This window comes from Glycine soja, chromosome 8, assembly GCF_004193775.1.
Source record: "Glycine soja cultivar W05 chromosome 8, ASM419377v2, whole genome shotgun sequence".
Classification (NCBI taxonomy): Eukaryota; Viridiplantae; Streptophyta; class Magnoliopsida; order Fabales; family Fabaceae; genus Glycine; species Glycine soja.
Genome location: NC_041009.1, coordinates 41,992,255 through 42,127,007, shown reverse-complemented (window position 1 = coordinate 42,127,007; position 134,753 = coordinate 41,992,255). Strand labels below are relative to the sequence as shown.

The 134,753-nt window shown below is 30.3% G+C and overlaps 9 protein-coding genes and 2 pseudogenes across 12 annotated transcripts; 6 read left to right on the top strand and 5 right to left on the bottom strand.

Moving 5' to 3' along the window:
* Positions 1-3,372: 3,372 nt before the first annotated feature.
* LOC114424672 lies at positions 3,373-4,546 on the bottom strand (annotated as a pseudogene).
* An 11,938-nt stretch (positions 4,547-16,484) lies between these two features.
* LOC114424684 (acidic endochitinase-like) lies at positions 16,485-17,598 on the bottom strand. The gene has a single exon (XM_028391541.1). The coding sequence runs from the start codon at positions 17,504-17,506 to the stop codon at positions 16,604-16,606; it is 903 nt and encodes a 300-aa protein (XP_028247342.1). The 5' UTR covers positions 17,507-17,598; the 3' UTR covers positions 16,485-16,603.
* Positions 17,599-22,908: 5,310 nt separating this feature from the next.
* Positions 22,909-24,422, top strand: LOC114424351 (probable membrane-associated kinase regulator 6). Its single transcript, XM_028391195.1, has 2 exons — positions 22,909-23,554; positions 23,906-24,422. Exons 1-2 carry the CDS (start codon positions 22,936-22,938, stop codon positions 23,911-23,913), a joined length of 627 nt encoding a protein of 208 aa, XP_028246996.1. The 5' UTR covers positions 22,909-22,935; the 3' UTR covers positions 23,914-24,422.
* Positions 24,423-24,483: 61 nt separating this feature from the next.
* Positions 24,484-32,957, top strand: LOC114424195 (annotated as a pseudogene).
* A 3,272-nt stretch (positions 32,958-36,229) lies between these two features.
* LOC114421711 lies at positions 36,230-38,514 on the bottom strand. Its single transcript, XM_028387770.1, has 2 exons — positions 38,235-38,514; positions 36,230-36,479 (listed from the first exon to the last, which is right to left on the bottom strand). The coding sequence occupies exons 1-2, from the start codon at positions 38,383-38,385 to the stop codon at positions 36,271-36,273; spliced, it is 360 nt and encodes a 119-aa protein (XP_028243571.1). The 5' UTR covers positions 38,386-38,514; the 3' UTR covers positions 36,230-36,270.
* A 15,067-nt stretch (positions 38,515-53,581) lies between these two features.
* On the top strand, positions 53,582-54,808 carry LOC114424516 (transcription factor TCP15-like). The gene has a single exon (XM_028391372.1). The coding sequence runs from the start codon at positions 53,826-53,828 to the stop codon at positions 54,684-54,686; it is 861 nt and encodes a 286-aa protein (XP_028247173.1). The 5' UTR covers positions 53,582-53,825; the 3' UTR covers positions 54,687-54,808.
* A 5,330-nt stretch (positions 54,809-60,138) lies between these two features.
* On the top strand, positions 60,139-62,869 carry LOC114423896 (HVA22-like protein c). The gene is made up of 5 exons (XM_028390806.1): positions 60,139-60,353; positions 60,489-60,515; positions 60,620-60,742; positions 61,479-61,737; positions 62,629-62,869. The coding sequence occupies exons 1-5, from the start codon at positions 60,286-60,288 to the stop codon at positions 62,695-62,697; spliced, it is 546 nt and encodes a 181-aa protein (XP_028246607.1). The 5' UTR covers positions 60,139-60,285; the 3' UTR covers positions 62,698-62,869.
* A 2,867-nt stretch (positions 62,870-65,736) lies between these two features.
* On the top strand, positions 65,737-77,901 carry LOC114423274 (PH, RCC1 and FYVE domains-containing protein 1-like). Of its 4 annotated transcripts, none has more exons than XR_003668815.1 (10): positions 65,737-66,494; positions 67,056-67,142; positions 67,759-67,848; positions 69,307-69,387; positions 69,594-69,755; positions 69,850-71,895; positions 72,468-72,614; positions 73,148-73,440; positions 76,125-76,278; positions 77,063-77,901. XR_003668815.1 is itself a non-coding variant. In XM_028389970.1 (10 exons), the coding sequence occupies exons 1-10, from the start codon at positions 66,349-66,351 to the stop codon at positions 76,213-76,215; spliced, it is 3,033 nt and encodes a 1,010-aa protein (XP_028245771.1). In that variant the 5' UTR covers positions 65,737-66,348; the 3' UTR covers positions 76,216-76,830. The 4 variants fall into 4 exon arrangements, 2 of the variants coding, with proteins under 2 accessions (XP_028245771.1, XP_028245770.1); XM_028389970.1 differs by lacking the exon at positions 77,063-77,901 and having other exon boundaries at positions 65,737-66,351; positions 66,462-66,494; positions 76,125-76,830; XR_003668814.1 differs by having other exon boundaries at positions 65,738-66,494; positions 77,143-77,901.
* Positions 73,803-75,544, top strand: LOC114423275. Its single transcript, XM_028389971.1, has one exon. It carries the CDS (start codon positions 74,763-74,765, stop codon positions 75,321-75,323), a length of 561 nt encoding a protein of 186 aa, XP_028245772.1. The 5' UTR covers positions 73,803-74,762; the 3' UTR covers positions 75,324-75,544.
* A 7,389-nt stretch (positions 77,902-85,290) lies between the features above and the next one.
* LOC114423273 lies at positions 85,291-86,266 on the bottom strand. Its single transcript, XM_028389968.1, has one exon. The coding sequence runs from the start codon at positions 86,165-86,167 to the stop codon at positions 85,616-85,618; it is 552 nt and encodes a 183-aa protein (XP_028245769.1). The 5' UTR covers positions 86,168-86,266; the 3' UTR covers positions 85,291-85,615.
* Positions 86,267-114,228: 27,962 nt separating this feature from the next.
* On the bottom strand, positions 114,229-117,857 carry LOC114423272 (F-box/kelch-repeat protein At1g26930-like). The gene is made up of 2 exons (XM_028389967.1): positions 117,277-117,857; positions 114,229-116,646 (listed from the first exon to the last, which is right to left on the bottom strand). Exon 2 carries the CDS (start codon positions 116,466-116,468, stop codon positions 114,849-114,851), a length of 1,620 nt encoding a protein of 539 aa, XP_028245768.1. The 5' UTR covers positions 116,469-116,646; positions 117,277-117,857; the 3' UTR covers positions 114,229-114,848.
* Between the last annotated feature and the right edge of the window lie 16,896 nt (positions 117,858-134,753).

The window sequence follows — 134,753 nt, the reverse complement described above, 5'->3', positions numbered from 1 at the left end:
TAAAAGTATTTTTTGGATAAGCAACACAAACATACCCTAATGCTAATACACTCTAATCATGGATCCAATTTGAATGAAAAAGAGAAAAAAAAGTCTTTTTTTTATAATTTATACAACTACAAGAATACCTTTATATGTTTCACATCTCATTTTTTTTATTTAGGATATTTATGTTATTTTATAAGCATATATGTTTTCTTTCAATATTATCAAATAATATAAAATCATCTATTTCCTTTTAATTATTTTCCTTTTCTCTCTTTTCACTGACTTTCTTTTTCTAAACTAAATATATCCTAAAACAAATATTATTGCTTAAGTAGTATTAGTTGCTAGGTTTCGGCTGTTCAATGACACAATGTTTTTTTAGTAACCATTGTCTTTTAAATTGCTCTAGTCTTGTGCAGTAGAGTTTGCAGGTGACAATGGATAGGATCAAATATTGGACCCAAACCCAACAACACCGACACTTGATTTATTGGTTAAGGTGTTGCTATTGGCATCCCTGAAACCCAACAACACCAACACTTGATTTATTGGTTAAGGTATTGCTATTGGCATCCCTCAATTGACAACTAAGACCCACAAATGACCACTAATATCCCTAACTTTTGACACCCCATTACACAACACATCCAAAACTTGTTTTTGCTGTGTAGCTTAACTAGATACACAGAGGAAACAAGGTCTTAAATAGCAATTGTAGTTGTGATCTTTGACATTGTGATAAATTACGAAAAAAATATGGCTGATGCAGTTGTAATTGGAGTTTCCATGCATTCTTTGTGAGTAAAAAACCTTGACGTTGTGTCTGCAACTCAGTTGCAGCTGTTTTACTTTTCATAATTGGTTATTGTCCTCCTTAATAAATATTCTAATTTTATGTTTGTTCTCTAATAAATTTTTTCTTTATTTTTGTTTCTTGATAAAACAATAATTTTGATTTTAATCCTTTGCATTTTTTGTTACTTCATAATAAATTAACAAATTTGTATTTGTTCTCTAATAAATATTTTTCATTTATTATTCGTCTTTTAAAATATTCACGTGAGAAAATATAAAATTTTTAATTTATTAGGAATTAAAAAAAATATGAACGACCAAAAATAAAATTATTATTTTATTAGGAATTCAATATAAATTTTTTTTATTAAAAAAAAAATACAAAATTCAAACACATTTATTTGAGATCACAAATATATTAAAGCCTTCATAATGGAAACAAAATTCTTAATTTTCATTTTTTTTATAACCATCTTTGTCATGTGTTAATCAAAGAACATTTAGTTTGTTACTTAAGTAGGACAGAAGGGATCTCGTATTCTTCTCTATAGCTAGATCAATGCAGTGATTATCTCGCTGCATGAACACATGATTTTTTTGTTTGTCAGATTTGCTAATGACTTATGCTGATTGAATGGAAATTCCCGTGGAGAACCTTTTGTTAACTACCATTTTTTATTTGTTACAGGAAATTCCCGATTGCAAGTTTGCCAGCATTAGAACCATTTCCTAGTGCTAACAAGACTAAGCACAAGAATCTGATTGAGAGTGATGATTTCAATGCCATTGTGAAGAGGGAAATACCTATGAAATTGTTTTAAGATACCTGTGAAGGATTTAGACTGTTTCTATGCCAAGCACTGCTGTGGGAGAACGGCTTTTATAAAGTCTCATATGTTTGCGTGCATTGTCAGTTATGTTTAACATAATAACCATTGATGCTGAATTCATGGAAGCAACATGCAAATTCACCAATCTCTTAGCAATTCTAACATCTTCTATTTGCTCTTGTTTAGTGCTTTCCTAAATTTCTTCCACTATCCTCCACTTCTCAGAATGATAAATTAAAGTAGCAGTCAAATGTATGAAGCATGCTGGCAAATTAATATTTTTATAGACATCAATGGAAATTAATATTAGTTTCTTGTTATCTGAGAGCTTATTGATATTTATGAACTTGTTTCTTTGATAGATCCCTCCTTTCTTAGCCAAATTCACATTATATTAAATAAATCTCTCTCTCTCTCTCTGTCTTTTCTTTTTTTCTCCTAGCTGTTTAATTTAGCACTGTGAACTTACGAATTCTAATTCCTAGATCATATGGCTATGAGGGAAATATGGTTTCCCTGAACATGTACTGCATGGAAGCATAGCATTCTTGCCTTCATATTTGTGTTTATCTTAGTAGAAAACTCCAAAATGAGGGTTTTTAGGACTCAGGAGTTATGTTTGAGTCCAAGGATTATCTGTTACAAAACCAAATCCGGATATTTTGCACCTTGACTCCAATAAATGACAAACCACTGTTCTAATATCTATTTTTGATTAAAATCATAGAGACCTTTCATACATATGGATTATTATTACTTCCTACAATGGATCAAGTAATCCATTTTGTCACTTTCCAAGTGTGAGAGTCTGGTATGATAATTGTTTTTCATATTTTATTTTGTGAATAATTATTTTAATTTTTCTTTAATATAGACTTTTAAATTTCCTAAATTATAAATAAAATTGTAAGAAGATAAAGAATTGTGTTGCATTGACAATTGAGATCAATTTTAGCGAGATAGCCTCCAAAGATAAATTTAAAGCCAAGAATCACTTAAACGAGTTCTCAATCTCGCGTAAGTGAGAAAAAGACTTCAGAGCTACATTTAGGTTACTTAAGCAAGAGTTGACAAGGGAGTTTTAGTCGAAGAAACTATTTAATAATTGGATAACACAAAGCTTATTTGACACTTTTTCATATATTTCAGTTGGAGAAGATGATTTTGGCGCCATTCTCTCTCTCTCTCTCTCTCTTTCATCAATGGCTACTTCTTGGATCTACTCCATTTCTTCTTGGATTTTCACTCTTTACATGGCTTGCAATAGCTAAATCCCTAGTTGTTGGGTTGAATTGTAATAGGATCTCAAATCATGTAATTTGAATTTTCACACTACTTCTACTTAATGCAATTTTATTCTACTTCTATGCTTCAATTCTTCTTTGGCTTGATCAACCATGATTCTATGGATTATTGTGGGTTGAAAATCATGTTTTAATTCCAGATCTGAAGTGAAATTGTTGATGAATCTGATTTCTAAGAATAGGGTTTTGGTTCATCAATTCTTGTAATCTTCTTCTCTTAATCTAATTTATACATTAAATCTACTAAGAAATTAGAGATCTATTATAGGAATTAAGTCTCAATTACTTAAGGAATTAAGATTTGAGAATTTTGCAAGGACTACATTGTATTGAAGTAGAAGTGTGATTTAGGATTTTAATTGCATGTGAAGAGGTCCTACGAAGTTCAATCTTGACAACGTTTGTTTTATCGTTTACAAATCACTATTGTGCTTGATATTGTATAAGTCCATGTGGATACATCTTAAAAATACTCATTGATACTTGCACTGTTTGGTCCTCTTGCCAATTTTTGTGAACACTATACCTACGGTCAAAACTTCCAAGTTTTTTTCTCACTATATTTTTGGTCCTCTTGCCAATATTTGTGAACACTATACATACGGTCATAACTTCCAAGTTATTTTCTCACTATATTCACCAAGTTAATGCATCACAATATGTCAAAAAAGCTCTATAAATTCTGTATATGCATCTTGTTGTCAGGGATACTTCTGCTCCATTGTTTCCATGCATCTTCAAGGTTGCTAATTTCACCAGAAATGTATTGGCAAGGAGGGCTATTGTAGAATTGGGAACCAAACAAAGTCAAAAAGGCCTGTTGTGAGAGAATTTCCTATCCAAACATCAGGAAATGGGCACTGAGGTGCTATAGTTATGTACACTTTAGGGTTATACCATTTAAGGAACTTGGCAAGATCACGCGAGTACTGCTTTGGTCCATCTTCAATGTCATGTACAATACCAAAATCAATGCCATCAAGGACAGCAGGGCCAAGAGGACCCAACGACGATGATTGTCCCCCCAAGAAGTTATTCCAAAGGTGAGCAGCTACTTGACATGCATCCTGAGTGGAATTATCAGCATTTGAGTAGCTTCCACCACCTCCTACCAAAGAGAGCTATACCTTGATGCCTTTGGCCTGACAATATTTGATGTCTTGAGCTTAAGCAAGTGCATCCATCATTACTATAAGGGTCACAGTGATCAGCAAGAAAAATCATGGGAGTTTGGCCATTTCCAAAGGTTGGCAGGAAGGCTATGAACACACATAATCATAGTTCCCTGTGGCGCAAGCCTCCGCCAGCGTGCCCTCGTTATTCTTCTGCCCCCAATAGATTGCAATTATGCCACCATTAGAATCACTTGCTAGTGGTAAAGAGACTAAGGATAAAAATGTGAGTGTGATTGCTGCTGATTTCAATGCCATTGTGAAGATGGCAATATCTGAGGAATTGTTTTGAGATAGTTAGAGATTTATGCTGCTTCTATGCCAAGCACTGCTGGGGGAGAATGGCTTTTACAAAGTTCATATGTTTCAATGCCTCCAAAATTAACTTTTGAGCTTTGCTCATTAATTAGAGCGTGCCTTGTCAGACATGTTTATAATATTAATAAATTGTGCTAACTTCATGGAAGCAACGTGCATATTTACAAATATCTTGGCAATTCTAACATCTTCTATTTGCTCTTCTTGTTCAGTGCTTTCCAAAATTTCTTCCACTATCGTCCACTTCTAAGAATGATATATTAAAATAGAAGTCAAATGCATGAAGCATGCTGGAAAATTGATATTTTTTTTATAGACATCAGTGGAGAAGTGATCATACCATTCAGGAATTAGTTAGTTGTTATGTGAGAACTTACTGATATTTATGAACTTGTTTCTTTGATAGTCATCAGTTTTGAACTGACAACAAGGCCAGAACATCATTTCTTGACAACTGACAAGAGTAACACATGTATGAACTCAAACTCATGTTGGAAATTTAATTTTTCACTTCTCAAAAACTGAAGACAAAATAGAAAAGAAGTATCAAAAGCAAATTGATTTCTAATAAAATCTCTGTCCATAATAAAAGATATGCAGATGTGGCTATTTTGGTCAACCTTTATGTTGGCTGTATCAATAATTTTGCATTCAGATGGTCGAATAATTCCAAAATTAGGGAAAATATTCAACCTTCCTCTCGTAGCCAAAGTCATAATACATTATATTCAATAACTGATAACTCTCTCTCTCTGTTTCCTAGCTGTTTAATTTAGCACAGTGTGCTCGTGAATTCCATTTCTAGTTCCTAGTTCATATGATTATGATTTATGATTAAGGGAAATATGATTTACCTGAACATGTAGTGTACATTTCATAAATAAATTAAAAATGTTTTTTAGTTAAAAATAAATAGTTTTAAGAAAATGGTGAGATTTTTATAATTAAATAAATAAGGAGAAATAATTTTATTAAAAAAATGGTTTGAAGGAAAATAAAAAAAATATTTGATTTATTCATTTGATAGGAAAGAAAATAGTATTTGTTTATAAAATAATAAATAAAGAAAAATAAAGTAAATAATAGGCCGAGAGTACCCTAATTATAAATAGAGAGACATGTTAGGTGAGTTTTCAGACCTACTCTTTCTATTCCTCTCAATTTCATTTTTTTCCTTCTCCTCCTCCCAAAATCCTCTATTTTTCTCGCATATATTCCGAACTGTCTCAGTAAAACAACGATCTCAGAATCATTAACTGTTGGATCGTCGTGAAATTTGAATATGAGGTTTGGAACTTATTTCCGCATAGACCCACCGTTGCGATTTTTAAGATAATATTTGTGGTGGAAGAAATATCCCTCGCATTGAGTTTTTCCTTTTCCCATAGACACCCAAAACCTATTCGAATAAAACTAAGATTTTAGACTCGTCAACACTTAGATCATTGTGAAATTTGAACACCAGCTTTGGAACCCATTTCAACACATTCTCACTGTTAGGATTTGCGAAATAATATTGTTGCAGAGAGAAATTAGTCTCGCACATTGACAGTAAAATGGAGGCTACAATTTCTTCTCCTTCCATCTAACGCTTGAAAATCCTAACGGAGCAAACAAAGGAAAAGCTTGAGAAATCTTAGGGAACTGCTAGAGACACTACTATCATCGTCGAACTACACACTTGAGCCCGCTTAGAGGTAAAGGATGAGTTAATCGTAATTGGGATTATAATGAACATGTGTAGGAATCCTTAGGAGATCAATTGAGGTTTATTTTGGGATGTTTATTGTATTATAATTCTTCATGTATGATTATATGAAATTGTTTAAGTGGTTTTACTCCCTGTTTTGTGAGAAGTATTTTTGCATAATTTGTTTGTGTTCTGGATAAGATTAGCGTGATAAATAGTTATATTGGGATCATGAAATTGTGATTAAAATTTTGTATAAGTGATAAATTGAATATGTGATGAATTGTGAGATAACATGTTGCTTTGAGATTATAATATTATTATTGAGATTAAGTATACGTGCAAAGTTGAACATGTGTTAATTTGTGAGATACAAGTAGACATGTGATGGTGGATTGTGACATTATGAGATTCTAAATTGTGCACATGAGATTTGGTTATGAATAAGTATGTGGTTAATACTTGATGTGACAATACTTGTGTTATGAGTTGTGAATTATATAATAATTCAACCAGTGTTTAAATTGAGAAAAATGTTTATGCGCAATGTTAAAGGAAAAATATAGGATTCCTAGTTAGGAACTAGTGTTAAATTATAGTGCAATGTGTTGAACGTGTTTGAAACACGAGTGTGAGGTCGTGTGTATTGTATAATTCATGAGCAATGTCTGTGTGCAAAAATTATTTTAGGGGTTGGACCTGAATCATGAAGGTGAGGCCTTAACGGATTCTTCAGAGTTTAGGCCTTGAGGGTAAATACACTCAGTTTGAGTGCTCCTTTAAGCCTATGTTGATCCCATATGGTTGGAGCATTCTCGCAAAACAGAGTGACCCTGACTACCTTATGATTTTTTACTTAGTGAGAGTGACCTGACATACCCATTGTATGGTGTGTCTTGTTATGTACTCCTAAGCGTCCTAGGGTGATTTTTCACTAACATAATACCACATTACATATAGGCTTGAGTCTTAGTATAATTGTTGCATAACGCTTACTAATTGTTTATTATGAAATTGATGAGTGTTATTACGTCTTAACCCAAGTGTGTGATTCACATGTAATGTGATGGGTGATTGAAAAATGAATTTTAAATTATAAAGTGATGAAGTAACGTGAGTTGTATTAAGTTGAGCTATGTTATAAATTCTTATATAATTTATTTGGATTACGTCTTTGTTTATTTGTATTTTTTTATAAATGTGATAACTCACTCTCTGTGTACTATTTGTGTTTGGATCCTGTGATGATCTTGAATCTTGTGTTCGTGGGAGTAGATGACTAGGTGGATGATTTTAAAGAATCTCGTATTAGAGAACGTTGTGACACAATGCTCTAATTGTATGTAACATTAGGGATGCGTTTTTATTTTAATTACACGATGTTATTTTATTTTATTTTACCTCACTCATTTAACAAAATTTCTTTTGTAAACTTTGACAATATTGCTCTGAGTCGAATATGTATTTTTATAAGTTTTATTTGACAATATTAAAGTGAATGTGAACATTTAACTCTTTTGAAATGCTTTTATTATATGTTTTTAAAAATTATTAATTAAATCTATATTTTTATTCCTTTTATTATATATATATATATATATATATATATATATATATATGTTTGGGATAGAGGGTGTGACATGTAATACATGAAAGTTTAGCATTTTATTTTGTGTACAATGACCACAACGAGAAAACTTAGCATTCTTATCTTCAAATTTGTTTACTATGTATAAAACTCCAAAATGAGTGCTTTCTGGACTCTGGAGTTAACGGAGTCCAAGGTTTATATGTGCCGAAACCAAATCCTCAATAAATGTCAAACCACAACATTAATTTTTTTTATAAATCACAGGTATTTTCTAATGGAGACAAGTCTATTCAAGTCGAATTGGATCATTAAGAGTCACAAATCATTATTCTAATATCGCTTTTTAATTAAAATATATATTATATATACGTTTGCATTTGTAATGCCATAGTCATATGTTCGAATCCGATAGTCAACTTTTTGATTTTTTACATAATTGATAATATCTTTTTTATAAATAAAAAAATGGCAGAGTTTGATTACTATGTAACAAATCAAGAAAAGAACCTAATTTTTATTTTTTATTTTTTTCTATGCAATAGAATAAAGTTTGGATATTGATAGAATTTATCTAATTCTTCTTTGTAGTAGAATACTTTAGTGGATTTTGCTTTATTTATAATAAAATATTTTTCTTTTAATTTTAATTTTGATTTATAAGATTTTCCATTAAAAAAGATTTTTAACATGTCCTGCTTTTCCCACACCGGGACCTCCAAATGGACAGTTTGTGGGTGGCACTGTCAACTGGTTAGCACTCCCCAGTTTGAGATTTACTTATCCATGGAAAACTGTTGCTATCGATCAGTTAGTAATTTTTTCATATGATATGCGGAGCGAGACATACAGATATTTGTTGATGCCCGATGGTCTTCTCGAAATTCCCAAATATGAGCCTTGAAAGGTTGCCTGTGTCTTTCTTATGATCAGAGGGAAACTTATTTTGCTGTTTGGATAATGAAGGAGTTTGGAGTTGAAAAATCTTGGACTCAGTTGCTGAAGGTAAGTTATGAGCATCTTCAAAGTTATTCCCTTTTGCCTTTGTGGATGTCTGAAAATGAAGATGTCATATTGCTGGAAAGTGTTGGAGGTTACAAATTTGTTCTCTACAATAGGAGAGATAATAGAGTAGACTGGAGTGAAGTTTTCTACGACAAACTTGTGTTGCGTTCCTATGATTATGTCCAAAGCTTGGTTTTGCCATATTGAAATTCATAACATTGTCCCTTAATGTATGGACAACACTGATAGAGTGAATTATTTTGGCGGTTTCTTGGGAAATTGAATTTTTTGCTGTCCTCTCCTCAGCTGTTCGTGTACAGTCCATTCATGTAATTATGTTAATATTTAATTTTGTGATTCAATTTTAAAACTGTGTGATTTTTAAGGGACAACACAAGGACAACTGAATAAGAGACAACAGTAAAGTCAGATCCGTTATGATTAATTTGTTGAATAATATTATCAGCTATTGCAAATGGTTGAATTTCTATCATTTGAATGAATTTATTTTATTTTAATTTAGCTAGTGCATTCAGAAAGGAAATTGGTTCTCTCACAAAGGTTTTATTTTGGGTTGGCCATCAAAAAGTTTTAAACAAAATGCTGTAAAAAAAAAGTTATTTTAGTTCTTCAGTTAATAGTAGTGTCATTTATTCTGTAATTTACTTGTATATATGGAATACCAGAACTGTGATGGCTTATGTTATTACTATGTTATATATATAACTATATATTTACTTCATTAATAAGCATGTAAACATGCCTTGCAAACAGATGCAACCTTGTGACAATAAGTAATTGCTTCTCGAGGTTACTAACCTCCAAACACAAGCATATGCAAAAATTTCTATATTCATGAGCTAAGGTGGCCTAGCAGTGGAAGAAAACATATTTGGGTATCTACTAATCTTAAATTGAAGACTTTATTAATAAGTGAATTCAGTAATTTATTGCAACAACATATGTTATTTCATTTTTCAACAGCATTGTTAATAAGTGACACCAGAAAAATCACACATCTATATATTAAGAATTTTAGCCTTCAATTTTTCCCTCATCCGGTTCAACCTTCATAGTGGTATAATTAGCCTATCACACTTCGTCGCTCAGTCCGTTGCTTCTTCCCAGCAAGAAAACTCCGTAGCGTTAGTTAGTTATGAATGAAACCTGGCTATGCAAGAGCTTTTATTTATTTTTACAAGCAGAAAATATAATTGGTTAAATTGCAATATGACATACTAAGTAAATTGTTTCTACCTTTTGTTTTAGTTGAATAATTTTTTTAACTCCTTCATTAACACGATGTCTTTCAGTTGCAATCGTACCCTCTGTTCAACAAATTTAAATACCAAATTATTTCACAAGTGTAACATAAGGATCCTACAAAAGACAACATAATAATTTTTTCGGTACACAAAGTCACCTTGAAATAGTAGCAAACAATACAGTCCAATATAATAAATGGCACCTTGACAACTATCACAACTTTATGTATAACCTTTGCTAAACATGCTATATAATCATGAGTCCCAGATTTCAGTGCTTTCTGTTTTAAAGGAAAACATTATCTCAGAAGAAAATTGGAGCATGCAAATTATGCCACACAATTTGTTCAAAGATTGATAGTCAAAGCTGTAGGAAAAGACTTGAAGTCAGAAGTACAAAACAGAAAAATATAACACAGATTGGAGGTTTGTTGTGCCGTGAAAAATCACTGTCTTGAAAGCAAAATTCGACTAGACCTTGATGCAATCTAGTTTGCCGACTGCTCCCCAAGGTTAACACAACGAGCCTACGAACATGTGCACTCGTGGCCTTAGGCTATGGAAATCACAGAATAATTGCCCAGAATTTTTAGAAGTAGATAATAAGAAAAGAATTGAAAATTATTTTCTGCCTGTGCAAACCCGTGCAAGACTATGACAGTCCTCTTTTTAATAGCAAAACCAATGAAAAGCGTCTTTCCCTTTTCCTGTCCACAAATCATAATTATTAGCTACACATTTAACAAATTGACCGTTAGAGAATTGCTAATAAAGTGGAGGTTATGCTATTTGGTTTATAGCTAATCAAGAGCATTAAATAAAAGGAAATATTTGTTAAAAGAATAACAATCAAAACTGTTTAAAATCAGTTAGGAAATTTGGGAATAAAGAAAAGGAATATTATATTTCAGATGTGGGACATCACAATGAAACAATTGTGGCTTCAGTTTGCCATTGTCCAACAATCCCCCACCAATGGTAAAGCTGGAGTTAAAAAAAGAGCAATTTCTGGACAAAAGAGAGAGTAACATTTAAGTATCAATATCATAATGATTGAATTGATACATAGTGAAGTAAGGCAACAATTGTGTCTAGGTAGTGAATTACTCTTGAACTACCAAGTTTTCAAATGAGACCCTTACAACACATGTATTTCTCTAATATTTGTGATTTCCGCGATATTACAAACCAGCGCTTTTAATGGCCATGCGCACACCTTGGATACTAATGAGAGCTCTAGAAAGAAAGCCTAATTCTTTCATAGAAGGCGGCCCACCTTCACTCTCACGAAGTTGAATCCATCAAGTGCGTCTCAAAAGCACCACCAAAGAGGCTATGGATTCATTAAGAGCAAAGAATTCTCATCTTTCAAAATAACAAGCGGTGAGTCCATCAAGTCCAATTCATATGGACCACCTAATAATTAAGGCTATGCACTCATTAAGAACTGAAAGTTCAACCTATCCACAATGTATTACCACATGTCATGGAGATGAGAAATGTAATACAATAGAGTAATCATATGGTTTCGTTTGACCATTGATGGTATCCACCATACTTTCCTCAACACAAAGGCTTAAGCCCCATCCCCCTCGACGATTCAAGTACAACTTTCTTTGTTAGACCTTTAGTGAACGGATCTGCCAAGTTGTTCTCTGATCTAACAAATTGTAATGAGATCACACCATTTTTTTAACAATTCTCTGACTGAACTGTGTCTAATGCGTATGTGTCTCCTTTTTCCATTATAAACATTGTTCTTAGCAATTCCAATAGCTGCTTCAGAGTCACAATGAAGAGAAACTGGTATAGACCGTTTCCCCCACAATGGCACATCTGACAACAAGTTTCTCAACCATTCAGCTTCTTGACCTGCTAAATCAAGAGCAATAAATTCTGATTCCATAGTTGAACGTGCTATACAAGTTTGCTTGGAAGACTTCCATGATATGGCACCTCCACCTAAAGTAAAAACATATCCACTAGTGGAACTTACTTCATCATTATCAGTAACCCAATTTGCATCACAAAATCCTTCTAACACAGCAGGAAATTTATAAAAATGCAAACACCAATCCATAGTACCTTTAAGATACCTGAGTAAGCGATGAAGTGCAGTTCAATGTTCATTACCTGGATTGTGAGTATATCTGCTTAGTCTACTCACAGCATATGCTATGTCAGATCTAGTACAATTCATGAGAAACATAACACTCCCTATGATTTTAGCATATTCAGTTTGTGAAACACTAGAACCATTGTTTTTCTTAAGATGTATGCTAGGATCATAGGGAGTTCTCACAGGTAATTCATCATAACAGTTAAATTTTTTAAGTATCTTTTCAATATAATGTGACTGACACAAGGAAAAACCATTATCACTTTTTCTCATTTTAACTCCAAGAATCACATCAGCTTCTCCTAGATCTTTCATATCAAAATGAGAAGATAAGAATAATTTGGTCTTTTCCACTACAGTCACATTAGTACCGAAAATTAACATGTCATCAACATATAAACATATTATCACACATTCTTGTCCAAACAATTTAGAGTAAACACAAGTGTCAGATGAATTCACAATATAACCATCACTTACCAAAGTTTGGTCAAATTTTTCATACCATTGTTTGAGAGCCTGTTTAAGGCCATATAATGATTTTCTCAACTTACACACTTTGTTCTCTTGACCTTGAATCACATAGCCCTCAGGTTGTTCCACATAAATTTCCTCTCTCAAGTCACCATTAAGAAAAGCTGTCTTTACATCCATTTGATGCACTATAAGTCCATGAATAGCAGCTAAAGCAACAAGAGAACGAATTGTGGAAATTTATCAATGGTTCCATCAGTTCTTAATTTCTTTCTAAAAATCCATTTGCATCTAATTGGTTTACTTCCCTTAGGTAAGTCAACTAAATCTCAAGTATGATTAGACATGATAGAATCTAATTCACTATTAACTGCCTTTTTCCAAAAGTTGGCATCAATGGAAGTTAGAGCCTCATTATAAGTTTTAGGATCTTCCTCAATGAGAAAAGTAGATACAAAAACATCATTTATTTTATCGACATCATTGTTTTCAACCACGAAGGCAGTAACAAAATCTGGTCCAAAACTACTTTCTATTCTCTTCCTTTTACTTCTTCTAGGTTCATTAACTTGTTCATTTGTTACAGAGGAAGAAGTACGCAAATGTAAAGGCACTGAAGTAGTATTACAAGAAGAAATCAATTCATTAACATGTTTTGTTAAAGGAAATTCTTGTTCAAAAAATTCTGCATTTCTAGATTCACAATTAGAATTATCATTCAAACGCAAGAACCTATAAGCAGCACTATTTTGAGCATATCCAATAAACACACAATCAAAAGTTTTGGTACCTACATTAGTCCTCTTGAAATCTGGTAGAGCTACCTTAGCAAGACATCCCCATACTTTTAAAAAAAATTAAATTTGGCGCAAATCCTTTCCATAATTCATAGGGAGTTTTATCTAGTTGTTTATGGGGAACTCTATTTAGTATATAACAGGCCGAAAAAATGGCTTCCCCCCACATTTGGGTAGACATACCAGAACTTAATAACATAGCGTTCATCATTTATAGTTATTACTACTTTGTCAGCTTCAAAAACCAATTTTAATCCAGCTCTATTTAGACAACTACCAGAAATTAGGTTCCTACGCAGAGAGGGAACATACAAAACATCACTCAAAGATAATGTTTTTCCAGAAGTAAGTTTAAGGAGAATCTTTCCTTTACCAAGCACTCCAGCTGTAGCTGAATTTCCCATGAAAACACATTCTCCGTCATCAACATCCTCAATCTGGTGAAAAAGTTCTTTGTTGGCGCATAAGTGTTTAGAAGCACCGGTATCTAGAATCCAGTCCACCTTGTTGTCGACCATGTTTGCCTCCACTACCACAGCAGCTATCAATTTTCTTTTCCTTTTGACCTGTATTGATCAGCAAACTCAACAACATTAGCATTAACTGAATTTACAGAATGTAAAACATGCTTATCTTTAAGTCGGTTGGCCTCCTCTGTCTTCATATGATTTATTAATTCTTGAAGTGACAAGTCCCTCTTCTTGTGTTTCAGTTGGTTGCGATAGTCACTCCACGAAGGTGGAAATTTTTCTAGAAGCACATTAGCCTGCAATATCTCACACATCTTCATTCCTTCATTTAGTATATCACCAACTATATTCTCATACTCATGAATCTGCTCCATGATTGGTTTGTCATCCATCATTTGGAAACGCAACCAATTTCCTACCACATATTTCTTTCTTCCAGCATTGTCATCGCCGTAACGTTTTAGCAGAGTGTCCCATATTGTTTTTGCAGACTTTTGATTAATGAAAAGATCAAACAGATTATCTGTCATATGAGTTAGCAGATGACCTCTAGCAGTTTTGTTGTCCTTTTCATATTTCTTCTTTGCTTCTTCGTCAGCTTTCTTGGTTTCTGCAGGAAGCGGTGTGACGACAGGGGTAGCAGGAGTTTCAGGAGTAGATGATTCAGAAGCGTTGACATCAGCGGGAGGATCTTCAAATAGCACATAATCAACCTCTAAGGCTTCAAACAAAATCAACAGTTTTTGAGACCATCTCCTATAATTTGAGCCGTCTAGAGGTTCTATTTTCGACATATCCGGAATGATTTTTGACAGACTTCCAGCCATTTCTGTTTAGTACTTGATGCAAGGAAAAAATAATTTTGCTTTCAAATTGTAGGAAAAGACTTGAAGTCAGAAGTACAAAACAGAAAAATATAACACAGATTGGAGGTTTGTTGTGCCGTGAAAAATCACTGCCTTAAAAGCAAAATTCGACTAAACCTTGATGCAATCTAGTTTGCCGACTGCTCCCCAAGGTTAACACAACGAGCCTACGAACACGTGCACTCGTGGCCTTAGGCTATGGAAATCACAGAACAATTGCCCATAATTTTTAGAAGTAGATAATAAGAAAAGAATTGAAAATTATTTTCTGCCTGTGCAAACCCGTGCAAGACTATGACAGTCCTCTTTTTAATAGCAAAACCAATGAAAAGCGTCTTTCCCTTTTCCTGTCCACAAATCATAATTATTAGCTACACATTTAACAAATTGACCGTTAGAGAATTGCTAATAAAGTGGAGGTTATGCTATTTGGTTTATAGCTAATCAAGAGCATTAAATAAAAGGAAATATTTGTTAAAAGAATAACAATCAAAACTGTTTAAAATCAGTTAGGAAATTTGGGAATAAAGAAAAGGAATATTATATTTCAGATGTGGGACATCACAATGAAACAATTGTGGCTTCAGTTTGCCATTGTCCAACAAAAGCTGGTGGAGGAGCAGGCCGATGAACGTACCTGTAGGAGGATATCTGATTGTATACTTTCCTAGCATCTTTTGATGCTTCTAGATCTTGAGTACATGGCAATTAAAAAAATGGATGATACTTCCAATTTTTGCCACTGATTTGTCCTATATGAACAACCATTGTGTGGCAGCTCAAGTGCAAGCCATTTGACTTAAGAAGGATTGACATTTGTGTATGTTTTGTTAGATATTGGTGCTTTCACAATGTTTATTGTTCTGTGCACTAAACAAAAGTGTGTATCAAAACTAATCAGGATGGGGTCAATGAGTACCGAGTAGCCAAGAAGGTCCATGGCTTAGGACAGTGAACTTCATTATTCTTGAGAGTTGGGAGGAATGTTGCTCTAAGGTCTGACCAAGTGGCATAGCCTGTGAGATCTGTCAATTGGGGATGGAAAAATATTCTCTCCTTGAAGAGATTCGGTAGGAAAGAGAAAGATTCGTGGATCTTGTGAATTACACACTAATGGCCTCCACAAGACCCATGAGTCTTTCTCTCTCTTATAGTGTTCCTTCGGTGACTGGAGAGGAGCCCAACCCATTGGGGATCTTTCCTTTTTGTTGCTCATGATGCTTGGCTGCCCTGGACCAAGAGAATTGAACTCGACTTCTCTTGCTAAATAGATCGTTTTCCACATGTGAACACAACTGAATTTTACACCACTGTGCCAACAATAACAGCTTACAAACAAAGTTTCATCTTGATGCCAATATCTCATTGACATCCATGTTAGAATTTTCTGTTACCCAATTCATTGAAAGCTTTTTTTGTTATTGTTTGACATTCAATTCCAGAGGAAATGATAGGACTTCTGTAACAATTTAAGCATTAATCCTCATTGTCTGGAATTGAATGTGGAATATAAATCAATGTCTGATTATGGTCCATTTTTGCGGTCATAGACAACCCATAATTTCAGCGAAATGTTCAGGGACATTTAATTTAGACTCCCATGCCTATCTCTGTGATATTTAGAGATCTACAAATTGAACTTGCTCTTTATTTTGTATCAAGCAAGTAAGCATTCTCCTCTCTTCAGAAACAAAACACCATTGAATTTAAGTGAGTGAAGGTTTAGAAAAACGAAACGGAACGAGTCTGATGAGTACAAACGTATTCACTTTGCAATGACTAGATGTAAATTTCGCTATCCGATTATGCTTCCACTTACTTTGATCTGAATGTATTATTTGGACAGAGAGCATGTTTAGATCAGTAACTTAGTTTAACAATCCATACATATATAATTAATGAGTTACAAGAATTATTGGATTTCAAACATACTTCTTAATAGAAGAGCTGTAACCACTCAGAACATCATAATACCTTGACCACAGCATAACACCTCCATATTTAGAAGAACCCTTAATGGCTGGAAGCACATTGGAAATAAGATCAGCAGAAGGAATGAAGCCACTTCCTGCAGCCAGTGGCGAAGCCGGTAACCCCAAGAATATCTTGTTGGCAGGGATACTTGTGATCCATTGCTTCCATGCATCTTCAAGGTTACTAATTGCCCCAGAAGAATTGTATTGGCAAGGAGGGTTGTTGTAGAATTGGACCCAAACAAAGTCAAAAAGGCCTGTTGTGAGAGCATTTCCTATCCAAGCATCAGGAAATGGGCACTGAGGTGCTGCAGTTATGTACACTTTCTTGCTTTGTTTGGCCATGCCGTACCCTTTAAGGATCCTTGCAAGATCACCCCAGTGTTTGTTTGATCCACCTTCAATGTCAAAGTCAATGCCATCAAGAACGGCAGAGCCAAGAGGACGACGAGTGGTTGATGAGTGTCCCCCCAAGAAGTTGTTCCAAAGGTAAGTGGCTGCTTGGCTTGGATCAATTGAGGGGCTTCCAACATCTCCTCTCAAAGAGAGCAATACCTTGATGCCTTTGGCTTGACAAGATTTGATGTCTGAGCTTAAGCCAGTGCATCCATCATTACTATGAGGATCACAGTGACCAGCAAGATTAATCATGGGAGTTTGGCCTTTGCCAAAGGTTGGCAAAAAGGCTATGATCACATAGTCATAGTTCCCCGTGGCGCAAGCCTCGGCCAGCGTGCCCTCGTCGCCATTCTGGCCCCAGTAGGTTGTAATTTTGCCAGCATAAGAACCATTTGCTAGTGCTAACAAGACTAAGCACAAGAATGTGACTGAGATAGGTGATTTCAATGCCATTGTGAAGAGGGCAATATCTAAGGAAATGTTTTAAGGTAGTTAAAGATTTATGCTGCTTCTGTGCCAAACACTGCTGGGGGAGAACTGCTTTTATAAAGTTCCTATGTTTTAATTCGTTCAAAAAATTAACTTTGGAGCTTTGCTTATTAGAGCGTGCCTTTGCAGTCATGGTTAATACAATTAATAATCATTGATGCTGAGTTCATGGAAGCAACGTGCAAATTTACCAATCTCTTTGGCAATTCTAACATCTTCTGTTTGCTCTTGTTCAGTGCTTTCCTAAATTACTTCCACCATCCTCCACTTCTATGATTGATAAATTAAAATAGCAGTCAAATTGTAAGAAGCATGCTGGCAAAAAAAAAAAAAAAAAAAAAAAAATATATATATATATATATATATATATATATATATATATATATAACTTCTTTTTATAGATATCAGTGGTAAAGTAATCATAACATTCAGGAATTAATTAGTTACTTGTTATGTGAGAGCTTATCGATATTCATGAACTTGTTTCTTTGATAGTTATCAGTTTTGAGCTTCTTCAGTGGCAACACTGCCAACTCATATCTTGACAACTGACAAGAGTAACACACAAGTAGCAACTCATGTTGGAAATTTAATTTTGATATTATTAACTACTTTTCTTTTTATTCCGCTTCACATCTCGATAACTGTTGACAGTATAGAATAAAAATAAATACCAAAAGCAAAATAGCTTTCTATTTAAATCTGTCCATAATGTAAAAACTAAGCAGATTTGACTATTTTGTTTAACAACCTTTGTGTTGGCTATACAGATAGCATTCAGATGGTCAAATAATTCCAAAACATAGAGATGATATTCAAATATCCCTCCTTTATTTCATAGCTAATATCACATTATATTAAATAAGTCATAAAAAATCAACATTGACTGATAAAAAATTCATTTCGTTTACTCCAAAATGAGTGTTTTCAGGACTCAGGCGTTAAGTTTGAGTCCAAGGATTATCTGCCACCAAACCAAATCCTGATATTTTGCATCTTGACTTCAATAAATGACAAACCAGCAGTGTTCTAATAATATCGCTTTTTAATTAAAAATCATAGACCTTTCATATGGATGATTATTGTTTCGTTTTTCAATTTTTTAAAATCCTGTATAATTAAAGATATTTGTAAATATGTATATGTAGCAGTCCTAATATATGACTTTGGCATTTACCTTGAAACTAAATTATTCTTGTTTTGATAATGTTATTTCAGTTAGGATGCAACTTTTTAACCTTGAACTTTGGCTTGTTTGAGATGAAAGAATATTACTATTTTAGCATATATAATGTATAAGATAAAAAGTAAATGCGAATGTTTTGCTTTTTTTTTTGAAAGGCAGTAAATAGTGCATGTATTAATATTGCAAATATTTTTATTCTGGCATTTAATTATAAATTTTTATAATAAATTTGTTGATTTTTATAATATTTTTTTAAAAACCCTTTATAATATTACTTAAAAATTTATACAGTATATATTATATTGTATAGAAATTAAACTTTAAACATAGTTAAAATATTTAATTAAAATAGAAGTTTACTTTTATATAATTGACTGGAATATATTTTTCATCAAAACAAAATATTTAAAATTCAGTTTTAGTCCCATTTTTTTTTGTCAAGTCCATGGAAATCTGAAACATGTTACAGCTAGTTCAACTCAGTGTTGTGCTCAGGTGGCTAACAAGGAGACAACTTAGAAGTGATGCATGGGCTACTAATACGAGTGTGCATGGCATGACACCTTTGTTTCTGGCATTAGGGGAAGCAGGTTCCTTGATCTGCTTAGAAAGGGGCAACATAAATTAGGGATGTTTATCACCTGATTTGATTCGATTTGACGGATTTTTTCTTAAAAAATTAGATCTAATATATTTTAAGGACAAATTTAAATATTTTTTAAGTCATCCCAAGTCTCAACTAGTCTAATGTCATATATATTTTTCTGAAAACTATAATTTTAAATAATTATCTATTAATAATACAACTTCTTCGCTTAATAAACAATATTTTCTCTAACATGAAATTATATTTAAATTGATATTATTTATCTTAAAATATATATTAAAATATACGCCTTAATTGTAGTTATATGCATTTTTAATTCTACAATTTTACTATAAGCAATATTAAGATTAATATCTGATATAAAACAAATCAAATTGATAAAATATTGTCTCATATTTATCGAGTCTTAATCAGATGAATCTCACATTCACATAATAAACTTATCAAATTAAAATTATATATAAAATAAAAATACAGACAAATTAACCCATCCCACAATACCCCACCTCCTCTAGTAAGATGGCATGACACTCACATTTATTTCCTAACATTGCCTACGTATCAATTGCTGACTTGTCTCTTCATTAGCCATCTGGGCACAACACTTAAAAGGAATTAGTGAGTTGGAGTAACGGTAATATGTTTAAGATTTAAAGACTGGTAAAACGTGGTAAAAGAAAATGGAGTAAAACCAAATTTTGATTATTTTGATGAAAAACATATTTTATTTTAATTAAATTCTATCATAAATAAGTATTTTTAATATATGTTTTATTAAATTTAATTTTTAATAAATAAGTATATTTCAATATGTAAATTTATAATGAATAATTTTTTTGATAGGCATTTATAACGAACAATTTGAATTTTAATATAAAACTATATTTAGTTATTGATTATTTTATTTAAAAATTTATTGAAGTTCAATGAGAAATAGAAAAAAAAATATAGATTGAAAGACATACACAATTATAAGAAGATTAAATATACAAATAATGATAAAAAAAGAAAATAGTTTGAGACAGTTGAAAGATAACTTTTTTTTGGCATAATTACAAATTAAGGTATTGGGAATGTCTAGTCTAATTAATAGAGTTACAAAAGTCTCCAAAAGGTGAAATCTTTTTGTTTAATTGCAATGATTTGTGAAATATAAATGAACATTAAAATGAGAGAAGAGAAAAAAATATTGAAAATATCTAATTAAGAAAGTTAGAATTTAGAAAAGTCTCCAAATGATGTATTATGGTTCACAACATTGAATTAGAGTTTATAAAAAACAACATTGAATTGGATAAGTGGAAAAATAAAATTTAGAAATCTAGATAGAAGACTAAATGAAAGAGAAAAAAAATGGATTTTTGTTTCAAAAAGTTAATTTTTATCTTTTTCTTTCCTTTATTTTCGCCTCAACCAAAATAAATCATTATTATGGTTAGTAATTAAATGGTATTCTCCACTTGTTCTCTTTAAATAGAAAACGACAATTGAGAGAATGTGGCTGAGTTTGAACTCTTTTTTTGTGTAAGGTATTCTTAGTGATTAATCCTTTTTTGAGGCAGAAACCCTGAAGTGAGTGATTAATCCTAACTGTTTAAATTGACAATTGCACTGGCAGAGTTTGATTTGATCAAGGTTTTAAAAGAAAAAATGAAAGTTTATCATGTAAATGAATTGTCTTTACAGATCTTTAGAGTAGGAGGTCTCTCTCTCTCTCTCCATTGTGAAATCCATACAAAAAAAGAAAAGAAAAGAAAAGAAAAGAAAAGAAAAGGGGTTGGTACAGTACAGGAACCACGATAATAATCTCTTTCATAATCTATGAGAAAGCAATTTAAGCTAGTTGGTGAAGCACAGTCATTCACCTTTTCTATGTCTTGTGTTTTCGTTGTTTCATGCTTTCAAACTTTATGTTTAGTTTCTATCCACTGTTATTATATAAAAAATATAATATCAATCAATTAGAAATCAAGTAGGTAAGACTTTTAATTTTATTTTATATGAAAGATTTTTCAAGTGAATTAGATTTCAGAGGTTCATAAGGACTCATTCAAGACTAATTAAGTATTTGCATATCATCTCCCAATAAAATACTTACATCGATCGCAGGATTTGAATCCACAATTTTGTAGGATATAAATATGATCTTTATTAACTAAATCAACTTTTATTGGTAAGATTTTTAATGTTGATATACTTAAAATCAATCAACTTGTAAATAATTATATGATACTCTCACTAAATTCTTTTTTTAAAAAAACTATATGTATCCTTCACAGCAAGTAATCTTGTAACTGCACAAACTATTCACTCTTTATTTATTTATTTTTATTATTATTATTCAATTTTGTGGGGGCCAGGCTTTCTTCTGGTTCTGTTATTCTTTTCTTGTAGGGGAAGTTATGTCTCCTACTCAATTCGATCTCATGTCTGTTATAAGCACACATCCTACAGTTTTTCATGTGTGGTTATTTCAAACTTTTGGCACAACTTTTAGCTCACTTTATCATAATTTTTTTATATTGGAATAGATATGAACACCTGTAAGGTTTCTATGCTTTAAATTTGCGTCACAAGGTGTGGTAATCTATTTCCTTCTCAAAAATTTGTGTGAATTTAACCTGATTTGATGGGACAAACAGGCTAGCAAGACTCATGAAATGCAGACCCAAAAACTATTAAACCTATTTGGATGAATATTTTTCTTCTTTATAAAATACATATAGTTTTTTTCTTTTTTAAAAAAGAGAGGCTAATTCGGCCTGACCCAATAGATAAGCTAGGTTAGGCCAACAAACCTGTGCCTGAACAAAAATCAACCCGATTCATTTTGTCAGCTCAATCTGTTGCGGGCCATAGTATGTTACTGAATGGAATGAAATGACAATATACACTGAAAATACATATAAATTAAATCTTACATAAAAAAAGATATTAAGTTTATAAGTGTTCATGTAAAAGTTAAATGAAAGAATTTTTAATAATACTGAGATGCATTTTAACTTACCTAAGAAATTTTACTCATTTTATTTTCTTCTATAATTACTTGTTTCTTTTTTATCATATCTATAATTACTTGTTGAAAGTTTATCTAAACTTATTTTTATTGTTTTGAACTTTCATTGATCTTATAGTTTGACTATCCCAATAAATATATTTTCAGACCCTACCCTGTATGCAGTGTATGGCAATTATTATCATGCTCTTCATGTGTTTAAGATTCTAAATCACACTTTGACACATAAACACGACATTCATTTCTTGTTTGGTGTGACAGAAAGTTACTTCAAATGAAAATGGTTATCTCATTTTCTTTAAGACCTCTATTTTTTCACAAGGGTTGATTTATGATATATCATGTGTCTGTCCAATAAAAATTGAAGACAATAACTAGATGAGAAAGCATGTTGAACTTACTACTTAAAGTCAATACAATTTATTGCTTATGTTGTTCCATTTGTCCCCCTCCTTGATCTTGATAGAATAGACGAACTTTCCCCTTGTGGTCATCATTGTTTTGTCATTATAAGCTACCAATAACGTGCTTGTTGTATATTAATTTTTTATTCATCATATCATAACTTGGGCAAATCGTTGCAAATGGAAACCTCATTGCCTTTAGCCACTGATAGCTTCTCATATAGTTGGTTACCAAATTACAAACCCCTTGCAAATGACCTTAAGGAGCCTCTAAGAGAACCCACTTACAATTTTTGTGATGGCACAATCAATTATCCATTTATGGAAGATTGGCAAAACTTCAATTTTGATATTTCCATCACTCAGTCCCCTGCTGTTTTTTCTCATGCTGATGAACTTTTCTCTAATGGCCTTATCAAACCACTATTTGTTGGTCCTTCCAAGGTAGAGTTTTGCAATACCACCACAGATTCCACACAATCCAAGCCTGTTTCTTCTAGAAATGTTTCTCCAAGAACTGTGCAAATTCATCATGGTTTCCTCACAAAGTGGAAAACCTCTACATGTAGAACCTTGAGAAGCCTTTCAAGGTATGTCAACCAACTATGCCAGAAAGTTGGAAGCTCAAGGAAAAGTACTAAAGTTGATGATTTTGATAAAGAAGAGTGGCTAGTTAATAATACCTGGAGCAGCTCACAGCAACCATCTCCAAAATCAAACACTGTCAATCATATTGGTGCTTTGCTTGATTATGAGAACTCAATCTATGAAGCAGTCCTCCATTGCAAAAGATCAATAGGTATGCTTATGCTTTTCCCTATTTTTTTTGGATAAAATATCTTTTCAGTCCCTTTACTTTCAGTAAAACTTGGTTTTTGTCCCTAAAATTCAACTTTGATCAATTGGTCCTTGAATTTTTTAAAAAAGTAGTGATTTTTGTCCCTCCTCGTGGTGAATAGCGTCTCTGATAAGGGACAAAACCACTGCTCTTCTAAAGTTCAGGGGCCAAATTAATCAAAGTTAAAATACGAGGACTAACACTAATTTTTACCAAAAGTACAATGATTAAAAACATATTTTATCCTTTTCTTTTTTTCAATTTGTGTATGATTTATTAACCTTGCAAATTAACTTCTTTCCTGTTTTTCAGAAAGATGATCCCTCCTCAAAATAAAGAGAAAAGAACTGTAGAGCGTCTTGAAATGAGTGGTATCTGAACCGGTTCTTTGCATCATTTCTCTCTTGTTCTCACTTGGAAGTTATTTTTATTTCTTTGCTTAAACAAGAAGAGGTGCTTTGGCAGATACCAGCTGTGTGGTTTATAATATCAAATGTCAGGAAATGTTGGATTGGATCCTACTGCTTCATGGTTTTGTACAGATATGAGTTATAGCACAAACTGTGTATTGTGTTCATATTGTAAGAAAGATAACAATGTTTTTCTTCTTTTCTTCTTCCCTCTTTTTTCATTGCTCTCTTATGGCAATAAAATTTTAGCTGGGAGATTTTACTGATTATTATAGCACATACTTGCTCCAAGAGAACAGGATGTCTAAATTGTGAACCATGACAACAGCATTTACTTCAGTAAGAGCTACCACTAAGAATACTGTTGTGGCTAACAAAGAATACCAAATGACCCTCTCAAGGTCCCTCACATTACTCTATCTTCACTGTTGTTTCTTTTTCCTTTCCAATGTTACTTAAGAGAAACCTTCATTTTGTGCCATGGTGAGACAAGGTATGAAGACAAGACATGAAGTGTTATGCTACAGATAAAGTAGGATTGGCACTTCATAATAGGGGTTTTCAACTGCTGCTAAATTAATTAACTATTCAGTAGCTTATTTGATTGCTCCCTTGTCAGAAGTGTCACTAGTAGATATTTTTCCCTTCTACACCTTGCTACAACAAAGTCGGCCTAAGAATAAAGCAATTAAAACTCATGCTTTAGGTCCAACAACAAAACAATTATCTGCCATTAATTTTTATAAAGAAAAAAACTTCATATGTTGACAAAAAGTTCATGCATATTGACAAAAAATGTCTATTATATAATTATCTGGTTTAAAGTAAAAAAATTTCTTAAAAATTTACTTTAGGCTCCACACACAGTTGGGCCAGCTAGCAACAAACACTAGGGTACTTTTTCAATTCAAAAAATAGAATTTATTCTGTAGGTGTGAAGTAGCTAGGGAATATTTGCAATAGAAAGCAAGTCACCAGGGGAGAGACTCCACTGGAGTCTGGATCATTTTGGCAAGCGACAAACTGAGTAAACGTCAACCTATATGTTTTACTCGAAACTTTGTTTTTCAGCTCTGTTGATGTGTGGAAACTTTGATTTGCATTTAATTTTACTGATACAACTATTAAATCAAAACTATACTGTATATTATTTTAATCTTATAATTGGAGTAACAATAAGAATAAAATTAAGAGAAAATAGATTATACATTTATAGTGTGTAAAGGACTATATATACAATAATTACTTTAAATGTTATACTAATATTAATTTGTGATTCATTGATAGTATAAAATTAATTTATTTTGCTCTGCCAACCAATTAAAAATCAACTTTAGTTTAATTTTTAAGATAATTATTATTAAAATCAATAAATTTATCATAGTAGTTTTTACAGTGCAAAAAAAATTATACCATCAAGAAATACCCTTTTCTCAATTTTAAATTAATGCAAGATTTTGTAAATATATTTTATATGATGGGAATTTTAATCTAGTTGTGACTTTTTGTTGTTGTCTTTATGAAAATCACCATCCAAAAATCACAGACTAACATGTTTAGTTTGATGTCAACAATAAGAAAATCATGAATTAGCGAACGAAAATTTCCCTTCTAATTCCTCACTGATCTACAAAGGATTTGAGAGGGAAACATAAGTCATGTATTGCAAGGGAATAGTAAAGAATTAGAGAGGGAAAACATGACTCATGTATTACGAGGGAATAGTGAAGAATTTTAGTGAAAGAATAGTGAAGAATTAACGAGAGAATGTTGTGAGGAATTAGCAAGGGATTAACATGGTAACACTTTTTGCAAGATAGTGAGAGCTTGGCAAGGGACATTTTGTGAAGGAATAGCAAGGGAATTTGTCAGTCGCTAATTAATGACTTGGATTTTACAATATACTGGTTCTTCACTAATCTTATTAGCGACAATTTGCAAGAGATCATTTCTTGCTAATTTGCATTTTTCTTGTGTCCCTCAACAATTAATGCACGTCAATACGAAGCAGCTCAATGTTGCTTATGTATTATTTATTCAGGTGACTTTGTCGATTTATGTGTCTTTGATTAAAACCAAATTCATATATACTTTGTATGAGATATGAATTCAAAATTTAGAAAAGAAGAGGAAGAGAAAAATGAGTCTACAAAATTATGGTTTTTGTAAAAAGGTTATTTTTAATTTTACATTAAGACAAACGAAATATAGGATAAAATTTATTAACATTATAGATTCCAAAAATATTTAGGATAAATTTATTAACAATAGAGAGCATTAGCTCAAATTCAACATTAAATTTAATCTCCAAAAATAATTAATACAAAAATAGAAAATCCAAAAATTTATTTTTGGATGTACATGGGAAAATATCGATGAATTTGTCATGTATCTTATTCACTTGATCTTTATTCCCCTAAACACTTGAAAGGATATAGAAATCAAATATCCAATCATAAGTTACAATATCATAAAATTGTTCTTTTAACAACTTATCTTAAAAGTTATAACGAAAGTGATTTGTAATTTAATAGTAATATAAAACTGCTTTATATTATAATACTTACCATTGAACTCTTTTGAAATACTCTTAATTATATGGACAAGACTTTTGAGATAATTTATTCAGTAAACACCTGTTAAACAACATAAAAAAAAAAAGTGACTTTATCATGTGGGTGAGATTGTAGGAGTGATGACAATATATAATCTTACTTTTTTTAAAAAAAATCTTACATAAATGGTTAAGAATTACTTGATATAAAATTAGTTTTGACTTATTTATATAAAATTAAACTATTAAGATTATCTTTTCTCGTGTTCTCACATGAGACTTGAGATACCCTTATATTAATGTTGGAGAAAAATCCATAGCTGATAGAATCATCTTAATTTCTGCAGTTCCTTCATTCTTTGTTTTCTTTCTACGAGTTGTTGCTTCCTTATCTATGATGAATCGCTAGAAAGTGACGTGATTATCACTTTGCATCTTGAAACGTTGCCCATTGTCAGTGAGGACAATATGTCGCTGCATTGTATATACTTGTGCTCATAGAAACACTACCCATCCCACTCACACGTATCCCTTTGTTCAAACTGATTTTAAATAATATTCTTTTCTCTTATTGAAAATTGACACGTCCTTGAAAAAATCTATTTTAAAAACTACTAGTAGGCATTTATTTACATTACACATGTATTTTTGGAAAATGTAAGAAATAAATTCAGTTAAATAATACTTTTTTCACCTTTTTTTAATAACCAATACTTCCAATTCTTCAATCAACATTCAATATAACGAGATATTTAATTTTTAAATAATCCATAAAATAAAATACAATTAAATAAAGATTTATCAAATAAAATTTAATATTTTAATCTATTTTTATAGTTATTAAAATAATTTTTCATGATTAATTTGAGAGTGTCTCCTAATTTTATCACCTTCAATTCATTCATTATATATATATATATATATATATATATATATATATATATATATATATATGCAATTCATACGTTACATCTTCCCATGAAATGTAAATGTACTTCGATAAAAATACAATCACAAATGAAATTTCATTTATCCACGTGAACTACACGTGCATTGTTAGCAAAGTTGTGATTAGGCAATCACAAATGTATTATGCTTCTCGAAACAACTTTCTCTTCTACAAGGATATATCATATATGGACACCTCGACCTCGTGAAAGTTCCCATTTAAATTAAAAAAACAACTTGGGACCATTTTTTGCATCTCATGTTATTATTGTCTTGCCCCGAACAAATGCTTATATGGCTCAAAGAATTAAACTAGTCCAATACGACCAACAGGTGTAATAAAGGAATGTTCTGGATTATAAGCTCCTTGACTGTCCTACAATTTTCAGAACAATTTATGTTTATATACTTTCATTCTGTTGCCGGTTCTATCGTTTCCTTTTGGGTAATGTGTTTCAGCTTTTTGTTCATCTTTGTTATGCCCATTTTCATCTTCATTCTCATTTCCAAGACAAGCTTTCTAAGAAGTGTGTGAGGATAAAATATATTTAAAAAAATATTATGTTAATTTGTAGAGATAATTATTGATTCTAAAAGTAATAGAAATAAATTGTTGATGTCTGAAAAAAGACCATCTACGTAGAGTTCTAATCAACAAGAAAATTAAGTAAAGTATTTTCAGAATAGAGTGTGAACCACTATAAAAAAAGTTGACAATCAAAAAAATTATACAAAACAACAAAAATCAATAAAGATAAACTAAAAAATGCATTTTAAAAATTTAGAAACTAAAAAATCAAATTTAAATTTTGGGAACCAAAAACAATAATGACCCAAATGTAAAGGTTTGTTTGATGGACTAAAAAATGAAAAGAAAATGAGTTGAGATGAAAGTTTTGAATTAAAATAGATTATAAAAGTGTGAATCTCATTAATTTACTCATCATTTTTCTCATTTCCTCTCTCTTTCACTTCAAAACGAAGAATGCCTAAGAGACTAAAAGCATATTTGAACCAATATATTATCAAACACATATGTTATACTTTGTAATTCACTAACACTTTAAAAGTTTAAGTGTCACATGAATCTTTCTTCAATTTATTTTCGTTGTTTTGTTTGCAATTAATTTTATATTGTAAATCTTAGCATTCAATCTTAAAATAGATGTTTTGGAGGGACCAACAAGGTTCATTGATAGATGATTAGATTTCTTACGCATGCTTATAAAGATTTAATTTTTGACTTGTCATATTGAGAAGACTTTATTAAAAGGTGTAAAACTCGTTTCAATAATCTTTACGTTTCAAGAGACTAGTCTTATGATTTTTTATTATGGAAATACTTTACTTTCAACATAAAGAAATAGTTGTGTTGGAGATACAATTTTCCTTTATTAAGATACATGATTTCCTTTTTTGTGTGTGTCAATCACAAATATACTTCTACTAGAGATAATCTTATTTAAACTAAATAAAATTATTTTGGGCCGTAAAGCTCCCTCAAATATTTAATACAACTATATATTTAGAATTTGAACTTAAGAATACTAGTTATGCTGAAATAACTTTAAGTTAGGATTTTTTGCATTAATTACTATTTTTATTTATATTTTATAATTCCTTTCAATTATTGGTTTTTAATTTTAACTGATTATAAATTTAATTTGAATTCTAATATTTTATATTAAACTGATAGATATAAAAATTATGTATTTTTGGTAAGGCAATAATGCATGAGTCAAGTATTGGGACAAATAATTAAGTTAATTAAAATAATTTTGTACCTATTGATTCACATATTTGGTGAAATAAAGTTTATATGTTTGATCTAAGTAAGTTATTGCATCTCACAGATATTATTTCTTTGATTATTACTTTTATGCAATATAATAGAATATATTATTTTTAACAATGAATTTTCATATTATTTTTTATTATTATGAAAACTGTGTGATTGAATAACAATAACAACATCAATAATAACAAAAACAATAAAAATAACAAGTTATTAGTTTAAGTGACACTAGACTTTATTTTAATTTCTTAATCAATGTTTGGGATTCAAGCCTTGAGGAGGAAATAACCCTATGACCATGGTAACCAAAAAATGATATATCTCATTTTGACTTGTATATTTGTTTTACCTATTTTTCCTTTTTAAATAGATATAATTATACATTTTCTTATTTCGTATTCAACTTTCTCTTGCTCTTTTTTCTTATTTAAAAAATAAAAATGTGAATAGACAAATAAGATAATACAAGAAGGAAAAATTTTCTTAAAAATGTGTAGATATAATTTGAATTTTAACATATTATTTTTAAAAGATTTATCATAAGTTTGGTTACAAAGAAACATAAGAGAGAAAATAAAAGTTTAAAATTTGAATTGAAAAGATAATACAAGAAGAAAAAATTTAACTTTTGTTTGTGTATATAAGTCAACTTTCATTTTTCTTTCTCTAAAACTTAACAAAAGAAAATGTTTTATTATTGGTATTTTTTTTTCTCTTTCTAATTTCTTTTCTTTTATTTTCTCTTCTACCGAACATAGGACTACTTAACTTTGGAAATAGCAAAAAAAATTATAAATTATCATAATAATTCTTTTCTCTCTCTCTTATTTTAATTCTAACAAAATATAAGAAAATAAATATTTTTTATGGTAGAAAAGAAATATAATAAAGTAGTAATAAATAAATATTCGTTCAAACAATAAATGCAATTTATGTGCGAGTAACTTTTTTGCCAATTGTCATTTGTCATGTTTTCTATTTCAAACGTGACGGTGGGATGGCAACGATATATGAAGTGGATTGGCATTGACCCATAGGTTTAGGGTCAAATTAACTTTAAAAAAAAGTGTCAAATTGTCAGTTTTATATAACGTGTTTGTGTTAATTAAGTGTTAACAGTTTATGTCTAAGTGCAGTGCTCTAATCCATCTTATCCTTTCAATCAAACAGAAATATTGTTCAATGCTCATTACATTTTTCGATTAATTGCTGAAAAGAGAAGGTTGATATGGAATCCTTAGCTGAAGCAACCTCGGGAGTCATAGGATCACTTTTGAGCACCACTATGTTGTGCCCTCTTGACACTTGCACGACCAAGTTCCAAGCTCAAGTTTCTTCACTTGACCACCCAAAGTACAGGTATCATTCAACATTCGTTTTCTTCATTTGACTAGTCCTCTCTTTGTTCTTAATTTTCCTGCTTGACCACTTTTCATCCATGATCTCTCTTTCAAAAATCATTTTTTGATTCTTCATTTATTGTGGTCAATGTGACTCAATTGTTGACTTTGTAATTCTTTAATTATTGAAGGGCATAATCAATTATAAGACCAGAGATTTTTTTTTAAAGAAAGACCAAGATTTTTTTAAGAAAGACCAAAGATATTGTTAAGTTTGTAATTCACTATAGTTGATTTGGATTCATATGTTATGATGATTTTTGAAAATTAGATTGGTATAAGCTATGACATGCTTTTCTCTAAGACCCTCTCTTGTAATGCCAATTTATTATTATTATTATTTGTTTTTTTTTTTAACTTTTGAAGGAACCTAGCTCTATGAAGTGTTAATAGAAGCAGTATCTAGTGGTCAGGTGCTTTCGCTATACCAGGGCATTGGAACCAAGAATCTTCACTCTTTTTTTGCAAAGTTTGTCTACTTCTATGGCTACAGCTATTTTAAAAAACTCTATTTGGATAGAAGTGGTTCTAAATCCATTGGAGCCAAAGCAAACTTGGCAATTGCTGCTGTTGCTGGGGCCTGCACAGCCATTGTGACTCAGGTGAGAACAAAAACTCTTGGTATAGCAAAATCATTTGTACCCAAAATTCATTATGCTATGGTGTTATTTATAGTGCAACATCATCATGGGGAAAAAATCATGATTTAAGTTTTTGGTGCTTTATACATTATGCGTAGGCTATGTTTGGTAAAGCTAATTGAAAGTTGAAAAATTGAAAATTATCTTATTGAATCATAAATGTTTGGTAGAATTATCAGTTGAAGTAATCGAAAAATATAAAATTACAACAAGAATAAAAATAATAAAATTTTACTTTAAATAGATAAGATTAAAAAGGAAATCTAATTAATATTTAAGGACAAAAAAAGAATAAATATAAAAAACTAAAATCTAGAAATTAATATTTTAAAAAATATTATTTTAAGTAATGTCTCAAAAAATACTAAAAATTATTAAAAAAACTCATTCATCAAATAATCAAATAAAATTTTCAACTAGTAAAAAAATATAAAAAATAACTAAAATACCTAGCTAAACACACTCATATAATGTATATGATATTTTTTAGGATTCATGGTTGGGTAGGAAACCAAAATGAGAGGATTTATTACATTTCTAGAATAAAACAAAAGCATGTTCAATAATAATATATTCAACAAATATTCTATACGTAGGAATCATTATTCCTAAGAATGTCTAAATTTATTTGATTTCCTGAAAATCTAAAAGTAAAATAGTATATTTATCACGATTTTAGTTATTTATCTCACTAAATAATTTAATAATAGTAATGTAATATTTGTATTGTAATTAAACTTATTTTTTAACTTCTTAGATTCTTGCTTCCTTCCATGAGAATATTTCCAGAAAATACTGTTTCCTAAGAATGCTATTTTTTAAAAACAAAACCAAACATGAAAAATTTTCCCTTGCATCAAATGCGCTTGATCATCCTTGATATTTTAAGGAAGGAGCATAAAACAAATCATAGAGGTCTAACATATGTAAAAGCTCCTCCTGAGATTTTCAGTAAATTACACTAAACTATAGCGCCTCCTGAGATTTTTTCAAATCACATACAATGATACAATATTATTCCTACTTTTTCTGTTATTACATTAATTCCCTTAATTGTTTGCAAAACTACACCTCTTATACATTACACTAATCCCTTAATTATTTAAAAAAAAACATTATATTGTGTATCCTGAGAGGTTCTTGTAAACTTAAAAATATTATGTATGATGTAAATGTTTTTAGGAAGGATCAATATAATTTACTCTAGCATATATAACTGCATATTATGCATGATATCAAACTTTATAAAGTTTAACTGAAGAGTATGTCATTGATGAATGTAGCCTTTGGATACCACCTCTTAAAGAATGTAGACAAGTGCCTTTGGAAAGTCTAAAGGGCTATTGAAGACCTTTGCAGAAGACCACATGGAATGATGCATTTGGTGGCCTCAGCATTTCCCTGATGCTGACATCAAACCCTGCAATTTAGGTACTTAAAGTCAATGTTATAGTTTGTATCAACAACTTTGCACCATACTTGAGTGCTTTTTGAGAAGTTAAGTTTCATTCATAATCCTTGATTTGAGAAGCCATAACTGATCAATTTGGAAATACCATGCTTTGAAGTATACGGTGTTTGATCAGTGGAAACAAAGAGCATTGAGGAATGCACTAGACAAAGATGATAAATGATGAGGACCCCTTTATGGATAAAATTATAGGAAAAATTTGTAGAAGAAATGGAAAATACGAATGGAGATAAGAAATGAAAAGCAACAACGCCACAATGCCTAGAATTGATAAGTTGAGGATAATTTGATACAAAAAATATGACTTTTTTTTATAAGAATTTAGGGTTCTACACAAGAATCAAGAGAATAATTCTCTCACACTTAGTGCAAAGTTAATTTCTGATTTTATCCAAGTCTAAGTCTCCTTCATTGATAAAATTGTGAGGTACATATAATTGTCATAGGGCATGTCAAGAGTTCCTACTAGTAATTAAACTCTTAATGACAGAATTTTTATTCCAAGTTAGTGGCTATTAATTATTTGTAAGCAAGCCAACAACAACTAATATTATTCCGGACTAAAAATTACAAAAAAAAAACTTCAACCCATTATTTGATAAAAAAAAAATCCAAACGAACATATTGGGCCTAAATGACAAATCAGATTTATTCTTAATTCTTTTTTTCAAGTTAGCTCATTTTTCTTATTCCTTAAGTAGTTGATTGTTAAATTATTGGCAAGTGCATCAAATTGTCACAAGTAGTAAAGTTAAAACGGAAGTCCAAATGTTGAATCCACAGAAACTTTGTTTGTACTTAAGTAAGTGAATATATAAATTTTCAAGCAATTTTAAATATTTTGAAGAAAACAATAAATTAAATTGGTAGAGAATTAAATTAAAATAAACAAGGTAAGAAATTAAATATGAATTTAAATTAATTAATTAATTAAAAACAAAAAAGATGAGAAAAACCCATATTATAGAAGTTAAATTCAAAAGATGAGAATGTTAAAAACTTAGTCTACCAGAGTTACTCTCGATGTAATATTAATTATTTTTCTCTAATTATGTTTATTCCAATTTTATACTTGCATCTACTTATATACTCTAACTAAGATCTCTCGAGTGAAAGAGCCTAATTTATCTATCTTTTCTCCAAAATTCCTTTGTAGAGATAAAATAGTTAAATTGCATTAAGAATAGATATGTATAATATGCTAAATAAAATCAGCATATCCCTAATGATGAAGTTATTTAGATACTCTTTCTCAGTTCTATTAGAAAATAACACTTTCCAACGCTATCCTTAAAACTTACCGTGCAAACGGATGATCAAGCCATAAACAATAAAATTAAGCACAGTAAAGGATAATGCAAAAGTAATATTCATAATAGATAGTAAGAGAAATTACATCAAGAGCAGTTGGCTACTAAGTTCCCAACAAGGAGGGGTAGCCTCTCATTCTCATATGAAACTTTACAATTGCAAGAGGGAAATATTTAGTAAAGGGGGAACTTGAGAAAGGGAATGGAGGGAAGGAATGATTTCTAATGCTAGCTTTTCCTTCTTCTAGCCTTTACTTTCAATAAAGAATTGTATTCTCTTAAATTTTCTATGTATTTTTTCCTTCTTCTTTCTCTTTCTTTTATAGGTGTAGATCAACTTATTTTTTGTGCAACATTCATGCTAAGCGCGCTTGCCGCATCTAGCGAGTATGGCGGTACCCACGCTCAACGTGTGTCTCGCGCTAAGCGCATGTTAGTCGTCATTTACGACTAACTTTTGTATTAAAAAGCTTTATAAAATTATGTTTTTTCCCCAATTTATGGTTCTTTTTGTAGGTTTGTACATATTTTTATCTTTAGTTTAGTTTTTATTCAATAGATATTCCCTTCATTTTGAATTAATGTGGTTCAACTTCAATTTCATGTGAAAAGATGAAGAAGAAGAAGGTTGCAACAGCTGGTATCTCGCTAAGCGAGGCATATGCGCTTAGCGAGTAACATCCGCTAAGCGAGGCATTCAGCTCGCTTAGCAAGTTAGGGGAATCTGGAAGAGAATATGCCAAGCATGCACGTGCCTAGCGCGCCATCAGCTCGCCCAGCGAGTCATTTGTCTCTTCTGGTGCTAAGCGTGCCTGGCTCGCTAAGCCAAAATTCACTAACTTCCGCTTAGCGTGAAAATGGTGCTAAGCGAGCCTTTGAGGACAGAAAACCCTTAAAAGTTGAAGTTGGCGAAAAGAGGAAAGAGTTTTTTGAAGAAAGAAATAGAGGAATACGTGAGAGACGCAACAGAGGAAAAACAAGACAACAAAGCACCAAAGATCTTAGCTTTCAAGAGGATTCTAGGTTTATGAGTGATTATTACATTCTTAAAGGTGGAGTAGACATGCCCACCACTGTGTAATCTGAATTTTACTTCAAAAATCTCATTTTGTTGCTGAAAGGTGATAACTTGCCATGGAAGATTAAAGCTTTTGTTGGGAATTTCTGTTGAGCCTTGATGTAAAACTTTTTACTATTTATTTAAAGTTGTTTTTATGTGTTCATTGCTTCTATTTGCATTTAATTCTTACATGCTTGTGGACTTATCACCCATGTGTGTGTAAAGTTAGGATTTAGCATTGGAAAGTGTTTTAAATCCTTAGAACTTGATAGGGTAGGCTATAGAACTGCATGTCTGGACACAGAGTGTAGAGATTTAGTTTCCAATATGTTGTAATCTTAATGCAATTCGTTTAGGCTAAGTTTGAAGAGGGATCCGAGAACGAGATTTAAATAGAATTAGCCCATTCATTCAAGGAATCATGGTTTGGGGTAGTTGCCCTCAGCATAGAACACAAAAACAACCTTAAATAGAGAAAAATACCTAATTACATCAAGTTACTCAGTAGAAGGATCCAACGTTTTAATCATCTGTTTATCTCTCACATTTAGGTAGTTAATTTTGTAGTTAACTTAGGATTATAGAAAATATCTTTGCTTATTTTTTTTCCTGGTTTTATACAAATGTCTACTTATTGAATGAACATTTTTCTGAATAAAACAAACTCCCTGTGATTCGATACTCAATTCTTACCGTTTTATATTACTTGTGACTCAATACACTTGCTGATAAATTTCACAGTAGTACAGACTGTCTCGAAACAGTGCACCTTCACTTTCCTAAACTAACATGCTTTCCTGAATTAGTCCTACTTCCTGGTGCTAAACGTGTTGTGCCTGCTGAGCCTGTGCCTCACGCTGAGCGTCTAAGACTTGCTAAGCACATATCTTCAAATCACCAATTTGCTCTTTTGGACTTTTACTTTATTTTTATGCTCTAATTATTCACTAAGCATCATAAATTCATCAACTTTAATATTTTCTGCAAAAAAAAAACTTAAATGATGTTAAAATTCCAATTATTTGCACAAAAAGGAAGAAATATGAGAAAAATTATTAATTTCCATATAATTTAATCTCAAAATATACTTATACATAGCAGTTATCATTGACCAATTTAGGTTTGGTCTTCACGTTTTCCATTTCATAGTGGACTTCATTCACCATTTGCTTAGCATGTGTTCTTGTGATTGGTCCATTAAATTCATTCTCTGCTTCAAGGTCCATGCTCCTAAGTTGGTCCTCATTATGCCCACTTTCTTTGAGTGAATTTGACCTCAAATTGAAGCCATCTGCACCTGTAACACAAGAAAACAAAGTATTAGTTTTAATGAAAACAAAATCCTACTTCTAAAAAGACTTGAATTCCTTAAAAAGGACAAATCTCTTATTATTTATGTGCTTACCTATCTATCCTCCCAAATCAAATACAAGGACAAGGAAATTACTACACAATATTAAATGGAAATGTTTTCCTCTCTTAGATCTTGGGCACTTTAGCACAAATTTCGTAGCCAAGTGAACCCGATGCAAAGTATGAACAAGCAAGGACATCTTCAAATCATGAACAGAATCTTTAAATTTATCCCTTTTATGCACAATACATCTACCAAAACACTTGAGTGTTTCATGTTCCATGTAAGTTCCAAAGGAACATATGTTGTTCATGCCTATAGAACTCATAATTTCCAATTTCTTCATAAACAATAAACCACATAGAGGAAAACTCTTCATGGTCACACAATTCCAAATATTGTGCATTAATTTCAAAACTCAAGGACTTGACACCATAACCTAAAACAATATCAAGCAAATCATATGTATTAAGCACATCACAAGTATCATGCAAATCCAAAATTAACACATGTTGTATTTCAATCAAAACATTAGGCCTAAAGATGAGATGATTCAAAATCTTTTGCCCCTAATGGTTGCCTTGATCCTTATGTGCATCCACCTCTTCTCCAAATTGTCTTGCCCATTAATCCTTGATGTAAAATTCTTCCTTAGGCATAAAAACAAAAGACTTTGTATGGTTAGATGCACAAAAAAATTACAATAAGAATTAATCTCATTATTCAAATTAGAAGAAAGAATTAGAGTCTTGCATTCCTCCATTGAAACCTCGTCTTCATTCTCCTTCTTCATACGAGAGAATTCATCACCAAACGAAGTAGAACATGAAATTTTAAATTATGCACATGTAAGCTCTTCTTGAAATCCCTTGAACAGAGAATCTTCACAAACAAACAAAGGGTCTTAAAAAAAAGAATATTCATATTTCTCTTTATCTTTTTCTCTCATTTATCTCTTTTGTTTCTTTTTATTTTGCCTTTTTTCTCTCATCTTCTATTTTTTTTTCTCAGTTTAACTTGATCCTCACTTGCTTCCTTAGGTGAAAGTGGTGCAAGTTTGATCTTGTGTCCTTCATGTACAAAAGAAATCTTATTGGTCTTTTTATGGTGTTTCACATTTCTTTCAATTTGTCACGGTTTACCCAACAAGATGTGACATGCTTCTGTGGGAGCTACATCACATAACACAACATCTTTATATTTTCCAATGGTACACTCATCAACACTTGTTGGTCTACAACCAACTCACCTTCTTCACATGTCTATTTCAAGCAATAAGGATTAGGATGTGAGATAGTTTTAAGGTTAAGTTTGTTAACAAACATATTGCTAGCCACATTAATACAACCAGCCCCATCAATAATCAAAGAACGCGCATTTCCTAGAACCAAGTATCAAGTTTGAAATATGTTCTCCTTTTGAATCTCATCCCTATCCTTACATTGGATACCTAATAACCTCATACACATCATCAATTCATCATGTAGAGATTTGGTACCACATTCACTATCATTATCACTAGAGATATTAGATAAACTAATAGAAGAAAACTCACTAGTGACAATCTCATTATCCCTCAAAACTTTGGTTTTCTTGTTTGGACAAGGTAATACAATATGACCTTTACCCAAGCATTTAAAGTATTTAATTGAACTACTCCTAGAAGTAGAAGAAGTGCTAGGTTAGGAACATGTTTACCACTTGGAAATTTTGAACCTTGTTGCTTAGGTGGGGAAGATCCGTCCTTCTTGGACTTGTCCTTACCACTAGAAGAGTCATAGTGATAGGTCTTCTTGTAGGAATGCTTCCTCTCAAGTTGTCTCTCCACTTTCTTTGCTTGATGCACCATATCCTCCAAGTTCTCATAGTGCTGCAACTTCACAATGCATTGAATGTCTCTATTAAGCTCACTTAGGAGACAAGAAAATTGTGTTGTTCGTATTTTAGCTAGAACATCAAGCTTAAATATTATTTATTCTCTTATTTTGAATGAAATGAAGTGTAGTCCTCTTTTTATTAAAAAAAAGAGTTCTACAACTTTTTATTTTATTTTTAATAAATTTTAATCAATAATAAAAAAATATTTTCAGAAGAGTAAATTAGAGAATATAGCTGGTGTTAGCTTTTCTTATAATGTTTTTAAAAAAATTGATGCTATTCGGGCTTTGGTGAGAATTTTTTACTCTTTTCAGGTTTGTTCTTTGGGCCAGTACTTTTTGCCCATTTTGATTGGGCAATTGCTTTCCGCATCCCAATGTTTCTTTCACCAGACACCCCTGCCGCACCCAAAAAATGAAGAGATTGATGCGTGAAAGTGCCACTTTAAAGTGTTCACATCATCTTTTGCTCAGTTTTCCACTTTAAAGTACAAGCATAGTGTGTTGTGTGTATTTCCATTTTACCATCATAATAATAGTAATGAACTGCTCAAATTTACTAGCATGACACATCACACACCCTCGCCACAGTGCTACAACAAATAACACTAGAAGAGACATGGTACTACCTTGCTTCAATCAAGCATTTTTTTATTTGTCCCTTCTGATTACACAACTTATATAATGGGTTGAAATTTGAAAAGAACGCGGATTCCTATTTTGCTGCCATCATATTCCGTGGAAATTCCATCTTGGTTACTGGTTAGGGTTTCTTTTTATTTTTGTTGCCAAAACAAGTCCTGTGGTGATGTTTTTGAATGAAAAAACTGGTCAACTTATAAATGATGGAAGCAAATGATGACATTTTCATTAGTCGTGGCACTCTTAAGGATACCAAAAGTGATGAGTATGAAATGATGAAGCTTTAATCACATGGCATGCCACCAGTTGACAATAATGCATTTTCTGGGCCCATTTTAATTTAAAAAGTATGTGGTATGGCAGCTTTCTTAGACAGGTGATTTCACACATAATATTGCTGAATGCTGAATGCTGAATGCAGAAAACTAAGAAAACTTGTGAAATTTATTGGTCAGCATCAGCAATCAACATTGAATCATTGCCAAATAACAAATCTTTAGATAAAATATACACCAATACGAGTTTAGGCACTTTGTTATTGAACAAACAATATTGAAAATTCCAAGTAAGAAAGTTGATGGTCGTGCTTTTCTCCATTGTTTGCTTGCATGCTTTCTCTCATCGGATCATTTTAGGCGTATATATACTGCTCTCTAAATTTGGATAGCATCTTAAAACATTAAAAATTAAAATCTTTGATATGATTAACGCATAATTGTGGAAATATACCAACATAGTATATTAAGATTAACAAATTAATTGTATAAGGATCCCTATGATTATCACGCTCTAGGCACATAATCTTGATGAGCGGGAGGTGATGGGGCATGTTAAAGTTCTACATCGAATAAAGATAGTGCTGAGATAAATTATATAAGTGGGGAGTAATCCTCACCTTACAAACCAGTTTTGTAAGATTGAATTAAACTCATGAAAAATTCACTTTCTAACACGATAAATTTTGATATACAAAGAATTAGTTCTTGTTGTTTTTATTATATCCTGAGTTCAAAAAAAAAGTGAAAATATCTTCTTTTCTTTGTGCGGTTGTACGGCCCCTACACCAGCAAATAAGTATCTAACAGTTACCATGAGGTGGTTGTTAATTTGTAAGTTATTTTATATAACCTTGGATTCAATGAGTTTTTGATTTACATAAGCAAACAATAAGATTGATCATTTTTTCACATAAGGGTCGCAATTTTCCTATACTAACTATTCAAATGTTGTTCTTATCGAGTTCTTCACTCATCTGACTATTGGATTGCTTTCTTCTCTATTTTCTGAGTTATTCAAATGTTGATTTACCTTAAAAGGGACTTCAATGTTAAAGTAACTAGTTGTATATACGGTGATATGAATGAAACTTACTTTCTCTCTTCTTGTTGTCTCTTTTATAATGGCAGTCAAACTAGAAACCGTCGAGTAGCATTCACTACGGGCGTGCGTGCATAGCGCGAGTGCTCAATTGGCTTCAAATGACTACTTAGTGGATCCCGTGCAATATATATAAGTGTGTTTGAATAACCATTTTAAATGCATTTTTAGAAAATGAATGTATTTTTAAAAATAATTTTCTTTTGTAACGATTGAAAAAGAACATTTCTTGTATCTTTTATTCTCAATGTAGCTTTAAAAAGATTACAACAGTTATCCAAATATGAACTTAGTAATTAGACAAGAGAAATTAGGAGTGTCAAGTGTCGTGTTCATATGATGCATCATAAAAAATTTCAACAATTTCTTTATATTTTCTGTGCATAAGAATCAAAGATGAGAATAAAAATTTTATAATAATTCACAAATTTATTCAATTGAACTAAATCTTCTCGATAACAATTTGTTTACATTTTGCTTCAAAAGAAAGGAAAAGTTAATAAAATAAATAGAACGCTATTCATTTTTTTTGTCATCGTTCTCAACATTTCCCAATAAAATCTCGAAACATTGAATGCAAAATAATTTTAAAAATATTTGAACCCAAGTTTCCCTTTCAGACATAACTTTTGCATCAATCGTCCAGATCCGGCAGTGCACAATAGTCCTTTGCGAAATGACATTCCCTGTGGCACTCAGAAACACTGTTATTTTCAATGTGATCATTTTCACTCCTATTAGGTTGAATGTTTATCTTTTTTGCTTAATTAATTAACAAAATAATTGCATATGAGAAACAACCCATAAGCAGGGCAAACTATATACCTAACTTATAATATAAACTTATGACAGTGAACGAGATAACCTTGTGTATCAAACGTATTTGTTTTGATTAAACTAAATTATAAACCGGCCATGTTAACTAAAATGACTTCATCACAAAAACACACTCAAAATATAGATAATTGAGAAATGTAAGCAAAAAACTTTTATTATTGATTAGAATTTGTTAAAAATCACAATTTTGTTTTTGAGTTTGACTTATTATTGAATGATTTTTTTTATTTTATAATTTTCAATAACTTTGAATGGGCTTTGCTTTTTGGTACAAAAGGTTTTGTAAAAGATTTGTACGGATGGTTGCCTCCTTTTTATTGGATAATCATATAACCTAAGAGATAAATATAATTTAAAAAAAAAACTGATGGAAAATCATCCCAGGTTGTTCATGCATGTTGTTTGTGTCATAAAATTCGTGATAACTATCATTTTCCATTTATTAATACTAAAAAGTATTAAATAGAATATGTTAGAAAGTACTACTATACTATATGTTACCAGCAATTCTTTAAATAATATTATATTATTAAATATTTGAATGAAAAATTCTATCGTACATAATTATCTTATTGCGCTTGAACGCAATTACTTCCATTGAAAGGTACATGTAATTTCTACCAACAAATCATTATTTAACTTTATTAATATTCTTGTTTTTATTTTGCTTGATAAAATAATAGAGAGAGAGAGACAGAGACCCCCCAAGATTTTTAAACATATAATATTAGAAGATATTGTATATGAAAGAAATATTAGGGGATGCATAACATGTTGTAGGGGAGGTTAATAGCAACACTTTACTAGGCTATTTCTTATTGTATACACAAGGGAATTTGTCATACTTTCCTTTAGTTAGTTTCAAGGCCGGCTTAAGGCCAAAGCAAGGGCTTGAGGCTCTAAAAAAAAGCCCCAATTTTTTTTTAATATTAATATACCTCAAAAAAAATTATTGTAAAATTATATTTAAAAATAAATTTTAATTAAAATATTATAAGTAACTATTAATCTTTTTATTATTTCAGCTTAAAGAAATTTTTCAAAACTAAAAATAATAAAAATTTACTTAAGATTAACAATATCTCAACAAAGATTGATTTTATTGTTTATTGAAAAAGAAATATTAAATGAAATTAATTATGACAACTTAATTGATAATTTTATATCATAAAATTTCGAAAAATTAATTTTAAATAAAATAATGATAATTTTAATAAATTATTTTATAAGTAAATAAAACACCTCATTTTTAAAGTTAATTTAGGCCTCTCAAGTCTTTTAGTAACAAATAATTTGTTTTAGCTTGTATTAGTATGTTGCGATTTTGTTTGTAATGGGTTCAACGAGCCGAGTGCTTTTTTGGAAGGGACTGAGTTTTATGTGTAGTTGGATTCTGGATGCTGCCATGTTATATTTATGGACTGTGTCTGTGTAATTTCTTGGTGTAATTTTTTGTGATTGTTAATTTGGCCTTGTGACAAATTTCAATCTTTTTTATTTATAATATAATCTTTCATTCCTATAAAAAAAAACTCTCATATCATATATAAAATTATTTTACTTTTTGAAGTTCTCTTCAATATTTTTCTATTAATTTTTTTATCTAAAAGTCAAAATTATTTTCATTTCTAATTTATAGTATCTATTTTTGGTAACGATCACATTTATACTTAATTAACTTATTTAAGTATTTATCACTTGTGATTCATTTATCTAAATAGTGACTCAATTTATCTATTTTTGAATAATATGCTTTGACTATGAAAATTTATTTTCATTTAATTTAATTGATTTTTTTTTAATTTCTTCTTCTTTTGATATTGGTCTTTGGCTCGTATTAATTACACTTACTGATTAATATCTCTCTCATGCATAACAAAATTATATATTTTTTTCTCCTAAAAAACATTTAGTTATATCTTAAAATTTTTATAAATATCATGCATGTGAAATTTTAAATGATTTTTTTATATTGGTCTCCACCAAAATATATATATATAAACAGGAATATAAAAATATATTCCTAACTTTTGAAAGTATAGCAATACGTTTGAAACATTGAGTAATATCATTGTATTTCACTTGGAGCAGCAGGAAATCGCTGGCATAGTGAACAGGGAAAAGTCTATATCGAAGTTAACAGATAGCATAGGACAAAAATTAATGTGCAAGCCAACGATAACCCTTCCACTCAATCACATGGTCATGGCCCAGTGATGTACGAAGAAATCTTAATTTGGGTAATGTCCACTGATATCAAATTGATTGGATTGTGCTTCTCGTTGTTGCACTGGCAAGTGCCACATTGAGTCATAAATCCTTACCAATAGTCTTCACCAACTATGCTAACCATATTCTTAATTTTTTTTCCCTCATGAATCATGGCTGCTTCAACTACGAGAGTAGTGGCGTGGCTCTTTTATATTCATTCATATTTCATTGGTTACATATGTTTTCTTAGCACAATTTTTCTTATATTTATATTGAAATTAATAAAGGATAAATTAATGACCATTTGAAGATGGTGATCATGTATGTAAGTACTCTTCGGGTGTTATGCCAAAATGTACAAATGGTAAACCTTTCTCATATTTCAGCCTTTTCTGCTATTAGCACAAACTAAGCAACTGTGTATTTTTTCAGTGTCGTTCTTGGGATGAGAGTCGCATATATTTAGTCTCTTCACGTTACTAGCACTTGAAACTGATCGACTATGTATTCTTCTATCGTCTTAAAACTGAGATCCACACATATTAGTCTCTTCCTCTTCACGCTATTAGCACTTGAGATTAAGGGATTATGTATCCTATGGTCGTCACTGAACCAAGATCCACACATATGTAGTCTCTTTGTACCACATTGTTGAGGTTGAGGGATCATGTGCCATTTGGTTTCTTTTGGGTCAATTTCCCTAGGGTCAAACAATTCAACCAAAATATGAAATTACTATATAACTCATATTAGATTTAAAAGATGAGAAATTATACTTTTACACTTAAAATGTGTTTTGATAGAGAATTTTAATTAAGTAATTTATGAGAAAATTTAAATTTCTATAATGTAAAATTCATTGTTTGAATATTTTTTTATGAATAATTTAAATTTTAAAAATTTTAAAAAACTAAAAATATAAAATTTTAATTTCTTTCTAAAATGTGAAAAATTAAAATTCTCTTATTGATAAAAGAACTTTTTAAAATATTTGTATATTTTTTATATAACATTTATTTTCTCTTCCATTTAAAAATTTTTAAAATCCCGTTTTTGAACTTACGTTGATGATCCTCTTCTTTTTCCATTTATTTTTTTCATCTTTACAATTTTAATTTTCTTTATTCAAACGTAAAATTTTAAAAATAAAAAAATTTCAATTGAAATATTTAAATTTTTTAAAATTTTAAATTTTCTGGTCACACTCTAAATATTCTTGGATTATGTCTTTTTCTTCTGTACATGACTTAGTCACATCAACAATGTCATTTAATTTTTTTGTGACGTGTCCCATGTGGGTATTTGCCTAATAAAAGCGTGCTTGGAATCGAGGACGTTGTTATTGAAAAATTCTTCTTTGACGGTGAACATGATTTTCAGTCACAAAAATATAAAGGAGAAAGGGATCCAAAGCTATAGGATTTGAGGTATCAATTCAGTCATGCTCACCATGAAAGGAATTAATATAATTCAGATAGCGTTGCTGAATTAACCAAGTTTATCCTCGTGTCGATCATTTTCACCCTTCAAAGAAAAAAGAAAACAAAGAAAGAACCACAAAATCACCATCGCAACCTGGACTACTACGAAGCATATAATCTATATTATGTTATAATATGTAATTCATGTTCTTTTTTCAAAACCATCTATTCTTTTGAATATTTTTAGATATATTTAATAATTGTTTATTCAAATAAAGTTCAAATTGGAATAAGAAACACCCTACAAAATTTGAAAAGATCATGAACCTCAACGGAAATTTATAGTAAAATTTACATATCACATAGTTAATGTGATTCGAAGAAGATTCGACTAGATGTGTCAATCCTCAACATGCATGTATTTAATATTTTTTATAATTTTATAATTGGCTGCATCCTATTTAATTGTGTTTGTAATAATTCTTCATGTTATTTTTGCTTGCTTGAGCATGTAGGACTATTGTGTTCAATAAAACTTTCTCTTTGAATTATTTAACGCAATAATATATTCAATACTCGAATTTGGTCACATAATAAGAGGCCATTTTCTCCTTTTTAAGTATCCTTATTTGTGAAATAAATCTAAATCTAAATTAAGAAGACACCCCTCATCAATATCCAATCTTCAACAAAGAAATTATTGTGGTTAGTTCGTGATTCTCCATCTTGGTGTGCATCATTTCCAAACTACTCTTATCTGCCCCTCAAAAAACAAAAACTACAGATTGGATATTTTTCTATTATTTATGCATTAATAATGAGATATAAGAATTATGGCACTTCAACACCAAAAAATATCATGATTGATAAGTAACTATTTGACTCGACCCTTTGAAACATGAGAAATCGCTAGTACAATAGTGTCACCACTCAGTTACTTACTCCACTCTTATGCAGAAACAGAAGCAAAGCAAAGCTGCTACAAACTGTAATAACTTTGGCGAATATACACATTCATTATCTAGGTTCGTACGGTCCCACACCCATGTTTTTTTGTAATGTACATTTTCCGTTACCTTTGGTGCAGATTGCACGGTATAAAATTACCATTCAAATATGACAAGTAATTTACAACTTCAGAAAATCATTTTTTTTTATCTTCTTTCTACTGCTATGATATAACCTGTTAACTTAACCAACATGTCATTCTTGACCTTGGAATTCAGGATTGCTTGTGAACTTGACCCTTCGATTCCTTCTTTGATTATCTTTTATGTGATTACCTTCCAAAGCTCCTATCATATAATAATTAATTAGTAGCCTTTAGAAAGAAAAAAAAAACATTTTTTTTATTTAATATGTATGAATAAAAATAATTACCAAAAGATTCATAACGATTCACCCACTCTAGCTAGTTATTCAATTAAGTTACACCCCTTGGTAGAAAAAAACAGATTAAGAATAAGGTTTTTGTTTTTCATTTCTCAGACATAAGCCAGCACATACTAGCTAGCCTAATTCTTTGCTTTAGGTCAACCAGTAAATTTATTATTAGTGTTTATAAATTTTTCATTATTAAGAAGTGGTAATCACCGTGTATATTTTTTTTTTCTGAAAAATTGAGAACCAAACATTTTTTTAGTAGACAAATATAATTATATTAAGGTGGGTATAAGTAATACCCCATATAAATCAGATCAACCAAAACAACAGTTCCAATTTTTAAAAACATCAAATGGCTAAATAGAAACAATGAGAACAAGATCATATAATATCAATCTTGTTCTTTGTCAGTATTTTTATAGCTACCTACATAAATAAACAAAAAGCTACAAATTTTGCTATTTGGCATGTCAATTTAAGCACTCCAACGGATTTGTGCTCCAATCATAAAAAGAGATATGTTTTAGTTTTAGTTTTGTTTTGCATAATATCCATAATCAAGCATGTACCACAATTGAGTCTCATAAAAATTCTGCATCCATCTCTTGGTTATTAAAAACAACATTGTTCCGCAGTAATCAAATGTCCTAAAGTGTCACTAACCATAAAATGATCAATCTGTCATTTAATTCTTTTCTTCTAGAACTCAAAAAGTGTTACTGAAAGTTTTCCGATGGTTTGGAGTGTAGAACCATCTGTACACCTATAAATATGTGACAAATGTCATTGCTTTTCATGAGTCATAATTTTATGTTGAAAAAAAATTTAAACAATTATAAAAAATATTTATTCAAATACTCATCCTCCAATTTTACCAATTAATCTATTCATCTTTTAAACCAAAGGGAGAAATCGACTTTTCCAAACACGATTTCACAATGCCATTTTTATTTATTTATTTAGGAGATAGATACATCGGCTATGCTAATGCTAATTTCCCAAAGTCTTATTTTTAAATTTAAATAATAATTGTATTTCTAATTAGTTAAGAATTTGAAATTAATGTGTTAGAATTAGGATATGTGTAAAATTAATGCATTTTTAAGTGTAAAAAATTGATCAAATTGATCATATTGGTGTGATAAATAATATCTTGATTAAAAGTTTTAAGTTTATGAATAAGAAAACAATTAATATTGACCGGTCTCACTTCATCTAATTCTAACACATTTTAAACCCTAAAATAATTAGTCACTCCCTCTCTGCCTTTTTATAAGATCTTAATTTTAAAAAATCATGTATCCCTTTTATAAGACTTTTTCTAATTGTTTCTCACATTAATTATTTTTTTCTAAATTACTCTTCGTTAATTAACAATTTTTAGCCAGAAATAAATAAATATTAAAAATTATTGAGATAAATTTTTTATCTATCTTATTAGGATTAGAAAATATGAGTAGCAATTACGTGATAAATAATTAAGTGAACGAAGAGAGATGATTAATTTTTAAAAAAATAACGCATTAACTAAATTAATTAATTTTCTTAAAAAGATGTAAGTTAGTTAAAATGATCATAGATGAAGTATTTAAATAAAATATTATTTCTAACCCACTAAATTATTTAAATTAAAAAATATACAATTGATTTAATGGTTTCATGTATCGCCTCCAACATTTTTTCATCATTTTTTCTAAAGGCATAATTGCACTTCTTGCATTTTGTCTCATATTTAAAAAAAAAATCATGCATTTTGTCCCTATTCAACATTGTCACGTCAAATTCTACTAACGATAGTAATAAATCATGTTCTACTATGAGACGGAAAAAATTGTAAAATTTCAAAAATATATAGGAGATGAAATGCGTGACGGGGGGAGGCGAGTACAGTGGTAAAATCACGAAATCCTCAAAGCAGGGAGACAAAATGTGCAATGAAGCCTTCTATTTTGTAAGAATCTTAGGACATTAAGTTGTCACACCCCTTATATCCTAAGAATTTTATATATAATTAGAAATATGTCGCATCTAATTAACTAATTTAACTTAAATAATTATTAAGACATTGATATTTTGTTTATGATCGAGATATTGATACACTAATATAACAAAAATCAGATCTAGTGACAAATAGTAAAATAATAAAGAGACAAGTATGATGATAATTTTTACTAGCTAAATATTACTTTATATATATAAAAAAAAAGTCTTAGTTAAACTTGGTTTTTTATTATAGTCAAATCTAATTACCTTGTAAGTTATTAATTTGAGTGCAACTGAACCTCTGATCTTTTTGAATAAATTTTCAAATTTAAATTTATATATAAAAAATATGATTAGAAGGAGAATTTTTGTTAAAGACAATCAATTAATTTTTTTTACCAAAATTAATAATTAATAAATTTAATGAATATTTGGCACAAATATCACAGTGAAAACAAAAAAGAGCCAATCCTAATTGTTTGATCAACAAAGTATTTGATTTGTAAAATATACGTTAGACATCCACCTTTCAAAATGAACATCTCCGGCTTGACAAAAAATGGGATGAGACCTCCAACATTCTGACAAAAGGTTGTATATGATTTGGCTAATAATGATATGGATGGTAAGCTATCTTCATCACATGCAAATGAAAGGCAAACTAATCACGTTTATTTTTTTTTTACTTTGGCCCAAAAATGAGATCATCAACAATTAACTAAAAGGTATGTTGTGTTTCAAGATAAATCTAGAAGTCCAAAGTAAAATAAATTTAAAATCAAGGACTTTTAGTTTTCTTTAAAAAATTACTTTTAGTTTCATCAACGTTTGGCAAAAATATTATTCAAGAAAAGCTCATTATAAATGTCTTGATTTACTTTTAGTTTGTAAAATGAACTAAATCAAGACTTTTATAATGTATTTAATTAGTTAAAGAGGTCAACTTTTTTGTCATTCAAAATATATTTTAAGCCTAACAAACTAATTTATTTAAACAATATTTTTTTTGTAAGTATTATTATATTAATAATCTTTCTACAATTTTTTTTCAAACATTATGCAATTTTATACATATAGAGTTAATGCTATAAAACTTATTGAAGGACAAAATTGTCCTCTATTTAAAGGCTTTATTGTAAACTAGGTTTTTAAATGAAGATCAAATTATATCTTAATTAAAATATGATTATGTCATATAAACAAATCAAACTTGACTCTTATTATCTATTTCTAAACCTATAATAATTATATTTTTCGTAATTTATAATTTATGTCACATAAATTTTTTCTCATAATTAAATTTATTAGCTAACTAACCTATTTAGGAATAGGTCAGACCTATTTAAAAGTTTTAACATTAAATAGTCTAATAAGCTAAGTCAAACTTTTAAAAAGATCTATTAATTTATATATATATATATATATATATATATATATATATATATATATATATATATATATATATATATATATATAACAATAAGTTAAACTTGAGCCTTGAATTTATTAAATAAATTATTTAAGCAAAGTGTTATTTAAATTAACATATTTTTACCATAGAAAAATATACTATATCATTAGCATATATAATATTAATATTTACAGTTATTTTTCTGCTAAAAATCAATTTTCATTAGATAAATGTTAAACTAATAGAGATGGTTCTAATACCTAATGAATACATTTTCATTATATTTTCTTTTGTAGTGCTGGTGAAATGTTGCTTTAATGCTTTTAATAAACTCACACGTGGAACTGTTTGTTATGTATTGATTAATGTATAACCATTTAAGCATGTGGTTAGTGGTTACAACAGTGTTAATTTGTTCGTGACTTGAACATGCATATATGCAGACGATCGTAACGTGATTGAGTCCTCAGCTATGGAAGCAATGCATGAGCCATATATTAATATTCACAACTATTATTGGCTCGTTTTTTCATAAATGAAAGAGTAAATTGTTGCATGTGAAATAGGACTAAAAAATGTACCATGAATCGTTGGCTTGGCTTTGGAAAAGAAAAAGAAAAAGAAAAAGCAAGAAAAGTTCATCGCTCCAATTAAGTATAAAAGGATTTTGAATCTAGCTAGTTAATTGTGATACAAATCACAAGCACAACTGGAATTAAGTTCCAGATAAAAATGGGTTAGACTACACTAGTCACTATGGAATTAAAATAATGTATTAGTGACATTTACAAAAAAAGAAATAAAATGCACATCTTAGTTAGAGCTTATCTTTACTAAACCCTGTAGTATACATACACTACTATATAATTACAGTGATGGACTAGTTTTATCTAGGCATGGCAACATGTGTTGTTCATCTAGGCATGGGAGAGTTATAGCAACTCTTTGGTAATTAGACCGGAATGCATGTGACACAAGTATTAACAATATGGCCTACCAAAAAAAAAGTATTAACAATATAAAATGAAAAATTAAAATTTTGTCTTACACAAAATAAAAGACACTTTAAATAATAAAGTTATCTTTAATTTCTTTCACAAAATATAAACAAGAATATATTATTATATTATTTAAAAATTTATAATTAAACATTTGATTATTTATTTAAACGCACTCATAATTAAGGTGGAAAATAATTAATAGAACTAGTAAATTTTTCAATAAAGATAATTTTGAAGAATTTAACCTTTTTTTTTATAAATTTAAGATTATATTGATTGATTTAAAAAAATTAATCTCTACAAGTTGTAGTTAAAATTAATTTATAAAAAAGAATAATAATATGGCGTGACAACTTCCCAGTTGAAGCTGTAGAAAATAGAAATTAAATTAGAAATGAGGTAAAAGAAGGGAATTAATCAAATAATTTGAAGAAAGGGTAATTAAAGATTAAAGAGACAATGATTGATTGAGATGGGATCCTCTAGATTTATCTTTTATTTCTTGGTTACTCATACTCTTTCAGTATTTTATTTTTCATTTTCCTTATTTTGGGTCCCATTCCAGCCACCACTGTCTTTATGGCTTAAACCTTAAAATGAATATGAGTAATCAACTACACCGCACGTGGAGCCTTAATCAAGCCATTGATCTCCAAGCCCAACCACGAAACATTGCTTATTAAACGACAATAAGTGCATTAACGTGGTATTATTTAACAGTACTCTCATCCATGTACAGGTGCCCTACAACAACCAGGTTAACAAAAAAACTTTTAATTTTATTTATTTTTATACAATGTAACAGCAGGGACTGATCCAGAACGGTTTGAAAGAAGGGCTGGAATTTTCTCTTCTTCTTTACTAATTATTTAAATATAATTTTTTGAATAACTAATTAATTAATAATAAATTTTAAAAAATTACTAATTTTACATATAAAATTAAAATTAAAATATTTTTTAAACAATAAAAAATGTAAAAAAAAATCCATTAGACTAATCAAGTCCAAATTCCAATGTATTTTTTATAATGGCATATGTATAAATACTCCACTTGTTAACAATATCATGCTTTCAACCATTCCTCTATTTTTGTTCTATAACAAAGTTCTAGCTATGTGATCACATATAATTACAAAGCTCGCATGCAATTAATTACTTTCAACACAACTTTTTAATATATATATATATATATATATATATATATATATATAATAATTTTTTTAAGTGAGAATAAGAATGATTATTCTCATCCGTTAGATTAAAATGAAAGCTTGATTTAATAATAAAATTTCTATAAGATTTATCAAATAAAAAATCAAATATTTTAAAGATTTAATTTACGTCAACATCATTACCACAATCATCACCATTATGATAGTTGTTATCACCATCATTGTCGCCACCAACATAACCATTATTGTTGTCGTTGTTACCATTGTTATCATCACCAACATGATTATCGTTATCACCATTGTTGTCGACACCAACATTATTGTCATTGTTGCTATTGGTGATAATTATGATAATGGTTGTAACGATAATAATAGTTGTAGTGATGATATTGATATAAATTAAATAATTAAAATATTTAATTTTTTATTTGTTAAATCTTTTAAATATTTTATTATTAAATGAAATTTTAATTTGAATTTAAAATATTTTAATTTTAATCTATTAGATAAGAATGATTATTCTGATAGGTCCTCTTTTCCATATATATATATATATATATATATATAAGTTTTGGAGGGATGAAACATGTCCCCAAAAGTTTGTTCCCGTTCATGTCAAACCGATAAAAATCATTTTGAGGGTTTAGTTATTTTTTTAATAATCAATGTTTTTTCTTTCATTTGTTATCAATATCATTATTTTGTAAGTATCCACTATTTATTAAATTGGATATGATATTATAAACAATTATGGAAATATAGTTTTTCAAATTTATTGTAATATTTGATAATTATATAATATAATTTTTCAATTTCTCTGAAAAACAATAATTGTAGAAATATAGTTTAGCCTTTCTTATTTATACGAACAATTTCTAACAATTATTAAAAAATTATTGGAAAAAGATTTAAAAGTATTATACTTAAGTGATAAAATAAACAAAGTAAAAATAACAAATAAGTGTGTGAATTGTGATAAAGGAAAATATATGACACGTGTTACATATCATGTACTATAAATTTAATTTTACAAAAGAGAGGAATTAAGAAAAATGTATTATATGTGATTTTCAAGTGCGTTAATGATTGAATTTAAAATAAGATAATTGTCTGAGTAAAATTCTATCATTATAAAAAAAGTTTTAGTAAATTATATTGGTGGTTGAATATGAAGTTTAACTCCATTTTTTCCTTGGATTACTTAGACAAACCTATAAAAGATTAAGGAAAATGTTTTTTTTTATACCCATTGTGCCATAAAACACCCAGGAAGAGAGAGACAAAAAATATAAATTATGTTAAATAACATATTTTGGTTAATTTTTAATTTTTTTTATTAGCTAGCTAAAAAATTATTTAATCTTTCGATAAACAAGTTTATTTAATAATATTTAATATTTTTTAAAATGTTATATATTATCAAATTTTATGCTTATTATTTTTAAATAAATCACGATTTTATTTTTTAAAATTATTTTATATTTTTTAGTTATTTTAATAATTAATTTTATCACACATGTATAATTTAGTAAATTAATTTTTAGTTTCTAATTAGTTTTTAAACTAATTTTGTCAAATAAAAATATGATAAAATTTATAATATAATAAAAAAATAGAGAAAACAAAAAATATCAATAAGATATTAAAAATAAAGGAGTGATTAAGAAAGATATATTCATGATAAGAATTGAGTGTCATTATTATTGGCCTTCATTATTTTGGCGCTTAAAGCTTGCCCTCTTCTCACTTGTTCCCTGTCACGTTCTCTCTAAGCCTTTTTCTATGTAAAGCGAAACAACTCAACTGCCACCTCCATACCAAAGCAAAATCGATGCTCCACAAAACCCACAGACCCACAGAATTCATGGTCACCCACTACACAAAGACAAATCTACATATCAACACAGTATCACTATCTTTTCATAACTCTGTAACAATTTTTATTATTATTTGTATATGATACTGCTTCGTCATGGAAGAAGAATGTGTTCATCAACAAAACGTGGCTGGTAATAAGTCCAATTTCCCGCTACAGCTGCTGAAGAAAAAGGATGAGGGACCACCACCATCACCACCGCCGAGCGCCGCCAAGGCCAAGCGACCACCGACGAAGGACAGACACACCAAGGTGGAGGGGCGGGGGCGGCGGATCCGGATGCCGGCGGCTTGCGCGGCGAGGGTGTTCCAGCTGACGCGCGAGCTCGGCCACAAGTCCGACGGTGAGACCATCGAGTGGCTGCTCCGGGAGGCCGAGCCCGCTGTCATCGCCGCCACTGGCACCGGCACCATCCCGGCGAACTTCACGTCGCTGAACATCTCCCTCCGCAGCTCCGGCTCCTCCCTCTCCTCCCCCTCCCACTACTTCCTCAACCGCCGGAACAATCTTTACAATCACAACAACCACCCCTTAGTCACAACAACACCCATATTTTCTTCTTCTGAATCGTGTTTTAAATCATACCCAAGTTTTAGTTTCGCGGAAGATTCTAAAAGGTCCTCTTTTTCCGACTCCTCTTTCGCGAATAACTATTATTCGCGAAAGAGGAGGCACGAGGTGATTTCGCACGTGGGAAGTTGTTGTTCGTCTCAGATGTGTACGGACTCCGTTCCCGCCATGATGGGTGGCGCTGATTCAGTTTGGGCCATTCCCTCTGTGGCTTCTTCTTCTGCGAGTGGCATTCCTTTTATGAATTTTGCTTCGCTGTTGACCGGTCAACACGTGGGTGGTGCAACGCTGAGTAGTGAAACCAACTTCAATGTGCTTGCAACGCTTAATGCGTATTCCGGCCAACAACATCAACATCGCCATGAAGGAGAAGAAACACACTACTAATCTATCAATCAAGGTTAAATTCTCCCTTTAGATTCATTTTTCTTTAAACATTCACAGTAGATCAAGGGGAAAAGTGAAATAAACATTTTTTTTATAAACTAAAATTAACTTATTTATATCTTTGAAAAGTTTATTTTAATTATGTATAAGTTAATTTTAATCTTTAACAAAAGTTTATTTCATTTTTTTTCTTTGTTTTCTTCTGTGATAATTGTTTGTAGAAAAAAATATCCAAACTGCAGGATTAATTCCCTATTGATCATGGAGCAAGTGATTAAGTGTAGGGCTTGATGCAACAACTTGTTATTTCTTTTGTTATTACTAATTGTTAATTTTCCAATTATGCATGTATGTGTCGATTTCCAACACATGCAGGGACGAGTTTGAATCCTTTGGTGTTGAGTTCGCTAGTCAATTTTGGTGTGGTTTTGCTGATTATTTATCTTAATTAGGGTTTGAGAAGAAACACACGTACATTTTTAGCAACGGTATTTGACTATTCGCTTATAATTTTTTTTTTTTTTGCTTTACATGAAAGTATTTACCATTAAATAATTAGTTTTTTGTTGATTGAACCGCGGTTTTATGATGTGGGATTTGTTGCTTAGTATTATTGCGCACTATCATCCATCGTTTGGTTTAGTATATGTTTAAGGTTTGTAGTGTAAGTTATGAAGTAGGTAATTGTGTACTTAAAGAGACATGCAATATGGGTTAAACCAGCTGGGTAGGTTTAACAAACTCATTATAACTGCGCTTATTAGTTACTATTATTAACTGCTGCAAAAGCATTAATAAGGTATGAATTTGATCTTTTACACTAATGAATTATAAGGAATTAATAGGTTTTTTTTATCACACTGTTATGGATTGGAAAACAATAGGAGATATAAAGAGAAGGCGGGGAAAAAAGTGAAAATTACTATACAATACATGAACGTTTTTCTATTCTAAATACTTCATTGACATTCATCATTTCAGTTAATCCCTCTTTCACTTGTTAATTATACCACATTTCTCTCTTATTAGGTGTAAAATGAGTCTAAGGTATCTACAAATAATTTGTAAATATATATAGAAAGAAATTGAGGAGTGCAAAAATTGAAGTGTGAAAAAAAAAACATACATTATTCACTAGCTTTCTTTGGTGATCAGTACTGACGCCGGCACATGCATGATGGGTGCATTGCATTTTATCGCTGTAGTTGGGAATTATGTGTGTGCACACATGGCTAGCTATAGATAGGGACCATTTATTGATGCTATTTGTACGGAAATTAAAGAGTGGACTATTGAAACGTACCTGACCCTTTGAGCTAGCAAGCTACTTCTTAACCTCAGGTGGTGTACCCCCCCCCCCCCCCCGGGTGGCTATTTATAAACAGTCACATGGTGGTGAATAGGAATTACAAAATCTCATATATCACTTAAGAGTTGAGATTAAGAGTTTTTTATAATTTCTTTTTTAATTTATTGAGATATTTTTTACAAGAATAAAATTATAATCATTATTAAACACATAAACAAATAATATCTTCAATATGTCTTAACATGTAAATTTGATGTCAGAACAAATGATTTTGGCACCATGGCTATGTGTGGAAGGGTCAGTGAGTGATAATGATTTCCTAGGTAACTATATATATATATATATATATATATATATATATATATATATATATGATCTCATCACTCATCACTCTTTTGTGTACCTTCCCTAGCTAGCTCCTCCATTATTATTATGAACCGTTGTTTTCACAAGTAACTGAAATAAGCTATAGCTACTGCAAGATTAGGTTTTGTGAAATGACAAAGGCATTGGCTTATTAATTATGTGGATTTCAGCCTCAGCTAGCCTCACTTGCTTCATCATTGCCTCGACCATAATATTGATTTCGGGCTTTTAGACAACTTACTGTTAGTTTTAGTTTTGGCATGTGTATTATTATGATTTTTATATTTTTTTCCGATAAGTAAGAATAAAAAACAAGTAACAGCAAGTTTACAATTGTCTAAAGTTTTGAGTAAAATTGTAGTATGGGATTCATTCTTATTGTTGTTGCTCTAGCTCATTAGTGCAAGTCCCTATATTAGAGCTGATTTGTTGAATATTTGTGGTTCTTGCTCATTCTTATTGTTTGGGCTTTTGATTTTAGTCCATATTTGTAGAGTCATATTGCGGGCACAGAAGATTTCACCCAGGAAGAAGCATACTAATGTGATAATTCACATTTTGAGAAGAATTAAGAATGTTGAATTTAAGTGAGTTTGAAATCCCACATTGATTGAATGAGCTAAATGGAAATAATTTATTTCTTATGTGCAAAACTAATTAATCGTGTAAGCTTTGAGAGGAAATTAAATGTGTCGGATTTGGCTCCTAAAAAGTGATTTGATTATTTGATTATACTTTAGATGATAAAGAGCAATAATCAACAAAAAAAAAACTAATAGTTGATATTACAATTAAATTTCTATTTTTTTACATATCTTTTTTATCACAAATTTCACTGTTTATTTCTAAATTAATGGTTATTGTTGTATTTTTTTCCTCTAAAGTGAACCCCTTTTACTTGCAATAATAGGGACTCGGATCCTCTCCATCTCTTTCTAGTCTCTCTATCTCTCTTTTAATTCCTTTGTCTTTCTTCAACTGAAACACTACATTTATGTATTCTCTCTCCTCTTCTCTTAGTATTTTTCATGCTGGAGAGGCAGATAGAAGAGCTCGAGAGAATCCATACACCAATAATAATGGTTAATTTGAAGACGAATGGTTGATATAGTATAGTTAATTTTAAATTTTGTTACATATATATTTTATTTCATCATAAATCTCATCTTTGATTTTGAATTTATTGCATGTTATTATTCTCTAAAGTGCACCCTCTCACCTTGTTACTTAATAATAAGAATTAAAAAAAATAGAAGGACTAAACAACAAAAACTATAAAGAATTAAAATTAAAAACACCTTGTTTTATAGAAGAAGAAAAAACTTATTTAAGACTAAATTTTTTATTTATAAATTAAAATTTCATACAAATCAAAAAGACTAAAACTTGTAATGCCAAACATAAAAAATGGATCGGAAGTATCACAACTGAAAAGTAGGTGTCTTGTTGGATTGGCTCGAATGGTCGGAATGGACGTTTAAGCATTTTCCACGTCTAACAAACATACCCTTATTCTTTAGAACTTGCATTGAAGATTGAAGATTGAAGAAAGTGATTTTTCCTTACTAAACATATTAAGGTTGTTCCATAACTAACATCAGTTTGCTAACTCTCCACCAGTAGAACATTGAATACCAAAGTGTAGAGGAAAATTCAAATTTCAAAAAACAAGGGCTAAACACAGCTATTATGGCTCAAGCACATCATATCCCAATCATCAACAATAATATAACTTTTTCTTAGATTCTCTTTTGTTTGAATTTCTTTTCTACATAAGTCTCCAAACAAGAAAGCATACCTTTTTTGGTATTCCTTTAATCCAAACCTTCTTGAAAAATGCATTTCTCAAGCACTTCTAAACATAACACAGCAGTTGGTATGCTTTCTTGACAGAGTATTTTTCATGAATAATCAAGCTAGGTTTTAACATATGAAGGTCTTCATTTCTAACCATTTAAATTAAACAAAAGCACATTGAACATCATCATTATATTCATTATTAAACACATCATACATAATACAAAACACATTATACATCACTCATTTCTTAGGTTAATTTCCAACGCCCATCTTGTTCTTGATTTGGTGTTAAAGACATCCATGAGCTGTATCTCTATCATCACGATCAGGGCTCCTTCTAAGATCTTCCATATCAGAGGCACTTGCTTGCTCCAAAAAATTCTTCATTCAAGTTAAATCCTAGTATACTCTAAGAGGTTGAACTGATTCATCAATAATACTCAATGTCATAGCGTTTGTTCCTGGGCTCACTGTAACAAAAATATAAAAAAAATATTTGCATCATTGTTACATCATAATGAAACATACTTTTTTTAATTAACAAATGTTAGTTTGTTAAATGCACGTTTTATATACTTATGATGAAACCTTTTTTTGCACCTTGTTGACCTATCAAACGTCGAGTGCGCATTCTATACCACACCATATAGCCTGAATTACTTGATAATATTGGGCTTCCAAACTGATCATTGGTATATACAGAAACAAGTCGTTGGTTCCATCGATCTACAAAAGCAATGTGTATAAGGCGCCAATCAATAATTTTCCTTTCCTTTCAAACTAATTAAGGTCATGTACAGAATCTGACTGACATGGAGCAGATGGAATATGTTGCACCATTCCAAATTACCTGATCTGCTTGATGTTATTCAATAATATGAAAACAAATTAATGGCACTACGGCTATCCAAACTCCCATGCCCTTCAAAAATAGGTTACCTTTAGGCTATTTGATTAAAAAGCCCAAATTTCAAGTCATTTATGTTAAAAATAATCTAAGTCTTACGTCAGTTAAAAATAATTTCACATTAAAATATATTAAATTAACTTTTGAGATTGAGTTAAATATAAATTCACATTCTAAAAATTTGAAAAGTATTTTAAACCTGTCATGTCAACATATTTAAATAAGTATAAATTATAATCATCTGTTTAATATTATTATTATAATGTACTAAAATCAAATATTTATTTACCTTTTTAATTTTGTTTTGAATGTTGAGTATAATAAGAGTCAAACATATAAACTTTTTTTAGTGATAAATTATGTTATACTAACCAAACTTATATATCATATTAACGTGTTATAATTTTTTATATATATAGATTATAGTTTAATTTACATATAATTTTTAAATGATTTATGAATTTATTGTCCAATATAAAGAGAAAGTATACTTATATAAACTTTAATATGAAATAGGCTAACATGTGGAGTTAGATTTTCAAATAATTTAGATTAAATCTAAAAATAAAATCTATATAGATAATAAATTAAACGCAGAATTTGAATTTTTTTAAACATACTAGGCGTATTTAGCAAAAAAAAACCTTATTTAACCAGCATATTTCCACTTCTACATATACATATCTAAGCAAAGTTTATATCCTCTATCAAAGTTAGGCAGGTTCAAGTAAATGCTCGTAGATTTGGGGTTCTTTATCATACCTATTCAAAATGTTACAAAAGCATTCAAACATTTAAATGAATAATAATAAATAGTGTTATTACAAAAAAAATTAATATATTTTAATTTTTTTAACACAACATATGACAATGAATTTTGAATATAAAACATCATATGCAAACAAATTTCTGAATCCCTGTCCCACGTAAGAAAAATTAGTCTATATCTTCATTATCTTGTTGTGTGACGGAGAGTAAAAAAAAGTAAAATTCGGTGCCTCGTTGGTCGTGTGCAATAGATTGTCGAAAACATCAGTTCTTTTCAGAGAGTACTTTGGCTGTGTGCCAACTTTCCCGCATTTTCTGTGACTTTTTTGGGGTCACTTTTTTCCAAGCTTCTCTCTCTCTTCCTTCTTTTGTCACTTTTTGGGTGAACACTGAACACTCTATCTTAGTTCTCCACAGAAGCAGTAGAAAACAGAACTTCGTTGCAAAATATGGGTGCTTCTGACAACAACAACAACTTTCTCCAAGTTGTCTTCAATAACTTTGATGTTCTTGCTCTGTATGTCTCTTTTTTCTTATGCCATCGGAAGACACTAATTCAATATTTTTTTTTGTTTAACTCTTTTCTCATTTTATAGCAATTATTTCGATCTGAGTGTTACTAAATTCACTCTCTTGTTTGTCTTTTCTCCAGGCCCTTGGTTACGCTTGTTTACCCTTTGTAAGTATGCTTCTTCTTCTTTTGTTGTATTTCTTTTATTAAGGGAATGCATGTCTGAATTTTCAACTTAATTTTCTGCATACCCTTTTTGTCTTTATGGTTAGATATGCTTCAATTAAGGCCATCGAGACCAAGTCTACTACTGATGATCAACAATGGCTCACGTATTGGATTCTGTATTCCATTCTCACAATCTTTGAGCTCACATTCGCCAAAGTTCTTGAACTGTAAGCTTTCTTTGCTAATGACCATGTGTGAATCTATAATTTCATTATGCTATCATGTTATGCACCATGCAGTATAATTTATAAATGATTCAACATTGAATGTGCTCTCTACTTTATATATAGCTGCTTCACAATTTAACTACCCCTTTGTGTTGTGTTTTTTGGAGTATTTCAAAAGGTTGATCTAACATTGCTTGGTTTTGTTTACCTTCAAGTGTTTTATATATCAATATGATTCGAGGGCTTTTGAATAAGCGAGCAATAAATCTGCATTTGCATGCTAGAAATCGGGCCAATTGAACCTCTTTTTTATTTTTTGATCCACAAATGTTAGTTGTCTTGCTAGTTTCGTTACTGGAGGGATTCAAATCCACGACCTCTCCTCAGTCCTTTTTTCCTTCACCGTAAGTTTGCCTTATATAACTTCTGGGCCTAATGAACCTAATACAGTGCAAATTGTTTGTTCTGGCCCCTGTGCGACCAAGAATGGGCCACATGAATTTTTTGTCATATTCATAGGATGTAGAGGTTGCTGATAAAAATTGAAGCAGTTGTGTCAAACTTAAAATGCCTTGACTTTTGTTTTGTTTTGTGCTTTTGATTATTTAAGGAAAGATGGTGAGTGAGGATGCATGGTTGTCTTTGCAATGTTTTCTCTTTTTGTTTTCAACTTTTCATTGCTTTAACTGTGGTTTCAGTGTTTCTCCAATAGTAATAATTATGCTGCTAATTTCAGGCTTCCCATTTGGCCTTTTGCCAAGTTGATATTCAGTTGCTGGTTGGTTCTGCCTCACTTCAATGGGGCTGCAGTTGTTTATAGGAATTACATCAGACCATTCTATATGAACCCGCAAATCCCAATTCCTCAAGGCTCTCAAATCTGGTATTTTCCACAAAAGAAGTCCTTATTCAATCAGCCAGATGATGTTCTAAGTGCTGCTGAGAGATACATGGAAGAGCATGGTACAGAAGCCTTTGAAAGACTTATAAGCAAGGTACACACATATTACCCAATGCTTTTAGTGAAGAATATTTGGTTCTGCTTCAAAGTTAAGATCTTTCTAAATTTGGGAAAGTATGACTTTGAGACTATTCAACTTGCTAACATAATGCACAGAATTTAGATTCCCCTCCCCCAAATTATGCCTTTGAAAATTCTAAATGTATGATCAAGAAAGGTTAGTTCGGTTGATGATGGTAGGACTCATCTCAAAAGGACATGAGTTCAAATCTCATTGTCCATGCTGAAACTTTATTGGTGGATAATGTAAGTATTTTTGTAAATTGTTCTTTTAAGTTTTGAGGTTTTTCATGAGTCATGATCTTGTGACCTCATAGGACTCAACTCACCTAAACTTTTTAGTAAAGAAAAAAACAATAAAAATTCTATATATACAACACTTAATTTAATTATGAACTAAAAGCAGAATTTTGGACAAGTCTTAACTCTTAAAGGCTAACTAGCAGGGAGAGTATTCATTATAACTGTCGTCTGGATTGTTTCATGTGAACAAGGAGAGATTTGGCTCATAGTCCTTGGAATATATGTAATGTAGAAAACTAGAATATATCACATAAATCTTTGTTATCTATCTTATTTTCCACATTGACTCTTACCAGTTCCATATTTTCTTTCAGAATAAAGAAAAAACAGTAACAAAAGTTCCATATTTACTCTTTGTATGAATCATTTGAGCTACAAACCAGGAAGGAATTACAAGCTGAAATTTCAATTACAAGTTGAAATACATGTGTTTTACATTTTTAGTCATTCTCTAGTAGTAAATTTATATAGGGTGAAAGCCTATTTCCGCTGCAAGTTTCACTTAGTTTGTGTTTGGAACAATATTTTAATTATGAAAAACATAATTGGCTTTGATGTGCAGAATGACAGACAAGCTAGAGCAAGGAGGAATGGAAATTACATGATCTTTGATGATGACTATAGATATTGAACTTCGTTAAGGTGTCACTTTGGCTGTTGCTAATATTTCAATATATTTCAATACATTGATGATGACCAAATATGTTGAACTTTGTTAATGCGTCACTTTGGAAGTTACTAATATTTCAGTAGATTATTTTGTGGAATGAAATATAAACTACGTACTAATTATTCTCATGTCATGAATTTTTCAATAGATGGTAGTTTTCCCAAAATTAGCCTTGATATAAAAGATGGCAAGGGAGCTTTTCAATGAATTTCCCCTCTCCTAATTCCACTTTCTATTAACGTTGATGATTATTACTGAGTTGGGTGGTGTGATGAGTGATTGTACTCGTGAGTGAGTTTGTGAGTAAAATACTGACAGTGGGCCAAGATTACTCATTGAGATAGGAGGAATAACATAACATTTTTTTTAAAATGATGACCATTAACCCGCAAGTCAACCCTAATCACCAGGTTCACTTCTGGTGAGCCAAGTCATTAGTGAGTCAGGTCAAATTTTAAAGAGAACTTAAATTGACAAAAAAGAAAATCAGCCTACACCAGTCTTACCTGTGATGTGGTGGGTCAGATTTGTTGTAATTTGAAAGATAACACAAAAGGTTAAGTCTCACATTACTTAAGATAGTTTTGGTTTAAATATTTATATATCATTTTGTGATAAATATATTTGAAATTCCGGTTCTTATTTCCTTCAAGGCGTTATAATCTTTTTTATATTCCTAAGAATATTTTTAAAATATATTTGATTCACGTTATTTTTTTTCTAGGAATAAATGTTATATTACTAAAATATCCTCTCTTTTTTTTACTAAAGAACTTATTATATACATCTACACAACATGATACAAGATTACACAGTGCATTTTGCAAATAACAATGAAGAATTTTACACATTTTTTTAATATACTCCTTAATCACATCTTACTATTAAAGAAATGCAGCACTTAAAATATCATTTTTAGCCTTATAAAGAATAAGCAACACAAAAAGGCATGTAAAATGAACTTTAACCGCACCCAAGTAAACAAAAGAAAAAAAAAAGATTAGTAAACTACCTTCATATCAATTATTAAATTTCAACATAATTGAATAGATAATGAGATAATAGGTATTAATATGGAGGGTGTAATAGAATTTTTACAAAGTTAATATGATTTTCACCATTTTTTCATGAGAATCAACTCGTTAACATAAACGTGAACATCTCACTTTTTTAGGAATAAAAGATATTCATAAATATTTTTCAATTACTTTCAAACAACACATGAGAATATACATTTTTAGAAATTGGAAAAGTTTTCGTGAAATAAATGGCCACTTAAAGTTTCACATCCCTTTCTAAGAATATATTTTGTGGGTTGAAATCTAGGTTATTTTTCATAAACTCAATGTGTATTTGACATATATACAGGAGGGCAAGCATGGACTTCCCCCCACCCTCTCCCTTATAATTTCTCATATCATATCCCAAAAAATACAAAAAAGAGAGAAAACGTAAAAAAATTAAAAAAAAATGATTGTGTGACCTATTGGGCTCTCAAGGAGAAATCATTAGATCAAGAGGAAGGAGCATAGTGCATAAAAGAGGAAAGGGGGACTGTGCATTAATGCATAGAGAGGACGACATGGATCTCGAGGAGAAAAATTGGGCCAAATATGTCGTGCCATGCCATTTGGCAACAAAGAGGAATCACCATGTAACCCCTCATTCCCTCACTCTCACATTTTCCTCTCCTCTCTTCCTCTCCCCCTTCTTTCTCCTTTCTTTTCTTTTTTGCGATTTGCTGCTTCATTCCATTCTATCTCACCGGGAGCACCTTGGTCGCTGGCGAGGTTTATATGGATTGGACTACGATGTATGATTTGTTATTACGTTTTGTTTTGGTTATTCGCGCATTCCTCATCACCTTCCTCGTGTCATTTTCGTTTTCTTAGCTTCGTTGTCGTGCCACCACCATGTTGCAATACCACCATCACCACCTCACAAGCCTCACATTGTCGGGCCTTGCACCAGTGGTGCCATGGAGGCATACCACTCTTCATGGTAGCAACCTCCTTTCTTACATTGTTTTGGGGTTAAGCAATTAGGATTTTTTCACCCGGGTTGCTTAATTGCATGTTAGGTCGGGTTGTCCAAACACAGTCCCAACCCTAGCCCAAAAAGAGAAAACGTAAAAAAGAAGAATCTATTCACATCCTCCTCTTACATTCACACCCCTTGTCTGAAATAAAATAAAAACTTTTATTTACACTCATTTTTCATTTGTGCATACACTCTTTTTGCTTTGAGGGCTTGACAAGTAATTTATATATCTTTAACTTGAATTGTTATCATTAATTTACATATCTAGCTTATTGTTTGATTACCAATATTGAGAGAAAAATTGTTGAAAAATTTGATACAAATTCTATGATTGATGAATTTTATGATATAAATGAATGTTATGCATGACTTAGATAAAAGATACAATGTATTTTATTTATTCTAATTTACTGTTTACTTCTCCCCCATACCTTCGCTATGCGAAGAGCCTCTGGACAATGGGGTATGAAGTTTTTTATTGTTTACTTAATATATTTGACTTTTTGATTCCCTTAAGTTGAATTCTGGATCCGTTCCTATTTTTAGCTAAACTATATCTATTAGATACATTTTTCTCACTTTAAGAGGAATCAAATTTAGTTATATTATTCTAAGAAAAATTAATAAACTAATAATTAACATTTGCTTCTAAAAACAAAAAAATCCGATTATATTATAAATGTATAATTACCTGTTCAATCTCCTTAATCCCTATTGGTCCGCGAAATCCACCGTGAAATTATCGTGTGAGGGAACGAGCTCGGAGTATGGTGCACCCCTCCAAAACCCAGCCTCGGATCTCAATGAATGCGTCTCTGACCAACAATAAAGAATCCCAAGGAGGTCCCTACCGTAGTCCGCAGCACACAGGATAAAATTCCCCGAAGAGAGCGACACCAGCGAGGCATGTCGTTTGAAATCCCGAAATTGGACTCATTTGTCCCCCAGAGCTCCAGAAAACGACAAAACCAGCCATCCCCATCCCCAGATTTCCGTTGCTGACGTGGCATTAACCGGCAGAAAAAACAGTTAGCTCCTCCTCTCTCTCTCTCAACAGAGAGAGACACCTCCCTTTCGCTCGCGTGTTCACCAAAATTTTCAAAATCAAGAATTCGAGCTCAGAATAACAAAACCAAAAAAAAAAAAAGAAAAAAAAAAAACCCAAAGCCATTGACATTGTCTCTCTCCAACGCTTTCCTCCTCACACCATCCCCTTTTCGTTCTTCGAATTCCCTTCGCCGCGGTTCCAACGACCCCAACTTCTCCCCAAACGGTTAGGTTTTTCGCGTCCTACTCGGATTCCTTGGCCGCAGTTCCGGCGCCGTCGTGTTTCCCCCCACATTGGCACCGTCGAGCCCTCTCCGCTAGGGAGAATCCCTGGAATTCCGAGGTTTCGGCGGCGGAACGTGTTTTCTAGGGTTTCTTTGGTGCTGAAAGTGGTGAACCGGAGGCGAATTTCTCTTCTACGGTAGTGACGTTGAGCTATGGGGTAGGCGATTGAGCTTAGCTTCGCTTCGCTTCGTTGATTTGAAAAAAGGGTTTTCATGGGGAGAGGTTGGAGTTTGCTTTGTTATGGTATTGGTATTTGTATATGTTGTTTTGTTTTGAGTCGTTGTTCTAATGGGTGTTGGGTCCATTCTTGGGAAGCGCCTCTTATTGTTTCAACTTGAATGGCTGATCCTCAGAAAACGGCTCCTGGCGAGAGAAACATCGAGCAGGTTCACCGAATTTTTGCTTTGTTTCTATTTTTTTTTTCTTGCGTTTTTTTTAATGCCTAGTGTGAGAAAATGGAAAATGGAAAATGCAGATAAAATTTGCTTGCCTATGTTAGTTCTTCGTTGTTATGGTGTTGCTAAGCTAATATATCTTTAATGGGGTGAATAATAATTTGTAGAGTTCCTCGGGTGCTGATTGCACTGTTCTCCGATTAAAGTTTGCTTGCCTATGTGTGCCATTAGCTGTACTTTTTTAGTTCTTCATTATTATGGTGTTGCTAAGCTAATATATATTTAATGGGGTGAATGATAATTTATAGGACGAAGCTTATATAGAGTTCCTTAAGTGTTGTTTGTACTGTTCTTTAATTAGAATTGGAGTTTTACGTTAATAATCTGCATGATTGTTTAATACAAGTCTTTATTATGCAGATTACTGTATCTAAGTTTTGTCCTAACTTATAATGGTTGCTGACATAAGGTGGCAAGCTGGAAGCAGAGGTCTTGCCTTGTGCTTATCACAGATTCTTTTAGGGAATTTTAACCTTTTTTTTTCCTTTGTAGGCAATTACATCTCTTAAGAAAGGCTCATATCTGCTGAAGTACGGGCGAAGAGGGAAGCCGAAGTTCTGCCCATTTAGGCTTTCCAATGTAAGTTGCTATTTGTATTTCTTCTCCTAAAATTTTGTATTAGCCCATCAAAGGACATTAAACTACATCCTTTTTTATTTAAAAATTTGTACCTTTTATACAAAACAATGTTCATAAGAAATTTCTGACATTAACAGTTTGCTGATGGAAAGTGATAAACACAGCAACAATTAGGCCGTTTTTATAGGCATTACCACAAAAAACATGTTAATAGACTAAAACCAGTAGTTAAATATATAGTCCAGTAGTGGACTGTAGTTTAGGAACATTTGAATCATGTTTGAACAATCTGAGATGCCAAACAGCCTATATATAACATGCAAATTGTGCTTGAGAGGAAGAAAAGGTCGAAAGCATTTCCTTTAGATGCATTGTGTCTTCAATGTTATAATACAGAACTTCTGTATATTATATTTTGAGTATTAAACTTAACTTTTGCCAGGAATACTTAAAATGTGCTTATTTGCTTGTTTCTGATTTCAGCCCAATCAATTCACATATCATTTCTATATATCTGAAGTATTACATTTTTCAAATAAATTTGAAATTAAGAACAAGAAAAATCAGCATGTATGTTTTGTTCTACACTATTCAATGCTTTTGGTTTTGGTTTCAGGACGAGTCTCTACTCTTATGGTACTCTGGCAAGGAAGAGAAACAGCTTAAGCTCAGTACGGTTTCAAGGATCATTCCTGGGCAGCGAACTGTACGTTTGTAAAAAGCCTAGAGAGTATTTTCTATGGTTAATACTAGGTGCCTTTATTGCAATTTCAATTATGACCTTGATATGTGTTGGAAAGCTGCCTTAACTTAATTGCTGTCACCCTTAGCCCGCCTCAGTAATGGTCACTTTGGGGCAGGGATGGATGCACGTGTTGCATTGTGGGGGCAATTGCCCCCACTAAATTTATTTTTTACTTATATATGTATAATATAAAAAATTGCCCTTATAAAAAAATAGGTATTATTCCTATATGATAATATCTTTAAAATATATAAAAAATATAAGAAATAAGAAATAAAGAATAAATCGATACTAATTTTACTATTTTATCCTTTTAATTTTTAGATTTAATTACTATTTTTGTCCTCTAATTTATTTTTTTAGGTTCAATTTGGTCCCTTTAGTATTAAAAGGTTCAATTAGGTTTTTTATTTTTTAATGAGTTCAAATTGATCTCATTTTTCTTCCATCATCTCCAAATATTTTCAAAAAATGAGACCAAATTGAATCCATTTTAAAAAATAAAGACCTAATTAGAAATTTTAAAAATAAAAGGACTAAATTGAATTTAATATATAAATTAAGGGATCAAATTGAACCTTTTAAGAATAAAAGGACTAAATTGAACCTAAAAAAATTAGATGACCAAAATAATAACCTAACTTTTAACACTCAAACTCCTCTAATAGACATTCAACGAAGCACAACGATTCATTTACTAACTTACATTACATTTTTTCATTTGAGTAATTTCATCTCAATTCCCAAATAGAGTAAGAAATGGATTTAGAGAGTTTGTCATTTAAGATGTTTCTATGCAATTAATTTTGTGAAGAATAAAATGCGCAATCACATGGAAAAAGATGATTGGTTGAATGATTGTTTGGCTATGTGTATAGAGATATATATTTTTTTATAATATTGACAATGAAACAATCACAAAGTATTTTCAATAAAAATGCATAAAGGACAATCACAAATTGTAGAAGTTTTAGTATTTTACATTATTCTTTTGTCATGACATTATGTATTTTGTAAAAATTTATCATATTTTTCTTTTGTATAAATATTATAAACTATTTTTTGCCCCCACTAAAAAAAATCCTGGATTTGTCACTGCTTTGGGGGCTGCCTTAGTTGCAGCTTCAAGGGTGCTGTTTAGTCCCACATTGACTAGAATATGATTTAAATAGAGCTTTTAAAGCTTGAGAAGTCCTCACCTTACAAGTTAGTTGTGTAGGGTCGAGTTATGCCCTAAACCCAAATTCTAAGAATATGCATACATCTGCGTTCGATATTTTGTTCTGAAATGACTTTTGGACTTTATTCTTTGTAAGAATAGTTGGAAAAATACATATGTTTAACTGATCCTTAGTACTTTGTTTTTTCCATTGGCTTTATGATCCATACTCATTTTTCTGATCTGGTGTTATCATTCAGGCAACATTTCAGCGGTATCCACGGCCTGAAAAGGAATATCAGTCATTTTCTCTTATATACAATGATAGGTCCTTGGATTTGGTGCGTGCTCTTTCTGCATAATTGTTAATTTGTTCTGCAAATTAAACCTACTTGGCCTATAATTAACATTTGCTCGTCATCTTTTTCCTTCACTGTTCTGGTTGTGAAAAGCTAGTGTGATAATTATTTAAGTAGTGTGTTGGGTAAGATGGGGAATTTATACCTTGTAAACTTCAGGATTTGACTCACTGCTAATCCATGTACAGATATGTAAGGATAAAGATGAAGCTGAAATCTGGTTTGTTGGTCTTAAGGCATTAGTTACTCGAGGTAACAACTGCAAGTGGAGATTGGAATCAAGAACTGATGACAGTTTGTATTATGATAGTCCAAATTCTGGCACACGAAGATCCACTCCATCATTCTCTGTAACAATGGCTTTCATCTTTTGTTGTTTCATACAGTTTAGATAGACATTGCCAATTTGCTATATTTTTCACTCTTTCCAATTTTAAACAACAGGACCCTGGAGATGCTGGCGGAGGTGCTTTTGATTTGCAAAATAGATGGGTAAAGGCTTTCTCTGAAATAATTTCTTACACTGCAGCTAGTAAGAGTTCCAGCCAAGCTGAATCACTTGCAAATTCCTCTTTATCCTCTGGGTCTGTGGATAACTCAAGCAATCGAAATTCTGCATCTGAGGCATTTCGAGTTAGTTTATCTAGTGCTGTAAGTTCCTCCAGCCAGGGTTCTTATCATGAAGATTTTGATTCCATAGGTGATGTTTTTATTTGGGGAGAAGGTATCGCCGATGGAATTCTTGGTGGTGGTGTACATAGAGTTGGAGCCTTATCTAGTTCTGAGATGGATGCATTCCTTCCCAAGGCACTAGAATCAAAGTTAGTTCTAGATGTTCATAGTATTGGTTGTGGCTACAGACATGCTGTTATAGTTACCAAGCAGGGAGATATATTTAGTTGGGGAGAGGAGTCAGGAGGTAGGCTTGGACATGGTGTTGAAATGGATGTTTTTCACCCGAAGCTCATTGACACTCTTGGTGGCGTGAATATCGAGTTAGTAGCATGTGGAGAATATCATACGTGCGCTGTTACTTATTCTGGGGATCTTTATACATGGGGTGATGGTACGCACAATTCTGGCATGCTTGGGCATGGAAATGAAGTCAGTCACTGGATTCCCAAGAAAGTAAGTGGTAACTTGGAGGGTTTACGTGTATCATATGTGTCCTGTGGACCTTGGCACACAGCTATTGTTACATCAGCTGGGCAGTTGTTCACATTTGGTGATGGAACTTTTGGTGCCTTGGGACATGGAGATCTTAGTAGCGCAAATATTCCTCGGGAAGTAGAAACTTTGAAAGGGTTGAGAACAACCAGGGTTGCCTGTGGTGTTTGGCACACTGCTGCAGTTGTTGAGGTGGTAAATGAATCTGTGGAATCTTCTACACGCTCATCTAATGGAAGACTGTTCACCTGGGGTGATGGAGATAAAAGCCAACTTGGACATGCTGATAGGGAACCTAGACTAGTTCCTGAGTGTGTAAATGCATTGAGTACTGAAAACATTTGCCGAGTGGCTTGTGGCCACAGTCTTACAATTGCTTTGACAACGTCAGGACTTGTATATACAATGGGAAGTACAGCACATGGACAACTTGGCTGTCCTGCATCTGATGGGAAAGTCCCTACACGTGTTGGAGATAAAATTGCTGATAGTTTTGTAGAAGATATTGCCTGTGGTTCATATCATGTTGCAGTCCTGACTTCCAAGGCAGAGGTTTACACATGGGGAAAGGGTTTGAATGGGCAATTAGGTCATGGAGACAGTGATCACAGGAATAAACCTGCACTTGTTGAGTTCTTAAAAGATAAACAAGTGAAAAGTGTTTTTTGTGGTTCAAACTTTACTGCTGTTGTATGTCTTCATAAATGGATACCAAGTGTTGATCATTCTACTTGTGTTGGATGTCGCAATCCATTTAATTTCAGAAGAAAACGTCATAATTGTTACAACTGTGGACTTGTGTTTTGCAAATCATGCACCAGCAAGAAGTCTATAAAAGCTTCCCTTGCTCCCAGTTCCAACAAGCCGTATCGAGTCTGTGATGACTGTTATCTTAAACTTAAGAAAGCTGCCGCTGAATCAGTACCCTCGGTGCAAACTCCTAGCTTGAGAAGTGTAAGTTTGCAAGACAATAGAATCACTAAAGTACAGGGAACACTATTAAGGCTTGCATCTTTTGGCTCTATTATTCAAACAGAAAGTAGTCAATCAAAGCTTCCAGATTCACAAGATAGCCATCTTTTCCCAGCTTTAAATGGAAAACCACTGATGAGGGGTTTTGCTCCTTCAAAATCATCAAATTCTCTTTCTATTGATTCCAAGAAACACCTTTCAGTTTCTGAGCCTTCTGCAAGAATATCTTGTCAATCAACATCATCAGTTTCATCAAAGTCAAGTCCAAGACAATCTTATGAAGATATAAATGACCATTTAAAGCACAGAAATGATATTTTAAGTCAAGAAGTTATAAGTTTAAGGACACAGGTATGCCTGCTTATATATGTGTGATTCATGTGTATCTATCCTTTTAGAGAACCTTGCTTAATCCTGATGAAATTATATCATGATAGATATATTCCATTTTTATGATTAACCTTTTCTTCTAATGATGAATTTGGTAATCATGCTTCATGCTAATGTTCTTTCCCACCTGAAACTGTTCAGATTGGCTTTTCATGTCACATATATGTGCTGTACGTAAGTAGTATTCATATATTTGGGAGTGATTCCTTGCAAAAGAAAATTGTTGTTGATTAACTTCTAGAAACTTGCATATCTCAATACATTTTTTGTTATAAGATTCTTTTGGTAGAAGAAGAAATTGCTTAAAAAGAGAACAGGATAATTACAGAGTTTGGAGGATAAGGGGTCCACCTTAACATAAAAAATAATAAATAAATCCATTTATGGCACCATTTGCATCAATTGTTTACTGTGCATTTTCATTTACTAGTTTGTATTCATTGCTCAGGTTTGGGTAGAACCTATAGTCACATATGATAATTGAAAATGTTTGAAGTATACTCATCTCAGAACTGATCAAATATACTGGTTAGGTTGAAGACCTTACTCACAAGTCAAAAAGTTTAGAGGCTGAACTTGAGAGAACATCAAAGCAATTGAAGGAAGTGACTGCAGTAGCTGCAGATGAAGCTGGAAAGTGTAAATCAGCAAAAGAGATCATAAAGTCATTGACTGCACAGGTTGGGTATTCTATCAGCAGGATTTTTTTTTCTCCTCTTCTGCATTAGTAAGCATGTTTTAAGATTAAATCTAAGACCTACAACCTTCTGTGTGATGATGACTACATGGATCACATGATACTATTTGGCTTGGTTAAAGACCAAATCTTCATATATATTATTCCCCTTGAGATCCCTCTTCAGAACTTCAACTAATGTTTTTCTTGGTCTCCCTCTCCCCTTTTTCACTTGACAAAAAACTATGTAATCTACTTTCATCAATCTGTGAAGATAGGCCCGCCATGGACACACACAGAGAAGACCACTAGAAGCACCAAGAAGGGGGAGGGGCCTGCCATGGCGGTGCCATAAGACGCAATGTTCCGTCATTGATAACAGTAACACTGATCAGGACTCTATTTTTAAAAACTATATTAGAAAGCAGAAAAAAAACAATTATTCCTCTAAAATAAACTGTACCAAACACACACTAAATCTATGGTATATTGTTTTTGGCTTGTGCCTGATGATGTGGATGTTAAATTTTGTAACAGTTGAAAGAAATGGTGGAAAGACTGCCAGAAGGACATAATACTGACTCCAGTACAGAGCCCTATGCTGAAAACAGTAGTAGTATTCTGCATCATTCCTTAGATGAGAGCCATATAAGAAACACGGTCATTCCCAAAAATGAAGGCAGCAGCAATGTATCAAATCTGATATTAGCTAATGGTGCCAAAACACAAAGTGTAAAGGCAGAGTGGGTAGTGCAAGATGAACCAGGTGTGTATGTAAGTTTGTCCTCACAGCCAGGTGGTGGTAATGAGCTTAGGCGTGTTCGCTTCAGGTATTTACCCTTTGCTATCCTCTAATTTGTTAAACATATCAAAACTTTATCGCATTCATAAGGACAGTATGTTTTATTCTAAAATTTTATGGCCGATGTTAGAGTTAATTCCTTGTTGCGAAGCATAAGAACTATTACAAAATAGTTTATGAACTCAGAATCTCCACTTTGATGAGAAGTGGTATTGCTTGGTTACAAGACCATTTTGTTATTGTTGGGTTTCTTCTTTTTACCTACAATGTTTTTATCACTACTTTTAGTTAACTAAAAGCATGGTGGATGATCAAATTGTTTGTTATAAAGCAGATAATAAAAAGAAACTGTTCAAAGTACTTTTCCATCCACCTCGTGTATCCCATATCCATTCTGTTTAAACCATTTTTCTTTTCCCGATTCCTTACCAAATCTGAAACCGATGTTTATAGAACAGATTCAATGGACCAGCATTTCATACACTACTTCCATTTACAACTTGTTATTCCATGAAAACAGCATGAAATATTACCAGAGCTGATTGATGTGGGGGATAGATAGAGCTTGTCACTTAGTATTCACTATTCAATCATGCTGCTTTCTGAGTGTGTGCAACTTGCATTATTGTCTTAAAAGGAGACACTATTAGCAAATCGTACCCATAAATACTTGAAATATAACAAGAGTTATCAACACTGTCCACATCTTTGGAGTGGCCAAAGCTTGCCCATTTTAGTGCAATACCTTTACGATGACTTTAATACGTTTGATACATTATGACCTTTTGTCTTCCCTAGAGAAAAAAACCAGATGTTTGTTGCTTCATCTTCCAACTTATAAGATAAATCAGTGTCGCCTTTTGCTAGGGCTCTTTATCTTCCAACTGCAATTTAAAAATAGGCTAAATTGCAAATTTGGTCCCCTTATTTGTCTCAGATTTCGATTTTGGTCCCCCTATAATTTAATTCACCAATTGAGTCCCTCATTTATGTCCAATCCCGTTATTTTAGTTTCCAACCCCGAAATTGGACCTTGACTGTTAGTTGTAAACGTTGACCGCCACGTGTCGTGCTTTTATTGGACCTCAAAACCTTCTCCCTCATACTCTCCCAACAAGCCAAATCGGAATTGTCAGACATGATCTTTTAAGTCTATGATTATTCTTGTCAGATTGCATTTCTTTTTGTTCAATTACTTATTTAATTGCGCCTCTTCTTGTTGGGAATTTTCATTTGTTTGATTACTCCTTCGATTCTCCTGCTCAAGCTGCTTCAATGGTTGCTGACAAAAAAAAAGCTGCTTCAATGTGAAGATGTGTACCTCTGACTGAAATCTTGAAGCTACCTCTGATGGACAAAAGCAATGGCTGCAGCTTCTCTAGTGTGACTTCAATTGCTGTCTTCTCAAGTGCCATTTTTGTTGTAACTTTGATTTTGGTTTGTCTCCTTTATGTCATGTATTGTAGCAGCAGATCCTTGAGCAAAAGGGTTTTAAAACCTGCCACTACCCTTTTTATTTTAAGATCAGGTGGTCATACTGCTGAGATGCTCAATCTATTATTGGTAGTGTTGCAGAAAGATAGGTTCAAGCCAAGATTCTACATTGCTGCTGCTACTGACATGAGTCTTCAAGCATTGCTCATATTCTTCGCTCCTTTCGAGAACCGCATGCCGGCAGAAAGATCGGTGGTTCTGAACGACAGTTACAGCTTCGAGACTGTGCTCTGCGCGTACCCTTTTCTGAGTAGTGTTCTTTTTGCGGTGTTTGGTGTTGCGTACTCAATGTGGTTCTTGTTCTCATGTTGGAGGATTTTGTCACTTGTCATAAGCAAAGGCTTGAGGGTGAGAATTTACGTGTTGGCTTCGATTGTGCTCGTGGCGCGACACGTGGTGGTCAACGTTTGCAACTAACAGTCAATGTTCAATTTCGGGGTTGGGGACTAAAATAACGGAATTGGACATAAATGGGGGACTCAATTGGTGAATTAAATTATAGGGGATCAAAATCGAAATCTGAGACAAATAGGGGGACCAAATTTGTAATTTAGCCTTAAAAATATTTATGAAGAGATTTCAAAATGAAAGTTGACTAAAATATATTTTCTTTTGCAACACTTATGTCAAAATAACCTTTTTATTTTGCAATGTCTAAATTCAATTGATTTACTGGCTGGATCTCTGGAAATACTTATTTGAAAATTAATTGATAGTTCATGCAAGGAAAAAAGTGTTACCTGCACAGTTATCCAGTAATTGTATCGTTAAAGATTGGCTATTGAAAATTCAGACATTACGAAAGGGTTAATTAACCCATCCACAGTGGCTACTTGATGCCCTATGATGCTGCTACAGAATCAATCTAACAGCATATAGTTTTTTTATACTCTGTTAATCTTATTTAACTGTTTTTTTATACTCTGTTAATCTTATTTAACTGTTTGATGATAAGAACCTGCTGACAAAAAATTAGTGCTCCTTGCATTGAGAAATATTTTAGTATGTATTAATAGTGGCCTAATCTTTAGCTTGGTATGTTTGATCCACCCCCTTGCTAGCTTTGTGTACGTATTTCGGAGTACAAAAAACAAAGGGAAAGGAAACTCTACTGAATTTATTTTAAAATTCTGTTAGATGTTTAAGAATATTTTTATCTGTTTATCTGGCAATCAGATTTCATGCACACTTAACTGAAATTCTCAGTTGTTTTTACAGTCGAAGGCATTTCACAGAAGAACAAGCTGAAAAGTGGTGGGCTGAAAATGGAACGAAAATATTGGAGCGGCACAATATAGTTGCTTTATAGAATGCAAGAGAATCTGTTCCCTGAAGCAAAAACTCATCCTTCTTCTGTGACGCTATGGAAACAGTAAATTCTTTTCCCTTTTCCCTCTTCCAAAATTAATAGGGATCTTCGTTCAAAATTGACAGGTAGGATACAAAATTATGGGGAAAACCACAGTAGGAAGGAACCATAACTTTCCAGAAAAATGCTAGTAAAACCTCCCTCCCTTCACCCAAAGGAAAGAAGGAAAATAGTGGAGGAAAAATTTCTTTACTGTACTTAGTGATGAATGTGGTGCAATTCAGCTGTTTTATTTTTGGTACACCAGTGAAAATGCGTGTATGTTTACTTGCAGCTGAGGATTCTTTTGTTCAGTTTTTTTTTGCCTACTGTATAGCTACTTCTCTTGCCAACCTAGTGATCTCTTACTGGCATTTTTGTGAAAATGCTCACCCCATTTAGAGCATAGCTAGGCACTGCACTGCACTGCACTTTACATCCTTGGCTGTATGAGCGTTTAATCGTTGGTCCCCTTTACCATTTTGATACTCAATAGCTTTGCATGTATATTCTTTGCATTCTGCTGCTAAATAGTTAATTTAACTAAATACGGGAGGATTTCACTATGCATCAAAACTAAAAGGGTGTGTGGATAGTGTTTAAATTTGACTCGGTATTAACTGAGAGCCGAATGGTGTTATGTGATCCATGTAGGCAACATCACTTAAAGATAAGACTTTGTTGATATTGTTGTAGTGAAAACGATTTTGACATTTGGTAGTTATTCATATTTTTAAGGCCTCGTATCTGTCTGTTTTATTTTTTTTATCCTTTGAAGTTCCAACACTATTTTTTGTGGTAAATTTAGATCATCATTGGTCATCGGAAGAGACTGAAAACACTTCAGATGTGCCAATTTGTGATTAGAATCTGTCCTAAATCCTGCAGAGAGAAAGGTTTTTAATGGCAAAGGTTGGAAAAATGGCGATGACTGCTCAAAGCGCATCTTCATGGGAGCAAGTAGCAAAAGTACCATCCAAGAACATGTTCTCCAATACAACATTTTTCTTCCTCAAGTTCGATGCCTTCCTAGAATCCCATGGCCTTATCTTGAGTTTTTCTACTTCACTCTCCTTGTGTGCCCCTCAGGATTTTGCCGTCAATGGAAACCGATGGTTTAAGTCACATTCTTCCTAAACCTAAGTCTTCAAGCTCTGGTCCAAATTCTCTGATTTTGGGGAAGCACTAAGTGATGGAGACAGGATTAAACAAAGATTGCATAAATAACCATAAAAAGGGGAACTAGGTGTGTTTAAGCTCCTAAAACCTTGACAATTAATGATCCAAGGAAAGCTGAAAAGAGTTATATATGTCAACTATTTGGATTAAGAACAAACGAGTCAGTGGGAGAGGTATATTCAAAGCAGGATGTGCTGAAACCTCTGAAGTTATGGGCTAAATTTGGGGCTTGCTGTGGGCCAATAAATTTTTGGGTTGGACTATGCTGCCATGGGTTTAATTAAAGGGCCCCGCGCCCTTAAAAATTCAAGCTACACCCGGAAATTACAACCTGTCTAATTTAAGGGCATTTTGTTAGCTCTTTGCATTTCAGCTTATCACAGGCTATACAGGTTGACACAAATTCATTTTTTTTCTTTTGTTTTTATGACATTTTTAATTATTAATTCGAATCTTCGTTTTCCTCAACGTCCATTGATTTATAAGGACATGGTATTTTATTTTCATGAAAATTACAATTACAAATAGAAGGAAATAAAGTTGGTTGTTCTTGGACTAACGCCTAGCTACTTATTTTTATCTATGAACATTTAATGCATGCATTATTTGGAATAGAGTGAGTACCTGAAAGTGGGAAGCAGTTGAGGGAGTAAAGGTTGTATAATAAACAGATACAAGAGTGGTTGTAGAAGTAACAGTGGTTTAGAAGATTGTATAAAATGTATCGATATAGAAATGGAGCTTAAAGCAAATCTAGCGGTGCAATTAATCCTTATCTTTTTTTTTCATATAGAAGAGTAAACAGCATATTTGCGATTTTATTTTTCTCATTTTGCATCGTAACTTATATGGGATTAACTGCATTTCCACGTAGATAAACTTTTCTCAAAAACCAGGAGGAGAGACTCCATTAGAATTATCTTATTGAACTCAAGCTTACCTCATTACCACTGTGTTTGGTTGCGAGAAGTTAAAGAGAATGAAAATGAATAAGCCAGTTAAAAAAAAAAAGGAGAAATAGGATGGAAATAAAGATTGTTTAGTTAAAGAGAAAAAATGAAATAAAGAACAAATGTTTAAATAAAAATGATTTGATAAATAAAAAAATTAATAATAATAATAATAATAATAATAATTGTGTAAGGAGGATCATGTTGCCTTAATCAATTATGCAAGCAACAAAATTGATTAAGATAGGCATGAGATTTCCACCTAATTCTGTGAAGAATTTTTTTGTGTCACATTTTTTTTATATTTTTGTTCACACCCCAACTTTATCAAACAATCAACATTAACTTTCTTTATTATTTTCCTCCTCTATTTCCACCATACGAAACACAATCTACATGTTATGTTATGAATGTTGATGTTGATACTTTTATACGAATTTAGATCATCTGCACTTATTTTTAAATGACATCCCGACTCTAATATGTTTTCTTGGATAATAAATAAATCTTTAAAAGTGGTTTTTAACTATAGCTCTAAGAATAATTATTGAGAAATTAGAAGAAAAATATTTTTCAGAATATAATATTTAATTTTAACAAAATATTCCTATCATGAATTTTCATAAAAACCTTCTTTTTGAAAATTTCTTAATTATTGTCTTAAGAGTAATGCTTAATAAAATTATTTGAAAGTTAAAGTTTAATAAATTGAGTGACCAGATAGTAGATTCATTGCACATCCTTGCAAGTTTTTTTCCCTTCTTTTCACTAAAGCAATATAAATAATTATACGTTAACAAATAAGTAATAAAATCATGTATTTAGTGAATAAAAAATTAAATCCATGTGTAAAAACTAGTAAGCGCGTTGTTTGGCCTAGTGAGAAAGAGTACTGAAAAAGATAGAGAAAAAAAGGGAAGAAGCAACGTTGGAAGCTTCACACTGATGGATGAAAACATGGCGGACACAGCACGGGGCTTTTTATTTCCAAGCTAGATTTGATTGATTTTTTTGTGTTTCACAATTTTCAGTTGTTGGAATGGACAAGCCAAGGAAGCAGCTAGACTACTTCGGAACTTGACCTATTAATGTTATAAAGTCAAACAATAACTAATCCATTTTAGTGAAAATGATGTCCACTAATACTAAAAAGCAAATTTCCTTTTTCAAGTGATTCTTTTTTTCTTGAATGACCTTAATGCATATAGATAAAGTACTATGTTTTTAAATTTTATTATGAATAGTTTAAAATTTTCTAGTAATATTGTTTTTAAGAATTTTCTTAATAACAAAAAGAAATGTTAAATATCTTTTTATATATTTACTGTTATTTAATTTCTCTCGTGAACTCTTAATAGTATATTCTTCCATGTATATAGTAAGTTATGTTAAAATCTTCAACCTTCTCTTAAAATAAACATTGAGTGGACCAATAAGTGATTGATTTGCCAGCATGAACTTGGATTCTGTAAACAAATGATCAAGAGTTCAAATCTCAACTCTTGTATATCTTTTAAGAAAATCTAGTTAGGAGAAAATATTTGAGTATTTCCTTGCAATTATGTGTACAAAAAAAGTATAATATTTTAACATGATATTATTATATTAAAATTTGAGATGAGAAGATGATAGTATTTTGTGACTCTCTCTTTCACTAGTGGGGGATCCACATGTATAACCACGATAACAATGGTCTCCAAAACATTTTTTTTCACTTGAATATATAATGATTTTTATTTTTGCCCCCATCAAAAAATTGATGTTACTTGCATAAGATTTTTTTCTTAAAATGATTGTATGAAATTACAAGAGTTAAAAGAGAGAATAAATCAATATTGATTTTATCACCTCATGTTTCTAATTTGTTATTGTATTCACAATCAAAAAATCATACCACTACATTTTTTAAAATATGAAAATACATATAGGACAGTGTAATTTATAGAAACTTGGATATTTTGAATTTTTTTAATCATATTATTATATATTTTATAAAAACTTTTAATATTTTTCTTCTATAAATATATTATAAATTATTTTCTTGTCCCATTAAAGTAAATATTTGAATTTGTCACTGTCTCGCACTATAGTGTCCTTGTGTGATACAACTTATTTGCATCAATTTATGAAAATCCTCACCAATTAATAAACATTTTTATACATGTATATAGTAGAAAATTACGAAGAACGGGTAATGAGAAATTGAGCACATGTTATATTACCTTGAGTTGAAAGCCATAAACAAAAGGAGGAGATTTAGTGGGAGAGGACCTAACTCCCGCAGCCATGCATGCAACACTAACTAAAGTTGAGGTTGAGAAACAACTAAAGTGTTTAACTAAATTGCTTATAGAAAAGGGATTTACCTGAATTCTACTAAAGACTAGAAATTAACAAAAGTGTGAACAAATCAGTGTTACAATCTTGGGATGAACCAACCAAAAATAGCGAAGAGTGTTTTAAGACTTTGATTTACATTTCCTTATTTTTCAAAAGCAAAAGACAAAAAGTCTTATACAATAATGAAACTCTTTCTTTACCTTTGATTAATTTTAATTTTCCTTCACATATCTTAACATTTTTTTATCAGTACTGATTCATTGTCAATAATTATTTCAACACACTTCTTATTGATTAAAATTTATTAAAATAATATTTTTGTGAATCTCACTTCTCATGATTCTTCCTTGATTATATAATTTTTAATAAATTTTAATTAATAAAAGAGTGAAAGAGTGAGATAATACTGTGTTGCTAGCACTTCTTTCCTCCCAAGATAACGTGTTCTCTTGTTTTTAATAGTTATGCAGTATTCTTATATCCAATCACCAACAAGTTTTACTGCTTATAAATATGATTATTGGCTACGAGATTTTTCCTTGGACTCTGAAACTTTAGACAAAGAGCAAGTTTCACCTTAAGATGTAAAGTTTAAACGTGGAAATGCCCTAAAGTGACCGACACACACTATTCTCTCTCGCTCTCATCCCGTCTTTTGCACTTAGCCTTTAATCTCTGTTGTTAATGGTCATTGTTATTGACAAAAAATAATATCATGACTTAGTTAAAAAAAATTATCCCTAAAAAAATCATGATTTTTTTCGTGTGGTTCCTTTTTTCTAACTTTTTGGCAATGAGTTTTTTTTGTCATCAATATTCGTATTTATTAGCTTTATTGATAATTAATCTCCATTAAAAAATTTGATTAACTATTTTCAGTGAAATTTTTTCTCTCAAATGATTTTTTTCATTTACAAGACTTAAACCAGAGATGATGTTTAAGGGGATCGACTCTAATAACATTCGGATCAACAATTTATTCATCTCTAATGAATTTTACATAACTAATTTTTTTCATTTGATCCCTCTAATTGAGAGATTAAGTAGGAAATGTATGATATTTGAGTTACTAATCATTTTGGGTAATTTTATAAACAAAATATTAATATGAATCTCTTTTAAAATAATTTATCGACATGAATCTTTTTTAATCATTGATCAGTAAAAAAAAAAAATTATCTTTATTATGTGTCATATTCTCTTTAAACCTATTGATCAAACATGTAATTCTAATTGGTCAATAGTCAAAAGAGGTCCTTGCTAGTAAATTATTTTAGAAGAGACTCATATTGATATTTTGTTTATAAAAATAACCAATTTGATTAATCGCACATGATAATTAGGAGGATTATAAATGAAAAATTAATAATATTTAAAATGATTAAATATTAAACTCATAGTTTTTAGAGTCTCAAAATAGGAAACGAAAAATTACAAAAATATCATTTAGTAAAGAAGAACATTATATGAATGACTTGTCTAAAAAAATTAAAACGAGAGACCAAATAAAAAATTATGAACTTTAAGAACTAAAAACTTTGATTAAATTATCATATTACAATCTAATTATTGACATATATAACCCAATGAAGCTTAAAACTTAGTGCAAGTTTTGTTAAGATTTATTAATTTCGTTTGAAAATCAAATTATTATTTTTTTATATTTGTTATGTTCAAGATGGATAAAGTGATAAATTCAGAATGAATTGCTTCCTAATCCTAAAATGGTTGTTGACTAATCTGAATTGGTAATTGGTCTCACTAGATATCAGTCAAGGTTGGCATGATTGAGACACTAGAACAAACGGTGCAACACCTGCAAAAGATATTATAAAGCATAAGTTATAATGAAATTTGCATATCATTAAAATCAAACAATTAATTAATAAATAAAAATACTTTTTTTAAAGTAGTAGATAAAAAGAAACAAAGTAATACATTCCAATAAAAGACAAGTAGAGCCACTCAACATGTGACCTCCAAGAATTATGAGACAATCACAAGGTTTAACAAGATTTCTTCAACTAACTATTTTTTTTCCTCAGCATACGATTGTAAAGGATTATCCCCATCACTTTTTGAGATTTTTAAACTCTAAGGAATCTGTTAACACCTATAGGTGTGTTGTCTATCTCCTATAATAATTTCTACATTCGTATTAATTAAAATTCGAATTTCTGATCACATATTTAAAGCATTCAAGTACTTGAATGCTATGAAATGTGCATATCATTAAAATTAAACAAAAACACGTGGAATCTAGATTTTTTTGTTAGGATCATTTGGCCATTAATTAATTAATCGTGGTACAATGTACAGAAGCTAGTTGAGTTAGTGTTAGTGGGGACCAATGGCTGGAATTGCAACGTTACACAGAGGTCCACTTATAATTGTACTCTCAACCATCTGGACCATAGGCCATGTGCTTGATACAGGAATTCCTTGAGAGAACAAGAACTAAGGGGCATGTCTTAAGTAGAAATCAAACTCATATTCTTGAAGGGTGAATTTGATTCTTATAAATTAGACAAATTATCAGTGGAATAAAATACAAGTAAAGAGGAAATATTTATTCGCTCAAATTATTTTTCACTCGTAAGATTTACTTAATGTATGGAATAGTCACTTAAAAATTTACATAATTAGTATTATGCCATTTTTTTACCTAGAGATTCTAAGGAAAGTTTAATATGGTTTTTATAAATTAAAAATTAGTTAATATGCATAAACAATTGAGAAGATAAATCGCAGGTGAAAGGTGCTTCCCAAAACTGAGTTGTTTAATTATTTACTCTAAACTATAATGTTCTTCTACAAATATTAATAATCAACATTGATAAAAAAAAATTATGTAAAGTTTGACACATGGGCGGACAGAAAGCAACGTAGCAGTTTATTATACTCTATTTAATTTAGTTTTATCTTCTTTGGAGAATAAAAATATATTCAATCTTACATTCTATTATGTTTGCTTTAAAGAACACAAAGCATGAAATTAAATAAAGCCTATATATAACATGCTTTGTTCCATTTTAGTGTGAAGTCTGCCACACCACTCAACAACTACCAACAAATGAGAAAATAGTTATAGCACCGTTTTCAAATGGATTTAGTTTTGATGTTCTGTATCCACTTATATATTGTTAACTTGTTAAAAAGTTTAACTTAATTATTTATAAAATGTTTTTTTAAAGATTTTTAACATAATAAGTCAGCATATTATTAATAACAGTATAAAAATATTAGACTTATATTAATTTAACTTCTGTTGCATTTTTCTTTTTTAAAAATAAAATGATAATGCATATATGTTATTCTAATTAAAATTTATTTTTTAATAAATTATAATCGATAGAATGTATTGGTCAATGTCTCAATACACACTTACCTCTTAGGAGGACACACTTAATATCTTAGAAGGGTAAAAAAAAAAAAACTACTCCTAAAGTATCTTTAGTTTATAGGGAAAAAATACCCCTGATAATATAATGAAAGACACACTATTCTAGTAAAATATATTTAACCTGTACCAAGCTGACTTCCCTTTTTCTTTCTGGGCACACGTTTTCTATTATTATTTTTGTTACTCTTTAAGTGGAAGAAACTGATTCGTATTGAAGGTATCCTTCTTTGGAAAATTGATGAGGACTCAATCTTTTGTATTACAATAACAATAAAGTTTTTCATCAGTCGAACTTAAACTTATATATCAAGCAAATCAATGAGTTTGTAAGCACATTAAGGTTATAATAATAGCTTAATTTTCAAAATTAATCAAATACATTTTAGAAAAACTGCATTACATTATTGTGCAATTTAAAGTTATTTTTTCCCAGTTCGTGTATCGTGTGTTGTAGGCTATTCGGCCAATGTCCCTACTTTTCAACCATTTAGGTCCACATGCATATATTGGCAAGTGATCAATTTAGTTTTTCCCTTTGCCCATGAAGAAAAATGAGGGCTTCCTAGCGTGAAAAACAGGAATGAAATGATAAATACTGTTATTTTTTGAATTTTTAAAACAAAAATTAAATAAACTTAGGTGAACTCATTTTTTTTCCTCTATGAGAAACATTAATAATACACTTTAATTAGTACACTTTTTTTTATATAATATACTCTTAATTATTGACTAAAATTTACTAAAAATAATAAAAATGGATAGGTCTCCCTTGTTGTATAACAAGTCTCACTCATAATTTTATTATTTTTAATAAATTTTAAACGATGATAAAGAATGTGATAAAAATAATATATTAAATAATGTGTTGTTAGTATTTTTTATTAGGAATAACAACTGTTATTTTTCTTTTATTTATTTTCCTTGGATATAATAATAATAATAATAATAATAATAATAATAATAATAATAATAATAATAAGAAACCGTCCTCTATTTTATTTCATTATGATTTATATACCATTAAATACTCAAACAAGTAGGACAATTTTAGATGCAAAATTTTGTTGTCTATGTTAATCTTATTTGGCTCAAAGACCAATAGCAACTTACCGAAAGAAGTTGCATACCCTACCAAAAATGTGCTTGAAGCATAAATAAATCATAAAAAATAAAAAGAAGTAATTTTCATTTACCCTTAAAAGTCAATAAAATTAACATATGAAATAGTTTAGAAGATCATTACTAGCTAATTAATTACTTTGTGTAATGTGAATATATAAGCCTAGCTGCTTTTTCTACAGATCGACATATTGCCAAGTAGTAACCAACCACACATAAACGTCCCATGATTTTAATTTACAAAAAGAGGGGACAAAAAAATGAAAAAATAAAAACTAGTAAATTTTTCATTTTTTTCCTCCTTGGATTTCATCTTGAACGCATGAAAACTATGGTTTTTCACTTTCTATCCCCCACCAAAAAAAAAAAACTAGAGAAAGAGTTGAGACTGCAAAAGATCATAGTAGTTAGCAGCTTCATCTTCAAGCTCCCACAACAACCCATCACAAATTGAAGAAAACATGTCTCCACCGTTGAACTTGAACCCATCTTCACCAAGATCGAGTGATTCATCCTCTTTATTTGGAATCCCAAGTTCATCATCAGAAGCTTCAAGAAGGTGTCTCATGACCCCTTCTTTGTCATCATGTTCCTCCATCATGTCACTAGAATATTTAGTTGTTGAGGATGAACAATCCTCTAAATTACTATTTGTTGTGGTGGTGGTGGTGGTGTTGGTGAGGCTGTGTTGGTTCAAAAGGGTGTCCGAATCAGAGGCACAATTGGTGATTTCTTGTTGGAGGGAAGTGATGAGAGAAGATAGGTCTTGTGTGGAGTCATCTTCCTCTGATTCAAGGAGGGAGAGTATGTGGTTGTATGACCTGTGCCTCTTTGATAAGGACTCTAGTAATTCATAAGTACTATCTTTGTTCTCTAGGGGTTCTTCTTCTCTTGGCCTCTTTGTTAGCACACTTTCCTCCATTTTGTTAGAAAAATTAAGAGGTGGAACAAGGTAGAAGGGAAAGAGTGGAAAATGGGTGAGGTGTTGTGAAGTGAGAAGGAACAAGGGTGAAGAGAGAGAGTGGGGTGGAAAGGTATATATAGAGTGAGGGGAGGGGAGAGAGCAAGTTCCAGAGTTTGTGGTCAATAGGTGGAAAAGAGAAAGCAATTAGGAAATGTTACCGGAGAAACTTTGTAAAGTGCGTGATTGAATATATGATAGATATTCTATAGTATTCTTAATCTAATTAATCAATTTGTATTTGATAGAATATCTGATTTTAATAAGATATTTTATCAGTGTGTTCCTTGGACTAGGGCAAGGGATAGAGACGTTTAGAAATTAGAATATTTCCATGAAAAAAATGAAAATTAATGAAAGAAATTTTTTTATAAATAGTACTTTTTTTTAGGCATCGGAATAAATATGAACTCGTCTGACATCGTTCCTACTATGATAGGAAAAACTTGTTTTGTCTGAGATTAGTGTCAAATTTAGATTTTCTTCGACTTAGAAAAACGGATTTAGACTGGGGTATGTCACTCCCCATCACGTCCTCCCTCGCCATTGTCCCTCTACGTATATATCTATAATTACTAATAGATTAAAATATATTTTTTATTTTAATAAACATGAAAATATTTAGAATTTATATTTATAAAATTTTAGTATATTTTGTGTTCTCACACAATTGATATGTATTAATTTTTGTTTGAATGTAAGTTTAAATTGCGATAATGGTTTTTAACATCAGTTATACATATAATTAATTTAAATGTGGTGTTTTTTTAAATTAATTGTGAATATAATCAATGTAAAAAATGATGTATATAGGTTCAGATATTTTAACCTTATTACAATTAATGGTTTTTAGCATTAGTTATAAATGTAAATGTGAAATTTTTTTACATAATATAATCAATATAAAAAATTATATACCTAAATTTAAATGTCGGAATTTTATTTTAAATCTAAAAAACAACACATCTTAATTTTATGAAAATGAAAAACATACTAAAAAAAAATTCCAAATATTTTTATATTTATGAGAATAACATATTTTAACTTTCGTAATATAACATAAATATTCGTGTTTACCAACGGATAGTTAATTTTAGTTATATATATTCAAGATTTCTTATTCAAGTCCTATATGTTTTCGACCTGATCATGAGCATAATCAATTGTTTATAAATGATACACGTAGTATAGGGGAAAAATGCTCATTATAATGGAGTTAAATGTGCGAAAATTCTATGCCTAAGGTACATGAAGTCTTCTTCAGTAATACACGCAACTTTTGTTTTTGCCCTTTCTGTTTGTAGCATGCATTTTTTTAGACCGTTGGATCAGATATAAATGGGGACACCGTGTCCATAATTTCTTTTTCCTTGAAAAAAATACTACGCTACGATAGTCTCGAAATTATGAATAGGTGGCATATATATTTTTTCATTAATAATTATAAAATATTAGTATTCTATTAATTTATGTAATTTTTATATAACGAATGAAATTAAAATAAAATAATATTTTATAAATAATTCAAAATAAAAGGTATTTCTTCAAATTAAATATAACCTTAACTTTACGTGAAAACTGAGAAGAAGGAATACTGATATAGAAAAATAGATGCCAATACAGAAAAGGCTAATATCGGAGGCAAGTAACTTAGTTTAAAACTAAAATTTATATATTTTTTTTCTCCTTTTATTAATTTCTCATTATTCAATTTTTACAAGCTAATTTGTTGTCATAAAAATTTAATTAATTTACTTTCACAAATAGTTAAATGTCCGCAATTGATAAATGATTTAAAATATGAATAAATAAAGTACACTAGTTAAGACATTAAGAATATAATTAAGTATATAACTTTTCTCCCCTACTAATAAAATACGAGACTGATTGTGACGTAGAAGTGACTTATACTTTTTTTTCTGAAAGCAAAATGAAGTTAATAGATTTTATTGTAAGTTTTTTAGAATAATATTAAAATTAAAAGATATTTTTTTTGTAATTATCAATAAGTTAGCTCGTTAAATTAAAACTTTTAGAACTAAATATATCTGCAGTTTTTCTAAATATATGAGATAAAGATCAAGTCAAGAATAATCATTGATAGAGTCCTTTGTGTATTTTTTTTTTAATTCAACATTCAAATATTTTGGTATTATCTGAATGCTAATGCACACTAAGAATTATATATTTAATCAGTTCGGTAATGAGAATTTGTAATCAAACAATTGAATTATTAAAATTATATATATATATATATATATATATATATATAAATAAATGAATGATGAAATTATATTGATATAACTTTAACAATTAGTATATCATTTTTATAACTTGATATAGAATGTGATTTTTATTTATTCAACCGTTGAATTATATCTATGTATTATTAAGATCGTTTGTGATAAATTTTGTCAAAATTGAACAATAATAAGAAGATAATCAAATAATTCATATTTTAATATATTTTGAAATGTTTATATCATGTTGATTTTAATCTATATGAACAAGGTAGCAAATGATTTTGGATTAATATGAAATTTTATATATGTGATTTAAGTTTAATTCAACGATGAATTTTAAGAATATATATATATATATATATATATATATATATATATATATATATATATATATATATATATATATATATATTTTGTTAAGAAGTCATTAATAGAGTATTTTGGGTATAAAATAAATTATATTGGAAATGGGACAACTTTATACTAATATTATGTTTATAAAAAAGGTCATTAATAGAGATTTTCCTCTGGATAATATGGTGCGTGTATAATGCTCCCTCAGGGAAGACTTTTTGTGTTTTAGAGAATCCCATTAACGTAGAATATGAATTTGTGGAAACTTAGTGTTGGTGATGGACAGTGGGGTCTCTTTGGAAACAATCTTGTGGACTTGTGAACAAGCTTCAGTTTTTGTTTTCTTGGTCAAGTGATGGTGGATAATCACGTAGCATTCAGGCCACCTAAAATTGGAGAAGCATGAATAGTGAGGTGTCTATAGAAAATTGAAAGCGAGAGGAGCGAGTAGAAAGATATATTATTTTATTATTACAGGGCAGGGTTCAAAGAAAATAACAATATGGGATTTGACATTTGAAACTTATCTAGAGAAGTCAAAATCATACCGGATTCATTTTACTCGCGTTCCAACTACGTTACTATATATATTGTGTGAACTAAACTAATATTAAAGAACAAAAAGATTTAATAAAAATAAAGTGATTTTTGCTTTCAAGTGTGTATGCATGTAGTGCAAAAGCTACATTAAAGTTTAATTCAGGTTAAATTATTTAACGATTTTTAGTTTATTTTTTAATTATTCTTTTTTTTAATTGTGTTCTTAGACATGTATTTGTTATTTTTTTATCACTTAACTAAGTTTTTTATACCTGGAATATAGGTCATTTTCAGATTTCTATTTGACATTTTTTTTAACAAGTACTTAAAAAAAATTTCAATTTCATTTTACTATATACCGTTAGTCGTCTTTCGTTAAGTGATAACGTAGCAGATAGAGTGTCACATCATCACACCTTATCACAGACACCTCATTGTCGGCCACGTCATCAACCTTCAATGATGTGGCAATGGTTGACCGTGATGATGTGACATTCTCTCTTTCACGTCATCATTTAACGGAAAGGGATTAATGACAAATAATAAATTAAAACATAAAAAAATTTATGATAGATATTTGGAAAAAAAAATAATGAATTTTTAGGTAGTAATTTGAAAACTACCTATTTTTCAGGTATGGAAAACTTATTTAAACGATATATAATGGGTATTTTGTAATCTATAATCAATGTATACATGCAACATATTATGTCTTCTCTTACTCTTTCTTCACTATTCTCTCAACCCAAAATATATATCTCAGCATTTGATATGGTTGGTTCTCTTTTAACTTTATCCAGATATTAAATATATTCATTTTAACTTTTTAATTTCACCTTTAATATTATTCTATTAATCTAGTTCGGTTGATTAAAACATGACAAATTGATAGGTGAATTATTGTAAATTTCAAATAGTATTTTTTTTATTCCTACCAATAAAAAATATCTTATTAATTTAATGTATTTCTTATTTTGAATGAGAAATTATCTTAAAAAAATAAATAGGATAAATTTTCTTAAGTTTATATAAAATTAAATTACATATACGTTCATCAAGTTATTTTGATTAATTTTTAATTTTTTTGACAAGTTTACAAATATTGGATTAAATAAAAATGTTTGAAAAACGATTTTTTCTTATTGACTTATAAGATTTTCTTTTAAACATGATTTAAATTTATGATTATCATTTTTATTTTTAATAAAATAATAAAATTTATCATTTTATTTAAAATTAAATTATTTATTTTGATAAAATTTCTCTTTATCATTTGTTAACTAAAAATTGTTTTTCAGATTAGCTTAATTAAATTTTTTATACATGAAAAATATACCGTTTTTAGATTACTACCTAAAAATTTATTTTTTTGTAAAATAATTACTTAAAAAAAATTTGTTTCAACATACTATCTATCGTTACTACCATGTCATCATGCCTAATCACTCATACGTCATTGTCATGTCATTGAAGGTGATAGCTTGGCAATAAGTTGTCGGTGACACTTAACAGAAGACAACTAATGAGAGTTGATAAAATGAAATTGAAAAATTTTCTAAGTACTTGATTGAAAAAAATAAATATTAGGTAGTAATTTGAAAACTGCCTATATTAGATAGTAGTTTTTCCAATATGAAAAATTTAATTATGTCTTTTTTTTTATTAAGTCTTGTTGTCTAACTGTCATTAAGAAAAATTAACCACAAATGATTCATCAGAATTGCAGCTAGAGGACTAGTAGGTACTTTTGAAACGTATTATAAGCATGATTAAGTCAATTGTGAGAGTTTTTTTATGCAAAGTTATTATTGGGTCAAGTGTGTATATACTTGTGAAAAATTAATACTTAATTGAGTTAATCTATAAAGGTTGAAATTTTGGAGAAAATTTTCAAATTTTACTCAATAGTGCTTACAATACACTTCAAAAGCATCAGTCCATTTATTATACTTTTGATCAAAGTGTTTTGATTAATTTTCCATGAAAACAATTAGATGGAAGAATCCAATTTTAAGAAAATATAAGTTAGAGGACCCAATAGAAAATAAATAATTTAGAGACTTAATTAACAATTATCAAATAATTTAGGAAGAATCATTTAACCTTTAGTTAATTAAATATGTGTAAGTATAATTGTTATCATGTACAAGTAAATACACAAAAAAGCGTGTAACAGTTAAATTAATGATTTGTGCCAAATTATAATTTGTTCAAAGTTTTATTCATTGTAATTAAAACTCATATTTTTTTTCAATGATATGAAATGTTTTATATTATTTGTGTTCAAAGAAAACAGGTCACACACTAACAATTGTAAAATAATTTTATCATGTATATTAAATTTATTAATTTTTATAATAACTTTTGTTAAATTTAATTGTCTTGAAATGTGAGTTTTTGCCAAATTTTGTCATGATCGTGCTCCATATAGCACAATTATGCTACTTTTGGTTGAACTAAAGCATCAACATCCAAAATTTTCAAGAATGGTCGTGTTCTATACAACACAATCATGTTGTTTGAAGAAACACTTGGTGATTTTGAAATTTGAAATGCATAATCAAAGAGCATGACCATGATATGCTTAGCATGTTCGTGCTAACTTCCATAATGCAAGGTTTATTTCTTTTAATATAAATAGAAAATAGGAAGAAGGGGTTTGGCCGTTTGGGTATCTTTTATTTGATTTGAAAATAGAAGGTCGTGATCAAGTGAGTGACTTTGAAAGAGTTTCTAGGGATAGGAGAGAACACGAAGAACATCATGGGAATTCTGAATTATAAAATTTCTCACTCTCTTGTATTCTTCATGTATTTGGTATTGGTCTATTGCTTTTATCTGCATTTTAGAATTGTCCACTCTAATACATTTGTCATTTATTATGCGTTATTGACCAACTTCGTGTAATTGATGGAATTGTAGAAAAATTGAGTTCATTTAATAATAGATGGTCAAGCATTTTTTTGTATGCTTTTGATTATATTTATAACTCTTAATATTTCTCCAATACTACAAAATTGGCATTTAACACGATTTTTTGGGACATTAAAATCGATGTTGAAATGACCGTCATTAAAAGTAGATCATGTTTAACATCAGTTATAAAAATCGATTTTGAAATCCACTAGTTCTCCGCAAAATCGATGAGGTATAATAACAAATAGACAAAAAAAAGCAAAAACGACATCGATTATGGAAAAATCGATGTTGTAAGTACCATATAACATCGATTCTGCAAAAACTGATGTTGTTCCTTACAAGTCTTTGTAAAAGGATAGAACAATAAAAAATGGAACTACAAATCATATTAGGTAAACAACAGAAACAAAAAAAAGACCAAAAGTTGGTGAATTATCATATTGAAACAAATGAACTTTATAAATCACTCAATAAGTTTGCCAGAAATAAAGAAAAAGAAATGAAGGCAAAAACCTTCTGGTTTTGATAAGTTGAAAATTGAAATTCCCATTACAAATAAAAAAACTGAAATTCCATAGCATAAGTTACATTCTAAGTCACTCTATTGCTACTATAAGCTATGGAGTCTAGTGAAGATGTAACGAAGTAATAAATTTTAATTCCCTATACATAATAAGCACTTCCAAATCTAGAATAAAAGCAATCAGTTGCAACTCCTAGTGTTAAGAGAAGCCATAAACACATCAATTTAGCTCTGATTTGAGTTCTGACGACTTTGCACCACAGGTTGATTGTGGTTGGAAGGACCTGACCCTAAACCTAGACGCAACATGTTTGGAGTTCGAGGATTTTGTGCTACTTGTGGCATCAGTTGCAGACCATGTTGTTGCTCTTGTAGAGCCTGCACTCTTCTCCTCCATCTAAAAAACTCCACAAGAATAGAACTTTCACTCATCACCACACCAAAGCCAACAAATGTAGCCAAAGGATTGATAGAACTGTTTGCACATGAACCTATAGGAGAAAAAAGACATTACATGTGATTACAGTGCATCATATACGTGCATGTATTACAAGTACATGACACTTGACCTTATTTATTTTGTTGATGTTCTGCACGAGTTGCAATAAAATATTACAATTTGATCAAATGAAATAATATAGGAAACAAAATATTAGTTAATCCATCTTAAAAAATGAGTCTCCTTCAATCTTGCTAAAGATTCCATGAAGAGGTTAAATTCAAGTAGATCAAATAGTTTAGCATTAATGCTTTAGTTGATTTCATATTTTGGTCAACATAAAAATGAAACATTATACATTGATAGCATTCCATAGTTATTACTTTTCCTACATTTTGTTGCCAAATGTCAAAAGTAGATAACATTTGAACCATGCTTTAGTTCTTATAATTGCATTATATTAGATTGCCTATATATTGTTTGGTATTATGATCTTGTACTCAAGCATAAGCTACATGATTCTTTTTAATCAATAGCCTTCTATATATTTTCTTATAAATGTCAAAGCAAAATGTGAACTTCACATGGTAGAGCACTTGAAGGCCAGAAAAAATGCCACTGTGAAGAACCACACCTCTCAACCTTAGAAACTTAGTAGCCAAGTGCAGTGTTGGTCCACTTCCAACTGATTGCCCATACAAGATTACATCTTCTTGGCTAACTCCATACTCAGTTTCAAGGCATTCATATATCGCCTCTATGTCAACATATGTGTTGGATTCACTAGGCTGCATGATTTTAAAGTATTGGAATTACATATCAATAACATGGCATCCATAGAATTTCTAATAAAGAAAAAGACCATTTATTTCTAACTAGATAGATTTCATTGCACAAATTAGAATAAAAAATTCAACAGGGAAATATACCTCTGTCGTTTCCATTACAAAAGTTAAGAAAATGAAATAATGACATCAAACGGGTCTGATGTTTAGCATTACGACAATCAATGTAGATGTATACATTGCTCATCCAAGTATATATGAGGAGTACCATAAAATTTGCAAGTCTGCTAGTTCTTACTTACGACATCTTTATTAACAATTCATTATTACTATCATAAGAAAGTTAACTAGTAACTGTTTCAAAATTGGCTTATTATAAATACTCCTCAATAATTACTTATTTTAGTATCCAATGTTCATTAATTTGGTACAAAATTATTTTTTATTCATGCAGTTATTTAAGATCTAATATAAAATAACAACATAAATACTAGTGCTACACCCAAACACACTAACATCCAATATCACAATAAACATTTGATGCCATATAAATTGTCATGATAGCCCTTTGGTGCATTTATATGGAGTAGAATAATATGTCGTCGCCACAACTTGAAGAAATTCATCATATTCAATTTGAATCAACAAAAGCAGAGACATGATTGCATACACAAACACATGCACCACGCACATATGAAGACACAACCAACAACCATCACCAATCCATTTCAAAACCTTTCCCTTTTTGTTTAAATCATACACAATAATCAATTAAGATTTAGGTAAATAGTAAACATTGTAATCGCAAGTTGAATCGAATTGTTGAAGAGGAACATGTCTTGGTGCCAATTTTGGTGTTGTAATTGCAAGTTGAATTGAATTGTTGAAGAGGAAATGCCTTCAGTGGGAGCAGTATGACACCTCTTGTATGCTTCTTCAAATAATTTATTTAGTTTCGCTCTCATTTATATGTGCATTCTCTATAATGACGAAACGAACCACTGGAACCATACAACGTCGTTGCTGCTTCAACGTCGGCCTTCACCCCCATAACAATTGCAACGAATTCATCACTATCGTAAAAGCTTCATATACCAATCTAGTAGCAATTTTTCACCTAATCAGTAACCATGTAAAAGCTCTGAAACCCTAACAATTTTTGACCAAGTGATTGAGTGCGACCACGATCATTCCTTTCGGCACCTCCTTCGTGACGAACTTGCTCAACCCTTTTGTGGCCCACTTGGAGGCACAATAAGGAGTCATCAGCATGGCACCAGATCTTCCCCATCCAAAGGACATGTTCACTATGACAACCTCCGTCTTTGTGGTGGTGGTGGAGAGATTAGGGGGAGTAGCCGTGGGGCTTGTGGAGTTTTTCGATTAGGGTTCAGAGGGAGGAGAGGGTGTAGAGAGGTTGTGGAGGGTTCGGTTAATGAAGCAGTTCTCGAGTGGAAGGAGAAAGAGTTGGTGGTGGTGGGAAGGTCTTTGGAAGCTTATTTGTCCTTTCTTTCTTGCTTTCTACCCAGATCCACACACACACACTCTACATATATGATATATGACCACTCATAACATCGGTTGTTAAAAAATCAATGTTGAAATGATAATCTTAACATCGATTTTTGAAAAATCGATGTTAAATGAATATTCACAACATCGATTTTTTAAAAACTAATGTTAACATTATCCTGTTAACATCGATTTTTTCTAAAAATCTATGTTAATGATGAAATTTTATTTACAAAAATGCCACTATGCATTTTGTAACATCAATTCTGATGAAAATTGATGTAGATGTTAAAACTTGTTTTTGTAGTAGTGCTTTTTGTGATTATGCTTACCACAAATTTGAATCCTAATTGACCAAGTAGGAATTAAATTAGGGGGGGAAAACAATTACTAGTATTTCACATAAAGACCTTTTAACAACTTTAATAGAATTCAACAATTGAAAAAAAAAATATTCAAGAAACCAATTAGAATAGGAATTGGCGAAATTATTTGCATGATTGAAATCATAACCTTAGGTTTTCTCATTTGTTTAACTCATGAAATGCTTATTGCTATTCCTGGAATTCTATTTTTCTGCAAGTATTTGAACATTCGTTCTCAAATTTTCAATTAAATCAAACTAATTATTTAGTTTATTGTATAATTGGATCATTTCATAGTTACATAGAAGTGTTTCCGGTACTTGCAACGAAAAATTAAGATTTATTTTGCATTCAAAATATACAATAATAATAAATAGAAAAAAAATATTGTGTATTTGGATGCACCTTCTTGAAACAAATTTTTTTTTTCAATAGTGTGAAGACTCTATGTGTATCTACACCAATCACTGCTATTAACTGAGCAAATTCACTTTCTATTTTTCAGGTCTAAAACTAGACTTGAACTTTTCTAGTTTGTATTGTTAAAGAGATATGGATATGGACCTTTTTAAAAAAGGAAAGATTTTATTTAAAATAATTTTATATCTTTTATCTTTATATTTGAAAATAAAAATTATTCCATATCTTTTTATCTTAGAAAGCTTCCTAACATAAGACAAAACTTATTCCTAAATAATCACATGACTAATTACGATAACTAATGACATTACGTGATCCTATATGTAGCAATAGAAGTTTATTCTTATTTTATGGACAACTTTCACATTTATAAAATAATACTCTTTATTTATATTAATTATATTCCTAGTGCTAGCAAAGAAAATAATAATATTCCACTGACATATTTATTTGATTGAATTAAATTCTCTAATTTAATTATGAAATAAATTATTTTCTTTCGCAGAGATTAGAACATTCATTTGTGTTTGATCTATAAGTTCAATATTAAACCAGTAATAAATTAATCATAATTAATATACTAATCAAGGTAGGCGTTTAACAACACTCATTAACGTCCAGATATGATAAAGTAACATACTTGTCTTACATTCAATAACCATGTAATATTTTCGTCCATCATTTATAGCTCCAAAGTTAACGCTAAATTATAGTATTATTGTCAAACTCTAATAAATTAACATATTATATTTAATCAATAAATGACTTAAGAAATTCTTTTCTTCTTTCACTTAATTGTTGTGGTCTTCTTAATTTTATCATAAAATTCAAACTCATTACCTAAAGTTGATGAATTTCTTATTGACTAATTATTAATTCAACAAGTATTTAATCATATCAATATTCATTCAACTAATGCCCTAAGACATTAGGTGTCCGAAATTAAAATATAAAAAATAACATATTAATTATTATGATAATCTTAGGTTGAAACTATTATATTTTTTTTTGAGAATTTCCCATTGACAAAATTAAGGTAATATTAATCATTAATAACTCTCAATTGAGTCATTTTAATGATGACATCTACATGTACATAATCTATATATGCAATTTAATAAATGAGATCTATTAATTGTTATTCAATAAAAATTATCACATATATATTGATCTATTTAGATTATTATGTCCTCTTCACGATAATCTCACAACAAGAACAATTTAGATTAAAATTATACAAAATTTGTTTTTCATTATCATAATCTCTATCATGATAATAAATCTTTAATTTTAATCAAGAACTTGTCAAATTAACAATTTAATAAAAAAATATGTTAATAAAATAAAAAATAATTTTTTACTAAAATTGATAACATGATGGATTGAATCTTAGACATATACAATTATCCCCAACACATTTGGATACAACATTTAGATATCACATGGGATATACTTGCCCTTAACAAACATATTTTACACATCAAATTGGCCAAAAAAATGTCATTTCATTTTTGCATCTACACCAACAACTACATGTTAACTAACTACATGAGATTCTTAATTCGTATGGTAATTGTCTTACCATAATGACTATAAGGGAGTGAATTCGAGTCCGATATGACTATATAATAGGGGCATTAAAAAAAGTAACTAATGATAATTTGCCTATTTTGATTACATTGATAAATAACATTAATTCGGGGTACAATTTTTTTATTATCATATTAATATGTTATTGATATAGAATATTAATTACTTTTTTTTATTAATGTTTGTTAGAATATTTGACTTGTCATCTTTTAGAGATTTTTTTTTCATTCCTCAAATCCAAAATATTGCTTTAAATCACACTTATTTTGCATAAAAAAGAACTTTTTTTTACGGAACATAAATAAAAACTTATATTTCAAATATATTTGCAGAAATAAAATCTAAAACTATTATATTTTATTTTGACTTGCTTTAATTTAAAGATGTTTGTTTGTATAAATAAGAACTTATTTTTCAAATTTATTTAGAAAAATAAAATATAAAATTCATTATATATATATATATATATATATATATATATATATATATATATGTAAGTAATTAAAGTTTAAAAATAATTTGTTATCAGTTTTTGTAAATCTCTAACAAAATTATTTTTCATAACGTATCTAGTAAATTCGCTAATAAAATAAATATTTAAAATATATTTTTTTAAATATTAATTTATTAATAAGGAGAGATTAGATGAGATAATGAAAAATTTATTTAATAATGCAAAATTATAGTGACTATAAGTTAAAAAATAAAGAAAAATATAATAACTATATTTAATAAATTTATTTATATAAATATAATGCAAAATTGATAATTTATCATTGCAAGATTTATTAAAATTATAAAGAGTTGTACTACAAAATAATTTGACTCAATAAAATTAACAAAATTTAAATAATTTCAATAAAAATAATAATTAATTTATACGGATGCTATAAATTTTTAACACACACATATATATGAAATTATTTAAATTCTTATAATTAAATTTTGTTAAATATTTTCTCTAAAAAATTGATAAAATGTATATTTTTTATCATAAAATTTCTAACAATAATAGTAAAAATGATAAGTAACTAAAAGAATTATAATAAATTTAATTAGCATTTTTATATTAATAACTTCTAAAAAACTTAATTCTGCATTTTTATTATTAAACTTTTGATAAAGGTATTTAAAAAATTATAAAAGAAACTTAATTAATGAATATTGGTAGTGGTTTTCTATCAATAATTCTAACATTTCTTTTACTTTAGCACTTTTGGCGTTAAATTTTTAATTTTTTTTAATTCTCGTTAAATTTTTAATAAAAATGCAAATTGTTAAGAAAATAATTAAATAAATTTTTAAAAATTAAATTAATATTTAAATAGATAAAAAAATGATTTTATTTATCATTTTTATTATAATTTAGTTTTTTTCACTATTAATGTAAATTTTTATATCATTAATTTGGTAAACATCTATCATGGAGATCTAATTAAATGTTATAAACATCCTGATATACGGATAAAAAAAATTATAGAACATCTTTCAGAGAATATTGTGTTTTTTGAAGGTTAAATAAAGTACTATTTATTTATTAAAAGAAAGAAAAAAAACAAAAAGTGGGTGGATCACTTCCTCAACAGAAATACACGTTTTCCACCTTCCTATTTGTGTGACTCTGACCAATCGCAATGGCCATCGGCATAATTGATTTTTTATGGAATAGCAGCCGGTAGTGTTAGCGGTAAGCAGATTTATGTCACTATCTCAATTCTGAAACATGTAATAATAGGTGAAAATAAAAATAAATTTGAAACTTAAATATATATGCTTTTAGTATGCAAAAGAATCATGTTTTGATTTGATTGATTATCAAACAAGTTAACATAATTAATTTTTGTTTTTATTTTATATAAGGTGAGTTGAATGATTAAAATAAAAATGTTATGTGTTTGATTTTCTTAGTTAACAAACCCGCTCTAAGTGACTAATATTTATCGACAAAAATAAAAACTTGTTAATTGCTTATATTTTTAGTGGAAGTATTTTAAGTGACATTTTTTAATATTTATAGAACCACATCAATATGTGATATTTCCAAACTCTTTTTTATTGATCTAGGTTATTTTATCTACCTTAAAAAATGTTAAAGACTAAAAGTAATGATTTGAAACTTTAAAATGATGAAAATAAATAAAATTATTTAATAAAAATTAAAATAAAAATCGACTTATTTTATATGGACTAAAAATAGTGATTTTAAATTTTAGACAGATGAAAAATAAAGAATTTTTCTACGGGATCAAAATTCATTTATTTTATAAGAAACTTAAGCCTATATTTAATTTTCATAATTAGGTTATTTTTAAATTTTTAAAATTTTATATTACCATTTTTATTATAAAAGTATGACAGAGCTTGACAGCCTAATTTCTTAGTTAAAAAACCTTCCCTAGTGCTTTCGGCTTGTCTCGTAAGAATAAAAATCATTTAACTGCAGCAGGAATGAGGAAAGTTTTTCTCAGTAAATTCAAGATTCAAAGACAACCTTAAGTTAAGACCACCAAATTATTGTAGTATTTAATAAGTTTTGATATATTATACCAATACAAATTCATTAATTCATTCCTCCGACACATTATAATTATCATTCTAAATTATTTTTCACATAAAAAATTAATAAATAAGGAGAAAAAAATAACAATTTTATAAAAAAATCATCTTTATTAATTTATTTTTAATTTTTATTATTCATACCATTACTATTATAAGAAATATAAGTGGAAAAATATTTATTATTGATTTGTAATATTTTAGAAAATAGAATGAAGTTTTGAATACCTTTATTATCAACTTTAAAATTTTTATTTTTACCAAAAAAAAAACGTTAAAATTTTAATTCAAATCTTTATATATATATATTTTCTATTTATGGGTCACAAACTTGATAGTGGATTTTCAAAACTAGCAGTCAACTATGTCGAGTAGCGAGAAAAAAAAAATTCTAAAGAGTTCTCTTATATTAAATTTGATTTAAATGTAACTTATATTCACCTTTCAAAAGTCCAGAATGTATACTTTAAAATAAGACGAGAGAAAAGTATGACCTAAACATTTCCCAAGAGAAGAAACTGTATTCTAAGAAAAAATAGTTAGCTAGTCAATAATGTAATTTATCTTTCTTTGACTCTAACAAATGCATTAAAATTAAATTGATCGATTTTCTTCCCATTTCAATTGTCTATCATCATTTTCAAATAAATTATTTTCTTTTATTTATTATTTTAAGGCAGTGATTATTTTTAAATGTCTTCTTCATTTGTTGATATTTTCACTGAATGGAATGAAAAGTTATAAATAAGGTAGGAGGATAATTTTGTTAAAGAGAGTAATATTTTGTAAATGAATGATGTTTAATTAACTCCTATATTATAACTTTGAATATTTTTTTAAAAAATCATATATTGATATATATATATATATATATATATATATATATATATATATATATATATATTATTTCTCATTTTCTACAAGTATTTTACTGAATGGAATGAAAAAGTATTAATAAGGTAGGAGGATAATTTTGTTAAAGAGAGTAATATTTTGTAAATGAATGATGTTTCATAAATTATTTTAACTAACACTTATATTTCTCTCATAAACATTGAGTACATTAAGATATTTGCAAGTCCTTTTCTATTAGGCATGATCACCTATGTGAATTAAATGACACAATAATGTTCTATCCCCAATCATGTTTAGTGAAAAATCACTACTAAATTCTTCTTTAACTATTTTGTTAATTATAGTTTTTCTCGGTTTCCATTTCTATCTCTAGCAATTAAGCTTTATCTTTCATCTTATCTCTTTTCTTATTGGGACTTTTACACTTTTTCTTTACACATGTCCAAAACCATTTAAACAAAATTCTACCGCATTTGTCTATTAAATAAAAAAAAATCTATCGCATTTTCTACGTTTATGCCTTATTTATAAATCATGTTGTAAAATGGTCTTTTAAATAAGTTACCATGAAATTCACATTACATTTTAAAATAAACTTATATAAATAAGTTACATTCAACAAGATTATGGAGACAATTGGCCTCACTAAGTAAATTATGGGGTCCCGTTAACTAAATTTTTTTATTTGAATATTTTAAATAAATATTATTTTTACTACCCTCATAAAAAAAGTATTGTCTTATAAGATAATTTTAAAAAAATAAAAGAATGTAAAAGATAAAAAAGAAAAAATGATAATAATTTTACTCATTTATCCTTTTAATTTTGTAAAAACTTAAATATTTTGATTTTTTATCATGAGATTGTGTATTTTATAAAAAATTATAATATTATTTGTCAGTAAAAATATTATGGATTATTTTTTTTCTCATTAAATTAATTTTTTAGATCCAACTCTTATAACATCTAACCAATCTATTTTTACCTTATCACATGCCTTAACCAATTTATTTTACATAGTTATTTATTTCTTATTAACTTTTGTTGAAGTATTAGTCTGAAGTGAAATTCCACATGTGTATGAATGAAAAGATTAAAATCGTATAAGTGAAAATAAAACACATAAACTCAAGTCTTAAAGTTTTAAAATAAAGTATGATTTATAATGCTTGAAACTCGTTGGTGTACAATAATATTTAAAGATACTTTATATTTATCTAAAAACTTTAACATAAAATAATCTTTGAATTAGTTTTTTCTTATAGAAATCTTTATAAACTTAATTTTTTAAAAAAAACTATAATGGGTAACACATTAAATTTAAAACTTTAAACTTTTTAAATAAGTCAAACTTATTTAAATTAATTAAGTTTTATTTATTCCAGCTCAACTTATTTCCATCTCTAAATATGAGATATATATTCATTGTTGAGAATAGTCCCGCATGAGATGTTTAACAAACATAATGAGTACTTATATAGCTGGGTAAGTCACCTCCTTATGAATCAATTTTTAAGAAGACCTTTAGAATATCTTTGCTCCACTATAAATGTGGTGAAAATATAAAATTAAAATGAAATTTCCAAAACAATAAATAAGGAGCTGCACACTGTATGTGATAATTGATAAAGGTGGAATCTATCTTGATTAAGTAATTTAGTATTGCGAAGTGCGAACACTTTTCTAGAGTTTGAAGTCGCATTCTATGCACTCAATCTGCCTTGTATTTGCTTAACCTACCATAAAGCCAGGTGTTACGTATTTACGTGCATTATCGATCTATATACGGTTATATTAACCATTGTTCTAAAGTAGTATTTGGCACAAGGAGTTAGAGTATGATTGGATTTCTGGTGAGAAAGTCCAAAAGTATGTTTTTGAGAGTAAAATAAATTTGGGATTATATTTGCTTACTGATCTCCAAATTTGTTTAAAAGTAAAAATTTGGTCTGAAAACTAGGTTTTTAAAAAGTAAAACTTAGATTAATACTTTTACAAATTCAGTTTGTAAACTTAAGTTTAACCCAAATTTAAATTTGTAAATTTTAATCCAAACATGCACTTGTTTTAAAATGTTATTTTTAACTTTGATAATCATATATTGCTTACCTATCAAGTTGATGGGGACAAAACATTAGCCAAAATATCTCAAGACATGCATTTTTAATTGAAGATAGTGAAGTTATACCGGTAACCATGTGCTACTAAACCAACAAACATGTTAAACTTAAGAAGCCAGTTTGGGTGTAAGTGGGTTTGCACGTGGTGTGTACACCAAACTAGCTTAGTGCTCTACTTTCCCTCGAAATGAAGTAGAGAAATCTAGCAGAACTTCATAATATGTCCAAACTCCAAATGACTTTTTGAGTCACCTAGCAGGTATAATGTCACGGAACTTAGCCTCAAATATATACTTGAGTTGGCACATTGTAATATTATAAGGTGTGGCGTGTATGAATGCTTTTACATATAAAGGAGGTTGTGGTTAGGCATTGCTACATATTAGACATGTTGAGAAGGCCATGCATGTGCACGAGAATTTGATTGCAAGTCTCAATTATAGTTGTGCCTCAATTATTAGGTGTTGGATGTTTTTATAGATTACTATTATTTAAGTACTAGGTTGATTTAGATTATTAGATGATATTTTTATAAAAATTAATATGTGATATTTTAATTATAATCATAGATATTTGTTAGGGTCTGTTTGCTTAAGTTTTCTTTAAAAAAAACAATTTTGTTTTCTTAAGAAGCGGCTCATATATATCTACTTCTTAAAAAATCATGTTTTTTACCCAAAAAAAAATTAATTTAAGCAAATTAAACTGGTCCTTATTTAGATGTTTTAAGTGAATGGGCATGAGAGCTTGGACTTATATTTGGTAAGGGTTCATTGTTCTCATTGATGACTAAAATATCATTGATTCATTGTTCTATTAGACAATTTTGTATGTATAACTTGTGAGAAAATCCTAGTCACTGGACAGAGCAATTTTTTCTCATTCTCTTCCCTATGGGTTTGGATCGTGATTGCAAGCATGAAATTAAGATTCCTTCCATAATTAAATCAACATTACGGATATGAATTAAGAATTCTTCTAGAGATATACACGTTCTAAAACCATCTTTAATTAAATTGTGTGTTAATTATATTAAGATCCAAGATCTTTCATCTAATATTCCTGTAGTATGCAATCGATAATTAGTTTTCATCCATCAAGTTGATTGCGTGGGCCAGTAATTAATTAATTCCAATTATGCATGTTTAACAATATTAAAATGTACTCCTAGATTAGGTGAACCTAGTCTTTTTTTGCTGAGAGACAAAAGAGTGGGCCAAATCAAATATAAAAATATTTAAAGTTAAAAAAACAAAGAAGAAAAATATGGAAACAAATTCAAATTACGAATCAAAATACCTTTTTCATCATCTCCAAGGTTGACCTAACAATACGCGAAATCTAAAATAAAAATTAAAAAAGACTTTTTTACTTTAAAGAAAAGAGTGATATGTGAGATCTTTTAGTCAACATGTGTGATATTTTTTACTTTAAAAAACTAATAGCAAATGTTGATAGATTTAAAGTTTAAGCTTTAGTTGTTTCATTATTAGGTGAGTCTTGGTCATCTCAATTCCTTAATGATGAAACTCATTTTTTTCACATTTCGCTTCACATTCGTGTTGCTTGATGGTGGGGGCAAAGTGGGGTGAGGCCTAGAGGCACTGCTAGTAGAGGTGCTTGCATTTTTGGCACTCATGGGACATAGGTAGGACTCTAGTTTGAGATTGGAATTCATGTTTTTTTATTGATAAATGCTAATTGTTTAATTGTTAATTTGTTAATTTTTGTTAGATGTAGGTATCAAACCCGTTACCTTTTTCTCATTTTCATATTTCTTAACCATCCAATCAACTCTATATTTTCTCGTGTTTCTTTGAGTTGATGTGGGAGCATTTTAGAGTTTGATCAACTTTAATATTTTCTTTCAAAACAAAAAGGATAACATGGAAGGGCAGTGGAGCTTCGAGGTATAAAGATGGTAATATTGATGAAGGGGGGCAAAGTGAAACCTTAAGGGGATGTTGGTGTGGTTCACACGACTTCAACTCTAACTTCACATGGTGCAAAGAGGGTTTCCATAAAGGAAGTGGTGCAATCCATTGGTGGTAGTGATTCTGGTAAATACAAGGAGGGTTATGTTTCAAAACCTTTCACAAATCCTTTTGGCAATACTAGTGTTTCATCTAATGACCAGACTAAATATAAAATTTGTTTTGACAAACACACTTGAAAGAAAAGCTTTTGTATAAAAACTTTTGTGAAAACAAAACAAATGATATTTTGAAACAAAAGGTCAAATAAAAGAAATAACACAAAATTGAAAGAACACATGAGAACTTATATACTGTTTGTTTGTCCAGTTCTTGGTAAACCATCAAATTTTACTATAACTTATAATAAGTTACAAGTATTCTTTCCTAAGTCACTTCTACTTCAAACCCAAGTAGTCTTTAAACTTGTCTCTTCAAGCAAACGCTCCAAATATTCTTTGTATCAAAGTCTCTTCATACATTAACTAAAGTCACTTAAAAGTTGGTATATGCAAGTCCCACAATTCTATCATCTTATCTGAAAAATATACAAATGAATTACAAGATTTTCTCAGAGTTTTCACTAAAGCACAAGATTTACAAAGAAAGCAAAAGAGATTTGAAATTGAATGTTAAACAACTCATTATCTATCTTGTGCAAAAGGGTATTCGGTATATGTAGGGAGACTTTAGAAATTATTCATTGTCTCACATCTTTAATCTTTCCTCATCTGATATCTATATATAGAGAAAAAAATGGTTGATCAATGTATTAAGTGCAACATTCAATATCTTTCATCAACTAGACATCTTTGATATGATAAAGCATATACTTATCTCTCTTTTTGGGTGCAAGATCTCTTATTGCAGTGAGCAAATATGTTTTATGGTTAAAATTGTACACCGTTGTTTTCTTTCTTCATTTGGCATGCCTTTTAAGAGAATAGGTAGTTTATTTTTAGTGTTAAAATTTCAAATACATTTCAGATAGTAGTTTTCGGAAACCAATTTCAGAAAAAAAAAAAAACGGGGCACCAATTGCCTTTCCGTTGCTCTGCATTCGCTAAGTTATATACTCACTTTTCTCGATTGCATTAGAAGAAATCCTAGCAAAAAAAAAAAGATATGAAATTATTAGAGCATGGAAGAAGTTGTGCAAGAATAAGAATCTTCAAGCACTTGACAACCCCCTAAAGCTTACCTTCGCAAGCACCGAATTTGCCCCACTATCTTGAATCCTCCCTCTTTGCCACCCCTCTTTTTTTCTCTCATGAAAATTGGCTTGCAAAAAGTAATTTTTGGAATGTAGTAAAATTCTATTTATAGAAACTAGTTTTTGGAATGAGTTCAAATTTTAACACTTTCGAAAAAAATTAGGAAAAAATACATATGGGAGATATATTAGTAAAAAATGGGAGGTGTAAATATAGTTGCCTAAAATATTTAGGGGGTGTTTGGTTTGGTTGTTTTCTGTTTTCATTTTCATTGAAAATAGAAAATGGTGATGAAAATGTGTTTGATTGGATTTTTGTTTTCATTTTCAATGAAAATATTTTTCCAAACGAACCAAAAACTGGAAACAATAAAATATCATTTTCAGTTGAAATCGGAACCTCATTTTGGGTTAAATAAAAACGCGGTGGCAAGAAATATAATTTTAAACAAATCTAAAAATACATTTTCTTTTGAAAACACATTTTCAATGTTTTTATTTCTTAAAAGCAGAAAACAAGAAGTCAAACCAAACATATTTTCAGAACTCTAATATTTTGAAAATGAAAACAGTTTTCCAAAAATAAAAACAGAAAATGAAAATAGAAAATAAAAATGCAAACCAAACACACTCTTATTTACCAAAAATAGTTGATATAAGTAGTAGTGATTTATATCTCTTAATCAAATGATTCATGATTCAAATATTAACTTTGAGTATGAAATAAATTATGTTGAGAAGAGAATACTATCTTGGATATGCTTACAATCTGGATAAAGACTATTATTACTTTTGGAAATATCAATATTATGTTTATAAAAAATGAATTTAAAACATTTATAAGACCATCATTAATAAACTTTTTAATTTAAAAAATAATAAATTAGAGCTATATACAAAATAATTTAAAGATCGTATGACTGTAGAGTATATATTCGTAATGTTTTTTGGATGGTTCACGTGCAGACAAGAAAGTGGGAGTGATGGATAGATATCGTAGCTTGGCCAACAGCTAGCCATCTCAAAAGGAACATGAATCACATATCACATGCACCACATACTAAAGTTTAATCTAGCAGTGCACTTTTTATGTTGGTTTATGTGCAATGTGCGCCAAATAGGGAATGTTCCATGCATGATGATGATGGTATGGTTGTGTGCACGCATATATAATGTGACTTTAATATAATATTTTACACAAAATCAATCAAATTTGATCATTTTTAACACAAAAAGATTTAATCATTTCATTTTTTCATTTAGTGATATCAATAAGATGTGAGAAATTAAGTGACATCACACATGCTTTATTTGGAAGATAATGGAAACCACGTATTGATCCTTTAAATGGAGTTGATGTTGAGTTCTGTTCCTCTGTCTACTAATCCAAGTGATTAGTGGCAACAAAAAAATTGCATGGTGGAGGCAAGAAAAAGAAAGCTTTCAAGAATAAAGTTATACACGATACTAACAAAATTATGCGCATTATTAAGCATCGAGTGTTGATGCTTAATTTGCCGAGTTTGAACATAGACAAACTTATAAGACATAATAAGAAATTAAGACATTGCGTTAGTTATTATGCAAGCGCATGTTCTTCTTATCAATGAATGAATCATATCACTATTTTTCCTAAGACACGTTGATTTTGATTTAACTGTGTTATTTGGAGAAGAAAGTATCCCAAGACAGTAGTTGGGTTATTTTTGAGTTTGGAATGCAAAGTAAATTTTACAGGGAATTATTCAAAATAAGGCCAAAGAAATTAAAATGAGTGTGGATTTCTCTATATTCCTTGTATTAGAAGTCCTTCCATCCACGCAACAACCGAAGTAGGAGATTTCAGTCGCGTATACATATAAGTGAATTTCAATATCAATCAAAGACAGTGAAAATATGGTAAAAATTGCATAGCCATATCAGTTTGAGCTTGCTTTTGTCGAATGATACATACATCTCAATAAGCTAATTATAAGACTTTTTCTTCTCATCAATAAGTTAAAAACAGAAAACTTAATTATATAAAAGGCAGTTTGGTGTGGTTTTTAATTTTAGGTTCTTGAATTTTGAACTATTAAAACCAGTTTTTAATTTTTGTTTTTTTATGATCAGTGTTTAAGAAGTCATTGTCAAATTTATAATTTTTCTTTTAAAAACTTGTTGACAATAACAAGATCAATTTGACAAATAATGTATTTCTTAGTTCACGAGCAATAGATAATAATAATAATAATAATAATAATAATAATAATAATAATAATAATAATAATAATAATAATAATCTATTTGTTTAACTCCTATTTAGCACAAGTTATGCATGAGTGACCATACTAAAGACAAAATATACAGTAATAATAAGTGCATAATTTATCTATTGTTTCTAATAATAAAATATGGTATAAGTTCTTGAAGGACATCTCATACACCTTTGAAATTGGACCTAAATAGCTCAAAACCTTCAATTAACGGCATTTACTCAATTAATGATTTCAACGCCTGCGGGTTCTCCACCCTGCCAAACCTATTGAATTCAATTCAGTTTATTGGAACCAATCAAAGAGTTATGTTATCCTAGTAAGACATTATGTTTTATTTATTTTACTTTCTATTTTATATAAATATTTTATACAACTTTTTTTTTATTAATTTAGACAACTTAATGTAACGTTACATTTTTTGTTATATTCATAGCCATTATTAAATAATAAATTGTTGTGGAAAATAAATAAAAACAATTAAAATTATACACAAATCGGATATTCCACTAAGCTACACGTAATCGTGATTATACACCCAAACTGAATTGTCAAAATTATTTTTTGTTATATTTTAGTGAAATTAATTCATGCTCTATGATAGAGAAGTTGCTTCGGGATAAGATTGAACGACTCTAGAAGAAAAATGGCTGCGGTGGTTTGAAGTATCAGGAACTTCCCAGGTAAAAAATGACAATTCATTCAAGGAATTAATAAATGTCAAATATTTTTTCCTAAGTAATATTAATATTGTTCCAGCTTACCATATGCAAAAATGAAATGCAAAAGATAAAGATAAAGATGGGCTATTTTTCTCAACAAATGATGGGCTTTCTAAATACTATTTTTTCTTAGGGCCGCAAACAACATATTTTACTAAAATAACAAGGCAAATATTGTTTACACCTCCTCTTTTTACTAAAGTACCTCCCTTTTATGTTTTTATTTTATTTTTCCAAAATTGCCCTTTCATCCAAAAATCGACACAACAAGGGTTCATCTTTCATTAGACTCCAACGCTTCTTACCAACAAGATTGATTGGTACTTAAATGGTTTCATGAAATCTGTGGTGAGATTTCATCTTTACAACCCACAACAAGCACAACAATCTGTGGTGAGATGGAAATATGTTGAAGAAATCAAATTTGGTAAATCAGCTCTTTTTTATTTGAGTGAAGAGAAGAAGAAAGTTAGAACAAGGGTACAGCATGTGTTGAAGGCATTGGAGATCAATTATCATCTTTGCTTTATCCTGTACATGAAGATGTTGAACCTCACATTGTACCATTCCACACCTCTTAGTCTCATCCACACCCCTTATCGACTTCCTCCCCCTCCTCGAAGAAGACTTATCCCCACTAGAACCCTCTAGTCACAGAATCTGCTTGTGCCTAATTTTTTCGCTATTTCAATAAGAATCTTAATGTTGCCTAGGATAATGATTTTTGGTGAGGATGCAAATGAGGATATTGGAGACCTAGTTTTGAGCCTTAACATATGCATAAGTTGAAGAGATTGGCTTCAGAAATTATTTTTTAAAAGTGCTAATACTTCCAGAAATTAATTTCCAAAAAGAGGGTAGTTTTGACAGGAAAAACAAACAAACAGAAAAGGGGGTACATTAGTATAAAGGGGACGTGTAATCAACAATTGTCTAATAACAGTATTATATGCACTAGTTACATTTTTACAAGACCCCAAACAGCATTATATTACCCACCCGAATTAATCTTTTCCTTTTTATTGGGTTACAAATATTCTTGTCTTCACCTACAATTCTTATTAAAAAAAAAAATCAATGTGCGATTTGTAATATAGTGTGAATCTTATTTCTTATTTAGTGAATTTCATGTACATTTTATCTAATAATCATTTTAAAATGTTCGGGATTACTACTCTTCATATTTTGAAACATTATTATAAAATCAGCATTAAAACCTGACAATTCATTCTGGCTACAATATGTTCCAAATCCTAGGGTTTATAACATTTTGCCATTCTGGTTATAATGCATGGCACACATGCATTATTGTTCCTCTTGAACCATTCTAGTTAGGTGTTTCTCTCTTTCATTTTATTTTTCACAAAATAAATTTTTTTTCCCCAACTCCATCATGGCCCGTGACGCATAGACACTTACGCAGACATGAAACAGAAGCACAACAAAGAATGCCTTGTACGGAGTATACATGTTTTGAAACACCGTGTGACACAAGCATCCAACACGCACGCAACCATTTTCCTTAGGAGTGACCATGATGCATGGTGGCCAACATTAAGGGTCCATTCAGTAGTGTGGAAAGAAATGAAATGAAAATAAATTGAAATAAAAGTTTTAAATTAAAACAAAATTTAAAAATGTGAATTTCATCTCATTTTTTGTTCTTTTTCTTTGCAAACGAATGGACCTTAATTTTTTTTATTGTTTGAAAACCCATACAATACAACAATAAGCCACCAGCTTTGGTTCCTGACCTTGACCTTGTTTTAGTTAGGTCAAGTAGTGCCTTTGGATGAGTGAATTCAACGCAATGTAATGATGTCTCACCAAAGCATTATTCGAAGTCTTTAAATGAGTAGGAGGCAAATAGTGGATGAAACATTCTAAAATGGCATAACTCATAAGTATTCAGAAGAAGAAAAGATACGCACGGACACATGATAGATAGTGTTCGAATTCGTAGTAGCAATAGGCCAATTGCAAAATTAATTAATCGATACAAATGTTAAAAATATACTCTTTGACCTATTTTTTTTTATATATATATGTTCTTTTTTATTGACTAAAACTCGCCGAGGCTTACAAAATTATGTGAGTCTCTAGTTAATCTCACTCATTATTTTGTAATTTTAAATCAATTTTCTTTAAATGAGAAAGAGTACATTTCTAAAAAGAAATGTTTCTAACACATTTCTTGGACATTATTTTCGATGCTCAAACTTCTATTAGGTAAAATTCATGTATGTTCCACTACATATATAGATCTCATTTTCTATTTGATAGATCACATTCTTAAATTAGTGAGATTGACGTGAATTTAAATTAATAATAAAGAAGGTGTTGAAAAGAAAAAGTTAGAGAATATATTATTAACACTCCTTGACTAATAAATTTGACAAAAGAAAAACAAAACAGGAGAAAAACAAACCTTAACAAGTAACACCATACCTCAAGTACATCAAATTTTATTTTACATTTCTAGTAAGATAAACTTTATCATTTTTTAAGAGGATCTTACTCAATTGATTAAATAAGATATAAGAATTATTATAAACTTCTTTTATTCCTATGGATTAAAAAAATCTATCATTTAACCTCTAATAAGCCTGCCATAACTTTTACTGACACTTACAAAGCATAATCTTACACATTAAAGTACTTTGTTACCATACTTTATGAGCAGATGTCTGTTATAAACTCACCAATTGCAAAATATGATTTTTATGAAAACAAGTTTACGGAGAGCTACACAATGGATGCAGACTTTCAAAATATACGACAATTATTTGAATCACCATTCATATTTAATTCACACTTTACCAAGATGTTTTAGTTACCTCTTGTGCATTTTATATCAAAATTTCTAATTATTCATCATTTTTTTATTTAATTCCTCAACGCAAAAGCCCCAAAACCCATGACTAAGTTTCATCTGAATAACGAGCAATGGACAACCTTACCAACCTGTGTTCATATTTTATGCACCATATTTTTTTTAACAAATAGAAAAATAATAAAATATAATATTTTTTATGATTTTCCATATGTATTAAAGTGTGAAGTGCCAAAAGGGTACTTATTACTTGTATATCAGTTACAGCAATAAAACTGAAAACTAACACTTTGAGAAGAAATAAAAACATCTTCAATGGGTGCAATTTAACAACCCATTTTGAGTTGCTTAGAAGATCTCATGTGAAAGTGCTTACATGACTTGTTTAATTTTAAGTAATATTGCTTAAGTATTTTTTTTTCCACCGAAGTATATGACATATGATATATGACATGAAATTACTTATATAAGCATCATTATTTATATAAACAACCGTTACTTAACAATATTATATCATAAATAACATATTTTTAAACATTATAGGACCATAAAATTAATTTAAACACTCACTAACAATTTTAGCATTTGAGTGAATTTTTGTTTAAAATACTTAAATCTATATGAAATTATAAGACACACAAAATTATAATAGACAACTCATATAAACCACTATGCATTGTAGAGTAATCCCTATAGTATTAAATCATAGTTAAGCATTCATATATATTTTACTTCAATAATAATACAATTTCAAACAATTCTTAAATCACCTCTCTTAAATGATCTTAATTGACAAGAAAATATTTTTTTTACTTATAAGCTACTGATTGTTGCTTATATAAACAACCGGGACTTAATTTTAAACTCAATATGACGTAGATCACTTCCGATGATTTAAAAAATTAAATAATAGTGTGTAAAAATAGACAATTCATTAAGCAATAAGCATTGAAAATGCTCTAACATATTACTCTAATAAGATGCATCAGCATTCAGAATATAGATGGGTTCACCTCACGCAGTCAGTTGGCATTCTCAATTATTATTCTTACACTTAACTATAACAAACTTGTTCAAATATTCAGGGAGCATCCGTGTTTAATGTAAAAGAAAAACAAGAAAGTGATAATTGAATGGATTTGATATCCAATAATGGTGAATCAACCACCCTACGAAATCATAAAAGCAGATCTTCAACGCCAGTCCTAAGACGTATTTCCGCAGTAGCATGGACCATTATTATCACAGTCATGCAATCTTAAATATCCAATAACTAACTATAATTAATAGGATTAGGACAACGTAGTTTTTAAGCATATTTCAATTCCAACCGCATCTACAAAATTAAGGTCAATGCAATTCATCTTCGCTAAAAAAAAGCTCCCAATTATGGAATCAACGCTAGTGACATCAATCCTCACTCTGTCACATAGGCATCTAATTAGCCTTTGTCACAAGGTGCCTCCACCTATAATATGACTTAGCAGTTGAGTCAATGCCTCAGAATTAAGATTTTTTATCTATAGTTTCAAGCTTAAATTCTTCACCATGAGTTGAGCATCCACGGTATCCATAAGACCATAACTTTAATTATAATTTCAAAAGAGACAAAATATAAAGCATCATATATTAATTGTTTCAACTTATATAACGGAACATGTTTTTTTCCATCAATTTCGGATAGTTTTAACCATGGGGGGAAAACCCCATTTTCAATTTTGGCATCTATGCAGCTTAGTGTCACCATCAACAATTCAATCATTGACAATACAGAAGTAGAAAATATATTATGGTGGCAAGTTAGATTTGCAACAAGTAATAAATGGAATGTTTATCAGGCTATATACTACTTTCTCCATGCTAGGGAAAGCTCAAAATACATAGTCCAAGAATTGAATTGAAATGAAAATTGGATTGCTAAATAATCCAAAATTAATAAACAACTATCGGAAATTATTCCCATCCTTCAAGCTAAGAAAATTTATGATCATGAAAATCAAATATCTAGTTGTGTGTTCTTGAAAAAAAGAAAAACTTAAAATAAACAACACCAATAACCTACATTAGTGTTGAGACTTCAATTATTTAACCTATTCCTGTGCTACATGATAGCAAGCTTTGAAAATTTTCATGTAAATGTAAATGGGGGAAGATACCAATTTCAATGGAACAAAATGGAAACTGAAATTTTGAACATAAAAATAAAAGACCGAAGAGCCTCCTTCTTGGAAAACTTTTCAGCCAATCTTGAGAAATATCTGAATCTCCTCCCCATCCTCCCCCGCCTTTGAAAGGAAAATATCATCGAGAAAGAAGGGGGAAAGTACCAATTAGCAAGAATCCTGTGTCAATGGATGAATCAATGTTGTGCAACTCATTGGATTTGAAGCATCAAAATGTGTGATACCTTTCACAATTCAATTCTTCAACATCCCATCACAGCACAATTATAGACAAAGTTGCCAGACCGTTTTCTGGCGAGTAGATTCCACTGTGGAGGTCCTTCACTGGGAACCCATGAATTGAGTTCAATAAAACCCTCACCATGAGTCCTTGGTCCACCGATGACAATAAGCATATCTCCGCACGCCCTGAATGCAAGACCCCAACCATTCATCGACACTGCTCGCTCAGGTAGTCTCCCAATGGTAACCCACACTCTTCGCTCCTTGTCGTATTTTTTTACCTCCATGTCAGCATAATCAGCAGCATATAATTCATCATTTACAACGGCAACCAGAGGTGGCGCCTCAGCTGTTGCAGGCATTTCAGCTCCCCTGGCACTGCGTCCAGGGGACATGTTAGGAATTTCTGTCCATGTTCTAGTTTGTATATTGTACTCCTCACCACATGTAAGAAGCTTAGAATCTTTTCCACCAATTCCACCAATAACATAAAACTTTCCATCCATAAATACCCCAGAGCACATCTTCCTCGGCTTGTTCATGCTAGGGAGTAGTTCCCAGGTTTGATTCTCAGAATTGTACAGTTCAGCAGAGTCAAGGATATGACCGTCCAAATCGCACCCGCCAGCTAAAATAGCAATCTCCCCCAAACTAGCAGATCCAAACAAGCATCTTGGAGCATTCATCCTCATTCCAGATGTCCATGAGTTAGTCAAAAGACTGTATCTGTAAATAACATGGGACCTCATCTCCCTTCCAAACACAAGAAGTTCAGTTCCTACAGCTAAAGACTCCTTATCTGAACACATGAAGCATTCATTAGAAGCCATCCTTGGTAAATGCATCCACCGTTCGCGAATTGGATCATAGGCCTCCCATTCAAGGAGGGCACAGGAAAAATAAATCCAGTGTTCTATTATCCCATTAAGTCTCCTCCACCTATACAACTCACCACTTCGGATTGTGTTCCGAAAGCTCCTATTCAGCGAGGCCAGAGAGCCATAGTCGGACCTGGAGCAGCGGCTGAGACAAGCGATTGAGCTGTCCCGATTCATTCGGGGCAAAAGAGAACCAGAATCTGATGAATCCCCACCATGATGCTCTTCCTGATCATCAGGTGGCTGCTGGTCACCAGCATCCAGCAAATCCCCTTCCACCTCCTGCTCCATCTTCTGTTCATCAGATTGCTGAACACCAGAATCTGATGAATCCTCTAACTGATCCTCCTCCTTTTTATTAGATTGAAGGTCAGTGGACACCACCAATGAATCCCCAGCGCGATGCTGCTCTCGTTCATCCAAAAGCTGGGCAGAAAAGGCATCAGCCTTCTCAACTCTTTGCCAATTACTCAACAACACGCAATCCTTCCTCCGATCCTGATCCATTTGTGGAACAACAGAATCATCAGCATGACACGATTGTTTTTGAAACAAGAACCGAGTGGTCTCGCCATGATGGCGAGAATCCACTCTCCTATTCACCTTCCTTGGCTGGGGTTCTTCCTCCCCATCAGTGTCTAAAGGGCGCTTGCCATTCTTTATGTCCAAGTCCGGCAGGTATGTCATGAAAGACCACTTGTTATCTGCCTGGCAAGAACTGGGAAACAACCTCGGAACCACGCAGGAACGACCCTCCAACATAGTCTCCACAACAAGAGACAGAAGCAGCAACAAGCAACAACAACAACTCAACCTTCAATCCGGTGCTTTCTTCTGTCTTTATCAGAAGTGGCAAATTCAACACCACAAAGATAGGTGATGAACAGCCTCAGCAGCACCCTAACAATTCCTTCCCGGAATCACCTTCCAAATCAAGAACCTGTTCAAAACGGAATCAATCAAAATCAGACTCAATTCACAAGTTCCATGTATTTCTCTCTCTTCTCTCTCTATCTATTAACCCTTCTTCTCAGGAAGAACAATTCCAATTGAAAATCTAAATGCCCAGAAACATCAACACCACAAAAAACACGATTACAGATCGGAATCCATTCAAAATCACATTTTTTTTTCACGAACACCCTGATTAGAGGAAAGGGAAAAATGCCCCGTTCTGAAAAAAAATCGCAGAGAGATCCAATAAGCAAAACACCATAGATAACATCTAACTTCAATTGAACGAAATCGGTCCAGGGAATCAAATGCAACACAACAATGAATCAAACACTCCAATGCACAAACCCAAAAAAAAAAAAAAAAAACAATTTTGAACAAAACATTAATCAATATCCCCCGGGATTGAACAAAAGGCCAAATTTCGTTAGATCTCCATAAATCTACAATCTTAACAACAATAGCAAACAAAACAGCTCATTCATAAGAAAGCTAGAAAATAATATACATATATATATATATATATATATATATATATATATATATATATAGAGAGAGAGAGAGAGAGAGAGAGAGAGAGAGAGAGAGAGAGAGAGCAATGATTCAAGAAACTTACGGGTTGGATAAGAAGCAAAATCGAAAAAAAAAACAACAAAAGTACTTGATGGGCAGTTTTTGCAAAATTGAACAACAATCTTGAACTCCTTCTTTCTCTATCTCAAACTCACTGTTTTGCATGTACCCTCAGACGCACGCACGCACACAACACACACAGAAAGAAAAAAGAGAAGAGAGAGAAAGTGGGACTTTCTCTCTCTACCAAGCTCCAAGAAAGCACTTGGTTTTGGTTGGTCCTTTCTTGGGTTAGTCTCTGCAAATCAGATGAAGGGGAAGGTTTTGGAGCAAAATCTCAGAGAGGACCCCTCACATGGCCTTATCTCCCCTTAAATCACATCTTAATTTATAATTAAATAATTCCTTAATTTTCATTTCTTTTCCCATCGCCACTAATTAATTAATAGATTAATCAACTAACTAAACATCGTTCTCTGTGTGTCTTTTCTTTAAAAAAAAATAAAAATCTGTGTGTTTTCGAGTTGTGCAAAATTTGACGGAGGAGGTTGTGGTGGGGCTGCAAAAGGTTCGCCGGTGACCGGCTACCGGTAACCGCCGGTGGAGACACGTGTTGACTAGTGAGGTGGAGGAGGATGAGATGTTTTTTCTCCTTTTGCCTCACTGACTCATATTCCAAAAATTTATTTAGAATTAGAATATCGTGAGTATAAAGGTGCTTTATATTTTTAGAGGGCTTAATATTCATATTCATAATTTTTAAAATTAAATCCATTATATATATATATATATATAAATGAGAGCATTGAATTTTTTTTATCATATTGATATCAAATATTTATCATAAAAAAATAATGAGTAATCTCTGTTGGACTATGAATTGGATGGTTAAATCTTGGTAAGTCACTTAATAAAATAATATGATCCGTTAAAGAAAAGCAAAGAAAAAAAATCATAACACATAAGAATTATAATACATGTTTAGAAAAAAGAAAAAAGGAAAATGAAAAAGGAGGAGAGAGAAAAGGACTCGTCCGTTTTCGTTACGCCTACGTCTCTGCGCCGTTGGATTCTTATTCCAAATTCTCGGCTGGTCAATTTCTCGTGGCGCGGGAAGGAATCTGGTGCGGCGAGGGTGTGATTAAGATTTGCTTAGGTTAGTTTTGTTGGTTAATCATGGAAAAGTAACCCCCTATACTAGATTTTACCCTCACAACTCAAGATGTGACTTTTGACTAGTCAATTTTTCATTCATTAATTATTATATATTGTTATTGGTGGGTGTTCAGTTCACATACGCGAGAAAAGGAATAAATTTACTTAACAGTTTGTGATAATGTTGTTAACTATGGTGATGATTATGATTATTACTACCAAACACGGCTGAATCATGCCTAAGTCAAAAAAGCAGATTTGTGCTACTACGTTTCAATTTCCGCTTGCGTTTTCGGCTGGGGCTCTTCCTTCTTCTTAGCCTCCTTTTTACGCTGTGTTTGATCCATTGATGGGACATATATCTATAACTATTGTCCTTTTTATACTACTATTATTGTTCTTTTAAAATGCCCAATACCCTATGTTTATCTTACTACTGTTTATTAATGTGATGGGTTATTCATTGACCACCTATGGATTAATTCAAACGCTTCCTATTAAAATTAAAATTGACCATTTAAATTTGTTGCCCCAATGTCGATGACTAACCAATTTAATTGGTACATGTGAAAGAAAGGGGGGGAAATTTTAGTTAGTAAAGTTATCGGAAAATGTCGTAACTTCCTCTATCGGGCACATCATAAAATTACAAGATTTGATTTAATTTAACTAGCCACTTTCCCTTTTTCGGAATGTCCTCCATTTTAGTTTGATTTTTTCAAGTTTCTTTTTTTGTTCAAATAAATTATTTTTTTTCTGTTCAATTACAATTTATGCATCATTATAATATTATATTATATACCACAAACATGTGCAAATTGAAAGGGAAGGACACTGGTTTGACACGCATAAGAGATTAAGAGGTTCACACCGGGACGCCAAGGCAAATCAACAAAGAGATTTTAACTTAAGCCCAAATTTTTTTTTCCTTGCAAACACTGTTTTGAGATTCCCTAATCATTCAAACTTTTAATTATAGTTTCAACAGTCATTACTACTAGCCAATCTAATACTACTATCTAACCTTGTAGGCTTTGATAGGCCTAACTTTTGCATTTTTGCGCCCATCAGCCTTGAATTATAATCAACACAACACACCTTTTGTTTCTTCACCTCCTTTTCTGTTTTTCTATGGTGATGATCACGAGTGGTAGCTTGGTCGGCATTTGCACATAATCATAACAGTTAGTAATCCTAATCAGCCTCAAGCTTCTTCCGTTTCATACAACAATATGATTAGATTGTGGTTTGTCGCCAATGTTTTCCCTTTTTTCATAAATAGAAAAAGTTTTGTCGTCTAATATACTTTTGTAATTAATTAAAATAGTTTAAACATGAAAACTGTGGCAATTTTGTTATGCCAGCCACAAGAGTACATCACCACCTTAATTATGTTCATACTTGGGTTTTTTTTATAATGGAAGTTAATAATTTCACAACCAAAAGTGTATACACTAGCCAAAAAAAATAAATAAAGGCAATGGCAAAAATAAGATAACTAATAAATGATGTGAAGTGGAAATAAAAACAATATCACGAATTATAATGAAACATAAAGAGGGCCAAAAAAAATTAAGTATGAAAAAAAATCAAAAACTCTTTTATAGTAATATTCCATCCTTACTCAATTAGTTTTTTTTTTATTCCTTCCTTATTCAATTAGTTTTTTTTTTATTCCGTTCTTATTCAATTATTAGTACTGAAATATTACTTCTGGCCTTAATAGATATAGATATGTTGGCATTTTTCATAACTACAAATATAAATGCGAAAAATATAAAAACTAAATTCTAAATTTACACACGCACTTATTAAAGAGAGAATAATAATGATATGCACTTCCTTGTAATTTTTGTATATTCTTTTTGTTTTTTGAAAGGGAGGGACAAGTTTTGTTGGAATTTTATGGGATTTTTATAAAATTTCAATAACCACCATGAACACATTAATTAGATTATCAAGAAGAGTTTTAGAAATATATAAACTCATAATAATTGATCAAATAAATGCAACAGAATTTGAATCCTTATGTGATTTCTGATCTATGTGTTTTTCTTAGAATCTATTACAGAATGGTGTAGAGACAATGAATTTTGTAATACCATAGACGAGAGACTTGTTTAAAAGCATAAATGGTTTTTTTTTAGTTTGCATATCATAGACATTAAATCATCTTATACAAGGTTTTTCAGGTTGTACCGTATAAATTATTTCATCAATGTTTCCATTTAGAAACGTAATCTTTACATCCATCTATGCAAAAAAATTATCAAAATGATCTACGGTATTATTATAGTTCTAAGAAAGTCTTTCTAAGAAATCAGAGAGAAAGTCTCTTTGTGATCACTGTCTTCTTTCTTGTAAAACTTTTGGCGACAAGACAATCTTTATATATCTCAAAATTACCCATTGAATCTCTTTCAACTATAGATATTTATCTATAACTTATGGGTTTCACACTTTCAAGCAATTTGACGATATCCCAAATGTCGTGTTCAATCATCAATTTTATTACATCATTTATGGCATCAATCCACTTGAGAGTTAGAGCACAACATGACTTGACTAAGGTCAATTAGATCTTCTCAGTCAACCTAATGTCATATTTCATGTTCTTAAAAAATATGACATAATCATATTAAATTATATTTTTCCTTTCTCTAGTGGATCTTTTTAATGACATTTCTTGAGATTATTGAGTTTGAACTTTAGGTGGTTTTTGAGAGGGAATCTTAGTGTTGTCTTGTCTTTTAATAATGCTAGGAGTAACATCATTATTTAATTACCATATTTGTTTCTTAAACAATGGTAAGTACAAAGGTTTATCTATTGTCAATAAAAAATTATTCTTTAAAGACAATACTCATTATGTTTCTTTCCCCTCCAAACTCAATTTCCTTAAGGAGTCTTACACATCTCAAACATGATCTTAAAGTAAGATTGTAAAACTTATACACGTGAGAGCTTTAAATGTAACAAAAAAAAATTACAACTAATTATCTTTAAGTCCAACTTACCTTCATGTAGCTTATAAGACATTGCTTCGACTGAATATTCCTAAATGTGTATATGCCTAATGTTGGAATTTCCCCAACTCATACCTATAGGATAGTGACTACTTTAATTGGTACCCTAAAAGGATATAAATTGTATTCTTTAATGTCTTTTCCCAAAGTGACTTTGGTAGAGAAGAATTAAACTTCTTACCATATTTGTACAAGTCTAGTTTCATCATTCTGCAACTTTGTTCATGCTAGGTTTGCCTAACATTACATGTTATAAAACAATTTCATAATTATTAAAGAAAATCACATGGGGGACTCCAAACGTTGTACCTTATATCATATATACCATAGTATTCCCTATAGTCACATTTGACAACCTTAATTTTCTTAGTTAAAGTTCAACTTCATCTTTGAAAGACTAAATGTTTAGAGGTCAAAACTTCTCAAAATTTAAATAAAGAGGAATCATCTATGAACATAATAAAATACATTTGTTCATTCCATAAATCCATAAGGAAAAGAACACAAATATATGCATGTATTAGTTATAACACATCCTTATTTCTTTCAACACCTGAATTTCATTTTGTTTGTTTATTTCCCCTTTATATACTCAATATAGACTATAAGGTCCAACTAATATAAAGGATCCAGAATTTCCTATAACACAAGCATCCAAATTCTATATTAAGAGATATGACTTAAGCGCTTATGTTATAAAGTAACGAAATTCTCATTTAATTTTAAGTTTTGTACCACCCAAAAAATGTTTGTAATATGAACACTCAAATATCCATAAAAGAACTCATAACTTGCAACATTTAAATCACACGAGAGACTAACTTTATTATTTCTAATTGAACAAAAATAATTGAATTTGTCTAAATTAGAAATAAAATTTAGTTTAATAAATAGCTCAATATATGTCTCAACCAAATTCAAATGAATTTCAGTCTTTTAAAGCAACATAAAAGTTCTCATAACTTCAACTATAATTTTATGTCATCGTCCACATAGAAGAATTTTTCATTATCACTTGGCGGATGACTCCATAGGTAGCATCGTATAGACATGCTTTTGTGAGTAATAGAACCAAAATCTACCCACTAATGTCCTTCGATACAAAACTAAATTAACTTTAAAATAAACAAAAATGAGAAGTTTATCATTTTCACACACTAAATAGTGTAAATGGGACCTTTTTTTATATGCTTCATCCTACAAAAGCAAAAAAGAAATTCCTTATCTTCTCTTGTTTCTTCTTTAGAAAAAAAGTATGCAATATCTTCAACTCTCAACTGACTCCTCTCAAACTCTAAATTTTATACATGCAACTTTGGAATTTAAATAATGAGTAATTTAAACCATAGTAGTAACAACAACAATAATTAAAGAAGAGAACAATAAACATATAATACACAAATAATCCATATGATAAATTTCAAGATCCAAACAAGATATCTAGCACACCATTAATCCTCAATCATTGGATTGAAAAAGACTAACTGCAAGTGGTACTCTCAACGCATTGATCAAATATTGGTGATAAGTCCTCTCAAACAAAGGTTGTCTTTGGACACTCCATTATTCACATGGAAAACTTATATATGATGATTACTCCAGTCAAATAATTATTGTCTTTGAACATTTCATTATTCACATGAAAAATCACATTATTTATAATCACCACATGTTTATCATCGCAAGCATGTAATTATTTTGTCAAATTGTGTCTTCCTTTAGGCCGAGCACAATTTGCATGAATAATTTCATGCAACATTCATGTAAATTCAATCAAATCAACTTACACAATAGATGTTATTTTGACAACATGTTGTTTCAATCAATTTAACCAAAGAATACTAGACAATTTAATATAATAAATGAGAGGTCTTAAAATTACACAACTTTCACATATAATTTAGTTATATAAAAATATATATAACAGAACATGCAAATATTTTATAGAACAGAGCCATCACAAGATACCTAACACAACGTTAATTCCTAGAGAAATTAATTTGTAATTGGTACTCTCAACGCAATGATCAAATATTGACAATAAATTCTATCAAATAATAACCTTTCTTTGGATTAACTATTATTCACATGAAACTACCTATAATTGTCACACATTTATCATCACATGTATAAAATATTATTTGGCCAAGTTGCGACTTTATTTACTTTGACAATATATCGTGTCAGTCAATTTAATTAAAAAAATACTAGACATACAAATAAATGGAAATGATTTGTTACTGCTAAATTTACACTTAATCATGATAGCAAAAAACTATAAAACATTAATTACGTTAAGTAAATATCATATCCTTAAATTATATTTAATGTTATCATTGATTTATACTTAAAATATCCCAATTAAATATTGCATCTTTCTTTTGTTTCTTTTGTTGAAAGCACCCATGAGAGATAAACTCATCAATAGACTATTTGTCCTTGTCTTATAGCTCACTTTGAATTGCTCAAAGTGTGCAAGAGGTGAGATCAAAACTAAATGCACGAGTAGGTCTTCACCAAGCTCTAGCTAAACATTTTCATTATAACTTTCCCTCTCTTTTTTTTAACAAAATAAAATAATAAATAAAAAAACAAAAACTGCATGCGCAAAAAACTTCCTTATATATTATGAACAATAGCCATGAAGAGAAGTTGTTCACAAATCCAAATAACGATGCCAAAAAAACAAAATACACCCGAATTTAAATCAAATATCCAATTTACCAACAAAATATGTGTTGTTCCAAAAAAAAATTGGGTTCATATAACCAAAGTATTCCAGGTATAATTAGAACAAAATAACTTTAAATTCCAATAATCTAAGAGTAATGGCAGCTCTGATATCACTTGTTGGAATTTTAGGGGATCCTTATAAAATACCAATAACCACTAGGAACTCATTAGTTATATTATCAAGAAGAGTTCTAGGAATTCTTGAACCCATAATGATTGATCAAATAAACACAACAGAATCTGAATTCTTATGTGATTTATGATCTATGTGCTTTTTTTATGATCTATTACGGAATGGATAACCGGCTAACAGCGTAATCGGTGACTTCATGGTTCTTCCTCAACCGGAACCTCTTTATTCTTTAATAGGACCTTCATAACTCTTTATATGGGAAGAAGAGAAACTATGTGTGACGGCTCGATATATTGGAGACCATAGTCTTCTTATAACATAATAACCTAATAGGATTTCCATTATCCCCTAATGGGCCAACATTGACATCTGCTCATTTAAGTTTATATCATCTGATTTGGTTGTCCAATAGACTCACTTAATTTGATCACATAAAATAAAACTCACTAATGATAAATAATTAATATAATTGTCTTATAATATTAGCTCACATTAATTATTGAAATAGAAAATTTCAACTGATTTACTAAAAAAAACCTTGGAAAATAGATATTAGCTACATCAACTAAAAGATGTAAATAAATAAAATTTGGATTAAAATTAAAGATGTTCTCATCTACTTTAAGAGCGAGCCTGTACTAACAAACACATTTGTCACATGATTAGCCTCTCAAAAAACATGCATCCAAGTAAACAAACATCCCCAGACTATGAAATCTTTTATCAACTTCACCAACTGAAAGTAAGAGTGAGTTGGCTAACAACCTCCTTTAATCATGTTTATTGCATACTTAGAGTCAGATTCAAAAGAGTTCTCACCCTATGTCTTGCTCATCGTTCTCTTCTTAGTTGTCAAGCGTAAAAAATGTAAAACACTATCATAATGTTCAAAAGGGTATTTAAAGATAATGGACTAAAAGGTTCAAGTCAAAACACAAATGAAAATCTTAAAAATAATAAAATTCACATCTGTCACATGTCACGATCATGATTCATATCTCACGATTGTTGTCCATATTAACGCGAACTAGCAAAAGATGTTGTTAAAATTTTGGTGCTAGTCACAATCGTAATCCATGTGTCACACCCATGATCTATTCTATTTGTTCCAGAATATGCTCCAAAGTTGATGGTCATGGTTGTCAACTATATCTCACAGTTGTGATACTTCTCAAGTTTTCAAATGTCTCTCTAAGTTGCCATTCATCAATTCACAGTCGCAATCTTCTCAACAGTGACTAAATAACTCCAAAAAATGAATCATTTTTAGCTCTTTTTTCACATAAAGTGACTTAAACACTTGTCTTTGACAAACTAACAACAAATAGTGAGTTTTGCCCATAAAAGTGTGTCACAATGAATCAAATTAGCATGAAAAATCACTTTAAAATACCATCAAATATCGGTTTATCACTTGTTCATACTCTTTCCACACCAAATTTTGCTCGTATTCCAACCTCGAGCAAGTAGACTTCTCATCAATATCTTTTTTGCGAGAAGATATGACCAAAAACATCAAAATTCCACTCTTGCAAGTCCATACAAAGCTTTTTTTTTTTTTTGCTGCCAAACTCTATCTTTCCACTTTGCCTTCATGAATCAAGGAAAATTCTCATGCAAAATCCGAAATGTAAGGAATCTAAATGGACATCACCTTCTATTCACTGAACTTTCATTCGAAAACTAAAGGACTTTTAGGGTATTGAGGACTCCCATAGATTATTGTTAGCATTCTTTACAATAGAAAACTTTAAGATGCACAAATTGAGAGTCTTGCCTCAAGACATCCACCTTCCAAACCTCATCATCCCAAAGCACCCATATCCCTTAGATTGGCCCTGAGCATCAATGATGAATTTGTTATCAAAACAACATCTACCTGCAATGTTTGTTTCCTTTGATCCACTCACATGAGTCTCGAATAAGCATAACATAGAAACTTTAAATTCTTTCTCTTAGTTGTAGTGCCCTTGTAGTTCAAGTCAACAAATTCATTTGGAATTAGTAGAGTTGTTGATCCCATCGAATCCCTTCATCACATGGGCTTCCCCCTCATTCTTACTTGTCATAACAACATCCTGCAAGGCCTTAGGCATTTATATAGTATAAATTTTAATTATAATATAATTTATACAATAAAAATATTCATTTATTATAATTATAATATATAAAAACAAAAATTTATCCTTTATAATGCGCATATATACTAAAATACTAGTAATAACAAATCCTCTTGTGGCCCTACTACAGTATTTCCTTAAGTTTGTGTTTCTTAGTATTTTTAATTTTTAAACAAAAAGGAATTATAATTTAGATGTTGTCATTTTTATTATATTGTAAAAAAGTAAGAATATATTATGGAAAAAATAAAATAATTTCATAAGATATCGCAACAATCCTTTTAGCACTACAACACCAAGGTTTCGAATGAAATACTTTAAAATTATTAAAATAATTATATCTCCGGTAATGTTATACAATTCTTTTTTTTAGTAAAACATGTTTTAATTCTTGAAAAATAAAATCATTATTAGTTTATTATGCATTAATTGTATCAAGTTAATCTTTTCAATGATAAAATAATTTTGACTTAATTAAATTTTTCATACCTAAAATATAGGTCGTTTTTAGATTACTAACTAATATCAGTTTTTTTTCAACCAAGTACCTAAAAACATTTTAGGTATTTGAAAAAAAAAATGAATTTTTAAGCAGTAATATGAAAAACGACATATTTTTTCAGTTATGAAAAACTTATTTAAGTCAATTTAAAAAATAATTTTTTAGTTAACAAATGATAAGGAGGAGTTTTATTAAAATAAATAATTTAATTTAAGATAAAATTATAAATGATAATTTTATTATTTTATCGAAAACAAAAATAAAAATGATAATTGTAAATTTAAGTTATGTTTAAAAGAAAATCTTATAAGCCAATAAAAAAAATCGTTTCTCAAACACTTTTATTTAATCAAATATTTTTTAACTTGTCAAAAAACTAAAAATTAATTAAAATCATTTGATGAACATATATGTAATTTACTTTTATATAGACTTAAGAAACTTTATCTCATTTATTTTTTAAGATAATTCTTCATTCAAAATAAGAAATACATCAAATTGATAAGATATTTTTTATTGGTAAGAATAAAAAAATAGTATTTGAAATTTATGATAATTCACCTATCAATTTATCATGTTTAATCAACCGAACTAGATTAGTAAGATAGTATTAAAGGTGAAATTAAAGAGTTAAAATGCTTATATTTAATATTTGGATAAAGTTAGAAGAGAAACCCAACAAGATCAAAAGAGATATATATTTTGTGTCTAGAGAATAGTGAAATAAGAGTGAGGAGAAACATAATATTTTATATGTGTACATTGATCATAAACCACAAAACACCAATTATATATGGTTTAAATAAGTTTTTCATACTTGAAAAATAGGTTATTTTCATATACTACTTAAAAAATTCATTTTTTGCAAATACCTACCTGAAAAAAAAAATTAATTTCATTTTATTATGTGTCATTAGTCGTCTTCCGTTAAGAGATAACGTGATAGACAGAGTGTCATGTAATCACCCCCAATCATTGGCATGTTAGTGTCATGTCATTGAAGGTAATGACATGACAATGAAGTGTCGGGGACAAGACTTGGTACTTTGTCCGTTATGTCATCACTTAACAGAAGACGACTAATGACAGATAGTAAAATGAGATTGAATTTTTTTTTTGAATACTTGATTGAAAAGAATAAATGTTAGATAATAATCTAAAAATGATCTATATTATAGATATAAAAAACTTAATTAAGTCAATAATTTTTAGTTGAATTATGAAGTATCAACAATCGATACATTTTAAAAGTTCAAACCCATTTGCATATTCTAAATCAGCCGTCGTAAACGCGATAAATTCACTTTCATACAGATTCGGCTTGACAAAAATAATAAGAAAAAAAATACAACTGTCAAAAGAAAAAGCCAAAAAAAAAATGTTAAGTGCTTAATTATCAGTTATAAACAGTTTTCATGAATTTGCTGCCTTATCAGGAAAAAAAAAGCATGTTGAAAAAGAAGCAAATAGTAAAAGGATCATATAAGCGGATCGTGCTTAAGAGTGTGGAAAATTGAGTTAATAGATAGGTTAGGAGAAATAATATTTACACCTTGGATTCAACATTAGGAAATAATTTTTGTATTTTTTATTTCTTAATTTTACATTTTACTTACTGAAATTAATATCAACATCTTTATAAATGTGTTTGGAATATTCACAAAAGAAAAATGTGTTTGGAACAAGGCTATCTTGGAAGGAAAATATCTAAGAAATAATATAAGTGAGAGAAAAAAAAAGACTTTTGAGTACTTAAGTAATATGTTGGTCGAAAATATAATAAAAAGTTTAAAAATTTAATGATTCTTATGTTTATATATATTTTATTTAGTTTCCCATTCATTCACTAACATGCATGGGACTTGCTTTCCAAAATTTAAAATTTGAACAAAATATCTAAAACTATATATATTTAATAGATTTAAAATGTATATAAATTATATAGTATTTGATAGCAGAAATGAATGGGAGTGTACTTGAAGAACAGAACTTAAATGCGGCAACAAGTCTCCAAAAACAATCACATGGCATTATATTAGATGGGGGGAAATGAAAATATGAATGAATGAATGATATAATTAAATTAAAGAGAGGAAAATAAAAACAAAAGAGGTGAGCTGTGAATGGAAGCACCTCAGTATTGGTTGGAGTCAGCTGTGTGCAAGCGTGTCCCTCATCAATGTATGCAATTCCAAAACCCTTCTCTCTTGCATTCTGTCAATGGTCCCCACTCACTTTCTTCTCTTCTCATACCACGATATTTTCATCACCCCTTCTTATTGTCTTTTCAAATTTAAATTATTATTATTCGTTATGAAACTAGTTCCCCATACCTTGTGGTTCTCAAAGTTTCTATTTGGAACCTTTTTTCTTTCCTTCTTTCTTGTGACAAAACATTAGAATAAGAATAAATAATGTAGTACCGATTGGGTTGTGTACAGTAGAACAAACTATTCCTCTCTTAGGACGAATCAAAATTTGAATCTTTATTCAAAAGACTGTTGATATTTATAGCGTGTTTGGATTAAATTTATTTTTCTCATAATCAATTTCAAAATCAACTTTTGCTTCTACTGTTAAATTTTTTACCATAATTTTGGAACCGAAATTTCAATTCTGGTAAGTATTCAAACGTGCTATTAATGTGTGACAATGTTTAGAATAAAATTACCTTAAAAACACACATGCGGACAAAACAAAACAAAAGTAATACATGTATTGAAAATATAAAAGATTTTTACACCTTCTATATAAATTTATTGATTATCTTAATTTTTACACCTCCTATGGAAATGAGTTTTTTTTAAATTCTAATTGATCTTTGTGTTTGAAATAAATCATATTAAAAGAGAAATATTCATCTTATGTATGCTCAAGGTTCCTTGATGAAGACTTATAACTATTCTTGACAAAAATAACTTTGTACCAATAACAAAGTTAAAAAGAAAAAAGAAATTATGTTGGTAGTACTCCTTTATAGGAAAAAAATGTAAGAATTATTTTATGTATAGGGTGGTCAAGATTGCACATGAGAGAGTTTTATACTTTTCTCTTACCATTACACGATTTTTTTAAAAGAAATAAAATATTCAATCCAATAGTTAACAATGCAAAAGTGATTTATGGTAGCACATAGCCGCTCAACGAAAAGACAATACTATCCTTCACAATGTGCAAGACCAAACTTTCCTTTTGACATGTTATACATGTAGCATTATGGTAATAGATGAGTGTTTGTGGTGTGGTCAAGACCAAACCTCGTGTTGTTGAAGGTCTAACCAAAGGGGGTTGACGTCCCAATTTAAAGTCGTGTTCATCCATAACTCGAATTTGAATTCCAATGACAGTCTTTATTTATTTTATTAAAAAGGAATTTTAAGTTGGGGGTAGTTATGTCATTAACAGTGAGAACCTATTTTAACATATCTTGTAGATTTGGACGGTAGTGTACACGTATCGTGTTGGTAACTTGGTTTTTTAGAGGCTTTGACGGCGTCGTTCAAAGCATCGAAATTCGAAAGTGGACTCACATATGAGTGGCTCGTGCACCGCATGTGCGTGCGATCTTAAAATCTTTCCTCTAATATTTTAAAAATCCAAAGCACAAGGATTTGGTGATGTAAGTTATGATCTAATTAATCTAATCTAATCTAATCATAGACACGTGCGTGCAGCTCACACGTGCCAGAGATAAGGTGGTATTTTTGGGGTGAGCGCGAGACCATGAACGTACTCTTGGGACTTCGAGCCACGTGTCGGCGCACGTGGGGTTGCCTCTCACTTGAATTGATTCTCTTTTATTATTATTATTATTTAAAAAAGAAAGAAAGAAAGAAAAAGCTGAAATGCTTTTTATTTTATTGACGTGCTTACAATTTTTATTATGGGAATTAAAAAAATTAAATATGGCCGCCATCTAATTAATACAATGAGGTCATAGGATTAGAGTACAGATGGGCACGGGGAATGTCCGTGTGTGCCGGCTTTTGCTTCCATTTGGTGTATTACTTTAGAGTTAAAATGTTTAAGGATAATCATTGTGATCACTTATTATTTACTCAAATTATTGTATTTAATATATTGTGGTTGTTTTTTTTTTAAAAAAAAAAACGCACTATTTAGCCGCTGACTCATCACCTTAATAGTTACTTTATCTTCCGTGTATCCTTTGGAAAAATATATAACAGGGTGAAAGACAATTTTTTATCCCTAAAAATACATATTTGACATGTGAGAATTTTTTTTTGAATATATATGTAACATAATTTATCCAAATATAATAAAAATCAGAGGTGGATTTAAGAAAACATGTGAGAATTTTTTTAAATATATAGGTAACATTATTAAAAATTAACAAGTAGTTTATGCAATGCATTCATATTTTTTATTTTAAAAAAATTAAAATATATAGTCTCTATTTTTTATTTGTGCACTTTTAGAATAATTTATTTTATTTATATGTCTATTTAAAATTTTAAAATAATATTAATTATTATTGTGATTATAAAATTAATTTGATCTGTTTTTTAAAATACTTAACAAAAATGAAAGAGAAATGCCAAGATAGGTCATATTTAAAAGTTGGTGAAGACTACGATGGATTACTTTTATAAGTGATCTATGGGGCATCACTTTTATTTTTCGTTGGATTCAATCCTAGCGATCATATCTTATGCATTTCACAGTCCATTCTTCTCCTTCTGTACAAATACACAAACAAAGGTAGATATTAATATGGTTGTTGACAATGTGCATGACCGATTTAACAAAGGTAGATATCCTACAATACTGTTTTATTGAACTCCTTTATTTGTCCCCGCAATGTTAAGTTTCTTGTCTCTTGAACCCCTAAACCTACAACCTTGTCACCAAACCCATATTTGCATGCATGAAGTCGCATCTCTAAATTGCTAAAAACTCACCTTCAATAGCATTTGTGCCTATGTCGTCGTCGATTTGCTCGACATTGGTGTAGACACGAGAGTGAATCTGCTTGGTGAAGTCTTTAGAAACTTCCAGTTGCAAAATCAACAACCCAATTTTCCACACCATGTCATTCTTCTTCCCTTTGCCAAAGCTCTAATTTTTACCCCTCAAAATCTGGGTGTTTACGTTTTTTTTTTTTCATTCAATTTTGAATATCATTTTTTTCCAGGTCTCTTCACTTCCAAAATATATGATTTTTTCCCTTCTTTTGTTCCAAAACCCTTGTGAACCCTCCCCATTTTCTTGATTAGATCTTAAGAAAACCACAAGTTGTTATTGTTTAATTATGAGAAAAATGAAGAGGGGAATTATTGTGGGTATGGTGTCGCTATCACAACTATGAAAAAAAAGGAAGTGTGTTTTGTAACAACAATTGTCGCTACATGACATCATCAACTAATATGATGTGGATATAATTTGATTTTAATTTTTAAAACCCTTTAATTAGTTTATTCATTAAAAAATGTGTATATTTTTTTGTCTCATCGAATTTAAACATCAACATCATATATCCTAACTGAATCACGTCACAACATGTAAACCTAAACAATATGATAAATGAAGTGCCTCATGGCTCTGCAACCTATAAACGAAAGTAATATCATAGTATCTAAAAAAAGGTGAGTAGATGAATGAAAAAAAGACCAACATCACTATGTGATCATCAACTACATATACATCAATAGGGGAGGGGAATACAAAACAGACTCCCTAAGATGGTTATTTTATGCATCTCAAAAGAAAATAGTAAGAGGAATAAATCCTCAATACAAGGCATACCAATGTGACTTATCCAACTAGTCACATCCCACCATCACCTCTGGCAGAGCCTCCAAGATGCAAGGATAAGCTCACTTAGAATAATATATCGTATAAGCAACGTGTATATATTATAGGGTACAACAACAATAATAAAACATTTCAAACATAAATTTAACATTCCTACGTATTCACTCATCCACACTAACAATCGTATGATGCATGTTCTTACGACTAACAACCATGATATGGATGTTGACTGGACTCCATGAAGATTTATAAGATTTTAAGTGATCATGATGGACATTTCCCTCAAATTAGTTCAACATGACTACCAAGTCACAACAACACGACACATGCCAAAAACCATCGAGAAAAAGCCTTTAGTCTACGGACTAGCTTGGTGTTTTGTCACAATAGATATATGTGGGTAGCTACTTACATTACTACAAGAAGAAAATTTAACATAGATTCTTGAACGCGTACTAAAAGGTTCCAAAACTAATGTTATCTAGCACAATTTTAAATATAGGTAGATTCTACATCGATTCCTTCATAATCCGATATAGGAAGTGACACATTCTACATGCGTCAAGCCACTTACTTCCTACATTGATTATGTCAATAACCGATGCAAAATGTGATTTTCTACATTGGTTGTGATTATAATCAATGTATAATGAAGTTTCTTTAAAATAAATAAAATTTGCATTCTGATTTATATCTAATGTTGTTTTTTGCCAAAAAAAAGTCTAATTTAGTTGGTTGAACAGAGTATGTGAGTGTTATAAAACTCCTCGTATTATGGTCAATTTCTACAAATAAAAAAATTCAATGTTTTTAAATCTAAACTAGTCAAGGCACTATTCAATGTTCATTGGTTCAATTGTTGTTGAACCAATATTAAATAAATGTATTTTCATAATTTTATAACTTTTAAAACTAAAATAAAACATCATTTTATAGGTTTTTAGCATTCAAGGTACAAATAATAAAAGTTCAAATAAAATATATCATAATACTTAACTTTAATTTTTATTAAAATACAACAATATCCATTAACATTAACAAATTTACATATGTATAAGAAAGAGAAAATGTCAAATTAATATAACAAAATTATAAAAATTAAGATATAAGGAATTATATATTAATATAAATGAGTAAATTATGTTTTATAAGAACAAAAAATAATCATTGATAAAAAAATTTATTCCTATTTGTAATTCTTATAAAATAAGTGTTTCTATTTGTATTTATATATTCTATATTAAATTTAAAAATTAAAAGAAACATTATTTTTTTCTCAAAAATACCTGTTCTAGGTCGGGTTTGCCCAATTCTAGGCCAGTTTAACCAATTTTTGACCGGTTCGCAACGATTCCTAAATGGTTTGAAGTTTTGGAACAAACAGACGTTTCAATAGAACCATTAGGTTCGATTTTCGAAATCATGTTTATATTCATCATTGTAACTTTTATACATGTAAGTATGTTTCTTTTTATTTATACACCATGACCTATATGACATCAGTTTTAGATTCATACACATCATATATTAAAAACTAAAACTTATAACAAATAAAATTATGAAACAAAAGCTTACAGGAGACACAAAAATTTGTAATGTGAAAACCCCTTCAAAGCATGAGTAAAAATCACATGTCGTCTACACTAAAGAAACAACTCCACTTTTATCAATAGATATAATACAAGAGTCTCCAAATGCACAAGCATTGAATATGTTCATCAAAATCAAAGCTTATAAAATAACAATGTACAACATAAAAAAAACCCAAAATATAGCTTGTACTACAAAAACATGTTCTTTCTCTTCAATCCTCCAAACGACAATCCAAGCAAGCAACTAATTTCATATATGAAACTTCTTGTTTCTGTTTTCCATCTCCTGCACAACACATCAACAATTAATATACTAAAGCTAGCAATAACATTCCTCATAACACAGATGTTATGAAATCAAATTCATACCCATACTTCTTAATAATCCCCTTGCAACAATATGTATTGCTTGGAGATGAATATGATGCGACAACAGAGGATTTGATTTATCACCACAAGTCTTTTTAGGCTTTGAAGGTGGATT

Bases quoted from the DNA above. Each gene is read 5' to 3' on its own strand.
- LOC114423275 (XM_028389971.1), top strand. From the start codon at position 74,763: ATGGACAAAAGCAATGGCTGCAGCTTCTCTAGTGTGACTTCAATTGCT.
- LOC114423273 (XM_028389968.1), bottom strand. From the start codon at position 86,167: ATGGAGGAAAGTGTGCTAACAAAGAGGCCAAGAGAAGAAGAACCCCTA.
- LOC114424351 (XM_028391195.1), top strand. From the start codon at position 22,936: ATGGAAACCTCATTGCCTTTAGCCACTGATAGCTTCTCATATAGTTGG.
- LOC114421711 (XM_028387770.1), bottom strand. From the start codon at position 38,385: ATGGTGCATCAAGCAAAGAAAGTGGAGAGACAACTTGAGAGGAAGCAT. The intron at 36,480-38,234 runs GTAAACATGTTC...CTTGTGTTACAG, and splicing joins AGGTTCAAAATTTCCAAGTG to GTGCAGATGGCTTCAATTTG.
- LOC114424684 (XM_028391541.1), bottom strand. From the start codon at position 17,506: ATGGCATTGAAATCACCTATCTCAGTCACATTCTTGTGCTTAGTCTTG.
- LOC114423896 (XM_028390806.1), top strand. From the start codon at position 60,286: ATGGGTGCTTCTGACAACAACAACAACTTTCTCCAAGTTGTCTTCAAT. The intron at 60,354-60,488 runs GTATGTCTCTTT...TCTTTTCTCCAG, and splicing joins AACTTTGATGTTCTTGCTCT to GCCCTTGGTTACGCTTGTTT. The intron at 61,738-62,628 runs GTACACACATAT...TTTGATGTGCAG, and splicing joins TTGAAAGACTTATAAGCAAG to AATGACAGACAAGCTAGAGC.
- LOC114424516 (XM_028391372.1), top strand. From the start codon at position 53,826: ATGGAAGAAGAATGTGTTCATCAACAAAACGTGGCTGGTAATAAGTCC.
- LOC114423274 (XM_028389969.1), top strand. From the start codon at position 66,447: ATGGCTGATCCTCAGAAAACGGCTCCTGGCGAGAGAAACATCGAGCAG. The intron at 67,849-69,306 runs GTACGTTTGTAA...GTTATCATTCAG, and splicing joins TCATTCCTGGGCAGCGAACT to GCAACATTTCAGCGGTATCC. The intron at 72,615-73,147 runs GTTGGGTATTCT...ATTTTGTAACAG, and splicing joins TAAAGTCATTGACTGCACAG to TTGAAAGAAATGGTGGAAAG.
- LOC114423272 (XM_028389967.1), bottom strand. From the start codon at position 116,468: ATGTTGGAGGGTCGTTCCTGCGTGGTTCCGAGGTTGTTTCCCAGTTCT.